The 132,155-nt window shown below is 56.2% G+C and overlaps 1 protein-coding gene across 4 annotated transcripts; it reads left to right on the forward strand.

Annotated features, from left to right (window-relative positions):
* Window positions 1-2,366: 2,366 nt before the first annotated feature.
* DPYSL5 (dihydropyrimidinase like 5) lies at window positions 2,367-102,691 on the forward strand. 4 transcript variants are annotated; one of them, XM_039531902.1, is made up of 13 exons: window positions 2,371-2,566; window positions 41,931-42,195; window positions 58,464-58,622; window positions 60,994-61,173; window positions 61,585-61,653; window positions 62,620-62,664; window positions 64,140-64,215; window positions 66,780-66,936; window positions 67,154-67,295; window positions 67,968-68,110; window positions 68,647-68,854; window positions 83,089-83,257; window positions 99,948-102,691. In XM_039531902.1, the coding sequence occupies exons 2-13, from the start codon at window positions 41,935-41,937 to the stop codon at window positions 100,031-100,033; spliced, it is 1,695 nt and encodes a 564-aa protein (XP_039387836.1). In that variant the 5' UTR covers window positions 2,371-2,566; window positions 41,931-41,934; the 3' UTR covers window positions 100,034-102,691. The 4 variants fall into 4 exon arrangements, with proteins under 4 accessions (XP_039387838.1, XP_039387836.1, XP_039387837.1 ...); XM_039531903.1 differs by having other exon boundaries at window positions 2,371-2,534; XM_039531904.1 differs by lacking the exon at window positions 83,089-83,257 and having other exon boundaries at window positions 2,367-2,566.
* The last annotated feature ends 29,464 nt before the right edge of the window (window positions 102,692-132,155 follow it).

The raw sequence follows: 132,155 nt of genomic DNA on the forward strand, positions 1-132,155 counted from the left end.
GGGGAGGTGCTTTGGCGCACAGTGGGGTGAAGGAGAGGTTTGGGGTGAAGGGTAGGTGCTTTGGGGCACTGTGGGGTGAAGGGGAGGTTTGGGGTGAAGGAGGTGCTTTGGGTGCAGTGGGGTGAAGGAGGTTTGGGGTGAAGGTGAGGTGCTTTGGGGCACAGTGGGGTGAAGGAGGTTTGGGGTGATGGGGAGGTGCTTTGGGTGCAGCGGGGTGAAGGGGAGGTTTGGGGTGAAGGAGGTGGTTTGGGGCACAGTGGGGTGAAGGAGAGGTTTGGGGTGAAGGAGGTGCTTTGGGGCACAGTGGGGTGAAGAGGGAGGTTTGGGGTGAAAGGGAGGTGCTTTGGGGCACAGTGGGTGAAGGGGGAGGTTTGGGGTGAAGGAGGCTTTGGGGCACAGTGGGGTGAAGGAGAGGTTTGGGGTGAAAGGAGGTGCTTTGGTGCACAGTAGGGTGAACTGGGAGGTTTGGGGTGAAGGGAGGTGCTTTGGGGCACAGTGGGGTGAAGGGGGCGGTTTGGGGTGAAGGAGGTGCTTTGGGGAGCAGTGGGGTGAAGGAGGTTTGGGGTGAAGGGAGGTGCTGGGGCACAGTGGGGTGAAGGAGGTTTGGGGTGAAGGAGGTGCTTTGGGGCACAGTGGGGTGAAGGAGAGGTTTGGGGTGAAGGGGAGGTGCTTTGGAGTGCAGCGGGGTGAAGGGGAGGTTTGGGGTGAAGGAGGTGCTTTGGGGCACAGTGGGGTGAAGGAGGAGGTTTGGGGTGAAGGAGGTGCTTTGGGGGCACAGTGGGTTGAAGGAGAGGTTTGGGGTGAAGGGGAGGTGCTTTGGGGCACAGTGGGGTGAAGGAGAGGTTTGGGGTGAAGGGGAGGTGCTTTGGAGTGCAGCGGGGTGAAGGGGAGGTTTGGGGTGAAGGGGAGGTGCTTTGGGGTGCAGTGGGGTGAAGGGGAGGGTTAGGGTGAAGGGGAGGTGCTTTGGGGCGCAGTGGGGTGAAGGAGAGGTTTGGGGTGAAGGGAAGGTGCTTTGGGGCACAGTGGGGTGAAGGAGAGGTTTGGGGTGAAGGGGAGGTGCATTGGGGAACAGTGGGAAGGAGGAGGTTTGGGGTGAAGGGGAGGTGCTTGGGGCACAGTGGGGTGAAGGAGAGGTTTGGGGTGAAGGAGGTGCTTTGGGGCACAGTGGGGTGAAGGAGGTTTGGGGTGAAGGAGGTGCTTAGCGGGTGAAGGAGGTTTGGGGTGAAGGAGGTGCTAGCACAGTAGGGTGAAGGGGGAGGTTTGGGGTGAAGGGAGGTTCTTTGGGGTGCAGCGGGGTGAAGGGGAGGTTTGAGGTGAAGGGGAGGTGCTTTGGGGCACAGTGGGGTGAAGGAGAGGTTTGGGGTGAAGGGGAGGTGCTTTGGGGCACAGTGGGGTGAAGAGTGAGGTTTGGGGTGAAAGGAGGTGCTTTGGGGCACAGTGGGGTGAAGGAGGTTTGGGGTGAAGGGAGGTGCTTTGGGCACAGTGGGGTGAAGGAGAGGTTTGGGGTGAAGGGGAGGTGCTTTGGGGCACAGTGGGGTGAAGAGGGAGGTTTGGGGTGAAGGGGAGGTGCTTTGGGGCACAGTGGGGTGAAGGAGAGGTTTGGGGTGAAAGGGAGGTGCTGTGGGGCACAGTGGGGTGAAGAGGGAGGTTTGGGGTGAAGGGAGGTGCTTTGGGGCACAGTGGGGTGAAGGAGGAGGTTTGGGGTGAAGGAGGTGCTTTGGGGCACAGTGGGGTGATGGGGGAGGTTTGGGGTGAAGGGGAGGTGCTTTGGGGCACAGTGGGGTGAAGGAGAGGTCTGGGGTGAAGGGGAGGTGCTTTGGGGCACAGTGGGGTGAAGGAGGAGGTTTGGGGTGAAGGGGAGGTGCTTTGGGGCACAGTGGGGTGAAGGAGGAGGTTTGGGGTGAAGGGGAGGTGCTTTGGGGAGCAGTGGGATGAAGGGGGAGGTTTGGGGTGAAGGGGAGGTGCTTTGGGGCACAGTGGGGTGAAGGAGAGGTCTGGGGTGAAGGGGAGGTGCTTTGGGGCACAGTGGGGTGAAGGAGGAGGTTTGGGGTGAAGGGGAGGTGCTTTGGGGAGCAGTGGGATGAAGGGGGAGGTTTTGGGTGAAGGGGAGGTGCTTTGGGACACAGTGGGGAGGGTGGCACCTCTGGGGGCCCCCCCCTTTCACAGCCTCGGGAGAGGCCTTTGTGAAGGCTCCCTGGTCACCATGGCAACCCCAGAAGGAGCAGGTGGAAGGGGTGGGCGTGTCCAGAGCACTCGGCCCCGCCTCCGTTCGAGCCACGCCCCCTGGTGTCTAGGGCGCTGGGCCTGTCGGGAGAGGTGGTTCCCCAGCCGAGCGAGTGGGAGGCGGAGCGCTCCCGAGCCCGGTAGGAGGGGAGGAGGCCCCGCCCACCTGGGGCAGGGGTCGGGCTGTGATTGGCTAAGGGGCGGTGGCTCGGCCCCGCCCCCTCTCCGGCCCGCAGAGCGCAGCAGGTTGGTGGGAGAGGCGAGGCGCGGACGGGCGCGAGGCGAGCAGCGGAGCCGCCGCGGAGCGCAGGGTGAGGGGGGCAGCGGCCAACGGAGGCGGCAGGTATCGGGGGGAAGCAGGGCTGAGGCGGCGGCAGGTGCCGGGGCAGGTGCCAGGGGCAGAAGCGGGAGCCTGGCGGGGGCAGGTGCCGGGGGCAGAGCGGAGCCTGGGGGCAGGTGCCGGGGGCAGAGCGGGGTCAGGTACCGGGGGCAGAAGCGGAGCCTGGGGGCAGGTGACGGGGTGGGGGCAGAGCGGGGGCTGGGGGTAGGGCTGAGGCGGCGGCAGGTGCCGGGGAGAGCAGGGCAGAGCGGGGGCAGGTGGCAGAGCGGGGCCGAGGGGCAGATGCTGGGGCAGAGCAGGGGCTGGGGGCAGGTGACGGGGGCGGGCGGGGTCAGGTGACGGGGGCAGAGCGGGGGCCGAGGGGGGGCAGGTGCTGAGGGGGGTCAGGTGCTGGGCCGGGCGGGTCAGGTGCCGGGGGGGGCAGAGCGGGGTCAGGTGACGGGGCGGGGGGCAGAGCGGGGGTCAGGTGCTGGGGGCAGAAGGGAGCCTGGGGGTTAGGTGCCGGGGGGGGGGCGGCTCCCGACGCGACGCGACGCGCTGCTGCAGGTGCGGGCGGGGCGCGGCGGGGCGGGTCCGGGCTGCAGCCCCGCGGGCAGGGCTGTGGCCGGGGTGTCCCGGGGCGGGGCGGCCTCCCTTTGTCTCGGCGCTGGGGGGTCCGCGGGGCGGGTCTTGCCGCCTCTCCCGGGGCTGGGGCGGGAGACGGGGCCGGCTGGGGACGAGCCTGTGTTGTCTTGGGGCCGGGCCGGTCCCACGGGCCCCGCCCCGCGACCGGTGCATCCGGGGGGCGCCCCTTTGGGGCGGGCGGGCGGGCGGCCCCCGAGTGCGGGATGCTGGGCGGCCCGGCGGGGCTGGGCTTTGTGGGCCGGGGCTGTGCAGCGGGCCCCGCGGTGAGGGCGGTAGGCACGGCCCCTGCAGCCCGCCCAGCCGGTGCGCCGGGCAGGGTTTTGGGCTGGTTCCCGTCCCGCCTGGGCAGGGAGCGGGGCCCGGGCCCGTAGGCTGACGTGAGACACCTTCCCATCAGGGCTGGGTTGGCGGCCCCTCCCCTGCAGATAGGGTGACCAGATGTTCCGGTTTTATAGGGACAGTCCCGATTTTTTGGGGTCTTTTTCTTATATAGGCTCCTGTTACCCCCACCCCCTGTCCCGATTTTTCACATCTGCTGCCTGGTCACCTTATCTGCAGATGCTGTCCAGCCTCTCAGCCTGGACATCGCTATTGTCTCTCCCTGCTCTTAAAGCCAGGGGCTGCCTCCGCCGAGATCTCAGCCAGGCTCCAAAACGGGAGCGCCTACAGATCCACCTGTGTTTCATGGTAGGGCTGACATCATGGCCAGTCCTTCCCTAGTACTTCCAAGGGCTGTGCGGGCACCAGTCCCCCTGCGAGGGAGGTGCTATATCTCCATTTTACTGGGGGGAGGCAGGGAATGCAGGGGGTGTGGAGGTTGTGACTGGCTCGTTTCACACAGCAAGTCATTGCACACCCTGGGAGTTTCTGGTGCTCATTCCTCTGTGTTCACTGTGCTGTATTGTACTCACAGCGTAGCTCTCTGAGACGCAGACAGGCTGCATGAGGAGAATGAGGGGTGGAGATAGCTGGGTAGTGTGTATCCTCCCCTTCTCTTTCCACCTTCTGCTGAACTACTTAAGCAGTAGCTGTGAGATGGTGGGGTAGTCCTGGGGGTGGTGGTGGCAGAATCTCAGTCCCTGCAGGTGTTTGAGATTAGACCAAGTCCTAGAGCTTGTAGTTTAGCCCCAGGGAGGGATTCTTACAGGTAGATGTGAAGGACACCTCCCTGCCTGTGGTGTTCACAGTCTCTCATACATGGGTGGTAAATCTGGAACAACTCCTGACTTCAGTGGAGTGATTTCAGGTGTATACTAAGGGAACTGAGGTGTCAACAGTGCCTCTCACACCGTGATCCTAAACCCTGATTGGAGCCCAAGTCACTAATGCAAGCCATAATGCAGCAGTACAAGGAAAGGGGGTGGCTAAAGAGCGAGAGAACCAAAGCAGTTTCAAGACCCAATCCTCTCCCACACACCAGCACCTTGGAGGAGGTGTGGCTGCTTGTTTGCTCATGCAAGCAGATGCTCAAATGGCAAGGTGAAGGGTACGCTACCGTGGGAAGCTAGGGACCCCAAACCACGGATGGGAAAGGGGTGTGTATGGAAGAAAGGTTACAGTGGAGAGATCACGAGGGATCAGTGTTTCCTACGCACCTAGTTAGCTCCTTTCTGGAGCTAAAAAGTAAAGACTAGTATTTGGGGATGTTGTCCTGGAGGACAGGATCAGAATTCAAAATTACCTTGACAAACTGGAGAATTGGTCTGAAATCAACCAGATGACCTTCAGTGAAGACAGTGCAAAGTACTGCACATAATCAAATGCACAACTACCGGTACTAAATGGGGAATGACTGACTAGGCTGGGAACTGCTGAAAAGGATCTGGGGTCATAGTGAATCACAAAGTGAATGAGTCGTCAAGGTGATGCAGTTGCAAAAAAGGCTAATATTCTGGGGTTTATTAATGGGAGTGTCATTTGTAAGAAAGACGGGGGAGGTAATTGTCCTACTCTTGTTGGCACTGGGGAGGCCTCAGCTGGAGTATTGTGTCCAGTTCTGGGGGCCACGCTTTAAGAAGGATGTGGACAAATTGGAGAGAGTCCAGAGGAGAGCAACAACAATTATTAGAAAGTTTAAAAAAATCTGACCTACGAGGAAAAGTTAAAACAAACAAACAAAAAAAAACCCTTGACATGCTTAGTCTTGAGAAAAGAAGAGTGAGGGGGACCTGATAAATCTTGAAATATATATATATATTAAGGGCTGTTATAAGGAGAATGGTGATCAGTTGTTCTGTGTCCACTGAAGGTAGGATAAGAAGTAATGGATTTAACCTGGAGCAAGGGAGATATAGGTTAAATATTAGGAAAAACATTGTAACTGTAAGGGTGGTTATGCTGTAGCATAGTCTTCCAAGGGAAGTTGTGGGGTTGCATCTTTAGAGGTTTTTAAGAACAGGTTGGACAAACACCTGTCAGGGATGATCTAGGTTTATTTGGTCCTGCCTCAGCCCAAGGAGCTGGACTAGATGACGAGAAGGCCCGCGGTCCCTTACAGCCCTACATTGCTATAAATCTGAGTGATGCCCAGCATGGGACCTAATACTAGGCCGCCTTCTCTCCAGGGTCGCTGCATGTAGATGTGCATGGTATCTAATTCTTTCCAGTTTGAAAGAAGCAAAGGAAATGGCGTGGTATCGAGGTGTGAAAATTAGCCATTGTTCTTGCTAATTAAATTCTCCCCATAAAACTTTCCTGAGGGCTTTTTAGCGGGTTGGATTTAGTGTATCTGGGGCGGAGGCCAGACTGACATGATGAAATGTAACTGCTCTTCCCTCAGGTCAATAGTCCTGGTGCGCAGTAGTTTATGACTGATCTGTAATGGATCTGCTGGATCAATAATGGCTATACTAGGGGCAAGAGTGGGTTTTTGTTACTGGGGTGTGTAATGCCTCAGCGTGCATTGTTGTCATGTGGCCTGCACTGTTTCACGGGTAGCATTGGTTAGAAAGGATTTTGTGCTGTTAGGGTATGTACAGTCATAATACATTTTAAAATGTGCATGGCACTTAGCCCCAAGTCTGGAGAGTCAAAGGGATAAATACCAGACCCAGGGATGACTTCTGGTCCGTTATCGGGAGATGTGAGAACTCCAAACTCTCATTGTAGTAGCTGTAAACTGGCAGTATTTAACACCTCCCTGGATCAGGCCCTTGATGGAAGGGTTCAGAGAAAGGCAGTTTTAAACGTTTCCTCTGCAGAAATTAACTTTTTTTTAATAAGCAAGGATGAAAAATGAATGTGCTCTCTGCAGGTCTGTTGTGACAAACTGGAGACTAAAGAGTGTGAAACTGGGGGATTTCAATCCTGCTTTCAGTGCAGCCTGAATTGCTGTGATATTGTCAACATCTCCCTAACAAAGGAGGACCTCTGATCCTGGCAGAAAACAATGAATGGAGTTCTGTGGCTATTTGCAGTGGCACAGTTCTTCCCTACCAGCCAGGGAGAACTGAAAAGGCTAATCCATAAAGGGTTAGTTAGTTCTGATGAGGATGGAGGGGTGGTGATCTGTGCTTGGATCCCCTGAAGATGGAGACATCTGCAGCGGGCAGTCTTCAGGGTGTAACATCCAGTTGCTCACTCATCTGTGTGCTGAGCTATTTGCGTATTGATAGTCTCTTTAGGATGGCTACCTGGGAAATGCTTCATTTCATCTTAAGGGCTTGGTGAGCACAAGGTGCTAACCCATCCCTTCTCCCTGCCTTACGCAGCAAATGGCATAGACTGGCTGAAAGAGGAATATAAAATGAGGGGAGGCTCTGGCTGTTGCAGTGGATGAGAGCTGGTGTAGCTTGGGATGCTGGGGGTGTATATTGCAGTGTCAGGACTTGAGCTGGTACTACCTTATGTGCTTGTTGTTCCCTCACTCTGTCTGACTGTCCTGTCTCTTTAAGAGTGTAAGCTCTCTGGGACACGGACTCTTCTGCCTTCTGTTTGTATCATGCCTAACACACTGCAGCTCTACCCCCCCGCCCCCGCCCGCGAAATAACAGGCCCCAGACTGCTGGGGGCCCGGGATTTCTTGTGGCATTCACTAAGTGGTTTGTCCTTGTCTGAGGACGTGGGGCCCCTTGCCATTCAGCATGGCTGGTCTGAGGAGAGGCAACACAGGGCTCTCTGGCCAAATAGGTGTGATTGTGTCAGTGGCTTTTGGGGGTGGTTGAAGCAGCAGAAGTGTGGGTGCTCCAGGAGGAGTCTTGATACTTGGCTCCATCATGCATGTGCTGCCACCCAGGGAGAGGATGGCAGCTGCTCATTAGCATGACAGGGAGCATGTGATGCGAGTGGAGGACCCCAGGAATGGCAGAAAAGGCTGTTTGGCCAACAGAATGGTCCAGGCGATTTTTCACTCTAATTACAACACAATGCAGCTCTGTCTGAAAGGGACTCTGCAAAACAACCTGTCCCCAAATGCACGGAGAACTTCAGAATACAATGATGAAGCCAGGCAGCAACATGTTGGTGGGGAGGGGAGAGAGGCACCAGGAGGGAGAGGCAGGAAAGGACAGACACGTTCTTAGCTGAGACCTGGGGTGAGATGGAGAATCAGGAGCTGCAGAAGAGATTCTAGCACAGTCATGAAGAGAGAACAGAGGAGGCCAGTGCTACAGGAGATGAGCAGAGGGAGGGGAAAGAAGAGAGAGGAGGTCTGTGATAGGTTGGAGGGTTTTACAGTCCTTTACCTTCCCATCACACTGTGTGTGGTGGTGATGTCCTCTCCCGCAGGGCCCCGTTCGACTGTGCCTTGCTGACCCCACCATGCACAGACCTCCCTGGGCTGCTTTCTCCCATGTCTGTTTCCATGCCCCTTAGGTCTGGAACAATCTGATCTCGATCACCCCAGCTTGGTACAAATCTGATCTCCGCTCACTGCTTTCACAAGGCCTGTCGAGTCTAACCCTCTGCTGAAACACACCCCTCCCATAACACAAACACAGACTGACAAAGCACCTCCTAAAGCATCCCCCTCCCTTCACCCTGCAGGGGAATTGTCCACCCAAGGGCCTGTACCCTTCCCTCCCCAGTTCACCTCGGTCCTCCCATACCATCCATATCCTTGTTACGTCTCTGGTGTTGCTTTAGGCTGCACCCAGACACTGAAGAATGGTGGGCACATTAGCAATACCTGAAAGGGACCTGCTCTGTCACCAGAGGGCAGGGAGCTTGGGAGAGTATTTGCCTGGAAAGTGCCTGAAGTACCCGTTGGGCTATGGAAACAGTAACCTGGAGCTGGATTGTGAAATGAGCGGGGAGCTCATGGAGTCATTGAGGGTGTGAGAGACAGCTGCGCTGTTTTGTATGCATGACAAGATGGCCACAGGAGACTGGAGAGCTGGGATTTGGGGAGCCTGAGCGTTACCTGGATCATTGTTACTACCAGGATAGAGCTTGGCCCTTGCCTAGACTGAGACCAGGGTCTGGTTTACACAATGGGTCCAGGGTAGGACATTGTCCCCTCCAGTGGCAGACTTTCTGAGCAGAGGTGGTAGCTCTCTGCCTAGCTAGCACAAGCCAGTAACTCTTATAGGCGGTTTCTTAAGAGAAGAGGAAAAGTCCACTCCAGATCAGTGTGCTTGTCAGTCTAGGACCAATCCTGTTCAATTTATTCATAAATGATCTGGAGACACTAAACTATCACTCAAGATAGTTAAGACAGAAGCAGATTGTGAAAGAAAAAAAAAAAAACAAAACTAAGTTGATTGGGCAACAAAAAAAAAAAAAAAAATAAAATATAATAAAAAAGTAATGCACATTGGAAAAAAAAACCCCAACTATACATACAACATGATGGGAGCTAATTGCAAACAGGATAGGAAATCATTAAAAGGGGATAGAGAATAAGTCAAAAATAGATCTTAGACTAGAAAGGTTCAGAAAAGAAGAAAAAAAAATTATTATTTAGAGAGGAGGAGGGGTGAGGAAAGAGATTAAGAAGGCTAGACTCTTCAGTTTGGAAAAAGAGGAGACTAAGGGGGACATGATAGAGGTATATAAAATCATGAGTTGAGTTGAGAGAAAGATAAAAAAATTTTTTTTTTATATTCAATATAAGAACTAAGGGGTCACCAAATGAAATTAATAGGCAGCAGGTTTAAAACAATAAAAGGAAGTTCTAGGAGGTTTGTGAAGCTAGACTATATAACAATTTAAAAGGGACTGGATAAATTCATGGTGGCTAAGTCCATAAATGGCTATTAGCCAGGATGGGTAAGAATGGTGTCCTAGCCTCTGTTCGTCAGAGGATGGAGATGGATGGCAGAGAGAGATCACTTGATCATTGCCATGTTCTTGCTGGGCTGGGAAATCTTCCTGCAAGGCTCCTGGCTGCCACTCCCAGTGCTGGGCCAGCCCACCCACTGCCTAGCTGTGCCCAAGGCAGTGGTTCTGGCTCTAGTTGTCTCTGGCGTCTAGGCAAGAAGCTGTAATGCCAGTATCCCTGTCTACTAACAGGGCTTTTGGTGCTGCTCATCCTCTGGTGAGGAAGGTCCATCAGTGCTATCCACTGCTGACACACTGACTGAGATTGGCTCTGTATGGGTTAGTTTGTTCCCTAGTCGAACCTGTTAGTTCCCAGTATTTTTCTTTCCAAACCAGTGAACTGCGGCTTTAGCCATTTGATGCCTGTTGGCTGTACCTATAGTCTCTCATGGGTCCATTGATGCCAGCTGAATGTTAGTAGGTACAGTGGAGGAACCAGCAGGGAAAGGGTAAAAGCAGTGCTGGCACGTCTTGCTTTTTAGGGGTGGATTCACTAAAATTGTGGCTTCCAGGCAGTGGCTGAGTTGCTCCTAATTCTCCGTCACCACCTGGTGAAGCGTCTGGTTTTGGCCGCTGTCGGAGATGGGAGGCCGGAGTAGATGAGCCATGGAGCGGAGCTGGGACGCGGTTCCCAGGCTGCCACATGAGTCTCAGAATATGGGTTCTGTGGGGGTTGAGACAGGCCCATGTACTGCAGAGATCAAAAACTGAGGTCACAGCTGCTGACTACCTGAGCATCTGCTCTCCCAGGGCTTGGCTAGATGTTGTGGGGCAGGATTCTGCTGGGTTTTCCCCCAGTATGGCACTCGGAGCCTGCTCGTCCAGTGAGGCTTCCCAGTGCTGAGACCAGGTGCTGGGTGAATAACTCACCACTGCTCTGTCCCTCGCAGGGGAGCAGAGAGTCAGTAGGGAATGTAGCAGCAATGCTGCTCAGTGCCAAGTCCTCTGCATTGGATTGCAGTGCCCTTAAAAGGGTTTTCATCTGTAAATCTGTGGGTCCATCTGGTGTGCTAGTCCAGGACCCGGACTTCTGCTAGGACAGGAGAGACCCCTGACCTGCAAAGGTGGAAGTGAAAAAGTGCCTCATTGCTTAATCGACCTTGCCCAGAGCTGCCTCACACCTACAACTGCCCCAGCATGTCTTGACACAGCTCTGATCTGACTGCACTTGCAGTGTTGTGGCCGTGTCGTTACCCACAGGATCCTGACAAACTGAAGGGAGTTCCAAGATGAGCAGCACAAATGCGAGGGGGGCAGAAGGTGTGAAAGCAGACACAGAAGATCTAGAGAGTGTGAGAAGTCCCCCAGTGCTGGGAAAACTCCTCAGCAGTGAGATGCATTGAGCTGGGGACTAACCCATAAAGGATGTGACTAGCTGTGTCTACACTGCACCGGGGAGCACGCCTCCCAGCCTGGGGAGACAGACTCACACTAGATGGGGTCAAGCTAGTGCACTAAAAATAAATGTGGGACATGGTGGCTCAGGTGGAGCCTCAGGCTAGCACCCCCACCCGCAGACCCAGCGGGTCAGGTGGGCTCCAGAGCCTGAGCTGCCTGAGCTGCAGCATCCATGCTGCTATTGTTAGGGTGCTGGCTTGAGCCCCGCTGGGGGCCTGTGTGCTCAGTCCCCGCTGCAGTGTTGATCTAGGAGGCCTTGTCTCTTAGGAAAGACTGGACAGAGTGCTAGAAACCATCCCTTCTGGGGCAACCCTGCATTGGCTGTGAGCAAAGGGTCAGAGGAGTTAACAGCACAGGACCAAATCCCACTTGCCGGTGATGAGCAGAATAATATTTTGGACGGGTGATGGAAGGAGCTGTAATGTTCTTATTGTCATGGTGATATGGGGGGTGGGCAGGCAGGCTGGCTTTGTGCCTGGGCTGGCAGCTCTCACCAGATTGGCCTGGCTGATTGAAAAAAGCCGGATACAATCTCTAATTTTTGGCTCTTTGAAGCTGTCTGAGGAGAGGAGAATATCTGCCGATTCCTTTGGGGAGGAAACCCGGGACCAAGGACGAGCTTGCGGTATAGCTCTGGGCAGCCAAAATGGGTGAGACCACCCTTAAAAATCACTCAAGCGTCAGCCATGACATCTCTCACATCTTCTCACATGCTTTCATTGCGGCTGGGTCTGCTGGTGGGGCGTGTGGGTACCACGGGGACAATAGCCTAGTGCAGAAATTGTCTGGATTCTCTCATTTCCCTTCATGTCTTTACTATTCTGTTTGGACTGTTTTCTTAAGATGAGAGCAGGACCCTGCCCATTGCTGTGGGCAGGAAGGGGGCTACTGACTGACACTGGTGCAGTCATTCAGCTAGCTGGGGGAGAAGATGCTCGGTGGGGTGGTAGCATCCCCCTGGGATGGGAGGCGTGCCCAGCTGCTGTTGCATTAGGAGAAGAAAGCTCTTGTATTTCAGAAACTGGCCATCACCTGCTTGCACATGTTGCAAAGAGAATTATTGCAGGGGCAGTCTTGGGAAGGGGTTGGCAGGCCACCCTCCTGCTGTAAATTGTCCTGGACTTCCTGTTAATAAGCCAGGCTGCATAACCCTGGGTTTTCTTATTGTCCTTCTGTGATGTCGCAGCTCCCAGAGAGAGACAGCTCAGCAGCTCCCTTCAGTGACAAAGATGCATCTAATTTAGATTATCCCTTCCTCCCACTCCCATTTCATCTTTGGAGTGATGATTCCTGGTCTTGCTCTGTGCTGCATGGAACTGCAGTGGGTCTGGGCTGGTGCGCTCCTGAGTGAACGTCTCTGGGGATGGGACCGATGTGGCGTGACGTAGAATGGGGCGTGGTGATGTCACAAGAGCTAAGGTGGGAGCACCAGGCTCATGGATACCTGGAGTCTCCCTGCTGTCCCACCCAGGAAAGTCTGGGCTACGCAGGGGCGTGCACACAAGGGGGGCAAGCAGGGGCATGCCCCCCCCCCCAATCAGGGAAGGCACAGAACTCCACTGGGCCTGGGGCAGGGAGAGTGAGCTCCTCCAGCCCCAGGACCGCAGAGGGAGAGCTAGCTCCCTCAGCCGCCAGGGGAGAGGCAGCCCCTCCAGCTGCGGAGGGCACAAAGTGCTCCTCCAAAAGTGGCCAAATATTTATTCCTGTGCATGTCCTCGTGGCTACGGGGGCTGTGGGAGAGCCACACCCAGGTGATTTTGCCACACTCATTGGAACAGCCCAATAGCAACATTTTCTAGCTAGGCAGGAAAAGAGTCCCAGTCTTCTCCACTGAAATCTGCAAATGAATTTGTGTTGCCGGTCACATGAGAGGAAGGCTTGGAAGTGGCTTGAATGGAGGTGGGGAAAGGAGCATGAGCATCCTTGGGGCGCTGTCGGGAGAGCTGAGGATAACCCGCAGAAAAGAGACTGTGAAGGCCTTGCCAGTCCAGGCTGATATCCTGCATTGTGTACGTTGAGGTAACACCTAGAGGCTAACCCGCTCCAGCCCCCTTGTGTTAGGCACTGGGTGTGTATAGCGAGAGAGAGTCCCTGCTGCAAAGGGCATTATTCTTTGTGTTGTGGTAGCCCTTAGGATCCCTAGTTGCAGATCAGGACCCCATTGTGCCAGGCGCTGTACAAACAGAGCAAAAAGACAGATGCTGCGCCAAGAAGCTAATGTTTGAAGTGTGAGGCAAAATACTGGTCAGCAGGATGGGCAGTGGGCTCAGCGCACTGCCAGCCTGACGGTCGTTAGACAATGCCTTCCCTTGGGGCACCAATCTGTGGGCTAACAGATCCATTAGGAAACTTTTGCAGCTATGTAGCCAAAATTAGACGTTCACGAGCCACTCCTAACAGGGCTGCAGGAGAAGAGGTTGGATTTGAATAGAGGAAACTGAAAGGAGGATTGGAGTCTGATGTCGTGACTAAGAGGATGTGGCGGAGGTTGCCTTCAGCGTTCAATAAGCACATCGCTCGGAGACTGGGACTACGGCTCCCAAACCAGCAAAGTGGCTTGAATTGATTTGCAAGAGCATGGCAGGTTGCTTGTGTTAGAAACAAGGGAGCTGTATTGTACCTAGTTCCTCGAGAGTCTCGGGGCTGGGATAAAAAGACTCGGCGATGTGTGCTAATAGATCAGAGAGAGGCAGGGGCTGCACCAGCTGGTGGGTGGGGGATTCAAAACAACACTTGCCAAGGGGCTTCTGGATGTCGCTCTGAGTATCCCAAACCAGTCCCATTTCCTGAAGAACCGCGTGCCGGGTTTTAAGCCCATAAAAAAGAGGGTTTGGGGGAGTTAACCCAAACTGGAGGCGACACATACCAAATATCAAACGTTGCATGACTGCAGCATGAAGGCGGCCCTTTCTGGGAATGCTGTGCGCACGCAATCTCTGGGCCGAGATGTATCCTGAGCAAAGTGGGAGGCCTGGAGCATGAGGCTTTGGGGAATTGTTTGTCAGGCTCCTGTCTGGGTCGTGTGGAGAACCTTTTCCTAAAATGCTCATTCTGTGAGCATGTTTTACATGCAGGATCCTAGAGTCTCTGTCCCTGATCTCGCTCTGCTGGCCACATGTTTAACTGCACAACAGAACCTCTGAAAAGTCTGAGCTATGCAGACCTTCTGTCTGCCTGCCGTCTTGGGTCACCATCTCTCTGCCATTTTGGGCCAAGTCCCCCATTTTGTCCTCAGGCCTGTCAGAGCAAAATTGGTCTTTCTCTTCTAATTGCAGCCACTAATCTCGACGTTTTCCTAATTCATGGAATTCAGTGTTGGCAAGGTGGAGGAAGGTATCTTAGTGGCCTAGGATTTAGGTTTCAAATAGCCAGAGTCCCAGGACAGGTTCAAATGCCTCAGGGTCCGTTCTATTCTCCAATCTTCTGCCACGACAGACCGAGGTCCAAGCACTTTACTCTGGAGGGATCTCGACATCTATACTGCATAGGCATAGAGAGTCACAACCCTCCCCTCGTGCCGTGTAATGTGCTGTGTGCAAGTCCAGCTGGGTACCGTCTCACACTCCAGACATGGCTGAATTTCCCACGCTAAGGCATCATGATCAGCTAGTCTGGCCTCCTGCATATCACAAGCCATAGGACATTGGATCTTGTTCTGCCTTTCACTGCTAAATTAAAGGCTACTATCAGAAATCTTCTTCCAGTGTAGGTACTTATGGACTGTGATCAAGTCATCTCTTAACCTTCTCTTAGGTCAGGGGGTCTCAAATTGGGGGTCGTGACCCCTCAGGGCGTCGCAGGGTTATTACATGGGGGGATCACAGGGTGTCAGCCTCCACCCAAACCTGCTTTACCTCCAGCATTTATAAGGGTGTTAAATACAAAAATGTATTTTTAATTTATAGCAGGGGGTCGCACTCATAGACTGGTGAAAGGGGTCACCAGTACAAAAGTTCGAGAACTGCTGTCTTAGGTAAACCTAAATAGCTTCTTTAGTCTCTCAGTGGAAAGAATCTCTTCCCGATCTCAAAAATATTCTTGTAGCTATTTTTTAATCTCTTTACATTATGAAGTGTCGAGACCAGAACTGGAAACGTTATTCCAGTGCTGGTTTCGCTAATACTCTACAGAGGTGTCCTACTTGATATTCCCCTGTTCATATATCCAGGGATCCACACTAGTTCTGAGCCATGTTGTCACACTGAGAGCTCATGAGCAGCCAACTGAACACCATGACCCCAAGTCCCTTTCGGGGCATTGCTTTGCAAAGCAGTGTCCCATCCTCACTCTTGGTTTCTAGATGTGTGATCTTGCATTTGGCATGTTGTGTAATGCATGGCCAGATTTCAGGGGTGGGGAAAGGTAATTCCTGTATATGTAAAGTTCTCCGAGATGCTTTGGGTTGAAAGGTACTGTAGTCTTATTTATAAATCTAGCCATGGCACTTAAAATCTGGGAAGCCCAGGACATGCCTGGAAGTACCTTTTACTCTTCTTAGTTCATTCTGCAGATGCCTGTAATCTCTGTGACTCCCATATCCAGCAGATTGTCAGCACTTGATACAAAACACAATGCTTGATGATAGTTTTTCTCCACTGATGTGTCATCTCTTGGAATCTGTACAGGATCCTTCACTTGTTTCAGAATCCAGTGCCATCATTAAAAATAACCCTCTTTCATCTCTGTGCTGCAATGCACCAATTTTTTAAATCAAAAATAGTAAATGTTTTCTGGGGAAGTGCAGCCTGTGACAGTGTACCCCATAAAGCTTTATGAATGGGGGAGTGCTTATAAATGTATGTCTGATATAACTGGAATAGGGTTTTGCTACATATGCCATGTAAGACATCTGTGTAAAGGTTATGGTCTACTGGTTATGTTCATCCTAGTTGTATGCAGGTACCATTTGTGTGTTCAGAGTTATGAACATTGGCTGTATACTTGCTTGATTTCTAAGTAGCCTTAGAACATTTGGTCACTTCTTGGGAAAGGAATGTGCAAGTTAAGTGCTCAGTCAGGAAGCAATCTATGTTGAAGATGTCATCAATGTAGTGCAAGTAGAGTAGGGGCCTTAGGGGATGAGAGCTAAGGAAGCGTTGTTCTAAGTCAGCCATAAAAATGTTGGAAGCACTTAACAGACAAGAGCTTGGAAGACTCCAGTCCACATAAGAGGTCTACCTGAGGACGTTCACAGTAGCATGTGGGTAATGACTGCTGCCTGCAAGTCCTGAGTCATGCATGGGCATGTGACTTGCCCATGTGATTCCGAATCTCCATTTTGTGACTGGATTTTACACGGGGGAGGGGAGGGGTGTCTACCCAAAAGAGAGAGTCTAACCCCGGGAGACCCCTCCATTTTGTCTTCAGCTGGCTAAAGGGAGCCTCTCCACCCCCCAGGATACTTGAAAGAAACTGGAACAAAGGACAGTAACTACAGGGGGTGTGAGTGGTTGCTGGACCCAGGCTAAAAGGAGATTAGCCTGTAAAAGGGAGCATTCTGGAACTAGTGAGGATCTTATCTGTATTCAGTTTGATTAGATATAGATTTGCACATTTTATTTTATTTTGCTTGGTGACTTACTTTGTCCTGTCTGTTACTACCTGGAACCACTTAAATCCTACTTTCTGTATTTAATCACTTTTTACTTATTAATATACCTGGGGAAGCAAACAACTGTGCAGTGTTATAGAGGGTGAACAACTTATGAGTTTACCCTGTATAAGCTTTATATAGGGTAAAATGGATTTATTTGGGTTTAGACCCCATTGGGAGTTGGGCATCTGGGTGTCAAGACAAGCACACTTCTGTGAGCTGCTTTCAGGTAAACCTGCAGCTTTGGGGTAAGTAATTCAGACCCTGGGTCTTTGTTGGAGCAGACGGGAGTGTCTGGCTCAGCAAGACAGGGTGCTGGGGTCCTGAGTTGGCAGGGAAAGCAGGAGCAGAGGTAGTCTTGGCACATGGGGTGGCAGCTTTCAAGGGGGAGGGGGGTTCTGTGATCCAACCCGTCACACGGCCCTCCCCCAATTTCAGTTTTTTGTTTGTCCCCCTTGCTATAGAACAATCCAGCATGTTTTTTAAACCAAAAAATTACAAATTACCTCCTCCCCCTCCAACCAATGTTGGACTGCAAAGCCGCACTCAAATTCAGTTCATTATCAGCCCATTTTAGAGCTATAATTCCATGTGTGTGAGTGGTCTGACTGGGACTGCCAGGCGTGCTGGAGAGGACTTCTGTAGTTTCAGCTTTTGCAGCAGACTCCTCCTCGAGGTCAAGCAAGTCTGCTAGGAGTCTCCTGTCTAGGCCTGAATTCCGTGGCTCTGTTCGGTGGACATTTGACTAGGTTTGGACTCATCCCAGGAGATGACCTGCTATCACCCCCTCTCCTGCCCCAATGCCTGTCTTGAAACAGTGTGTGGAAAATCCATAGCCATGTAAACAAATAAACTTCAGCTGGCCAGGATGACTGATGGCGGCAAGTCATCAGCACCCCCTATTGAGCCCATTAGGCGCTTGTGTCTGTGCAGAGAGCTGGAGATCTGCTAGTGCCAGCTGGAACAGGATTGGTGAAGCAGTTCGGGGAGGATGGAGCGGAGCCTAGTGGGAAGGCAGCATCCGTGGAGTAGCGTGTCCTGTGAGTGCAGTACGTGACTGCATAAAGATGTTCGCAAACCCCACCCCTCCTGCCGGCTGCTCTTTCTGCCTGAAGGAAACCATAGGCCACTCCAGCCATTTCAGCTGCCTTGGGCTAATGTGCCAGGTCATGGGGAAGAAGTCCTTGGCAGAGTTTGCTCGTGTCAGGTGATGGCTGGAATGTAGTTGTATGATGATTTTCTGCCCTTAGAGAATAACGCTGGCTTTGAACCCCCGTTCTGTCCCTTGGCTTGCGGGTCCCGGGGTGGTGGCTGTGCTCGGCTTGTCACCAGTTGGTCTGCTTGTACTGCACTCTGGGAGCAGGAGCTGTTGGAATCCCGCTGGCCTCAGGCATCACCACTGTGCCAGTCTGGGGTTGCTGCATGGGAGTCCCCCGCTCATGGCGAAGGCTTGCACATGGCTTTATAACACAGGCCTAGTGCTCCCCTCGGTCCCATCTGCTGCTCTGCTCCACCTTGCCCTTGGCCCCTACACCTGGAACAGCTGCCTCCTTAATTCCCCCTTGAAGTGCTGCATTTTGGGCTGGTGCTCTGCACTGCCTCTCCCCCACCAACCAGGCTAGGCTTGTCAATCAAACAGCCCCCCCCCCTCAGTGCCCTCATCCTGGTGAGCGCCACCACACTAGTCATTGGTTGTAACCCATGTGCACAAATACCCCCTGCTTGCCTAAGAGCCCCTGTGACGAAGTGGGACTGTTCTTACTGGGGCCTGTGGGTGCTGTGTTGGTGCCTCAGTGCCCGGCGCAGTTCTCAATATCTAGGTGGTGGATCAGGGTGTGTGATTGCTGCAGAGCAAAGGGCCGGTACACCCAAATGCCTGACACTCTGTCTCCTAGCAACTGATGGCCTGGGCCTCTTCTGCAAAGGTGCAGGTGTTGGAGACAAAGGGGTCAGGTGACCGCCTGGCCCGGGAGGAGGGGCTGGGCAGACTGGAGCTGGCTGGGGAAAGAAGGGAAGCAGGGACAGGGCTCTGATCCCCACTGGGGGCTGTGGGGCTCTTGGGGCCCCAAGATGGACCTAACAGGGGGGATCCTGTTATCTGTGCCTGCAAGACCTGTGTTGGACTGTGTTCCTGTCGTCTAAATAAACCTTCTGCTTTACTGGCTGGCTGAGAGTCCTGGTGAATCGCAGGGAGCCCGGGGGTGCAGGGCCTGACTCCCCCCACACTCCGTGACAGCTGGTGGCAGCGCTGGGATCTACTGCACCCTGTGGATGGCGCTTCCTGCAGTAAGTGACTGGAGAGCAGTAAAGCAAAGGGGGCGATTGTAGGAGCGATTAACCCCTGGGAGAGTGTGACCAGAGAGAAAGACTTTGCAGTAACAGGGTCCCCCGGGGGATCACAGCGAGTGGCCCCAGGGGCGGAGGAGTCTGCAGCTCGACCCTGGCAGAGAGGGGGTGACCTCAAGGACTGGCACACTAGGGGTCCCCCTGGAACCCGTGGGGAGCGGCGAACACCCCAGCCTGCGAGTGGCCAGCAGGAAGATGTATGCCAAGCGGCGCAAGTGCGACCTGGTGGAGCTGTGCAAGCGGGCGGGCTGCACAGTGGGAAGCTCACCAAGGACCAGCTGATTGCCCAGCTGGAGGAGAGAGATCTTGTGAATGAACCGATCCCTGTCTCTGAGGGAAGCAGCCAGGCCGATGCAGCCCAGGTACCAGTGTCTGGCCCTGCGGGGAGTGGTCAGCCAGCTGCTGAGGGCTTCCCGAGACCCAGCAGTCCTATGCCTAGGGGGAGAAGGAGGAGGAGCCCAGCGACCACCGAGGGCACTGTGACCCCCCCGGCCAGCAGGGGATCTTCCCGGCGACGCTCGACCTCCGTGGAGCGCAAGCAGCTGGAATGGGAGAGAGAGATGAAACTGAGAGAGCTGGAGGATCGTAAGGAACAGAGGGAACATGAGGCGTGACAGAGGGAGCATGAGGAGAAACAGAGGGAACATGAGGCGCAACAGAGGGAACATGACCGGAAGGAGAAAGAGCGACAGCGTCAACATGAGCTGGACCTGGCGAGGCTGGGGGCAGCGGGCCCCGGGCTGCGCAGAGCTTTGATAAGTCCATCCTGGCCCCGCGCAAGGAGGGGGAGGACATGGATGACTTCCTGGGTGCCTTTGAGACGGCCTGCGAGCTGCACCAGGTGGATCCTGCGGACAGGCTCCGGGTTCTCACCCCCTTACTGGACCCCAAGGCCGTGGCATTGTACGGCCAGCTGGGAGAGGAGGAGAAAGGGAACTACGAACCATTCAAGCAGGCCCTGCTGCGTGAGTTCAGGCTGACTCCTGAGATGTACCGGGAGAGGTTCCGGAGTCAGGATAAAACCCCTGAGGTCTCCTACCTGCAACTAGCCGTCCGCATGGAGGGATACGCCAGCAAGTGGGCAGATGGGGCCCAGACGCCGTGGGATGTGATTAAACTGCTGGTACTGGAGCAGCTGTATGAGCGGTGCCCGTCCGACCTGAGGCTGTGGTTGAGGGACCAAAAGCCAGAGAACCTGCGACATGCAGGGCGGCTGGCCGATGACTTTGTGAAGAACCGGTCGGGGGGTGACAGGGAGGAGCCCCAAAGGAACAGGCCCGTCGCGATGCAGAGAGAGAGTCACCCTGAGACCACCCAAAAGGGGAATCGGGAGAACCCCCTCCCAAAGGGAACGGCCAGCGCCAGGGACAACCGACCAGTTCGAGGGGACCAACGGGACATGCGCTGCTATCAATGTGGCTAGAGGGGCCACCTGCGGTCCCAGTGCCCCAGACCCACGGACAAACTGAGCAGACCGACCCCCCACCGGGTTAACTTGGTAGAGACCCAGTCGGATGAGGGGCAGCGTTCGCAGGAAAGGGGGGCTGGCTGCGTACCACCTGCGAAGGAGGGAGGGGGGCCCCGGATCGGCCCCTCCGAGGGGCTGGATGCTCCCCGCCCTGAGTTTTGGGTTTACTGGGTGGGCACAGGGCTGCCCCTCCGGAGCGAGTGCCTTGTTCCCCTGGAGGTAGACGGGAGGGAGGTCACTGGGTACTGGGACACGGGCGCAGAGGTGACGCTGGCCCGGCCTGAGGTGGTGGATCCAGATCGGATGGTGCCCAACACCTACCTGACCCTGAGGGGTGTGATCGGGACCCCATTCAAGGTGCCTGTAGCGAGGGTGCACCTGAAGTGGGGGGACAAGGAGGGCCCCAAGGACGTGGGGGTGCACCCACATTTGCCCACGGAGGTGTTAATGGGGGGGGACCTCGAGGACTGGCCAAGTAACACCCGGGGTGCCCTGGTCGTGAACCGTAGTCAGAGTCGACGCAGGGCCCTGCGCCCTGACAACGGGGAAGGTACCCTGCCCGAGGCGCAGGACCCTGACCTGGTGGGGAGGGAACGCCCAGGGACAGGGCTCAGAGGGGCTGCGGCCTCAGACCCAGCTGGTGAGAGAGAGCAGATCCCCGTCCCTGCCCCAGCGGCTGAGTTCCAGGCTGAGGTGCGAGAAGACCCCTCCTTGCGGAGGATAGGGGACCTGGCCGACCTCGGGGGGGGACAGACCATGGGGGGAGGTGGCCGGAAAAGGTTCCTGTGGGAGAAGGGGTTCCCCCAGGGAAGATGGAGTCAGAGGGGATCAGGAGGCAGCTGGTGGTTCCCCAGGAGTATCGCCGCCAGCTGCTGTATCGGGCCCATGACATTCCCCCCTCAGGCCACCAGGGAGCCTGGCGTACCCAGCAGAGGCTGCTATGGAGCTTTTACTGGCCGGGGGTCTTCCCCCATGTCCGGCAGCACTGCTGCTCCTGTGACTTCTGCCAGAAGGGGAGGAAGGCCCGGGACAGGGGGAAAATGGCTGTAGGGAAGGGGCACGGGTGGCATAAGCCTTCCCCCCTGCAACCTGCAAGTGCCCTCGAGTCCCCCCCCCGACCTACAGGGGGGCAGGAAACTGGAATGGCCTGGGGTAACTCTTCCCCCATCACTGGGGGGACCCTGGGGCAGCCATGGGAATGTAGGTGGGTTCGAACTTCCCCAGGTCACTGGCTGAAGTGACCCCGCTCAGTTCGGTCTCGAAGGGGGGAGAGGTGTGACGAAGTGGGACTGTTCTTACTGGGGCCTGTGGGTGCTGTGTTGGTGCCTCAGTGCCCGGCGCAGTTCTCAATATCTAGGTGGTGGATCAGGGTGTGTGATTGCTGCAGAGCAAAGGGCCGGTACACCCAAATGCCTGACACTCTGTCTCCTAGCAACTGATGGCCTGGGCCTCTTCTGCAAAGGTGCAGGTGTTGGAGACAAAGGGGTCAGGTGACCGCCTGGCCCAGGAGGAGGGGCTGGGCAGACTGGAGCTGGCTGGGGAAAGAAGGGAAGCAGAGACAGGGCTCTGATCCCCAATGGGGGTCGGGGAACTCCTGGGACCCCCGAGATGGTCCTAACAGGGGGGATCCTGTTATCTGTGCCTACAAGACCTGTGCTGGACTGTATTCCTGTCATCTAAATAAACCTTCTGCTTTACTGGCTGGCTGAGAGTCCTGGTGAATCACAGGGAGCCCGGGGGTGCAGGGCCTGACTCCCCCACACTCCGTGACAGCCCCCCACTTACCTTGTCTGGCAGCTCCCTCCCCATTCATGTTACCTGCACAGGTTGGGAGCTGCTTGGAATGGAGACCGTGTCTGATCTGTGTGTCCCGTGCTGAAGGACTTGCTAGCTTCGATCCTGGTCTCGCAGATGGAAAAGGCAGCGGACTGATGTCAGTCTGGATGACGCAGGTCTGTGCAATGTGACGTATCGGAATGAAGCTGGAATAGTTACATGGGTCCTCTTCTGTGATGTAAACGGGGCAAAGCCCCATAGAACTTACTCTAGGGAGCAGTCCTGCCCGGGGGGATGGACGGGCCACAACTTAATAGCTCTCATCTAACTGTCCTCCTCCTAGGATGTGTCCCCCACAAACAGGTGCTCACTGAACTGGGAGAACCATGTGCTCACCTCACTCTGTCTGTACGGCCGTTCATGCAGAGGTGCCCATGGCAGGGAGTTATGCCTGCTGCAGTGAGATTCCCCTCTGTGCCCCTTGTGACACAGTGGGAATTTTCTGTAGTATGTTTTTTGTCCTGTGTGCTGCAGTTTCCCCTATAATTTGCATGGCTACCCAGTTGGGTTGGGGGAGAGGGAAGGACTGCGTTGGCTCTCAAGGAAGACTAAAGGCTTTCGTACACTTGATATGCTGCAGTGGCAGCCTTTCAGTATAGATTCTTCCTATGGCACCCATTAGTGTAGGTAACCCATCTCCCCCAGAGGCAGTAGCTAAGTCAGTGGAAGAATTCTTCTGTTGACCTAGGGCCGTCCACGCCTGGGTGTGGATTCTTCATACCCCTGAGAGAGAGAGCTGGGTCAGCCTCATGTGTTAGTGTAGACCAGGCCTAAGAGACCTAGGCGCACATGTCACCAAGCGGTCTAGGCACGGTGAATGGGTTTTGAAAGAGGACTGGCCGAGGCTGACCCATGCCAATGGAAGATCTGAGAAGGCAGTGGAAAGCCCACTTGCCGGGATACTGACACCTAGCAACCAATGGCCCTGAGGGAGGAGGGTTTCCCCACCTCTCAGCTGGGAGGCTGAGCTAAGGCCCCAGCTCAGAACAAAGGACTGGAAGGTGTGTGGGGGGAGTTAAGGGGGACTTGTGGAAGAAACTCGGCGCGCTCCTGCCTGGGAACTGATGAAGGAGGGAAGTCAGAGACCAAGCCTGAAAACAGAGTTCACTACAGCTTGGTTGGGCTCTGGGCTGACCAGAATGGTTGATGGTTTAACCTTCGTCTCTGCGCTAACCTGAGGATGGCCTGTGCTGTGTTCCAGCTGATTAATAAACCTGGCTGTTTTATACTGGCTGGGGTGCATTGGTCCCTGCAGAGTGGACAGGTCTCTCTCCCAGGCGTCTGGCTCAGTTGCTCACGCTGGGAAGCAGGAGGGCTGAAGTCCCAGAGGAGGTGAGGCTGCATGGCTGATCCTGAAGGAAGAACGAGACCCTTGGAGCTCTGGCACATCAAAGGGGTTCCTCCAGGGACTGTTTCAAAGCGGGGGCCTAACACCAGTCCTGTGGAGTTGTGACACTCCTGTCAGGGGACTCTCTGCCTTTTCTACTTGTCTGTCCAAGTCTTCCCCAGAATCCCTTTGACAGATCAGGAAATACTGAGAGTTCTGGGTGAAAACAGGGCTCGGATAGAGCTCTGTCTCCCCCATGTCAGTAAGTTTTGTTCCTTTATCGGCCCAGTGGCCATTGGAAATCCGTACTGCTGTCAGCCAGCCCGCCGGTCTGCTGCTCATGCTGTCAGGCACGTAGAGTAGGGAGCACCTGGAGCAGGTCCACAGAGCTGAACTTGCTGCTCTGGCTCTCCTGGGTGTTGGGATGGTGAAGTGAGCGGCTGTGAAAAGCAAAGAGAATAATGTGCTGACAGACCATAGCTACAGCCTAGCAGTCTCTCTGCTCCCCCAAATGGGCCTTGGAAAGGTGTTCTCCTCAGGCAGGCTGGCCTGGGAGGGCGCCGGGAAAGCAGTCCTGTTTCCTCTCCCATGCTTTGAGCATGTGCAGCCATTTGCTGAGGCAGTGGCAGCCCTGGTGGGCATGAGGAAGGCAATACACCAGACACACACTGTCTTGCTCGCCCCTCGCCCAGGCTAGACTCTTCTGGAGAGGGGCAGGGGAGCTGACTTGGATCCTTCCTGGGACCGGTGAATGTCCGTTTTGCCAGGCTCAGTTGGCACATTCCTGTTGTTGCACGCTGCTTTACGGAAGTGCTGCCGGCACGTTTTCTTACCCAGTGTTTGGGCGGGGGGGATTGGATCTACAAGCCAAGACAGAGCGGAGGCAGCATACGGGGTCCCATCATGAGTATTGCTCATAAGTCATATGCACGAGGGTTAGTTCAGTCTTGCCTTGTTAGCTCAGCTGCTAATCGAATCCAGCCCGAAAGACGCTGCCTTTTTCTTCTGTCAGCCATGTTTTTGCAATGCTTAGGAATAGTGACTCTGTAACAAGGGTTGTAAGCAGGTGTCTACCCATGTCTGTAACTCCAGTATATCAGACGTTTTCCTAACCGTATCCCCTGGGGGTATGTCTCCAAAAGAGCTAGTGGTGGATTTGGCAAAGCATAGGGCATTATCTGATTCCTTGGTGAGGTTGTCCTTGAAGTGGGATCCCTAGACCTGGCCAGGAGCAGCACAGTATATATGCAGAGCACATGGGCTCGCAAAGCTGCAGCAAAGAATGGAGAGGAACAATAGCTCATCAAGTGGGGGAGGAGGGACTGGCACTAACTGGAATTGTTCAGTCTCACAAATCCCCCGGATGATGAGGCAAGCAGCCTGCTGATCCAGTTTGCAGCTGGTATCCAGCTCCTGCTGTACTGCAAGCACAGGCTGTGCCCACACTAATGAGTCAAGGGATTTCCCTGTGGGCCTGGCCTCATGGCTAGGGATGGTGGGAGTGCTGGGGGAGACTGGCTGCAAGCATTTTACCACCTTGTTGGCCAGACCTGTCCTGAGGAGGGTTAGATGGCATGGTAGTTAGACCTGCCTGTGGCCAGTATACGCTAGTGCTAGCCCTAGTGAACTGCCCCAGTGCTAGACCAACGGGGAGAGAATTCCCTGAAGGTCTCTGTGCACCTACATACAGCCAGAGAAGGCAACTGAACAATAGACATGGTAACAAATAAGCAAGTGTCTGGTACTTGTCTTTGGGCTCGCCGGAGAGCGCTGTGCACACAAAGGTCTGTCTATGCTGCTGCTCTGGAAGGAAGATCACTACTTGCACTGTGCTGGTCACATGATGTGAACACCCATCATCCCTTCCTCCCTGGAGAGGACCATGACACCAGCTGGGAACGGTCCCAGATAAAACAGTCGGACCCCAGCTCTGCGTAGGCCTGATATATGCTGGAAAGCAACATGGCGTCAGGATGTGTGTTAACCATGACTTAGCACTCAGATGTGCTGGTTCGTGGTTCTGTGGCCCTCATGCCAGCTAGGGTCCATTGTAGGGCTAACCCCGGCCAGCTGGGCTGATCCACTGTCCAGCGTGACTGCACTCCTCTCTAGGAAGTGTAGCATCGTGCAGGTTGATGTGCTCTGACCCTCAGCGTTCCCAGCGTCGCCAAGCCCTGAGAGGGGACCGAAGCACATCCTAGCCTCTGCAGCCTGTCGGGACCACTCCGTGATGTCAGTGTGCTAGCCATGATGGCATGGAATGAGCCGGGGAGGCGGCTAGCTTGGAGGGAGGATGGCTCCCTAAGGCCCGCGCAGGCATCCTGGGGCTTGATAATCGTAGGCGTGAACCCCTCTTGGTGGATCTCGTGGGAGGGTGCTGCTGAGCCCCAGCGTCTGTCGGCCTTTACCTCCCGAGAGGAAACGGTTGCTCAGCAACTTCTTCTCAACCAGCTGTCGCATGCTCCCCTTTGTCATGTCCTGACACATGCGCAGCTGCTCAGAGCGGGGTGGGGCTCAAGCTGCTTGCACCAGTCAGCTGTACTTGGGGTGGGGGCGGGTTCAGTCTCCCAGTCCAGGGCTGTGGGGCCATGCAGCGAGTGCCTGCAGACCCCTCTGTGCGCATGCCGGCTGGCATGAGTAGTACAGTCACACACACCGTGCTTTCAGCTTAGCGGCTGCCTTGGCAGAGTCTGCAGCTGCCTCCCAGCAGGGCTCAGTGGGCAAAACAGTGGGAAGCCCTCTGCTGTTGCTGCTGATCCCTCCGGGACTGGGGGCTTGTTCTGGTCTGTGGCGGCGAATAGTTGGCATGACCTTGACTCTTCCCCTATTCAGAGTGAGCAATGGGCTTGCTGAGCTGGAATAATGGGGGTCGTGCTGCAATTCTCAGTCACCCGTGGAAGAATTTGCCCGAGTCAGCGACAGCCCCTGCTCACTCAGTATTCGGAGACCATGTGCCCAGTGCATAGAGCAACAGACTTGTGTGCAGGCCTTCACTGGCAGCCCAAACCCCTGTGCGGCCCTGGACCTGCCACTCAACCTCTTTGTCCATCCGCTAACTCTGCTGTAAAACTGCAGGCAGCAGCGAGACCTCGGTGGGCAGCAGACACTGCCTCTGCTGTGAGCTTTCCCCGCGAGTGTAGTTAATCACCTGGAAAACAACCGCAGCACAGGCCCTGGTGCGGGGATAAATCAGAGAACTTCTACAGGCGAAATAATACATCAGCCACCAGTGTGTCAATAATTCATTGCACTTAAAATCCGTCGCTGCCTGCAGCAGGTGTAGCCCCGCTCCCAGACAGCACAGAGCAGGCTGCCTTTAATTCCTGATTTACCTGCATGTCAAACTGCAACGGGCAGTGCAGGGAGGATGGGGCCACTCCCTGGGGCCCTTCAGTGCGGGACCTTCAGCCCTCTTTTCTAGATGGGCTCTGCTATTGAAGCTGCTGCCCCGGCATGGGTGTGTTTGGGGTCTTGAAGGGGTTAACTCCCACTGTGGATTCCCTCTTCCCTAGAGTGTGTGGGGTGGCTGGTTCTTGGGCTCGTGTGGGAGCCCTTTGAAGGCAAGTGCAGTGTGGGGTTTCCCAGGGGACCATGCTTCCTGAAGAGGAGAAGTTATCCTTTCTTCTCCCCGGCTCAGGCCCCTTCCGGGCAGCTGCTGCTTTAGAGCTGTGATTTGGGGGGAGGTTTCCATCTCCCAAACTTCAGCTGAGCCCCTTGTGGTTCCTGGCCTGAAGGGTGGCAGGGATGGTACTAAATTCCCTGTGGGCATGTTGCCTGTAAGCAGCAGCTCCCTTGTGTTAGGAACCTTTGCAGCGAGGCTGGATAGGAGAGCTCCCATCTGTGCGCAGACACGTCCCAGCCTTTGGGTGTGTAAGGGAGGCAGACAGATTGCTCCGCAGGCGCTGGGCTGCTCAGATGGCCACTCCGGCATGACAGCAAATCAACTGCAATAGAATTTTTGCAGCTGGAAACAGCCAGGACTCCATTGCTTGAGCCACTTAGACGTGGACTGCGAATAACAGTGTGGAGCAATGCTGTGCTGGTCCCAGGAGATGGGCTGGGCTTCTCCAGCTCTGGTTCTGCATGTCTGAACGTCGTTTTGGAATCAGCTTCTGGCCTTGCCCCTCAGAATGAGGGCCCTGGGGTTTGGCAGGCTCCTGCATCCTCCCCCCTTTCCATGAAACTAGCCCTGCCTCTAAACTGCCTGCTTCAGAAAGGCACCTTGCTGAGAATGGCCCTTGACCCTGTGGCTTCTGTGCCTCTCGCACCAGAACAAGTACAGATCAATGTATGTAACCATCAGCTACTGAATAAATATAGATCTTCCATGTTGATACGGTGAGACCCTAGTTCTCCGTCTGTAGCTGGCGGAGTGTGGAGGGCAGGCAGAGCCGAGCAGTGTAGTGCTGCCGGGCAAAGGCAGTCCGGGAAGCAGCCTTTCCTAAGGACATGGTGAGTGGCTGGCTTCTGGAGTGTGCCTCTTCCTTTATCTGGTGCATTGCCCGGCCCTGTGTGTGTGTTCCTGGCTGGTACAAATGTCTCTTTTCATTGTACTCCTCTCCCTCCCCTGAACATGTCAGTCCGTCGGGCCGTTCCCCTGCTTGGCAGCCGGTTCGTACGCTGAACTAGAACACAAGCCTAGGAGTGTGCGTGTGTGTGTGCGCTGCAAGGACGTCCATTGCCTGGGCTCTGCTCCCATCAGCCTGCGATACTTGCACTGCTCCCATCAGTGCACCCCTCTGCCTCCCAGCTATCCACGCTGCTTCTGCTTCTGGCTCACTTGGTGCTTTCCCCGTGTCCCCACCTGCCGCAGGGGCTGAGCCGGGGGTCAGCTGTTGCTGCTCCCTGCCGATTAGGAAGTGGGCTATGCAGAGAGGAGCGGAAGTGGCTGCTGTTCTGTATGGGATAGTCCCAAATCCTCTCCCAGGTTTGCACTGCAGTGTCTGGTGCCAGAACCATGCACCCCCTCCCTGCTCAGCTCTTCAGGGACTGCTCCCCATACATCTGAATTAATCAGTCCTTCAGAACTAGAAGCCTGAGTCCCTCCTTGGCAGACAATGGCGGTTGGCTAGCTGAGGGCTGCAGACGTGTGGAAGATGGCTGTGAATGGGTTAGAGAGACTTGTGGGCAAATGTGCTCTGTTTTGTAATTGACTGTTAGTCGTGGCAAATGGCGTCTGCTCCCGAACAATGGATTGAATTCGTTAGCTTCCCAGCCAGGGAGGCAGCGCAAGGGAACCTGCTTTGTGCAGACAGTAGCTATGACAGTAAAACTCTTTTTGGGAGGAGAACAGAGCTCAGCTCAGCTCCTTGGTGATGTGATTCTTCAGCTGCCAGGAGGAAGGGAGGCCGCCTGCCCGGTGATTGGGAAGAAATCTTGTTGTCTTTGATTGTGAGTAGCTCTGGTAGTCAGCCGACAGTACCTGCTTCTTGCATCTGGCACTCTGCGCGAACAGATCTTTCGTTCAGAGAGCCAGTGTGATGCGGCGGGGGGCATGGGAGATGCTGTGTAAGATCGTGTTCAGATGGGCTTGGAGATGCAGGACTGAGCTGTTGGCTTGTGTAGCCTCGGGTCTGGTTAAAGGGTCGTTTTCCTGGTGCTTTAGGTCTCCTTGTGTGTGTCGTGGGGTGTACGTCATTCCCTCAGGTGGGTTCGCCGTGAAGCAGGCGGCTGGAAGTAAGATTGTGGCCCGATGTTTGCTGCTTGCCCGATTCACTGTCTCAGGCGCTGAGGCCACAAGCCCAGCTGGAGCCCTAGTCGGATCCAGGGAGTGCTAGGGAAGATGCCGTCTAGTGTCCCAGAGTGAAGTCCAGCTGTAAATAAGCTGGGAGAAGGGTGGGTGGGTGGGGAGTTGTCTTACCAGGCCCCTCATCTCTGGGCACTGGACCTTGATCCCTGGTTGTCCTGCCAGCAAACCAGAGTCCAACATGCTCTAGGGCTGGAAAGCGGCTGGTGTCGTGCAAGTCAGACCCTTGATTTTCCACAAGGATGAAGAAAAATGTAGCCTATAGGGAGAGAATTCTGTAGCCAGTCACACGTGATTTGAGCCAGTGCTCTCCCCGTCTTCCTTCATGCTGGCGTCCATCTCCCCGCTGATGGGAGGTGGGGAAGAGAGGTGCCCATTCAGGATATTTTTCTTCTGTAGTCTCTCCTCGAGCTGCTGCCTTGTCTAATTGTCTCTGCTCAGGCCTTAGTCAAAGCAACAGCCGTGTTGCTCTTGCTGCTGCAGGCAGCCCTGTGTGCAGTACTAACAGGACTGCATTGTGGTGTACGCTGAATGAGGCAAACACGGGGATGGGGGCGTGTGCGCAGAGGGACCTCTCCTGAGGCTTGTGACTAGTCCTTGGAACAGATGGTGCTGGTGGGATAAGGGGCCTTTTCCTCCTAGGTCGTTGGCTTGCCACCAATCCAGGTGCATAGTTCCTGCAGCTCTTTACCAGTCCCTAGGCAGAGCTGGGCTAGGAAGAGTTAACTGTGTGGGAGGGGTGCTGATCTGGTCCCTGACTGGCTTGGGTTCAGGGAGGTCTCCTCCCGCTGCACTGTCGGGAGGGCACTCGCTGGCAGTCCCAATCCTGGGCCCTTCAGCGTGGGGCCCGTGACTCTGACTTGCCCAGGGTGCTGGGCTGCACCTCTGTATATAGGCTTGGCAGAGTTTCTGGGGTTTTTTAAGCTTTTTTATATTTTTATCCATTCAGATTTTCACAGTGGTGGGAAATTATGGAGGAGGGGGCAAACAGCAGGGGAGACAATGATTTAATGACTGTACACTCTAAGACTAAAAAAGTTAAAGCTCTGTAACCGTTAAACGGTCAAAACCCTATGTCCGAATAGCCAAAGTAAATGGCCTTCAATGAACCTCTGCATTTTCAGGCAGCATTTTTCTTTCTCGGCCTAGCTGTCCAGGTCCGTTATCAGTGGAAGTAGTTTTGTGTCTATTTGTCTGGTGAAGTGGCCGTTTGTTGACCTTTGCCGATAATCTGACCCTACTAAACCTGTTTATGTTGCAGTAGTGCAGAGTGGGGGCTGCACACACCCAGGGAGAGGCAGTCTCAGCCCTAAGAGCCCCCCCGAATCCATCCAAAGGGAGCAGGGAAGGGAGGGCCCAGAGCTGTGGGGTGATGGGCCAGGGGGGCACAGCCTGTGGAGGGGATGAACTGGAGTTCAGATTGGCGAGCAGCCTGGTGCCGTCCCTGGAGGTGTTGGGGATTGGAGACAGGACCTGGCTGACACCCCTGTCCTGCTTGCTGCTCCCAGGGTCTGGCTCCACCTGGGTTGTCCTCCTAGGCCTCTCCCAGGGCTCAGGGCTGGGGCCTGGTCCACGGGTCCATTCATGCCCTTGCCTGATTGGAGAGGTTCATGCTCCAGGGTCTCCTGTCTGTTCCCAAGATGGTTCATCTTGTGCAAACGGAGTGAGCCAGCTCTGGGGCCTGGGGAAGGCGACTATCCAGCTTCCCAGTGGGCCCCACTGGTGCTCCTGTGGGCAGTCTGCAAACGGGAGCATGCCTCCCAGAGGTGGCTGCACTAGGCCAGGCCTGAGGCACACTGGCGGGGGTCGTGTGTGCTCTGCGAGGCTGCCTGTCCTGCACCTGGCCTGTGGTTCATGGGGAAGTACTTCAGTGGCTGTTCTCCTCGTGTTACCCTCCACCCCAGAGCCTGCGCCCAGGATTGCCTGCTGCAAAGAGCTACGTGCTGGTGCTTAGCAACAGGTAGGGCCAGTTATCCTGGGAGTGCCTGGTGGAATCCTGGACAGTAACCAAGGGCACAGGCTGTACCGGGCCCCGTCTGACCGGAGCCTCATGCCACAGCTTGGCGTTGGAGGCTGTCACCTTTCTGTGTCGCTGTCTGTCTGGCCATGGTGGGTGGTGAAACTAGCCGGAGTGAGGGCGGGGGGTGCTGTACAGAAGCATGGATGATTTCTTAGGGCCTGGCAGAGAAGGGGACGTGGGGAGAATGAGCTCTGTGCTGAGTGACGTTGGTACCGCAGGAGAAGCAGCCAGGCTGGTGCCCCATTGCCTGCCTGTGCTCAGCGGGGCTGCGGAGTGGCAGCCCTCAAGGGATCCGAGGGTGGCAACGGTGGAGACAATTCGTGAGATGAACTGAAGGCTCAGGACTGCTCAGCCTGTCTCTCGCTGGGGACCCTTCCATTCCCGTGATGGGAGCGAGGGCTTCCTCCTCTGTGCCCCTGTTGCCAGTGCCACCCCCAGCAGGATCTGATGCTGCTCCTCGGCCCGTGCTCAGGGTGGCTGATCTCGACCAGTGTGGGGTGCTGAACCAGGGCCCCGAACCTCCTGGGCCTCGGCCTTGGCCTTGCTACAATAGATCACTGACTCTTACTGGCCTAGAGCAGCCCGGGGCCATGTCTCACCGTTCTGCCCCCTCTGCCCAGCCTCAGCTGGCTGGTAAGTCAGTCCCCTCCCGCCGAAGAGACCTGGTCTCGTAGCATCCCCCCCCCCCCCCCCCCCCGTCACTCCCTCTGCATGGGGGCAGGGATTGGGGCAGCTCCCTGGCTCCAGTGGGTGGAAACTGCCTTCTGCTGGCTGGCCAGGACTGCAGTGCTGGGCCTGTGGATAGTCTCCCACTACTGGGCACCCAGCTAACTCTCCGCATCCCTTCTTCCCTTGCAGCAGTGTCGGGAGGTAGTGCGTCTGCCAGTCAGGGCTGTGCCCTGTGCGGGGGAGAGGCCCCGGAACAGGAGGGGTAGCCGGTAGCTAGCCGCCAGGCTGCCCAGCGATGTACAAAGAGAGTGGGTCATGTGGTGCCGAGCCTGATGTGCTCGGTCTGCTGGCTCGCGGAGGAGGAGATCCAGGGGTGGCAGAGCAGGTAGGCTGCCCTCGGCAGGTGGACGAGACCCGTGGGCAGCCCGCTCCTGGGGGGAAGCATGGCCGGGGTGAGGGGGAGAGAGAGCTGTTGTCAGGGCTGCTGCAGTTCTCAGCCCTGCCTTGCACAGCGCCAGGCCCTTCCTCTACTACACGCATGCAGGCGCCTGGTGATTTTCAGAACCTCCAACACCCCCCACGCCAGGCATGGCCTTCTGGTCTCGCTCAGCGGCCTCCCTCCTGGAGTAGGTGGCTTCCACCCTCGCAGGGTGGGACTTTCTGGTGGTTGCTCCTGGGACCTAGACCTAGACCTAGACCTTGCCTTGGCAGCTCCGGATCAAGGGCACAGCCCTAGCTGAATGTGACTGGTCTCCCTCAGTCAGAGCTGAGCTGTCCCCAGGGGGGCGCTGTGCGAACGCTAGAGGAGGGAGCAGGAGGAAGCCCGCTGTGGGTCGCAGGGGAGCTGCCCAGGGGGCTGCCCCAGGATGTGCTCTGCTGAGGATTAGTGCCTATGTGACTTGCTGTTAGGAGCAGAGCCAGCATCCTCCGCAGTCCAGGACTTCTTGGCAGAGAATGGCTCTGGGGCTGGGGGAGAGCCCCCAGAGACGCCCAAGCTGTGTGATCTGGGCTTGGGTTTAACACCCAAACAAGGGAAGCTTCTCCCCAGGCAGGGTGCACTCTGCAACGGGTCCAGTGTCCTCCGTATCCGCCTGGCAGCGCTTCTGGGAGGGTGGGGCACGTGGGTCTGGCTCTGCGGGGGCCCCTCCGTCATTCACTGGCCCTTCCTTTAGCCCTACCCTGATGGAGACAGAGCTGGCCAAAGGTCACTCTCTAATGGCCCTGTCTGAATGGGTCGGGTCACCACTAATGCAGGGTGAAGGATTGCGCCCAGGGCCCCCCGTACTAGATCCTCCAGAGCTGAGGGGTCTGGCCCATTGTCGCCACTTCCACCCCGGCAGGGAAACACACACAGGCCTTCGACCGCGCTCCAAACTTGTTCATTGGAGCAGCTCAGGCCTGGTGCTAGAAGCCCCATCTTGAGAGAGGCCTGAGACTTGGTGGCGCTGCTGCCTGTTCTGTTGCAGCAACCTGCTTCCCCAGGCTCCACTCAAGGGCATGCTTGTGGCACCTACAAATCTAGGGCAAGGCTCAGAGCTGAGTGGCTGGGTAAAGGTCTCTGCCACTTCCCGCAGAGAGGGTACAGGCGCCCACCCTAGGGATGGTGCAGGTAACTCAGGCTAATGGCTGGGAGGTTCTCGCCTGACATCCTCTCCTGTCACCTGTACGGGAAGGTTGGCAGCAGCTTTGCAGGTCTCTCTTGCAAGATGGCGCCTGCAGAGAGGGAAAGTAGCTTGCCCACCTGCCCTGTTTGCTGAGCTGGCACCAGGGGACTCCCCACATGGCGTGCTGTAACAGCAGTGGTGAAGTGTAGGGCATAACAGAAACCCAGGCCAGGGTCCCTCCAGGTCTCCTTGGAGATCTGTCTGCTCTGAATCCCTTTCCTGGGTCACGTGTTCCTTTGCAAACGGTACAGCAGAGCCAGCCCCAGTAGTGTCACTGATACCCTGGGGGTGAGCAGCCAGCCCACAGACGCTCCTTGCACCGCTTGGCAGCAAGGAGACCTCTGGGCATGGACGTAGAGGAGCCAGCGGGTTTGTGGCAGCACGTCTGGTACGTTTGCTGTCAGGGGCTCCTCCATGTTGCTGCTGACCAGAGGATGCCCACACTGGCTTCAATGTCGAGAAAATCCCGAGGCACTGGCTGCGCTCGGGGTGCAGGAAAGGAGGCAGGTGAGTGGATGTTGGTGAGAACGAGGCGGGAGGGACTCCACTGATGTACTCATGGGAATGATTTGAGTTCATAGCTGTGATCCCTGGGCTGGTGGGGATCCTGGAGAGCTGCCAGGTCTCATGGTGCCTCTCTCCTTGCTTCCAGCTGTGTCTGTGGGTGGCCGCGCTCTTCATGGCAAAGACAGGAAGCCTCTAAATGCTCGGCGGCAGGGCTAGAGAGCTGTGGATGACGGGAAGCCCTGTGAACGATGGCCCCGCGTGGATCTGCGTGTGGCTGTTCGTGTATGTGGGGTCAGAGGAGATGATCCCAATGGTCCCTTCTGGCCTTAGTCTGTCAGTCCCTGGGGACGGACTGTGAGCCCGTGCTGGCTCCCTGCATTGGAGCAGGGGGGATGGACTCTGTTCTGGGCAGCGTTCTCTTCCCGAAATGGAGCTGGCGTCTCTCTCCAGAAGGCCGGGTGGAAGGGTTCAAGGGTAGTGAAGGAGCTGGGAGCCAGACCTGCCACAGCTTGGCCGAGGGACTCTTTGGATGCCAAGTGCTGTGACCTGTAAATCTGGATTGGGACTTTCCAGAATTGGAGCCTCCTGGTGGCTCCTTAGTCGCACTCGGGCAATGTCCTCACAGCGAGCGGCTGCGAGTCCCAGCGCCCGGGCTGACCGCGCTAAAACCAGCTAGATAGACACAGCAGGGTGGGCTCTGGAGCCTAGGCTGGGAGTGGGTTCAGAGCCTAAGCTGCCATGGCCACACTGCTGTTTGTAGCAGGGTGACTCGCTCCCATGGGCTGTGTAGACATACCCTTGTTTGGGTCCCAAGCCTATGTCTGTCCCCACACAAATCAGGTCAGCAAGCACTCAGGACCCGGGTCCTAGGGATCTGTTCCGGGAGTGGGTCAGGGGCCCAGTCCTGCTCTGACTGGGCCAAGCCCCGACACTTTGCAGTGTGGCCGCAGGGCAAGCCACAGGCCTGTGTCAGAAGGTCAGCGTGGTGCAGAATGGATGTGTTAGCATGGCTGAGAGCCAGGTCCACAATCCAGTGTGGGCACTCAAGTACAGGCTTGGAAACCCAGAGCCACAGGTGTGGGTCCCACCGAGCCAGGCTTAGTGTGCAGTGTCACCATACCCCTAGTGCCTGACTCCCTGACCGCTCCCCTTGCGTGGGGCGGCCGAGCCCTGGAGGGTTGATGTTTTAGACAGAGTCTAGAGGGTTGAGGTTTTAGACTGTAAGCTCCCTCTTCCTAAGGCGTCTGTCTCCCAGCACATCTTGGGCACCTCTGTAACTATGTCCCTTCGGTGTGACGAGGGACAAAGTGCAGCCCTTCGGCACAAAGCAATTCACTGCCCCAAGCCCTGGCACTAATGCGGCGCCGTGAGCTACGAGCAAGTGGCCCTATCCCGGCCACGGAGCTGCAGCAGGCTGTGCCCAGCTGAAGGGAGGGGCTGGGGCGATTGGCCTGGCTTCAGCGCACTGCTCCTGGTCCGAGGGATGCTCCGCTTCCCGGGAGCACAGGGGATTGGCGTGCAGGCCGATAGAAAGGGGCTTGGAGGAGGGTGAGGAGGCAGGGTCACAGGCCCGTGAAGAGATGTGGAGACACCAGTGGGAGAAGGATGCGAAGGGAGTGGTGAGGCAGGAGCAGCTGGCGGTGGGTGGAGGAGACCACGGAGCAGCGCTGATGACTGACTGGGAAGGGATTCTCATGGGGGTGAGAGTTGTGCTGGCAGCAGACAGCGAGGAGGGGTAGCTGCAGCCTGCTGTGAAGAGGAGGCTGCGTTTGTGCCAGCAGCAGCCATGAGCGTGTGGGAGAAACGATGCTGCTGGCGTTTGGAGAAGCTGAAGGAGCTGAGGGTGGAAGCTGAGCCGTGCTGTGAGCACGTGGCTTGCAAGAGGGTGTCTTGGGGGGAGCGAGCAGCCAGCGTTCGGCCTGTTGAGCTGACGGCAAAGCCATCTGTCCGCGGGCAGGCGGGCAGCAATGCAGGTGCTCAGGGTGGGGGTGAAGCCTGGGCATAAAGGTGGGAGTGGGGGGTTAAGAATGGATTCGAGGTCCCTCTGGGGGCGCCTCTGTGCCTTAGCCTCCGTTTGCCAGAAACTGGGAATGGATCTCTGGACGATTCCCTGTTCTGTTCATTCCCTCTGGGGCACCTGGCACTGGCCACTGTCAGAGGACAGGACACTGGGCTAGATGGACCTTTGGTCTGACCCAGTGTGGCCGTTCGTATGTTCAGGGTGCAGAGCAGCTGCTCGGGAGTGGTGGTGGGAAGTGAAATGGTTTGGTGGGGAACAGGGCACAGCTGAGAGGGTAACTCGGAGGAGTATCTTGGCTCAGCACGGCGCCTGCCCTAGCGCCAGCATGGAGCCGTGGGGAAGGGGTGGTGGCTGTGGAGCCTGCAGTGGGCCAGGAGAGGATTGTAATCGGCAGGGGTGGGGGAGGCTGGCTGCACAGGCCTGCTCCTGGCAAGCTGGCCAGCATCTCGGGGGCGGGCGGGCATTGTAGGAGAGGCACCTGAGGACTAGTGTGGCTCAGAGGGTCGCTGAGCAATGCCTTGGCCAGCCTGGCACTGCCCATTCTCTGTGGTCACCAGGTGCACGTGCTCCATCATGAACCATCCCATGGGGCAAAGAGCAGTTGCTGGCAGGAAAAGGGGTGCAGGACACCACTCAGGGCAGAGCTGCAGCCCAACCGCATCCCCTCGCTCCTGGGCCAGGGCTCTGTGCTGCTGCGTTCTTGTCTGGCCTCTCTTAGAAGCCTTTTGCTAATAGCCCCAATGCTCCCTGCTGGAGTCCCCAGCGCCTGCTTGATGTGGGCTGGCTTAGTGCTGAGCGATCGGGGCGGGGAGGCGTTTGGGGCTCAGCCAGGGTAACCTGGGGTGCCCCGTATACAGCCTTGCCGGCCTTGCTGGACTGGGGATTGGGAGTGTAACTCCACCCCAACAGAAGGTGCTAGCCTTTGGGAAAACATGTCTCCCTCCATCTTCCCAGCCTGCTGTGCCACCTCCCCGTCCTGCCCCCGACATGGCTCTGCTTGCTGGGCTGGGGGGTGTTCCCTTGGGTCACACTCTGGCTGTGGTGCAGCAGCTGTTCTGCCTTGTGCCCCGGGGAGGGAGCAGCCGTGGGGGACTGCGAGCTTTCAGGGGGTCATGGCCTGGTCTCCTTTCTCTGCCTGAAACAAAGCCAGTTTGGACATCATGAAGCAAGTGCCCCCGTTGCAGGTCATTTCCCTGCCCCCAGCCCGGTTCTGCTGCTGATTGGGAAAGGCAGCGTCAGAGTCCAGCATCCCAGCTCTGCACAGCCGGGAGGCTTCCAGGAGCCCCGCTGGCCTTGGCCCTCGGGTGGCCTCCAGCTGCTGATCAGTCCTCCCCGTCTGTCTGCGTTTGGTTTTACAAGAGGGGAATTTCCCCAGGTGCAGGCCGGACAGGCAGCTGCTGCTGCTTCTGCTCCACAGCCCGGGTGGGAGGAGGCAGCATGGGGACAGCGTGTGATATTTAGTGACCTGGATACAAGTGGCTGCTCTGTCTCCAAGGGCCCCTCTGGCCTTTGCTGCCACCCTAGTGAACAGGGCAGGCTCCTGCCACGCGGGTCCCACCCTCTGGCTCGTCTCTGCTCAGTGCCTGGGCTGGGCATTGGGCTGTGGACTCCTAGCGGGCAGCAGAGGCTCAGTGCGAGGTGGGGCTAGGGGGGATGAGGTTCTCCATGGGTGTTAGCACTGCTTGCCTGCCTTGGGGCAGCGCCTAGAGGCCAGGGACCTGCTGGGTTGGGTGCTGGCACAGATAGTCCAGGGGCCACAGGGCTGTCCTGAGTAAAATGAAAAGTTGAATTAAAAACTGGCTAACTGTTAGATCTCAAAATGTAATTGTAAATAGGGAATTGTCATCAAGTGGGTGTTTCCACCCGCAAAGATCAGTTCTAGGCCCTAGTCTATTTAACATCTTTATCAATGAGCTGGAAGAAAATATAAACTCATCACTGATTTGCTGATGATGCAAACATTGGGATGCGGTAAATAACAGAGGACAGATCTGATACAGAGCGTTGTGGATCACTTGGTAAATTGGGCACAAATAAACGAAATGCCTTTTCGCATGGCTACATGTAAATGTGTACATCTAGGAGCAAAGAGTGCAGGCCACACTTACAGGTTGGGGGACTCGACCCTGAGCACCAGGGCCTCTGCAAAAAGTTTGGGGGTTGTGATGGATTATCAGCTGAACAGGAGCTCCCAGCGTGATGCTGTGGCTAAAAGACATCCCATAAATGGGAATCTTGAGTAGGAGCTGAAAGGTTATTTTACCTCTGTGTGTGGCACTGGCGTGACCACTGCTGGAATCCCATGTCCAGTTCTGGTGCCCACAATTCAAGGGGACATGAATAAATTGGAGACAGGTCAGAGAAGAGCCACAAGATTAGAAAACCTGCCTCATAATGGCAGACTCAAGGTGTTCAGTCTATTTAGCCTGACAAAGAGAAGGTTAAGGGGTGACTTGATCGCTGTCTAAAAGTATCACTATAGGGAACAAATATTTAATACTGGGCTCCTCAGTCCAGCAGAGGAAGGTCTAACCCCATCCAGGGGCTGGAGTTTGAAGCTAGACAAATTCAGACTGGAAATAAAGCCTAAGTGTTTAATGGTGAGAAGAATTAACCATTTCCCAAGGGCTGTGGCAGATTCTCCAGCACTGGCAAGACTGGAAGTTTTTCCAAGAGATCTGCTGTAGGAATGATTTAATATGAGAACGGCCACGCTGGGGCAGACCAATGGTTCATCTAGCCCAGTGTCCTGTCTTCCGACAGCGGCCAAAGCCAGGTGCTTCGGAGGGAATGAACAGAGCAAGACAATGGAGTGATCCAGCGCCATCGTCCACTCCCAGCTTCTAGCAAACAGGCTTGAGACACTCGGAGTATGGGGTAGCATCCAGCAGGCTTTCCAGCCATGCCCCTCGTGGACCTGTCTCCAGGGCTGTGTGGCTGCTCCCGGCCCCTCCAGTTGGGCCTGAGCGCCAGGTGTCTGAACACCAAGAGAGCGAGGCTGCTCATGTGCTTAGAGCCCAGGATCTGCCACTGCCTGCAGCTTGGAAACCCGAGCGTGCTGGCAGCTGGGGAGCCAACGACTACCTGGAAGGGGGGTCCAGGGGCAGCTTCTGGCCTGCTTCTACCTTCTTGCCCCCCTCGGAGGGCTTGCTTCTGATGCGGCCCCTCTGATGGCCACAGCCTGCTGATCTTCTAGGTTTGCCTTGGGCTAATCCCCTGTTTACATACACCAGGGGCTGGCGGGTGTTCGGCACCTCCTGGGTAATCCCTGCCAGCCCTGGCCCCACGCTCCCCTCCCCACAGCAGGCCCGAAGTCTGGCTTAGCCTGCACACTACCTTTCCCACTGAGAGCCCCAGCACCCGCTCGCTCCGGCTGAGTGCGCCCGTGGGAGACTGACGGGCTCCCAGAGCATCTGCTATTAAAGGGATGGGCACCCTGCCCTGCCTTGCCCTACCCTCTGCACGCCCACCATCCATTACAGAATGTCCCCGTGAGCCAGGGGTGGGCCAGGGGGAGTCACTGGCTGGCACAGGCCTGATGCCACTGTCCCCCCTACTAGCCAGGGGCTCCCCCGTTACTGTGAGCAGCGTGCATCTGGCCTGGTGTGAGAGTCCAGCCAGGCCTTCTGCACCCACACCCTGCTAAGCCGTGGGGAGGTGCAGCCATGCCTGCCTCGCCCCGTCCCCGCTGGGGTCTCTCCCTGGCTCCTGCACCCACACCCTGCTAAGCCGTGGGGAGGTGCAGCCATGCCTGCCTCGCCCCGTCCCCGCTGTGGTCTCTCCCTGGCTCCTGCACCCACACCCTGCTAAGCCGTGGGGAGGTGCAGCCGTGCCTGCCTCGCCCCATCCCCGCTGGGGTCTCTCCCTGGCTCCTGCACCCACACCTGCTAAGCCGTGGGGAGATGCAGCCATGCCTGCCTCGCCCCGTCCCCGCTGGGGTCTCTCCCTGGCTCCTGCACCCACACCCTGCTAAGCCGTGGGGAGGTGCAGCCATGCCTGCCTCGCCCCGTCCCCACTGGGGTCTCTCCCTGGCTCCTGCACCCACACCCTGCTAAGCCGTGGGGAGGTGCAGCCATGCCTGCCTCGCCCCGTCCCCGCTGTGGTCTCTCCCTGGCTCCTGCACCCACACCCTGCTAAGCCGTGGGGAGATGCAGCCATGCCTGCCTCGCCCCGTCCCCACTGGGGTCTCTCCCTGGCTCCTGCACCCACACCCTGCTAAGCCGTGGGGAGATGCAGCCATGCCTGCCTCGCCCCGTCCCCACTGGGGTCTCTCCCTGGCTCCTGCACCCACACCCTGCTAAGCCGTGGGGAGGTGCAGCCATGCCTGCCTCGCCCCGTCCCCACTGGGGTCTCTGCCTGGCTCCTGGCAGCCAGCTGCATCCCCAGCTCATGCTGGGCAGTGAGCACCTGCTCACCTGAAGTGCTGCCTGGGCCACAAACCCTTCGTGCTCTGTCTATGGCAGCAGAGGAGAGGCTGCCCGCATGGTCACTTGCCTGGGCACTTGTATGGGGCCAGGTGAGAGAGAGAGAGAGAGAGACACCCCCCCCCCCAAAAAAAAAAAAGCTGGCCCCTGAGTGCACTGCTGGAGGGAGGGAGGGGGCAGCTAACAGCTCCTTCAGGGCTGCAGCTGCGCTGTGTCCTTTCCCCTCCAGCCCCAGGACAGAGTAGCTCTTTGCAGGGACCCTGCATTGCCCTTGTTCCTGGCATCATGCTGGGACAGTGCTAACAAGGGCTCCCTCCAAAGCTCTGCCCCCTCACTCAATGCAAATTTCCACCAGCCCCCAAAGCTCGTCCTTCCCGAATCTGTCCAGCCACAACCCTTCCGACACATGGCGGCTTGAGGCCACATCTCCCTCCCAGGCTCCTTCCACCTGCCCTCTGTTCCTCCAGCTGCCGCGGCTGTGGGTGGGAAGTAGACCCCCTCTGGGCTAGGCGGTTGTCCTTCGCTGCAGTGACCAGTTGTCACCGAGTCCCCGGGCGATGCTCTGGCACTGCTCTATACAAAGCCAGGCAGGACTGTGGGGAGCCTCCCCTCCCTCGGAGCAGCCTGTCTTCAGGGCAAGCAGCTCACACGGCTTCACCTCCTGGGTCTCTCCTTGGAGCATTCAGCATCCTCTGCCCCTCCGTGCGCTTCCCCCAGCGAGTCCGCCCAGGCGGGGTCCTGGGGGGGCCACAGGGTTCTGCCCCCCCACTGTGCAGTCAGACGTGACTCTCAGCCAGCCAGTAACACGGAGGTTTATTCAATGACAGGAACATGGTCTAAAACAGAGCTTGTAGGTACCGCAAACCGGACCCCTCGGCAGGGTCCATTCTGGGGGGCAGTGAGCCAGACCCCCACGTCTGCACTTCACTCCTCGTCCCCAGCCAGCCCCAAACTGAAACCCCCTCCAGCCCCTCCTCCTCTGGGCTTTGTCCCTTTCCCGGGCCAGGAGGTCACCTGAGCTCTGTGTTCTCCCACACCTTCACCTGGCACCTTTGGAGAGGAGGGACTCAGGTCATTAGTTGCCAGGAGACAGACTGTCGGCCATTTTCTGTCCAGCCAGCATCACATCTGCCTTCGAGGGCTCTGCAACAATCACACCCCCTTCTCCCACCACCTAGAGACTTAAGAACTGCATGGGGAAACTGAGGCACCCACACAGTATTCAGAGGAAACATGAACATTCCCACTTCGTCTCACCTGAGTGCTGGCCATCTCGCTAGCTGCTGGGGATGGAAGTAGTGGGTCTGGCCAGGCTGTGGTGGGGGTTCCTGTAGGTGCTGCAGGGCAGGGAAGTGGGGCTCCCGACCCCCCACAGCTCTAGTGGTGCCAGGCAGGCAGTGGCATGGCGGGGGGCTGCAGGGTCCTATGGGTGGCTGACCCTAACCCGCTGCTTGTCTCCCCTTTCAGAGTCATGCTTGCCAACTCGGCCACGATGCGGATCCTCATCAAGGGGGGGAAGGTGGTGAATGACGACTGCACCCTGGAGGCTGATGTCTACATTGAGAATGGCATCATCCAGCAAGTGGGCCGGGAGCTCATGATCCCGGGAGGGGCCAAGGTGATCGACGCCACTGGGAAGCTGGTGATCCCGGGCGGCATCGACACCAGCACTCACTTCCACCAGACCTTCATGAACGCCACCTGCGTGGACGACTTCTATCACGGCACCAAGGTACCTGCGGCCCGGTGGGTTAGAGATGCCCCTGGAGAGTGGGCCTGGCATGTGCCCTGCTCCCTGGGCAGGTGGGGCGAGGAACCTGACCTGGGTCCCCATGGGCTGCTGCTGGGGGGTGAAGGTGAAAGGCCTTTCATTCAAGGCAGCAGCTTAGCTCCGGCGCAGGTGATCCGTAGACCATTGTGCTCATCCTGTCCGACCCCCTGGATAGCACAGCCCAGAGGGCTTCCTGATGGATCCAGAGCAGATCTTCTGGAAAAACATCTGGGCTTGACTGAAACACGGTCAATGATGGGGAATCCACCATGGCCCTTGGGAAATTGTTCCCCTGGTTACTTCCTCTCCCTGTTAATAACTTACTCCTTACTGCCAGTCTGGATTTGTCTGGCTTCAGCTGCCAGGCCTTGGCTCAGGTTAGCCCTTCCTCTGCCAGCCTGACGAGCCCATTACTGAACGTTCCTTGCCCCTGTAGGTTCTGTGACCAAGTCCCCCCCGAACCCTTGTTAGACCCCAAGTTCGGTCAATGTAGCTTATCACTATCAGGCAGGTTTTCTAACCCTTTAGTCATTCTCGTGGCTCTTCTCGGACCCCTCGCCAATTTACCAGCATCCTTCTTGAATTGTGGGCCCCAGAGCTGGGCACGGGATTCCAGCGGTGGTCGCACCAGTGCCAAATAGAGGTAAAAGAACCGCTCTGCTCCTACTTCCCCAGGTCGCACTAGCACTTTTGGCCACAGCGTCTTGCTGAGACCTTGGGTTCCGCTGATTCTCCGCCCCAACCCCCAGCGTCTTGGAGTGACTGCTGGTTGGGTGGAGGCTTCTTAGGCTAACTGGGAGGAGGGAGGGTCTCAGTGAAGCAGTTAGTAGGGTGGGAGCGTTCTCCTGGGACGGGCGGAGGCCTATGGGATAGCAATTCTTACCTTGCTGGGCAGCATCCTTTCCTTGAGGTGTGCCCATGTGCAGCTGCTCACTCTGTCCCCATCCTGGGTAATCCCCAGCCTGACCCGTGTGTGTGTGTGTGAGAGAGAGATTCCCAGGCTCTGCAAAGAGCAGCCATAGTGCTGCTGTACCTGGCTCTAAACGAAACCCTGCATCCCTGCTGGGGGAGTGTGTCTGGGGGCAGCGATGGGCTCCTCTGGGCCTGCTCCCTCCAGACCCATCTGTACCAGCGGGTGGGACTTGTGCTTGCTGCATGGAAGCCTGCAGTTTGGTTTGCTGTGGGGTCCCCTTTGGCCATACTGGGGAATGTCCATCCAGGCTGCTGGGTCTGTGCAGCCGGCTCCCTCGGGCCTGCCTCCTCGTGTGTGCTCAGGGATGGCAGCTGCTCCTCAGCCCTGTAAGCGTTTGCTCCAGTGGCCTGTTCCTACCCCCAGCCAGGAGATGGGAGCAAGCTCTGCTCATGCGACTTGGTGGCCAGGCTTCCTCCCTGAGTTGTTTGCCCTGGTAGGAGGGAGCAGAGCAGGTCTGACAAGGCCGACTGCAAGGAGTTGGCCGGGCATTGGCGCTGACTGCGTGGGTGCTCTGGGGCTGGGGGAAAGATGGTGGGTTCTGAGCACTCACCAGCAGCTCCCACCCCTAGTGCCTCTTGCCTGCCTGCAGGCCTGGCCAATCAGCGCCTCCCCGCAGCTCCCACCCTCCGCGATCAGCTGGTACACGGTGTGCAGGAGGTGCTGGGGGGGAGGACTGAGGGCGGGGTTAGGGCCTGGGGCAGAGCTGGGGGTTGAGCACCCCCTGGCACATTGGAAAGTTGGCGTCTGTGCGTCCGGCGATGGCTTCTGGGCCCAGGAGCTCTGCAGTCGCACTGTGACCTCGTCAAGCACCGTGTACCAAAGCGGGTGAATCGCGTCTCTTGCACTGGCCCCGAGTAGACGCGCCATGCTGCGGAGACATGGCAAGCCCACTCCAGGCGCCCGTGCTTGTGCTGGGAGGGAGCGTGGCCAAGCAGGTGCCTGCCGGTGGCGCTGTATTATGGCATCTGGCTTGAAGCTCCATTTGACTAGAGCATGGGAATTGGGGGCCTGCACTGTTTGGCACCATGGATTCCCCCCCATCCTCAGCCCAGAGCACGGCTCAGGCCCAAGGAATGTGTCACGCTCTGCACTAGGGAAGGGGGTGCACGTTTCTCTCTAACGTGGGCATGTGCCAAGCAGTGCAGAGTCGCCCGGCATACCTGGCCCAGCACAACTGCCTGATCACTCGTGCCATGCAGTCCATCTCAAGGGAGCACGAATGTTCTCGCCGAGTCCCAGGAGCAATGAGTAGGCCCTGAAGACGGGACTTAGCAGTTCCCGGACAGCTGGATAAGAACCTGAGAGCAGCCATCCTGAGTCAGACCAAAGATCCATCTAGCCCAGGGTCCTGTCTTCCCACAGTGGCTATAAGAAGGGGATCCCAATGGGAATACTGTGCTGTGGCTGTGGTGGTCCAGGCGCGGTATTCCCATTGGGATCTGCCATCCCTGGGGCTCCCGGTTCTCATCTGGTGGTTAATGGGCTGAATTCCTTGAATTGAACCTTGCTGCCCGCCTCCCCCTCGTGCACAGTCTGTAACTCGGGCCGTGCTCCGAGGGCGCCTCCTGCGGGCGGGAGCTGAATGGGGAGACGTCATTGTGCCATGGACCATCTCTAAGCAGGGCCTGGCTGCTTGACTCATCAGGGCAGCGGTTCTGGCCCCTCGGCTTCTTGGCCTGGTTTAACTGAAATGCCCAGACACAGGAAGCTGTTCTCAGCGGATTAGCCTCTCCTCTAGTGGAGCCTAGAAATCCTCCTTTCGCTGGCCGGGCATGGACTCGGCCTCAGAGGGCAGGAGGACAGCCACGGTGCCAGGGCCGCTCCCTGCACTGGGAACGGCCGCTCGTGGCTTCGTGGGCCTGCGACTGGACACCTCCCAGCAAGCCCCCAGTCCCTCTCCCCCTACTGGAAGGCAGTGCCCCGAGGAGCCTGTGGTGGGAAGGGCAGGTATGGACGTGCCCTGGGAACGGAGGCTGTGCTGCTCGTGTGCTGCTTCCAGGCTCCCTGCCGGCTGGTCTCCAGGGAGCTGGCTCCACGCCGGTGACAAGGATTCATTGGGAGGGTCCTGCTACTGTTGGACACTGGCCTGCCTGCTTGCAGGGGCATCGTGGGCAAACTGCTAGGCGCCACGCTCAGCCATCTGACCCGCACGTTCTCCAGACGCTGGGCGGGATCCACACCTCTTCCCCAGCCGAGGGAGACGGGCGCAGTATCAGAACCCAGGGCGCAGAGCTTTCCTTTTCTCCTGGCTCCGGGGAAGCCATCACGCTGCCCTGCTCCTACCTCTGCTGTGCTGCCTGCCCCCATGTCGTTCTCCTGGCTGGCATGGCAAGCTGACAGTTCTGCCTTGGCTGGCAGCAGCAATAGGAGAGACGCGGCTGACATCTCTGCAGCCTGGCAGCGGCGCCTGGAGGGGCAGTGTGCCCGCAGAGACAGGCGACCTCTGCGCTGGGGTCCCAGCTGCTACCCAGCAGGCCCAGCCGGGAGGGCTGCAGTTCTCAGGCTCACCCTGGGCTTTCGTAACAAAGCTCAGCACTGCGAGCGGGAGAGGTATGAGTGGCTCCCTGGAGCCCTCCAGCTGCGTGGCCAGTCTCTCTCGCCCCCCAGCTGCAGGGTGCCGGCTGCTCTCCCGTTTGCAGGGCGGCTGATTTGATAACCGTGGCTTGGCTCTGGCTGCAGTTGGAACTGGAGAAGTGGTGAGGACTGGCAAAGAGCTGGATTGCTGGGATCCACCTCCCCAACCCTGCCCACATTGTGGGGAGCAGGATGGTAAAACTGCCCAGCCTGCTGTACTGCTCCAGCCCCTTGGCGCAGGAATGCTGGGCGGCGGCCTCCCTTGCAGCCAGGCCCACAGCCCCGGAGTGGGGGGAGCTGGAATTCACCCCTCGATTTCAGGCATTTCCATCATACAAGGCAGGGGAAACTGCTCTCTGGTATGTAGGATTTCTCCATCCAGGCACCTTGGGGTCCTCCGCAGGTAGTAACAGTGCCACTGTCTCACCAGCCTTGCCTCCTCCCTCTGAGGTAGCTAAAGGATATGGACCCCCCCCACAATGCAGCCACCTCTGGGGTGGGTGTGGCAGATGTGTAATAGCCACACTACACAAGCACCGAGAAGGGGAAGTGAAGACTGTCATACAGTAGAGTCACAGGCCCAGTCCGGCCTAGCTAAGGGACGCCCCTGCCTCTCCCTGTCTGTTAGATTACGTCTTACCTGCACCCACCCCACAGCAGAATTCAGGCTTTAATTCCAGAGCCGCGGGCTGCAAAGGAGCCTGGGCCCGTTAGGATGGTTAACGATGCATAACATCTGCCTGGGGCCTGCAGCTGCCGCGTGTGAACTGCCCCCTTCATCTCAATGAGGCGCTGACTCGAAAGCCTCACCATGGTACTTCTGAGCGGGACTCGTCAGGCCCATAAGTGCCCTGGCCCGGCGACCGCATGTGCCAAGAGCAGGAGCGGGGCTGGCCCCAGCTCATCCCCCCCCATGCAGGGCTGCTGAATGGGGCAGGAACTCTGCTTTGCGAGCTGCCTGCCCTCGCCACTACTCTCCACCTGCAGGCGGCCGTGGAGCCTGCCTGGGGCTGCCGGTGCCTCCTGGCAAGCAGGGTTGTGCTCAGCAGGGCTCTATGCAGGCTCTTCCAGCTGGGGCTGCCGGGTGGGCCTCCCTCAGGGAGCAGCAGTGGGTGCAGGAAGGGATGGGTGACTTGGCCGAAGGGAAGTGGGGGGGCTGGTGCTGGGAGGAGGAGGTGGTGCTCTGCGGGGCCTGGGGCCGGAGCTGCCAGCCCCTTGCTCACTTGGCTTGTGCCAGCGGTGCTGGGTGTCCCCAGAAGGGGTGGGGCAGGGGCTGGCGCAGCCTGGTTAGCCAGGCAGTGTCTGCCACCTCCTACCCTGCTCAGGGTGCAGCTCGGCGCTGCGGCCCTGTCCCTAGAGCGTCCTGGTGTCCCAGACCTCTCTCCAGGCAGCCTCTGCTCCCTGCTGGGGGGCGCAGAGCCTGGTGCCAATTGCTCCCTGTGACGGGCCTGCTGCACCTGTGCCCAGTAACTAAGCTCCTCTGGCAGCAAAGCAAGGGCTGCAGCCGCAGGGGGCTGGGCACAGGGAGCCCTGGTGGTTCTGCTGCCCAGGGACTGCAAATGCAGCCTGGAGCACGACGCCTCCCTCCCAGCCCTCAGCTCCCCTTCTTCTGCTCTGGTTTGCACTGGCTGTTCCCCCCTCCCAGCCCCTAGGCTCAGGCTTCACTGAACTGGCAGCTCGGAGCTCAGCAGAACCGACCCTGTGGGCAGCTGGGCCTGAGGGGCTGCCTGTGGGGGTACTGCCCCCTTTGTGACCTGAGCTCTGGTTCCATGGGGTGGGGGCTGGGGCCGGGCTTTTGGTGCAGCCTGGCTGGGCCGGAGGGACCTGGCGGCTGGTACGTAATGGGAAGGGAGGGGCTGGAGCCCAAGTCACTCCCCCGCCCTGCCCTCGGCTGGCCCTGCTCCCAGCCTGGTGTCCCCCACACCCCATTTCTTGATCCAGGGGCGCAGTGCCGGTGGAAGCGTGGGCTGCTGGCGAGTGGGGTAACCGGCTCGCTCGCCCAGGCCCTGCTGCGTTAAAGCTGAACCCGGCTCCAGGGGGGAAGGCTCAGTAGGGGGCTGCCTGGGCTGGGACCCATCCAGTGCAACTTGGGGCAAAGCAAGTGGGCAGAGGTGGGGCCAGAGGCCCTGCCCCTCCCTGCACTGGGGCTGCTGCACCCGCCACGTGCGCAGAGCAAAGCTCCCTCTTTGTGCGGCGGCTGGGTAGTGTGTGTCGTGCCTGCAGCTGGTTTGCCTTTGTTCCTCCTCGGCCCGTCCTGCCGCCCATCTCCCCCGTGTGGCGCTCCTGCCGGCTCGCTGGGCGGCTGAATGCCTCGAGCCCTTGGAGGCTGGAGCAACAACGGGCTCCCAGGCTCCCCTGGGGCGGTTGCTGCCTGTCTGCAGGCACCTCCCTGCCCTGGCTCTGGCGGGGAGCTCGGGCCAAGGGCAGGGCTGGAGCGTAGTGGTGCATCCCCTCCCCTCCTGCTGTGGGAGCAGAGCGGGGACAGTGGCTGGCTTGGTACCGCTGCTGGGTGGGGCAGGATGGAGGAGTCAGGCACCTTGGACCCCTTCTCGGGGGTTTGCGCCTCTCCCCTGCACCCGCCTTGCCTGCTGCCCTTTGTGCTGCCGGGGGAGGGACCCAGAGAGGGGTCCCCTCGGACCAGCCGGGGCCTCCGCCTGCTGCAGTCTGTCTGCACCAGCCCCTCGCCATAGTAACCGTGCATCTGGGGCCAGGCTGCTTTGTGCTGAACACAATGAGTGTACGTCACGTCGCAGGCTGTGTGCTGCGGATCCTGGGATGTGTCTGCCCCAGAGCAGGGAGCCTGCCCTCTGCTGGGTGGGAGTGGGAGTGGGCAGCACCGGGGCTGGGACAGGGGAGCCGCCAGCCCCCAGTGCAGCTTCTGGCTGGGATCTCACAGCTCAGCCCCTTTCCCCAGGCCCCAGCCCTGCGGCTTGTGCTGTGCTGGGCAGGGGGGGTGGGGTCCAGGGTCCCAGTAATGTGGCTTTCAGGTGCAGGCGATTCATGCAGGGCTGGTGGTACAGAGTCCTGCTGAGACGCCCACAGCTGTGATGACCTGCACCTGGCTTAGTGGCCTGCAGCGTTCATGTCCTGTCCTAAAGGCGCATGTGCTGGGGCCTGTGCACAGGAGCCCTAATGCCAGGCCCAGGCAGTCCCCCCCTCCGCCCCGTGCGGTGCTGCTGGCTCTCAAGCCTGATCCAGCTCTGCCAGTACCCCTCTGCCCTGCCCTCTGTGGGTGCAGAGCTGAGACAGCCAGGGGGCTAGCTGGGCAGGGGAGGGGGGCAGCAGGCCTCACCCCCTAGAGCAGGGGTGGGCAAACTACGGGCCGCATCCAGCCCGCCAGCTGTTTTATTCTGGCCCTCGAGTTCCCGCTGGGGAGTGGGGTCTGGGGCTGCGCCATATGGCTCCCAGAAGCAGTGGCATGTCCCCCTCCTCCTGCTCCTATGCATGGGACAGCCAGGGGGCTCCACTCCTCACTGCCCCCCCACCCCAAGCGCCACCCCGCAGCTCCCATTGGCCAGGAACTAATGTGGCTAATGGGAGCTGCAGGGGCAGCAGCTCGCGGCAGAGCCGCCTGGCTGTGCTTTCGCGTAGGAGCCGGAGGGGGGACATGTCGCTGCTTACAAGAGGCGCTTGAAGTAAGCACCGCCAGGAGCCTGCACCCTGGAGCCACCCCTACACCCTTGCCCCAGCCCTGATCCCCTTCCTGCTCTCCAAACCCCTCAGTCCCAGCCTGAATCACCCTCCCACACCCTGTGTCCCGAGAGCTCAGGGCTCTGTCCCTGGCCCCCACGGGCTGGGTGGAGCTGAGCTTCCCTTAGCCTGGGATGCTCAACTGAGCACCCTGAGCTGTTATGACGCAGGCAGGGCTCTTCCCTCCGAGCTGGGCTGGCTCCATGCGGGGCTGGGATACATGTGCCGCCAGGGTCCCTGCTGCGCAGCTGCAAAGGGATGAGAAGGAGCAGACCCCAAATTAGTCCAGATTAAGGATTTAGCAGGCACAGCAGCAGCAGGAGAGCTGTGAGCTGGGGCTGGGGCTGCCAGCACCTTGGCCTGCAGGAGCTGGAGGAGACGCTGAGGGGGGTTGAAATCCAGCACCCCCCTGTCCCCCGGAGAATGGCTTTCCTGTCAGCTGCTGCCAAGTCAGGGAGGCGGGTCCCTGCCCACGAGAACCCCCCTTTCCTGGCTGTGTGGCCAAGGTTCCCTCCCCCTGTCCCTTACTCACATGCGGGGGGGGGAGGGGGGTTTAAATCCAGATCAGTAACGGACTAGCCAGGGAGACCTGGGAACAGCTTTGCCTGCTCCTGCCATCTGCCCCTTCCCCTCTGTGGGGCTGTGTGCCCAGCTCCAGCACGCACACTCCCTGGGGGGTGGAGCCCCTCTCCTGGCCTGCCACGGGCTGCTGGCAGGGGTCGTTCCCCGCACAGGCAGGTGCCAGCTCTGATTGCAGCATGGCTGTGGCAATCCAGCCCGGCCCCCTGGGTTCATAGCTGCTGCCTGGGACCTCGTGCCACCTTGCTGCACGCTCGGCGCGCTCTTCTGCAGCTGCCTGCGAGCCTGACCTGGTTTCCCCCTGCCTGTCCAGGCAGCTGCAGGGAGCCTGGCTGTGGGAGTGCTGGCCAGGGGAGCTCTCCGCTCCCGGCAGTGCTGAAATGGAGCGAGTTCCCGGTGTGGGCCAAGGCTAACCCATTTCCCTGGCCCCGGTGTCCCAGCCGGCCCTGCCCAGCGCTGGGCTGGGAGCGGTGATTGTCAGGGCCCCTGCGCCCCGCTTCTCCTGCCCGGAATCCTAATGATGTCACAGCCTGTTGCTAAGGAACTGATGATGTCATTGGTATGATGTCACTGCATGGGCTAATGGGAGGAGACGAGGCTGCGGACAGGCAGCTTGCTCAGAACGAGCAGGTGTGTTGGGAGCACTGAAGGCAGCCAGGTGCCAGAGCTTCAGCTGCTGGAAGTGGGGTAGCTCCATTGAGGTCAGCAGAGCACTGCTGATTTACACCTGGGCTTGTCCTCCCAGGCAGTGGGCTGGTCCCTGTGAATTCAGCTGTCAGCACATCATGTAGGGCCGGCTGCAGGAGCACGGGGAGGGCAGGCCTGGGGAAGGAGAGTTGTAACTGGGGTAGTAGGGCGTGTGCTGGTGCAGGACTGCCAGGCCCCGTTCAACGGCCCAAGCAGGGAGCAGACCTGGGGCCCTGGGCTCTGCGAGGTTCTCCGCACTACAGTGCTGTAGGGTTCACGTGCTGCTGACATGCAGGCGCTGGGGGACTGCACCCTGGCAGCAGTTCCCAGCACACTTCACCGTTGGGCGCTGGCTTACGGGAGGTGGGAAGACGGCAGATCTTGTTGGAGCTGTGGAGGGGCACAGGGAGGTGGGGGAGCTGCATGGGTGGAACGTGCCCGGGGCACGGTGCAGCACAGCCTGCCAGGGGTGAGCGAGCTACTTAGGAGCAGGCAGCCTTAGCTCACGTCTCATCTGAGAGGTGGCCCTTTCCACCCACACGGCGCTCCCAGCACCCTGGCAGGACCTTGGGAACAAGGGATTGCAGCTCAGACCCCCGCTGTCCCTCGGTTGGGTGGTGCCCTGGGTTGATCTCCTCCTCCTGCCTCCCTGAGACCTGCCAGCGCCAGCCAAGCAGCTCAGGATCAGCCGAGGAGCTTTGGGGATTAGTGCAGGGCTGGGCGAGGACACGGCTAGGCGTTTGGGAGCTGAGCTGTGGGTGTAGAGTGGGCTGGGCAGGATTCTCCCCCGGCCCATCACACAGGCATGCAAAGCCTCCTGCTGTGCCCACGGGACAGGCCCCAGATAGTCCCCCCCCATGTGCTGTTCCCTTGAGCACCAGGGTGATGGGCTAATGGGTGTCAGGTGCCAGGGCATCGGGCTAGCAGACACTCAACCAAACAGGCAGCAGGGCACCAGGCTAACAGGTGCCAGCCAAGGTGCCAGGCTAATAGGGCAATGGGCTAATGGGTGCCACAGCTAATGGGCACCAGGGCATCAGGCTAATGGGTGCCACAGCTAATGGGCATTGGGCTAACAGGCACCTGCTCTTCCCTTCCTGGGTCCCCTCCCAGCTCTGCCAGTGCCCCTCAGCTCAGATGTGGGTCCTTACGTTGGTTCTAGCCCTGCCTCCCTGGGCGTCTCCCGTGGGGTGGGGGCCTCAGAAAGGGATAGGGCCTGTCCCTCTGCTAAGCCCTGGGGCAGGGTGGGTCTCCCAGGCACACCCATCAGGAACTCCCTGCCCGCCCTGCCCGCCCTCCCTGCCCGCCCTGCATGGCGCTCGGCTCAGCTGCCTGCTACAGCTGAGCAGAGGCACAGCCCTGTTGGCTTGGGGAAGGCTGGGGGGGCCTGTAGTCCCTGTTCCTGGCCCCTGGGGCTGTCCGTGCATGCTCAGCTGGTGTCCGTGCAGCCCGGCTGGGGGTGGGGGCGGTGCTGCTAGTCAGTGGAGGAGGATCTCCACATACAACACCGGGAGGCTGGGGCTGGGAGGAGCAGACACGAGGGGTCTCTGATGTCACTGGGGAGTAGGGGGCTGTCAGAACAGCTCCGCTGTGGCTGCAGGGGGATCCCGGGCATGCAGAGGCCTTGGGACATGTCGGCCCAGACAGAAGCCGAGGGTGCGGGAATGGTGCTGGGGGGCAGGGGGTGATGCACAAGGAGGGTGTGGTGACCCAGAGGGTCTGGCACTCGCTGGCAGACAGACCCAGACGGGGGCCGGCTCTGGTGAATTGTCCGCCTGCCCAAGCGGAATAAGTTGCAGGAGGCCGTCTGGGGGGCGATGGGCAGGGAGCCAGGCCCCTGCTGCTCTGCACCCCCTGCCCTGCACTGCTTGGGGCCGTGGCTCAGGCACAGGCTGGCAGCAGGGTGGGGCTGTAGGGAGCACACATGGCACGGGGAGGCAGGGTGCAGCCCCTTCTCTCTGAGCAGAGTGTGTGTGTGTGTGTGTGTGTCCCTCAGTCCTTGGGGTGGGAGCTGGGCAGCACTTTGGGCCTGTTCCAATGTTGTTCCTGGTCCGTGCCCTGCCTGGTGCCTGTTCGCTGCTCCGGCAACCATGCAGGGCCTGAGGTTCCCTGGCCCTCCCCATGTGGCAGGTGGGACCCAGGAAGGTGGCTGAGCTGTTCCCAGGGTCCCCTCCGGTGGGCATGACTCTGCGTTTGGCAGCACTGGCTTCCCTCTGCCCAGGTGGTGCCTGTTCCCCTGGTTTGGCCTGTCCCAAAGTCCCTTTGCCACCTCCAGCCTTGACTGACCTGCAGTGACGCCATTTGCTGGCCGGGCTGTGGTGGGGTTTGGAGAAGAGCCACACAATGATGCTGTGTGGGGCGGGGGCAGGCAGGGGCCAGGGCTGAGGGTCTGTCAGCCCCCGCTGAGCAGGGGTCCCTTCGTTGCTCCCTCCCAGCGGGGGCATGGCGAGGTCAGGGGGCTCTTTCCATGTGCACCCGCCCAGGGGGGTGTATCCTTCACCCTGAGCCGGGGCTCCAAGCCAGCCTGCCTCCCTCTGGACAGAGCGAGGGCAGGTGACTCCATTGGCAAACTGACGCTCAAGCCGGCAGTGGAGCATCATGAGCAGCGCCTGGTACTGGTGCCCCGGAACTGCCCCAGCTGCCATCCCCGGGGAGGTGACAGACTTGGTTCTGAGCTGAAAGCCCTACATGGACTGGTCCCCTTTCCCCCCGCCCCCGTGACAAGCAGCAGAGCGCCCTGGCCAGGAGAGGGAGCTGGTGGCAGGGCCTTCTCTGGGCTCCCTCCCCAGCCTGCCAGCCACCAGAGCCTGAGTGCCAGGCCTGGCTGCACCAGCGGCTCTGGGCCAGGCTGAGCTGGCTAGGCAGGGTTCTGGCCTGTGAACTGGGGGGCTTCCTTCAGGTGGTGACGTGTAGTGCACTGCCCGCAGGCCTGGGGTGGGGTGCTGCTGGTGGGGGTTTGCAGACTACCAGGGTGGGGCTGGTGTTGGATACCAGGGAGGTGGGGGGCTCGGTGCCTGTGCATTGGGGCTGCTGAGATGAGTGAGTGTGTCTCTGTGTGTGCACGCGCACACACACGTTCAGGGTGTTTTGCTCAGGACTTAGGCCTGGCACTTCCTGTGAGTGGCGATGGTTCGCTCCCTCCCCTCCCCGTGACTTCCCTGGTGCTGCTGGAGCACAAACTGCCTGGGCCGTGCGTGGGGGCTTCTGCTGGCTGGGTGTACGTGGCCGACAGGTCTGGCGGCTCCCAGTTCCTGTGGAAGGCTTACTCCGTGGCCCACTGGGCCTCTTAGCAGCTGGGAGCGGGTTTGTCATAGAATATCAGGGTTGGAAGGGGCCTCAGGAGGTGTCTAGTCCAACCCCCTGCTCAAAGCAGGACCAATCCCCAACTAAATCATCCCAGCCAGGGCTTTGTCAAGCCTGACCTTAAAAACCTCTAAGGAAGGAGATTCCACCACCTCCCTAGGGAACCCATTCCAGTGCTTCACCACCCTCCTAGTGAAATAGTGTTTCCTAATGTCCAACCTGAACCTCCCCCACTGCAACTTGAGACCATTGCTCCTTGTTCTGTCATCTGCTACCACTGAGAACAGCTGAGCTCCATCCTCTTTGGAACCTCCCTTCAGGTAGTTGAAGGCTGCTATCAAATCCCCCCCCACTCTTCTCTTCTGCAGACTAAATAAGCCCAGTTCCTTCAGCCTCTCCTCATAAGTCATGTTCCTCAGCCCCCTAATGCTTTTTGTTGCCCTCCGCTGGACTCTCTCCAATTTGTCCACATCCTTTTCGTAGTGGGGGGACCAAAACTGGACGCAATACTCAAGATGTGGCCTCACCAGTGCCGAATACAGGGGAATATTCACTTCCCTCAATCTGCTGGCAATGCTCCTACTAATGCAGCCCAAAATGCCATTAGCCTTCTTGGCAACAAGGGCACACTGCTGACTCATATCCAGCTTCTCATCCACTGTAACCCCTAGGTCCTTTTTTGCAGAACTGCTGCTTAGCCAGTCGGTCCCCAGCCTGTAGCGGTGCATGGAATTCTTCTGTCCTAAGTGCAGGACTCTGCACTTTGTCCTTGTTGAACCTCATCAGATTTCTTTTGGCCCAATCCTCCAATTTGTCTAGGTCATTTTGAACCCTCTCCCTACCCTCCAGCATCTAAGTCTCCCCCGCAGCTTAGTGTCATCCGCGAACTTGCTGAGGGTGCAATCCAGCCCATCGTTCAGATCATTAATGAAGATGTTGAACAAAACCAGCCCCAGGACCGACCCCTGCGACAGTCCGCTTGATACCAGCTGCCAACTAGACATCGAGCTGCTGATCACTACCCATTGAGCCTGACGATCTAGCCAGCTTTCTATCCACCTTACAGTCCATTCATTCAATCCATACTTTTTTAACTTGCTGGCAAGAATTCTGTGGGAGACCATATCAAACCCTTTGCAAAAATCAAGATACATCATGTCCACCACTTTCCCCATATTCACAAAGCCAGTTATCTCCTCATAGAAGGCAATTAGGTTAGTCAGGCATGACTTGCCCTTGGTGAATCCATGCTGACTGTTCCTGATCACCTTCCTCTCCTCTAAGTGCTTCAGAATTGATTCCTTGAGGACCTGCTCCATGATTTTTCCAGGGACTGAGGTGAGGCTGACTGGCCTGTAGTTCCCCGGATCCTCCTTCTTCCCTTTTTTAAATCTGGGCACTATATTTGCCTTTTTCCAGTTGTCCAGGACCTCCCCCAGTCGCCACGAGTTTTCAAAGATAATGGGCAATGGCTCTGCAATCACATTAGCCGACTCCCTCAGCACCCTCGGATGCATTACATCCGGGCCCATGGACTTGTGCATGTCCAGCTTTTCTAAATAGTCCTTAACCTGTTCTTTCATCACTGAGGATTGCTTACCTCCTCCCCATACTGTGTTGCCCAGTGCAGCAGTCTGGGAGCTGACCTTGTCTGTGAAGACCGAGGCAAAAAAAGCATTGAGTACTTCAGCTTTTTCCACATTATCTGTCACTAGGTTGCCTCCCCCATTCAGTAAGGGTCCCACACTTCCCCTGACCACCTTCTTGTTGTAAACATACCTGTAGAAACCCTTCTTGTTACCCTTCACATTCCTTGCTAGCTGCAACTCCAAGTGTGCTTTGGCCTTCCTGATTACACCCCTGCATGCTCAAGCAATATTTTTATACTCCTCCCTAGTTATCTGTCCACATTTCCACTTCTCGTAAGCTTCCTTTTTGTGTTTATGCTCACCAAAGATTTCATTGTTAAGCCAAGCTGGTCGCCTGCCATATTTTCTGCTATTTCTGCACATCGGGATGGCTTGTTCCTGTGCCCTCAATAAGGCTTTTTTAAAATACAGCCAGCTCTCCTGACTCCTTGCCCCCTCATATTAGCCTCCCAGGGGCTCCTGCCCATCAGTTGCCTGAGGGTGTCAAAGTCTGCTTTTCTGAAGTCCGTATTCTGCTGCTCTTCTTTCTTCCTGTTGTCAGGATCCTGAACTCAACCATCTCATGGTCACTGCTGCCCAGGTTGCCACCTACTTCTACTTCCCCTACTAGCTCTTCTCTGTTTGTGAGCAGCAGGTCAAGAGGAACACAGCCCCTAGTTGGTTCCTCCAGCACTTGCACCAGGAAGTTGTCCCCAACACTCTCCAAAAATTTCCTGGATTGTCTGTGCACCGCTGTATTGCTCTCCCAGCAGATATCAGGGTGATTGAAGTCCTGCATGAGAACCAGAGTCTGCAATCTGGAAACTTCTGTTAGTTGTCTGAAGAAAGCCTCGTCCACCTCATCCCCCTGGTCTGGTGGTCTATAGCAGTTGCCCACCATGACATCACCCTTGTTGCTCTCGCCTCTAAACTTAACCCGAAGACTCTCCACAGGCTTTTCTGCAGTTTCATACTGGCGCTCTGAATAATCATACTGCTCTCTTACATACAGCGCAACTCCTCCACCTTTTCTGCCCTGCCTGTCCTTCCTGAACCGTTTATACCCATCCAGGACAGTACTCCAGTCATGTGAGTTACCCAACCAAGTCTCTGTTATTCCAATCATATCACAGTTCCTTGACTGTGCCAGGGCTGCCAGTTCTTCCTGTTTGTTTCCCAGGCTTCTTGCATTCATGTACAGGCACCTAAGATAACTAGCCGATTGCCCTGCTTTCTCAGTATGAATCGGGAGGCCTCCCCTCTTGCACTCCCCTGCTCGTGCTTCCGCCCAGTATCCCATTTCCCCACTTACCTCAGGGCTTTGGTCTCCTTCCCCCGGTGAACCTAGTTTAAAGCCCTCCTCACTAGGTTAGCCAGTCTGCCTGCGAAGATGCTCTTCCCTCTCTTCGTTAGGTGGATCCCATCTCTTCCTAGCGATCCTTCTTCCTGGAACAGCATCCCATGGTCGAAGAAGCCAAAGCCGTCTCCAACACCACCTGCGTAACCACGCATTCACCTCCACAATTCAATGGCCCCTACCTGGGTCTTTTCCTTCAACTTTATTATAAAGGAAAAAAGTAAAAGAAGCAACTCTGTAAAATCAGGATGGAAGGTAATTTTACAGGGTAATAAGATTTAAAACACGGAGGATTCTCCTCTAGGCAAAACTTCAAAGTTACAAAAAACAGGAATAAACCTCCCTCTTAGCACAGGGAAAATTCACAAGCTAAAACAAAAGATAAGCTAATGCATTTCCTTGCTATTATTTATTATTTTTGTAAGCTTGGATGCTTATTTCAGGCAGGGTTTTAGGAGATGTTTTTTCCTGCCCTGGTCCCACTCTGTCGGAGAGAGAGAACACAAACAAAGAGAAGCACAAACAAAACCTCCCCCACAGATTTGAAAGGATCTTCTTCCCTTATTGGTCCTTTTGGTCAGGTGCCAAACAGGTTATTTGAGCTTCTTAACCCCTTAAGAGAAAAGGAGGGATTTGACACCACCCTTAGCTGTATGTTTGACAGGGAGTCCAGCTGCTCTGGGGCCATCTTTGCAGCCCGTGCCTCTGGCTGTGCAGGGAGCCAGCCAGATGACTCCTCCCGGCCTGGCCATGCTTTTGTGTGTGTGTGTGTGTGTGTGTGTGTGTGTGTGTGTGTGTGTGTGTGGAGCAGTGTTCCCCACTCTGCCTGGGCTTCAGCCAGTGCCCGTGGCCTGCTCCGGCTTGCTTGGCCCTGGCCTGGCCGAACTGGGTGTAACAGGCTGGCCCCTCGCTGGGCTGACTTGCCAGAACCCCCTGCTGCGTTGCAGAGACAGACCCACCCCTGGGTAAGGCACTAGCCTGTGACTCAGGAGAGCAGGATTCAATCCCCAGCTGTCCAGGCCCTGCCCTGCCCTGCGGCACAGGGGCTGTGAGGAGAGAGACATTGCAGACTGGGCGATGCTCAGGTACTGCAGTGCTGGGGGCCATAGATGTGCCTAGATTTGTAGGACAAGACAGGACAACCCAGAGCCACTTACTGTAGGTCCTTGAAAAAACTCGTTTTTCCTTCCCTCCTGTCCGGCCATTGACCCCATGCCCATCACCTGGGTGTCTGAGCACCTTCCTGCTGCCTCTCCCCAGAGCAGTGCCTGGATCAGGACGAGCAGGTGATCAAACAAGGCCCACAGAGCTACGGGCTGCGACCTGGGGGCCCAACCGGGTTTGCCAAGGGCAGGACAATGCCCATTGCTCAGCCCAATGTAAACGCCCTGCTGCTCTGACCACCATGACTCAGAAGCCCCTCTCCTGTCCCCCACAGGCTGCTCTGGTCGGAGGGACGACCATGGTCATCGGCCACGTGCTGCCCGACAGGGAGACCTCCCTCCTGGATGCCTACGAGAAGTGCCGGAGCCTGGCCGACCCCAAGGTCTGCTGTGACTACGCCCTGCACATGGGCATCACCTGGTGGGCCCCCAAGGTAAGCAGGGACCCCGGCGCTCGGGGTCAGGCTGCAGGGGCTTGTGCCACATGCCTGCACCCCCCCTTCTCTCCCATCCCTGTTACTGTCTGCATTGCACTGGCAGCTCCTGGGCCAGCCGTTCCCAGTGACGGGAACCCTGAAAACATGCCCGGGGCTGACTCCAAACAGCTGAGTCCTTTCCTCCCAGCTTGGCACGGGACCCCGGCTGCCTCGCGAGTGCCCCACTGAGATCCCCCGCTGCGGGACGGGCACTGTGGCAGTGGCTGCCAGCTCTGCAGAGCTGGGCTGGGGATAACTTCTGGATGGGCCAATGCGTTTGGACAGAGGCTGGTTCATGGGGTGGCCACGAGCTGGGACAGCCCAGGCCTTAGCCATGGCACGTGCCCCAGGGCCAGAGCAACCCCCCTGACAGTCCCAAGGAGAGCAGCTCCTCCGCCAGGACCCTGCCTAACAGCAAGGGGGCTGCAGTGCCCCCGATGCCGCTGGGGGAGGGTGTGCAGGGGGCCGGCTGGGGAGTCCCAGGCCCCATGGGAGGGTGTGCTAAGGTGTTTGAGCAAGTGGGGCCCTGGGCCAGGAGAACAGCTGCCAGAGCCAGTGCTGCCTGCCGCCCTGACCAGCCTGCTGTGTGGGTGCTTTTGTATGCGCCCCCTGCCCTCCCCCAGCCCCGGGCTCTGCTCTGAGCTGTCTGGACCCGCCGCTAACCCCACCCAGCAGCAGCCGCGGGCTGCTCAGCCGGCCCCAGCATCGCAGGCGGACGTGGGCTGTGCCCTCCACACCCTGCTGGGCCCGGCACAGGTGGCAGGATGCTGGCCCCAGGCCCTGTGCGCTCCTGGCGTCAGTGGAGTCTGGGAATGCCCAGCATGGAGTGACCCAGTGAGCCCTGGGCCTGAGGTAGAACCATGCGCCCACATGTTGGTGCTGCCAGGCTGCAGCCTGGCCTTCGCCAGCTCCCTCCAGCCCCAGATTCCCAGCCCTTCGTCTGCCCCTCTGTGCTGGGTGGCTGCTGGATCTCCCATGGGCCTTTGCGTGAGCTGGGCTCGAGGTGCAGTCTGTTTCCTCTGCCCCAGAGCAGGCTGCAGGCCAGGGCTGCCCCCAGGCACTGGGCCTTCCTGTATAGGACCTTCTCCAGCCATAGCTCTCAGCGGGTCTGTCACTGCGCCCCCCTCTCTGCCCCTGGGCAGCTAGCACAGTGCTCACGGGCATCGCCGGGCCGCAGCTCCCCCAGCATGGGCTGCTGCTCAGGGCCCCAGCGGTTCTGCGCTTGCGATCACAAGCCCAGGGCTCCTGCTGCCCCGCCCAGGCTGAGGCCCGCGCTGACGTGCCCTAGGTCAGAGGTTCTCAACCCTTTTCTTTCTGAGGCCCCCCCAACATGCTATAAAAACTCCACGGTCCCCCTGTGCCACAACTGGATTTCTGCATATAAAACCCAGGGCTGGCGTTAGGGGGTAGCAAACCGGGCAGTTGTCTGGGACCCCATGCCACAGGGGCCCCCATGAAGCTACGTTGCTCAGGCTTCGGCTTCAGCACCATGTGGCGGGGCTCAGGGCCCTGGGCGTCAGCTTTCTGCCCTGGGCCCCAGCGAGTCTAATGCTGGCCCTGCTTGGAGGCCCCCCTGAAACCTGCTCGAGGCCCCCTAGGGGACCCCAGGCCCTGGTTGAGAACCACTGCCCTATGTCCTCCTGGGACAGCCGCTGGAGCGGCTTGCTGCCGGCGCTGGGCCTGAGTTGGTTGTGCCAGTCTGCATGGGCCTGGCTGTCCCACACACCCTAGGTCCTGGGACAGCCGCTGGAGGGCTTGCTGCCGGCGCTGGGCCTGAGTTGGTTGTGCCAGTCTGCATGGGCCTGGCTCTCCCGCACACCCTAGGTCCTGGGACAGCCGCTGGAGGGCTTGCTGCCGGCACTGGGCCTGAGTTGGTTGTGCCAGTCTGCATGGGCCTGGCTCTCCCGCACACCCTAGGTCCTGTGACAGCCGCTGGAGCGGCTTGCTGCCAGCGCTGGGCCTGAGTTGGTTGTGCCAGTCTGCATGGGCCTGGCTCTCCCGCACACCCTAGGTCCTGTGACAGCCGCTGGAGGGCTTGCTGCCGGCGCTGGGCCTGAGTTGGTTGTGCCAGTCTGCATGGGCCTGGCTCTCCCGCACACCCTAGGTCCTGGGACAGCCGCTGGAGTGGCTTGCTGCCGGCACTGGGCCCGGGCACGGCCAGTGTCTGGCCCCCCTAGCCTGGTGGCACACTTGATCTTGCTAGGGGGCATGTGGAGGGATGGGTTGTGCTCTGCATGTGGGGCCCAGTCCTGCGGGAGCACGCCCAGCCCCACAGCACAGGCGCCGGCCTGGCCATGCCTGTCCTTCACCCTGCCCCCCCGCCCGGCAGGTGAAGTCGGAGATGGAGAGCCTGGTGCGGGAGAAGGGGGTGAACTCCTTCCAGATGTTCATGACCTACAAGGACGTGTACATGCTGCGGGACAGCGAGCTCTACCAAGTCTTCCTCGCCTGCAAGGACATTGGCGCCATCGCCCGGGTGCACGCTGAGAACGGGGAGCTAGTGGCAGAGGTGAGCACACGTGGGCTGCGCCAGGGCAGACGCCGCCGAGGATTGGGGCTGGAGAGCTGGGGGCTCTTGGTGAGCTCGTGCTGAGAAATGTACCTGGGACAGGCAGCGCCCTGCACCCGGGGGCAGGTCCCCCCCGCGAGGAAGCCGTGCAGCAGGGACGGTTGGAGAGCCGGGCAGCCCAGGGACCAGATGAATGTGGTGGAGAGCCCAGCTAGTGCAGGGCTGCCCGTAACAATCCTGCCAGGCATAGGGGAGCCAGCTCCCAGCCAGGCCCCCATTGTCTGAAAGCAGCCCAGGCTGCCCGTGGGGCCAGGTAGGGCATTGGGGGGGGGGGGGGGCTGTGGTTCAGGGCAGCCTGTGCCCACTCAGACTGGCCTGGGCCCTTCCCACTAACTCCTTGTTCCCTCCCAGGGTGCGAAGGAGGCGCTGGATTTGGGCATCACGGGACCAGAGGGAATTGAGATCAGCCGACCGGAGGAGGTGAGGCCTGCGCTGGGCTCCCCTGCCCCTCTCCGTGGGAGGCAGCAGGCAGGGCTCCCAGCTAGGGGTTCCCATCGCTCCCCCTGGGGCCCCATCCTGGCTAGACCAGCTCTTCTGGGTTTGCTGGCAGCTCTCCGCTCTCCCAGCCGCCCCTCAGTGCTCGGCTCCTGCTGGGCGCTGCCATGGAACGTGCCAGGCGCACCAGCCCAAAGGCCGCCCGAGCGCAGGCTCCCCACGGCCTGGGACGCTCCAGCTAATGTGGCCCCATGCGGCACCGTTCCAGCCACACCGCTTCTGGTAGCGGGCCCTGGCGGCCCACCCCTCCTGTGCCTGGACGGGCTGTGTCCATGAGCCGCAGCACGGCTCAGTGAGCGCTGGCCGTGGGGTTCTCCACCCCTGCCCCCCTCCCAGCCACGTGGTGGGGGGCATTGGCTGCCCCAGCCCCATCCCAGCAGCCGGCGGGAGTGGCCATCCTGCTCCTTTGCCTTCCCCACCCTTGTGCTCTGTCCCTGCCCTACAAACTGCCCTGGGGGTGAGCGCCCAGCCGGGCACTGAGCCTCTGGATCCCTCCAGCAGCTCCACGGTCCAGCCGTCGCCTGGCTGGGCAGGCATCTAGCCAGCCTGTCCGCTGAGCACTCGCCCTGGTGACCCCGGCCCTGCGGGCTGCTGCCTCCTTGGCTGGGGGCTGAGCAGGAAGCCGGGCTCTCCGGCCATGGGGCAGGCTGTTTGTTTGGGAACTGCACCGGCAGGGGGCCATGTAGGCTGCTCACGAGAGAGGGGCCATTCCCCATCACACCGAGCACTGGGGCCAGCTTTGGGGGAATGGTCTCCAGGCCCTACCCCACACCTGGCCCTGGGAGCTGCAGTGCAGGGTTCTCTGGACGAGGGGCCGTGCAGATCCCCCAGAGGTGGGGCCGTCGGGGTGCTCTGCACTCAGAAGAGTGTCACCATCTTTTCTGTCCCCAGCTGGAGGCTGAAGCCACGCACCGTGTGATCACCATCGCCAACCGGGTGAGTGCCCCCAGCTGCCCCAGGACCTGACACACGCACACACAGCGCCCCCAGGCTGGGCGTGGTCAGAGCCCCCAGCCCCCCTCCCGAGTCCTCCCCCCCCACACACACTGCGCCCCCAGGCTGGGCATGGTCAGAGCCCCCAGCCCCCCTCCCGAGTCCTCCCCCCCACACACACACACACAGTGCCCCCAGGCTGGGCATGGCCAGAGCTCCCTGCCCCGAGACACAGAATCATAGAATCATAGAATTCAAGACCAGAAGGGACCATTATGATCATCTAGTCTGACCTCCTGCAAGATGCAGGCCACATAAGCCGATCCACCCACTCCTGAACTAATTCTCTCCCTTGACTCTGCTGTTGAATGCTCCAAATCATGATTTAAAGACTTCAAGTAGCAGATAATCCACCAGCAAGTGACCCCTGCCCCATGCTTCGGAGGAAGGCGAAAAACCTCCAGGGCCACTGCCAATCTACCCTGGAGGAAAATTCCTTCCCGACCCCAAATATGGCGATCAGCTGAACCCCGAGCATGTGGGCAAGACTCTCCAGCCAGACCCTCTGGAAAAGGCTAACAATATCCCAACATTGACCCTTTGTACTAATTACCAGTGTGGCACGTTATTGACCTATTGACTAAACCCGTTATCCTATCATACCATCCCCTCCATAAACGTATCCAGCTTAATCTTAAAGTCATGGAGGTCCTTCGCCCCCACTGTTTCCCTCGGTAGGCTGTTCCAGAATTGCACTCCTCTGATGGTTAGAAACCTTCGTCTAATTTCAAGCCTAAATTTCCTGACTGACAATTTATATCCGTTTGTCCTCGTGTCCACATTAGCACTGAGCTGAAATAATTCCTCTCCTTCCCTGGTATTTATCCCTCTGATATATTTAAAGAGAGCAATCATATCTCCTCTTATCCTTCTTTTGGTTAAGGAAAATAAACCGAGCTCCTCAAGTCTCCTTTCATACGACAGGCTTTCCATTCCTCAGATCATTCTAGTGGCCCTTCTTTGTACCTGTTCCAGTTTGAATTCATCCTTCTTAAACATGGGAGACCAAAACTGCACACAATATTCCAGATGAGGTCTCACCAACGCCTTGTATAACGGGTCGTCCGTCCCCCCCCCACAGTGCCCCCGAGCTGGGCACGATCAGAGCCCGAGCCCCCCGCACGCGGCCTGTCCGTCCCTGGAGCCCCGGCCCCCTGCCTGGGCTGGGCTGGGCTGCCTGCCCCCTGGAGACGACCTGTCCATCCCTGGAGCCCTTGGTGACGTGGTCTGTGGGCGCAGGGCCATGGCGGCTCCCAGCGCCGCATGCCCCCTGCATGGCTCCCCGGGTGGCGCCTGCACCCCGGGGGATTGCTGTGCTCTGCTGGGGGGCGCAGGGGCAGAGGTGAGCTGGGCGGGGGGCGGTGCGGACTGGACCGGGCAGGCGGAGCCGGTGCTGAGACCTGCGCTGTCCCTCTCAGACTCACTGCCCCGTCTACCTGGTCAACGTGTCCAGCGTGTCTGCCGGCGACGTCGTGGCTGCTGCTAAGATGCAAGGTAAGGCCGGGCGCTGCGCTTGGCCCGGGCAGCTCCGTTCCGCAGCCTCGGCCTGGCGTCGGGCCCGTTCCGGGGTGGGGCAGACCGCCCACACGTCAGTGTCTCAATGGACGTGTCCACAGGCCTGGGCCGGAGACGGGCGCCCACAGCGTCCTGTTTCCATGGGCCGGGGGGGCCCTTTGTGGGGGGAGTGTAAGTCTGCCCCCAACAGCCACTATTCCCCCCTCCCCCCACTCATGGTGTTCCCTGTGGGGCTGAGGCCGGTGCCCACGCAGCCCCTGCCACTCAGCTCCCTTGGCAGCAAGCGCCTGAGAGCCCAGCAGCTGCTGGGACCCTGTTCGGCTCTGGGGCCTGGGGAGGGCAGCGGGGGTAGAGCGAGCAGCTGCCAGAACGGCCGAGAGGCTCCAGCAGCCGCCCGGCCTCGCCCCCGCGGCCCCTTGCCCCTTACCGCTCGCCCCAGCCGCACCTCCCCCCGCGGCCCCCGCCCGGCCTCGCCCCTTACCGCTCGCCCCAGCCGCACCTCCCCCCGCGGCCCCCGCCTCGCCTACCGCCGCCCCAGCCGCACCTCCCCGCGGCCCCTCGCCCCAGCCATGCCGCCCCGCCGCACCTCCCCGCGGCCCCCGCCCCACCCGGCCTCACCCCTGCGGCCCTTGCCCTCGCCCCAGCTGCATCTCCACACGCGGCCCCCGCCCGGCCTCGCCCCGCCCTTGCCTGCTACTGCTCGCCCCAGCCGCACCTCCCCCCGCGGCCCCCGCCCCCCACCCGGCCTCACCCGTGCAGCCCCTCGCCCCAGCTGCATCTCCACACGCGGCCCCCGCCCGTGCCTTGCCCCTGCGGCCACTCGCCCTTACCGCTCGCCCCAGCCATGCCACCCCCGCCGCACCTCCCCGCGGCCTCGCCCCGCCCGGCCTCGCCCCGCGGCCCTCGCCCCAGCCGCACCTCCCCACGTGGCCGCACCCCCTGCCCGGCCTCACCCCTCCAGGGCCTGCTGCCCCCGGCCCCTCGACCCAGCCACGCCTCCCCGAACGGTCCCTGCCCGGCTTCGCCCCTCAACACAACCCCACCTCCCCACACGGCTCCCAACACCCCCCCCCAGGGGGCTGGCCAAGCCCCAGCCACGTTGCTGCCCTGCAGTGATGGCACATGGGCCAGGCAGAGGCTCTGTGGCTCTGAGAGCCCCAGGGTCTAGTAGCCGCAGCACAGGCCTGGGGGTGAGGGCCCCAAGTCCTAGCCCCTACCTAGCTCTGCTGATGTGTGACCCAGGCGAGTCCCTCCCTGTCCCCCTGCCTCAGTTTCCCCTATACCATCAGGGTAACGCTGTGCCCAGGCGACTGGTGCCAGCCCATCAGACGGCTCCCCAGGTTCCCTGTGCCCAGGCGGCTGGTGCCAGGCCGTCAGGCGGCTCCGCAGGGTCCCTGTGCCCAGGCAGCTGGTGCCAGCCCGTCAGACGGCTCCGCAGGGCCTGTCCCAGGGTCCCTGTGCCCAGGCGGCTGGTGCCAGCCCGTCAGGCGGCTCCGCAGGGTCCCTGTGCCCAGGCAGCTGGTGCCAGGCCGTCAGGCGGCTCCGCAGGGTCCCTGTGCCCAGGCAGCTGGTGCCAGCCCGTCAGACGGCTCCCCAGGGCCCGTCCCAGGGTCCCTGTGCCCAGGCGGCTGGTGCCAGCCCGTCAGACGGCTCCCCAGGGCCCGTCCCAGGGTCCCTGTGCCCAGGCGGCTGGTGCCAGCCCGTCAGGCGGCTCCGCAGGGTCCCTGTGCCCAGGCAGCTGGTGCCAGCCCATCAGATGGCTCCCCAGGGCCCGTCCCAGGGTCCCTGTGCCCAGGTGACTGGTACCAGCCCGTCAGACGGCTCCCCAGGGTCCCTGTGCCCAGGCAGCTGGTGCCAGCCCGTCAGACGGCTCCCCAGGGTCCCTGTGCCCAGGCGGCTGGTACCAGCCCGTCAGACGGCTCCGCAGGGTCCCTGTGCCCCGGCGGCTGGTGCCAGCCCGTCAGGTGGCTCCACAGCGTCCCTGTGCCCAGGCAGCTGGTGCCAGCCCATCAGATGGCTCCCCAGGGCCCGTCCCAGGGTCCCTGTGCCCAGGTGACTGGTACCAGCCCGTCAGACGGCTCCCCAGGGTCCCTGTGCCCAGGCAGCTGGTGCCAGCCCGTCAGGTGGCTCCGCAGGGCCCGTCCCAGGGTCCCTGTGCCCAGGCGGCTGGTGCCAGCCCGTCAGACGGCTCCCCAGGGCCCGTCCCAGGGTCCCTGTGCCCAGGCGGCTGGTGCCAGCCCGTCAGACGGCTCCCCAGGGCCCGTCCCAGGGTCCCTGTGCCCAGGCGGCTGGTGCCAGCCCGTCAGGTGGCTCCGCAGGGCCCGTCCCAGGGTCCCTGTGCCCAGGCGGCTGGTGCCAGCCCGTCAGACGGCTCCGCAGACCGTCTCTTCCTTGGGGTGGGGATCCGCGTGCTGCCTCGCCATGAGGCTGGCAGGGTGGCGGGAGAAACACTCCTGCCCTCAGGCGATCCACACTCTGCCCTGGGGCGCACCCCAGCACCAGAGCCCGTCCCCCAGACACCCGTGTCCCCTCTGTCTTTGCAGGGAAGGTGGTGTATGCAGAGACCACCACGGCGCACGCCACGCTGACGGGCCTGCACTATTATCACCAGGACTGGTCCCACGCCGCCGCCTACGTCACCGTGCCGCCCCTGCGGCTGGACACCAACACCTCCACCTACCTCATGAGCCTGCTAGCCAAGTAGGGGCCGCTGGGCGCTGCTGGGGGAGGGGCTAATCCTGCGGGTCTGGCGCTGCCTGACCCCTGGGTCCTGTTAGAGCCCCAGGCAGGGCACTCTCGGCCCCAGCCATGGGCGCGTGGTCTGTAATCAATGTGCCAGGGACCTCAGGGTGCCAGGCGTGGAGAGCAGCACCACGGCCGCCGGGCCGGTAACCCCTGCTCCCCTCTCTCCCGGCAGCGACACCCTGAATGTCGTGGCTTCGGACCACCGGCCCTTCACCAGCAAGCAGAAAGCCATGGGCAAGGAGGACTTCACCAAGATCCCGCACGGCGTGAGCGGCGTGCAAGACCGCATGAGCGTCATCTGGGAGCGGGGTGTGGTACGTGGCACCACACCGGGCGCGGCCCAGCTGCATGGCCGCGGGTCGGGCATGAGGAGCCTAGCACGCGCTGGGCCGGGATCCAGGACTTGGCCACCTCCGGTGCTGTGGGGAGCCGTGCTAGCGGGTGGCACTCTCAGAGCCACCATGCCCTGCCAGCAGAGACGGACCACTGAGGCCCAGATCGCTCATGGGCGCTGGCCTGGGGCCAGATCCAAAGCATTCTGTTGCTTCTCCCGACAAGAGCCCATCCTCCCTGTGCGCCGGGGTGGAGCAACACCGCTACTCCGCTGCCCCCCAGAAGGGGCTGCATTCCAGTGGGGTGTGACCTGGCTCTCTGGGGCTGTGGTAACATGGGGAGTGGGAGTTCAGTCTGCATCTGGTCCTGCCCACCCCACGAGGCCCCCTCTGGCTGGTGCTGGATCCCTGCTCAGCCCTGTGGCATGGGGCTAGGGTGAGCTAGGAGTGACCTGGGGCAATTGCAGCTTCCTCTCCCAGCTGCCGGCATGATGGGGCAGGACGCACCACTCGGGGGAGGAGAAATGGGGGGACCCTCGGGCGCCGGGAACTCCTGGGCAAGCCCCCTCTGACCCCTGGGCTGCCCAGCCCTCCTGGAGGGGCCAGAGCAGAACACCCCCCGCCGCACCGTCTCCGCCCCTGCTGTGTTTGCAGGTCGGGGGGAAGATGGACGAGAACCGCTTTGTAGCCGTGACCAGCTCGAACGCAGCCAAGATCCTCAACCTGTACCCACGGAAGGGCCGCATCATCCCCGGGGCCGACGCAGACATTGTGGTGTGGGACCCTGAAGCCACCAGGTAGGAATGGGGCCAAGGGGGAGGGCCAGAGCGTCTTTTCCCAGTGCCGGGAGGTGCCCGACAGGCCCAGAACAGAGGCTGGTCAGGGGGGCAGCGAATCGTGTGCTGGTCACGGTTGGTGCCCGACGGGCCCAGAACAGACGCTGGTTGGGCCGGGGGGGCAGCGAGCCATGTCCCGGTGCCGGTTGGTGCCCGACAGGCCCAGAACAGACGCTGGTCAGGGGGGCAGGGAGCCGTGTCCCGGTGCCGGTTGGTGCCCGACAGGCCCAGAACAGACGCTGGTCAGGGGGGCAGGGAGCCGTGTCCCGGTGCCGGTTGGTGCCCGACAGGCCCAGAACAGACGCTGGTCAGGGGGGCAGCGAGTCGTTTCCCAGTGCCGGGAGGTCTACTCATTGCTCTGGGGGCTCCTGGCTGCGCTGTGCCTGGGCCCTGGCAGGGGGTGCTGCTGGCTCTTAGCACAGGGCTGCCCCAGTGCAGCGAGCCGCCTCCTCCCTGGGCCGGCCTGTAACCAGCTGCTCTCTCTGTGCCACCCGCAGGACCATCTCTGCCAGCACCCAGGTGCAGGGGGGAGACATCAGCCTGTACGAGAACATGCGCTGCCACGGGGTGCCGCTGGTCACCATCAGCCGCGGGCGCGTGGTCTACGAGAACGGCGTCTTCATGTGTGCTGAGGGCACCGGCAAGTTCTGCCCGCTCCGCTCCTTCCCCGACTCCGTCTACAAGAAGCTTGTCCAGCGAGAGAAGGTAGGAGGGTGGGGCGGGGTGTCCTGTGCGCTGCGGTGCTGTGCATGGCTTCAGGGTGACCCGTGTGCCTGGCTGCCCCTGCACGTCCCCACATGGCTGGAGCGGGACCAGGATCAGGGTGCAGGGTGAGGTGACGCGGTGCCTGAGCCCGGGATCCCGCCGCTGGGCCATCTCAGCAGCAAGATGGGCCGGTTGGTTGTGTAAGAAGCTGTTGGCCACTCCCACTCTTCTCAACTGCAGGGGGCTGCGTGTGGCAGCGTGGGCGGGCACTGCGCAGGGGCCCTGCTGGCAGGAGACAGCAAAGGGCAGCCTGGGGTGGGTTTCCTCTGCCCACAGGCTCAGCAACAGCTGTGGGGCCCAGCCTCTGGGAGGAGACAATCCAGGAGCAGACCCCCAACTCCCTCCCCTCCTCCTCCTGTCGCGGGGTATCCCACAAGGCAAAGAGCCTGCAGGTGGGCGGAGGGCAAAGGGTTCTACCCACGGTGCCCTGCGGCTGTGTGATCCCCCACTGGCAGCACTGCATCTCTCACACTGGACTGGCACAGCTGGTTGAGAGCAGCCTTTGCCCGGCAAGCCTGAGCACCAGGCCAGGCTGTCTCCCATTGCATAGCACCTCGGCCGGCAGAGGGCTGAGCCGGAGGCTCTGCCCCAGCAGGGTGGGGAATAGGAAGGAGCCCAGCGGCTGGTCCCCTCTCACACTCTACTCACTGGCAGTGGCAAAAGGGGCTGTGCTCCCAGTAGAGGAGAGCACGCCCATCCTCTGCAGCCCGCTGGGGTCAGCAGTGAAATGCCAGCTACGTTGGCATTGGCATCGTTAGGGTTCAGAGTCAACACCCAGCCGCCCCACTGCGGACTGATTGGCTGACTCCGCTGCTCTGCAGCCAGCAGAGTGGTGGGAGCGGTTGGGGCAGAGAACGTGATGCAGCTGGCACTGAGGAGCGCCTGCCCCGCGCTGCCGTGAGCTGGCTCCAGAGGAGGCCGGTGTGTGAGCTGGGGCAAGGCCGGCAGATAGGCAGGCTTTGTTTGGCTGGCGGGCTGCTGTGGCTGGGGAAGTCACGCAGCGACCTGGGCATGTCTCTCTGCCCGCTCGGTATGGGGGCAGCTGGGACTGGGGAGGGGCAAGAGGAGGTGGGAGCAGGCTGGGGATTTGGGGGTAGGGTTGTTGCCTGGGGGGGTCATGGGGTTGAGGGGAGGGGCGTCGGCCGAGGAAACGGGGGTGAGGGGAGGGGCGTCGGCCGAGGAAACGGGGGTGAGGGGAGGGGTGCTGGCTCACAGCGTGGTAATCGGGGCAACGATGAGGGAGGCTTGGGGCCAGCCCCGGGCCCTGGGAGGGAGGGAGGCAGGCAGGGGAAGCACTGGGGGCTGTGGTGCCTGGGGGTCTTGGCTCCCTCCTGGGTAGCAGGGGGCTGTCCTCACACCTCTCTGGAGAAGGGGAACTTGGACCCGTCGTGCACCTGGGGTGGGGCTGTCTCCCCATCCTGAGTCCGAGGAGTCGGGGGATCACACTGTGTCAGGCTGTCATGTGTCTGGGATCCCCCAGCTCCCTTTGAGGCAGGGTGCTGGGTGTGATTCTTTGGGGCTGAGTGCTGGCCCGTGGGTTGGGGTGTGGTGAGGGACAGGGCTGTTCCGCAGGCGTCCACACGAAGTCTGGCTGGAACCTGGGCTCTGTGTTCGAGGTCCAGGAGCTCACAACTCTGGGGAGCTCTCCACCCCTCACCCCAGCATGACAGGCTCTGGCATTCTTCTAGTGACCCTGGCACGCTGGGTCCCACGGGCTCAGCCGGCTCTGACTCTGAGTGGGGAGGGATGGGAAAGGGGAAGGCTCCTCCTTCCCGTCAAAGCATCTGAGCCCAGAGCCCCTTGCTTGGCTAGGAAAGCCCCAGGCTCCTGGAGCTGCTTCCCCCGCAGTGGCCAGGGATTCATTTCACCCAGAGTATCAGAGGGGTAGCCGTGTTAGTCTGGATCTGTAAAAGCAGCAGAGAGTCCTGTGGCACCTGATAGACTAACAGACGTATTGTAGCATGAGCTTTCGAGGGTGAATACCCACTTCCATGCATCTGACGCAGTGGGTATTCACCCTCGAAAGCTCATGCTCCAATACGTCTGTTATTTCACCCAGAATAATCCCAGTCACTGGCCCCGGCCTGAGTTCAGACATTCAGAGATCCTCAGGCCAGCAGGGATCAGATCAGCTAGTCTGAGACCTGCCCTAAATAATTCCCAGAACAGACCTGTTAGAAAAACAGCCAGTCTCGACTGACACGTGAGTGCTGGAGAATCCACCACATCTCTTGGGGAATTGTGGGCACCAGGACCCAGGTCTCCAGCAGCGGTTGCACCACTTCCACACAGAGTAAAATAACCTCTCAACTCCTCCTCAAGAGCCCTGCGTATGTATTAGCCCTTTTGGCCACAGCATCACTCGGGGAGCTCAAGTTCAGCTGATTGTCCAGGCCACCCCTCAAAATCTTTTTCAGAGTCGGTGCCTTCCAGGGCAAAGCCCCAGCCTGGAAGTCTGGCCTGCATTCTTTGTTCCTCCGTGGAACCGTATTAAAACACACACTGTTTGCTTGCCCCAGTTTACCAAGCAAGCCACATGAGTGGATTTTATAGGGACAGTCCTGATTTTGGGGGCTTTTCTTATATAGCCACCTACTACCCCCCACCCCGTCCCAATTTTTTACACTTGCTGTCTGGTCACCCTACATCAGCGTGAGTCAATGACCTGTGCTCTTCATTATTTTCCACTCCCCCAGTTTTTGTGTCTGCAAGCTTTATCAGTGGTGATTTTGTTTTCATCCAGGTCATCAATACAAATGTTAAATAATGTAGGGCCGAGAGCCGATCCCTGCAGGACCCCCCCTAGAAACATCCCGTTTGATGATGACTCCCCATTTACAACTACATGTTGAGATCTATCAGTTAGCCAGCTTTGAATCCATTTACTGTGGGCCAGGTTTATTTTATAACATTCTAGTTTTTTAATCACAATGTCATGCGGTGCCATGTCAAATGCCTTAGAGAAATCTGAGTATATTATATCAACACTGTTACCTTGATCAACCAGACTTGAAATCTCATCAAAAATTTATCAAGTTAGTTTGATAGGATCCATTCCCCATAAACCCATGTGTGACAAAGCAGGAATTTTCTGTAGTATTTTTGAAAGTCCTGTGTGTGCCTCAGTTTCTCCTATATTGTGCATGGATACAGGCCGGAGGGAGGGCAAAAGGACAAAGTTTTGCTCTCAGAGCAAGCTGAGAGAGAGGTGGATGGATGTAACTGTGACTGGGGTCCCAGGGAGCCACACTGGAGTTACTCTATTAGGGTGAACTGCAAAGAATGGGGCAGACAATCCCCAAAGCTAGTGGATATTCCAATATTTCGATTTACCAAGCCAGCCCAAAACAGCTTCTGCAATACCTCACTGGTTACCCAGAAGCCAACAACACAGTTCCCTTAAAGCAACCCAGCCTTAGGCCTCCGCCCAGACCCCAAGTCAAATATGATGAGGATTACTGAAAATCTTATTCATTATATAAGGAAGTTCTACCAATCCCAAAGGATCGGACACATTACCACTCAGGTTAATGAATATTCCAGATCTTACCCAAATACAAAAAGAAAAGAGAGAGAGAGTTGGTTGAAAGATCAATATACAGACAGACTTGAGTACAGTTCTTGAGATCAGGTTCATAGCAGAGATGGTGAGTTTGTAGTTGCAAAGAGTTCTTTCAGAATTGGTCCATAAATTATAGTCCAATGTCCATATTCAGGGTGATCCAGATTAGGACTGGAGATCTCAAGCTTATGGCTTAAGCTTCCCCTGCTTGACGCATCAAGCAGATCTGAGATAAAAAGGTTCAGGACCCCAGACATTCTTATACAGTTCCAGGCCTTCTTTGACAGCTGAGTCCTTAGGCGAACAATAGGCAATTATGGAGACTCCTAATAGACCTAGTTCCTAAGCATCACCAGTAATTAGCTGTAACGATGCTGCCTCTGGTGGGACACAACTGAGAGTATCAATTCAGGACAAATTGCTTAGATCAGGGCAGTTACAGCCCAAGGCTGGGGTCCTTTACCATTAAGGCAACCAAACCAGCCAGACAGAGAGGACTGGGGTCTCACCCCACTGGCTAACCACAAGTCACACAAGCAATTCCCTTAGACACTCCAGTATCACCACCAGTGCCACTCATTATGGGGACAAATGGTTATGAAAACCAATACCCGAGTAAGAGGAATAAAGGTTCTCTCGATCCCTAAGGACCAAGCCCCAGCCCCAGGTCAATATACACATCAGATCTTACCCACAAATCACGCTGCTGCCAATCCTTTAGCATCTAAAATCTAAAGGTTTATTTATAGAAAGAAAGAAATATAGATGAGAGCTAAAATTGGTCAAATGGAATCAATTACATACAGTAATGGCAAAGTTCTTGGTTCAGGCTTGTAGCAGCGATGGAATAAACTGCAGGTTCAAATCAAGTCTCTGGAGAACATCCACAGATGGGATGGGTCGTTCAGTCCTTTGTTCAGAGCTTCAGTTTGTAGCACATAAGAAGAACATAAAAACATAGCAAGGTTCCTCCAGAAGTAAGAAGCCCCTTTGTTCTCCTGTGCAAAATCACAGCAACAAGATGGAGTGTGTAGGCACATGGGCAAGTCACATGTCCATGCAGTACTCAGTTCTTTTACAGCAGGGGTTCTCAAACTGGGGGTCGGAACCCCTCAGGTGGTCGCAAGGTCATTACATGGGGGTCGTGAGCTGTTAACCTCCACCCCAAACCCCGCTTGCTGTCCAGCATTTATAATGGTGTTAAAATGTATTTAATTTATTTTGGGGGTCGTACTCAGAGACTTGTGATGTGAAAGGGGTCGCCAATAAAAATGTTTGAGACCCACTGTTTTACAGAGAGATCAGCCATTGCTCGCATGCTACCTTGAATGTCCCCGGAAGATTTTTCATGTGGATTGGAGTCTCTCAGGTCCATTGTCAGTTAAGTGTTTCTTGTTTGGGCACTTAATCTGCAAATTCCTTTCTCAAGAGGCTGACCAAATTCTTCACTAATGCTACACATTGAGATACAAGCACAGAGACAATAGTCATAACTTCAACTTCAAAAATGAGACGCACATACAGATAGCATAATCATAACCAGCAAATTATAACCTTTTCTTAGACACCTCACTCAACAACCTTTGTACAATATTTGCTGTAAATATATAACAGGTTTCAGAGGGGTAGCCGTGTTAGTCTGTATCAGCAAAATACAGCAAAAGAGGAATTCCACCAAGATTTCAACAATTTCCATCCCACCATCAACCTCAGCCTGGACCAGTCCACACAAGAGGTCCACTTCCTAGACACTACAGTGCTAATAAGCGATGGTCACATAAACACCACCCTATACCAGAAACCTACTGACCGCTATACTTACCTACATGCCTCCAGCTTCCATCCAGACCACATCACATGATCCATTGTCTACAGCCAAGCTCTAAGATACAACTGTGATGGAGCGATTCTGGCGGGACCCAACTGAGAGTGCCAAATCAGGACCAATTGCTCAAACAGGGCAGTTACAGCCCTAGGCTGGGGTTTTTCCACCTCTAAGGCAAACCAAACCAGCCAGACAAAAAGGACTTTGGTCTCACCCCACTGGCTAACCACAAGTCACACAAGCAATTCCCTTGGACACTCCAGTCTCCCAGTATCACCACCAGTGCACTCGTCCTGGGGATGAGTGGCTATGAAAACCAACACCCCAATAAAAGGAAAAGGTTCTCTCGACCCCAAAGGACCAAGCCCCAGACCCAGGTCAATATACACATTAGATCTTACCCACAAATCACGCTGTTGCCAATCCTTTAGAATCTAAAATCTAAAGGTTTATTCATAAAGGGAAAAAAGTAGAGATGAGAGCTAGAATTGGTTAAATGGAATCAATTACATACAGTGATGGCAAAGTTCTTAGTTCAGGCTTGTAGCAGTGATGGCATAAACTGCAGGTTCAAATTGAGTCTCTGGAGTACATCCCCCGCTGGGATGGGTCATCAGTCCCTTGTGTAGAGCTTCAGTTTGTAGCAAAGTCCCTCCGGAGGTCAGAAGCAGGATTGAAGACAAGATGGAGATGAGGCATCAGCCTTATATAGGCTCTTCCAGGTGTAAGAACCTCTTTGTCCTTACTGTGGAAAATTACAGCAAAATGGAGTCTGGAGTCACATGGGCCAGTCCCTGCACTTTGCTGAGTCACAAGGCGTGTTTGCCTTCTCTCCATGGGTCAATTGTGTAGCTGATGGTCCTTAATGGGCTATCAAGCAGGCTAGGCAGAGCTAGCACCAACTTGTCTGGGACATCACCCAGAAGCACAGCATAAGTTTGAAGTACAGACAGTATAGAGCCAATACTTATAACTTCAACTACAAAATGATACATGCACACAGACAGCATAACCATAACCAGCAACCCAGAACCTGGTCTTAGACACCTTCTATAACCCCCTTTACCTAAGATTTGGTGCCACTACAGGACCTTGGTTGCAAACCCTGTTCTATATGGTCCCAGTTTATATCAATAACGTCACAGGAAGGTCTAGGTTGGACATTAGGAAAACTTCCTACCTGTCAGGGTGGTGAAGCACTGGAATAAATTGCCCAGGGAGGTGGTGGAATCTCCATTATTGGGGATTTTTAAGAGCAGGTTGGACAAACACCTGTCAGGGATGGGCTGGACAATACTCAGTCCTGCCATGAGTGCAGGGGATGGGACTAGATGACCTCTTGAGGTCCCTCCAGTCCTATCATTCTATGTGAGGCCAGTCAGGAGCAATGAGCTGAGTGCAGGCCTCACGGGGGGCACCCTGGCTGGTGGTGACTCAGAGGTCGGTGAGCAGCTGGTTCCCTGTGGGCCCATCGTGGCACAGGCGGATCCGGGGGAGGGGCGGGGCGTGGAGGCGGCTGTGAAGAGAGCGAGCCTGGGAGCTCGCGGTCACCGATCTTGTCCTTTGCCCTGATGCTCTGCTCCAGCCCTGCTGTCCTTGCACAGTGTCACTCCTGCTCCATGCGTGCCCTTCCCCCCCCCCCCGGGTATTCCTCTTCGGCTGCCTCTCAGCAGCACCCTTGTAGCCGCCCTCTCAGTGAGGTCAGCTCCCTGGAGCCTTTCATCCTCCGATTGCTTCCCTAGCGCCTCCCCCTCTACTCCTCTCCCTGCAGTTCAGGGGCTGCAGATCGCCACCTTGGTGAGTGGGTCCAGGCGCTGGCTTCCCCTCCTAGCCACTGTGGGTCCAGGACCTGCCAGCCGCAGCCCTAGGGAGCTGCAACGTGGGGCTGGAAGGGACCTCGCGAGGGCCCCATGTCCAGCCCCCCGTGCTGAGGCAGGGCCGGGTGAACCTGGACCAGCCCTGACAGGGGTTTGTCCAATGTGTCCTTAAACCTCCAGTGGCGGGATCCCACAGCCTCCCTGGGGAGTGGGTCCCCAGCGTCACTTCCTAGGTGCCAGCCTCAGTCTCCCTGCTGCAGATTTAGCCCATTGCTTCTCGTCCTACCTGCTGGGGACGTGGAGAGCAAGTGATGATCCCCCTCTACCCCCCGGTAGAGCAGCCCTGAGCAGCTCTGCAGACTGTTACCAGGTCCCCCCTCAGTCCCTTCTCTCAGCACTAACCAGGCCCCGGCTTTGTGACCGTTCCTCACAGGTCAGGTTACTAAACCTTTCATTGGTTCTGCTGCTCTCCTCTGAACTGCCCCCAGTTTGTCCACATCTCCGTGTGGCAGTAAGGATTAGACCCAGAGCTCCAGCTGAGACCCCCCCAGTGCCGAACACAGCAGAACCGTGACCTTGGACACTCCTGTTCATACGCTGGGACAGAGTGGGACGATTTTGCACTATTTTGATGGGTCCTGTGTGTGGCTGAGTTTCCCCAGTGGGTGGAAGGGGAGCGGTTGCTCTCCGGGCAGGCTAAGAGACACAGCTCGGGGTGTCACCGAGCTGTCTGGGCCTGGTCCCCAGATCAGTGCAGATTCGAGAAGACGACAGCAAATCCAATTGTGCAGACATTGAAACCGCCCCACCCTGGCCCCGAGGCAGATGGATTTCCCCACTGCTCAGCAGGGAGGCCGGGCCATGCCCCCAGCTGGGGAGCAAAGGGCTGGGAGGTGCGAGGTGGGGATAAGATCTGGGGGCTGGAAGGAGTCGGGGGCAGAGCTCTCACCTGGAGTCTGACCAAGGTCAGACAGTGAGACAGCCAGAGCTTGAACCATGGGGGTCACTGCAGCTGGGCTGGGCAGCAAGGCGGGAAGTGCTGGGAGGAGGTGGGCCGTGGGAGGGGGAGCTTGGCTGCACCCACTAGTTTTTCCCTGTGGGTGCTCCAGACCCGGAGTCGGCACCTATGCCCCAGGGCCTGTCCCAGCTGGACTTGGTGCCTGGAGCTCCCAGGGTGGAGCAGGGGGGCTGGAGCCCAGAGGTCCAGTCTAAAGAGGCGGTGAAGCCATGTGGCTTACCTTGAAGGAAGAGTGGGTTTATTTACAGGGGGTCCGGCCCACTGGAGGGCTCCTCCCAGAGACTGTTCCAAAGCTGGGCCGTAGCCCGGCCCTGTGGATCTGTGACAACACCCCAGAATATTAGCCTTTTTTGCAACTGACTCATATTCACTTTGTGAGCCACTGTAACCCACCAGACCCTTTTAGCAGTACTGCCACCTCGCCAGTTAGTCTCCACTGGAGTTGGGCATTGGATTTTTACCTCCTAGCTCAGGTATGTTGCACTCGTCTGTATTGAATTACAGCTTGTTGAATTCAGACCAATTTGTTAAGGTCATCTTGAATTCTGACCCTGCCTCCAAAGTGCTCGCCGCCCCTCCCAGCTTGGTGTCATCCGCAGATTTTAATAAGCCTCCTCTCCACTCCATTAGCCAAGTCCATGAAAATATTGAACAGTACCGGACCCAGGTTAAGGTGCGAGGGGGGGCAGGATCCCAGTCGATATGACCTCCCAGTTGGACAGTGAACCATTGAAACTACTCCTTGAGTACGGTCTTTCAACCAGTTGTGCACCCACCTCATGGTAATGCCATCCAGACTGCATTTCCCTAGTTTGCTTGTGAGAATGGCACGTGGGAATGTGTCCAAAGCCTTATGAAAATCAAGACCTATCCCACCTACAGCTTCCCTCAGCCACTAGGCTAATAACTGTCAGAGAAGGAAATGAGGTTGGTTGGGCAGGATTTGTTCTTGATAAATCCATGCTGGCTGTTCCTTATAACCCTCTTATCCTCTAGGCGCTTACAAACTGATAGATGAATGATTTGTCCCAGTGTCTTTCCAGGTATTGAAGCGAGGCTGACTGGTCTGTAATTCCCTGGGTCCTCCTTGTTCCCCTTTTGAAAGACAGTCCTGTGTTTGCCCTTCTCCAGTCCTCTGGGACCTCGCCCGTCCTCCGGGAATTCTCAAAGACCATTGCTAATGGGTCCGAGATCGGGTCCGCCATTTCCTTAGTACCCCAGGTTGAGTTTCATCAGGCCTTGCTGACTTGAATACGTCTAACTAGTCTTTAGCTTGTTCTCTCCCTATTTCAGTTTTCCTCCCCCCTTGGGGTTAGTAGTGGTTGTGTTGAGGATCTGGTCACCATTAACCTTTTAGTGACGACGGAAGCAAAATAGTCATTAACCACCTCAGCCTTTCGATGATGTCAGTTATTAACTCTCCTTCCTCTTGGTCTAGAGATACATCAAGAGCCCCTTCTTACTGCCTGTTGTGGCCCTTGCTTGGTGTGACTCGGTGCCTTCGCTCCTACACGCTGGTGCCGATCTCTTGTACTCCTCCTTAGCAATTCGGCCCTCTTCCCACGCGCCTGTGGCAGCCTGTGGTTTCACCGTACTTGTGCAGGGCAGCGGCATCCCCTTGGCAGCAGGGGGCGCCCCACCATGGGCGGAGTGGGGAGGGCCCTGCCCGAGCCCACTCAGAGCCAGGGTTGGACCCCAGAGTTCTGGTTCCCAGCCCGCTGCTGTGGCTGCTGGCGCTTGCTGCTGTCTGTGCATGATCCTTGCATGGCACTAGGGGGCATCGCTTGTCTGCATGGGACTGATCTTTAACGCCTGCGGTTACTCGCCTGGGGGCGGGGGGTTGCACTGGAGAGACTGGGCAGGGGGTGGAATCTGCTTTGCATTGGTGCAGTGAGGCGGCGTGCCAGCAGGGGGCAGCGCGCTGCAGGCCTTAGGGGGACGCACTCTGCTCTCTCTTGGCCTGGGGTTTATCAAGTGCCCCAGCTCTGTGCTCCCTTCAGGTGGGGGTCGTCCCCCCCCAGCTGCCCCGCGTGGCACCAGCTCACAGCTCGGGGCATCACTTGGCCTCTGCCTGCAGGGGGGGCCTGCTCCTGGGGGAGACACAGCAGCCAGCCTTGGCCCGACAGTGCCCCGCGCCCAGCGCAGGACGCCAGCTGCCGTACCCAGGGTGCAGCTCTGCCAGACGGAGCCAGGCCTGAGTGGGGAGGAAGGGGGGCTGCAATAGCAGAGACCCTGCCCCGCACTGCGCCCCTTCCCCATGCGGTACCCCCCCACCCCCGCACTGCGCCCCTTCCCCATGCGGTACCCCCCACCCCCGCACTGCGCCCCTTCCCCATGCGGTACCCCACACTGCGCCCCTTCCCCATGCGGTACCCCAGCACTGCACCCCTTCCCCATGCGGTACCCCCACCCCGCACTGCGCCTACCCCATGTGATACCCCCACCCCGCACTGCGCCTTCCCATGCGGTACCCCTGCACTGCACCCCTTCCCATGCGGTACCCCACCCCGCACTGCGCCCCTACCCCATGTGATACCCCACCCCCGCACTGCGCCCCTTCCCATGCGGTACTATCCCACCCCGCACTGCGCCCTTCCCCATACAGTACTCCCGCACTGCGCCCTACCCCATGCGGTACCCCCGCACTGCATCCCTTCTCCATGCAGTACCCCCATGCGGTACCCCCGCACTGCACCCCTTCCCCATGCGATACCCCCACCCCGCACTGCACCCCTTCCCATGCGGTACATCTGCACTGCGCCTACCCCATGCGGTACCCCCACCCCCACACTGCGCCCCTTCCCCATACAGTACCCCACACTGCGCCCCTTCCCCATGCGGTACTATCCCACTCCCGCACGGCGCCCTTCCCCATACAGTACCCCGCACTGCGCCTGCACCCCATATGGTACCCCACCCCTGCACTGCACCCTTCCCCATGCAGCACCCCTGCACTGCGCCCTTCCCATGCGGTACCCCCGCACTGCACCCCTTCCCCATGCGGTACACCTGCACTGTGCCCCTACCCCACGGGGTACCCCCCCACCCCGCACTGCGCCTTCCCCATGCGGTACCCTCGCACTGCACCCTTTCCCCATGCGGTACTCCCCCACCCCTGCACTGCGCCAATTCCCCATGCGGTACCCCCGCACTGCGCCCCAACCCCAATATGTACAACCCCATCCCCGCCTTGCGCATCTTCCCATGTGGTACCCCTGCACTGCGCCCTTACCCCATGCGGTACCCCACATCCCCGCCTTGCGCATCATCCCCATGCGGTACCCTCGCACTGCACCCTTTCCCCATGCGGTACTACCCCACCCCCGCACTGCACCTCTTCCCCATGCGGTACACCTGCACTGCGCCCCTACCCCATGCGGTACTATCCCACCCAGGCACTGTGCCCCTTCCCCATACAGTACCCCCGCACTGCGCCCCTACCCCATGTGGTACTACCCCACCCCTGCACTGCGCCCCTTCCCAATGCGGTACTCCTGCACTGCGCCCCTTCCCCATGTGATACCCCCCACCCCCGCACTGCGCCCCTTCCCCATGCGGTACCCCACACTGCGCCCCATCCCCATGCGGTACCCCCACCCCGCACTGCACCCTTTCCTATGCGGTACCCCCACCCCACCTTCCCTATGCGGTACCCCCACCCCGCACTGCACCCCTACCCCATGCGGTACCCCTGCACTGTGCCCCTACTGGATGCTGTATCCCTGCACTACACCCCTTCCCATGCAGTACCCCCATGTGCTACCCCCACACTGCACCCCTACCCCATGCTGTACCTCCTGCCCGCACTGCGCCCCTTCCCCATACAGTACCCCCGCACTGTGCCCCTACCCCGTGCGGTACTACCCCATCCCTGCACTGCGCCCTTCTCCATGCGGTACACCTGCACTGCGCCTTCCCCATGTGATACCCCCACCCCGCACCGCGCCCTTCCCATGCAGTACCCCGCACTGCGCCCCACCCCATGCAGTACCCCCACCCCGCACTGCACCCTTTCCCTATGCGGTACCCCACCCCACCTTCCCTATGCGGTACCCCCACCCCGATACTGCACCCCTACCCCATGCGGTACCCCTGCACTGTGCCCCTACTGGATGCTGTATCCCTGCACTACACCCTTCCCCATGCGGTACCCCCATGTGCTACCCCACACTGCACCCCTACCCCATGCTGTACCTCCTGCCCCGCACTGCACCCCTTCCCCATGCGCTACCCCCATACTGCGCCCTTCCCCATGCTGTAGCCCCTGCCCCCGCACTGCCCTCTTCCCTATGCAGTACCCCTGCACTGTGCCCCTACCCCGTGCGGTACCCTCCACCCCCACACTACACCCCTTCCCCATGCGGTACTCCTGCACTGCACCCCTTCCCCATGCTGTACCTCCACACTGCACCTCCTCTCTGTGCAGTCCCCCCTTCCCCAACCCACACTGCACCCATTCCCCACATTATATCCTCTACCCCATGCTGCACCCCTATCCCTATGCTGTCCCCCTACCCTACACTGTGTCTCCTCTCAACACTGCACCCACCCCCCAGGCTGTACCCTTCTCCCCCCTCCTCTAGGCCTTGTTGTCTCATACGAACGGCCACACGGGGGTCAGACCAAAGGTCCATCTAGCCCAGTGTCCTGTCCTCTAACAGTGGCCAATGCCAGGTGCCCCAGAGGGAATGAACAGAACAGGGAATCGTCCAGTGACCCATCCCCTGTCGCCTTTTCTGAGCTCCTGGTAAACAGAGGTTGGGACATCATCCCAGCCCAGCCTGGCTAACAGGACCTTTACCAGTGGATGACGCCTCTGGAAGTTCAGTGTCCCAGCTGGGGAAGCTGCAGTGATGGGGCTGGAGTGTCCTGAGAAACCCCCCATCCTTCCCCCGCTTTCAGCTGAGTTCTCCCCCAAAAGCGACCCCTGGGGCAGGGGCTGGGCAGGGTCGGGGAGCAAGCTCAGTCACAGCCCAGCCCCATATTAGGTGGGGATCCCATCTCAGCCCCGCTCTATGTCCGGGCCCCAGATGCTCCAGGCTCCCCAGCCTGGCTGCTGGCTGCTGTCCCCCAGGGCCAGCCACAGCGAGACGCCTAAGGTCCAGTCTGGCGGTGCCAGGCCGGCCCCGGGCCTTGGGCAGCATAGGGATGGGGCAGGGCCGGCCACAGGGATCGGGCAGTGTAGGGGCGGGACAGAGCTCACAGGGATCGGCCTGTGTAGGGGCAGGGCAGGGCAGGCCACAGGGATCAGGCAGCGCAGGGACGGGGCGGGGCCGGCCACGGGGCTCGGGCAGTGTAGGGACGGGGTGGGGCCGGCCACAGGGATCAGGCAGCGCAGGGACGGGGATCAGGCAGCGCAGGGACGGGGCGGGGCCGGCCACGGGGATCAGGCAGCGCAGGGACGGGGATCAGGCAGCGCAGGGACGGGGCGGGGCCGGCCACGGGGATCAGGCAGTGCAGGGACGGGGCGGGGCCGCCACGGGATCAGGCAGCGTAGGGATGGGGCGGGCCGCCACGGGATCAGGCAGCGCAGGGACGGGATCTGGCAGTGCAGGGACGGGGCGGGCCAGCCACGGGATCAGGCAGCGCAGGGACGGGATCAGGCAGCGCAGGGACGGGGCGGGGCCGGCCACGGGGATCAGGCAGCGCAGGGACGGGGATCAGGCAGCGCAGGGACGGGGATCAGGCAGCGTAGGGACGGGGATCAGGCAGCGTAGGGACGGGGATCAGGCAGCGCAGGGACGGGGCGGGGCCAGCCACGGGGATCAGGCAGTGCAGGGACGGGGCGGGGCCGGCCACGGGGATCAGGCAGCGCAGGGACGGGGATCAGGCAGTGCAGGGACGGGGATCAGGCAGCGCAGGGACGGGGATCAGGCAGCGCAGGGACGGGGCAGGGCTCTGCTCTAACTGTGCGGCCGGCGCTCATGGGTGTTTCTTTTCTCCCTCCATTAGAGTTTAAAGCTTAGGGGCGTGGAGCGCACCCCCTACCTGGGGGACGTGGCTGTGGTTGTGCATGCTGGGAAAAAGGAGACGGGGACTCCACTTGCAGATACCCCCACCCGACCTGCCACTCGACACGGGGGCATGAGGGACCTTCACGAGTCCGGCTTCAGCCTATCCGGTAAGAGCGGGGCCGGAGCGTGTGCTAGCGCCCCCTGGAGGGGGGGACCCCAGCAAGAACCCCGCCCCCCCCATCCGTGTGGGGGGGGCTGGCCGAGAGCAGGGCAGGTCAGGGCACGTGGGCCTCTTGCTCCAGGTCTGGCTGCCGGTGGCTGTGTCGACCAGGCGGCGGGAGGCCACGTGTCGACGTCACAGACAGGCGCCCAGCAGCGTTCGTTGGCCGTGCTCTAAGCTCTGGCGGGGGATCTCTCAGGCAGGGACACAGCGTGGACTGCCCCAGTCCAGGCAGCTCCGGCAGACTCTCCCCACCAGCCCCACCTCCCTGTTCTACCAGCCTGCAAGTGGCATGTGGACGAGATGCTCCCTGCTGCCTCCTATGCTGAGCTCGCTGCCTAGCCGGACACAGCGCTGCCGGCGCCATCCACACACTGCGAGCACTACCGGAGGCCATGCAGACGTCAACCCTGCTGCACAGATGGGGAAACTGAGGCACTGTGTTCATTTGTACTATGGGAGCGTCCCTGGGTCCCAACCAGGACCTGTGGCCCCTCGCCCTGGGTGCTGCAGGCCTGCCCCTGCCCTGCAGAGCCTCTGGGCAGTGCCTGAGGTCAGCCCTCCTGGTCTTGGCAGAGCAGGGAGAAGCCAGGAGTCCTGGCTCCCAGCTCTCGTTCTGAGCCAGCCTGGCAATGCTGCTATTCCTGTGTGCCGTCCGTTCCAGCCCCTGTTCCCGTGGCAGAGGCTGGCAGGCATGGGTTGGCTGAGTCTCAGCAAAGCGAGCGCTGGGCAATCAGTCAGGGGCTTGGCCATTGTTTGCCAGACATTTGGCGTCGCCTGGCAGGGATTTCCCCAACACCCCCCCAGCAGGGGTGCACCCCCCCAGAATTTCCCCAACACCCCCCACAAGTAGTCAACTAGTTACATGCAGTGTTGCCTATTTTGTCATTGGTTGGAAATTTGAATTGAAATTGAAACATTAATACACATTTTAAAAGCAGATACAGTGTATGATGAAATACTTGTACCTGGAAAAGTATAATAGGTTTGAAAAGCGTGAACAAAGACTAGCTTCCTCACACAGCTGTTGTTTTGCTGCCAATGTCGGCACATTTGTTTCGGCAACGTTGGCCAACTTTATAATTTAAAATGATGATTTGTAAGCAAGGTGTGACTGAGCTCTCCCCGACAGCTAGTGGTGAGCCAGGGGAGCGGGGAAAGGCTTCGGGACCAGACTGCATTTACATGAACTCACCTACTCTGCCGAGGTGTCAGCAGACAGAGCTGTGCTGCACAAGGGATCAATTTTGGCTGATGTTGGGTTACAAATCACTTTAGTATTGAATGTGGGGGCATGAAATGTTCTCACTGTATGAGTAAAGGGCAGCAGAACTGTGCTTGGCCTGACTGAATGAGGGGGTCGCCCTCAGTGCTTAATTTTTGCCAGATCTGAGCCCCGGGCACCTCCAGGCTCGGCAGCTCAGAGCCCCGGGCTTGCCACATCAGTTATGAAAGTAAAAACCTTGCTTGAGCCCTGGCACCTCTTTCATTACAAATTAAGCCCTGGTCACCCTCAACTGAACTGTACTTGCTAAGCAAGGGGTTTGGATGGCAGATCCCAGTGGAGGGCAGGGGGGCAGGGACGGGACAGGGGTTTTGCATGGTGGTGTGGGCTGTGCCTAAGAGTCACAGGCACTATTTGACCTGCCCCTCTACCCTGTTTAGAGAGAGCTCATGAGAGAATCCTAGAATCTCAGGGTTGGAAAGGACCTAAGGAGGTATCTAAGCAGGACCAACCCCAACTAAATCATCCCAGCCAGGGCTTTGTCAAGCCTGACCTTAAAAACCTCTAAGGAAGGAGATTCCACCACCTCCCTAGGGAACCCATTCCAGTGCTTCACCACCCTCCCAGTGAAATAGTGTTTCCTGATATCCAGCCTAAACCTCCCCCACTGCAACTGGAGACCATTGTTCCTTGTTCTGTCATCTGCCACCACTGAGAACAGTCTAGATCCATCCTCTTTGGAACCCCCTTCAGGTAGTTGAAAGCAGCTATCAAATCCCCCCTTATTCTTCTCTTCTGCAGACTAAACAATCCCAGTTCCCTCAGCCTCTCCTCATAAGTCATGTGCTCCAGCCCCCTCATCATTTTTGTTGCCCTCCTCTGGATTCTCTCTTATTAGGCTCCACTGAGAGTCTTTTTTGTTTTGTTAAGTGGTCACTAGAGCTGAAGTCGCTGACAGTCAGGTCGAAGTGCTTAGCCCTACTGCAGGACAGTGTTTCTGTGGAGGGGCTGCCCAGCCTGCACTCGCTGTGAGCTGCCCCCACTGGGAGCTGGGGGAACCTCAAGAGACCGACTCGCCGAGGTCACAGTGGCAGGTGGCAGCAGAAGGTGATGGTGCAGGGCCATCAGCAATGGAGTGGTGGAGTGAATGGTGGCACGACGAACAGCAGCGGGAGGAACGAGCAAGGTGCCTTCTCCCATGCACCCCACCCCCCAGGGTGGGAGGTGAACTCATGTGAAAGCACCTCTGAACTCTGGGTCTTCACTGACCAAGGCCACGAACTCTGAGTGGGGAGTGGTGGAAGAGAAGGGAGGGGCACGTTAAAGGGCTACATTTTAGTGACTTTGCTCCCCCGAATGCTAGATTTCTGACTCAGAAACTTACATAAATATACATTTCCTAGTAGGCCAAGGGGTTTTTTTTAAAGGCATTATTTGCCAAAGTCATTCTCTCACATTGTTGCTATCTCGAGAGGTCGTTATCCTGGGGGAGTTTCTGTACTAAACATTTTTATTATATTATAATTATTTTTTACATAACATAAGAACGGTCATATTGGGTCAGACCAATGGTCCAGCTAGCCCAGGACCCTATCTTCTGTCAGTGGCCAATGGCAGGTGCTTCAAAGGGAATTAACAGAAATGGGCAATTATCCAGTGATCCATCCCCTGCTGTCCACTCCCAGCTTCTGGCAAACAGAGGCTCTCAGAGCATGGTGTTGCATCCCTGCCCATCCTGGCTAATAGCCATCGATGGATAGATCCTCCATGAACTTATCTAGTTCTTTTTTGAACCGTGTTATAGTCTTGGCCTTCACAAAATCTTCTGGCAAGGAGTTCCACAGGTTGGCTGTGCGTTGTGTGAAAGAATACTTCCTGTTGTTTGTTTTAAACCTGCTGCCTGTTCATTTCATTTGGTGACCCCTAGTTCTTGTGTTATGAGAAGGAGTTTCTCACCAGTCAAGATTTTATAGATCTCTATTATATCCCCTCTTAGTCTTCTCTTTTCCAAGCTGAAAAGTCCTAGTCTTTTTAATCTCTCCTCATATGGAAGCTGTTCATTATTGTTGCCTTTCTCTGTACCTTTTCCAACTCCAATAGATCTTTTTTGAGATGGGGCAACCAGAACTGCACGCAGTATTCAAGACGTGGGTGTACCATGGATTTATATAATAAAAGTAGAAGAGCTTGGTTTGTCAGACCGATCAGCAAAGCCAATGCTGAAAAACTATGTGAAAAGGCTGCAAAACACCTGCATTGCATCAACATGCAGAAAGCTTTATAAGCCACTGTGACGATGCTGGCCGTCGGAGCAGCTGAGGTCACTCAGTTAGGATGAACTGCAAACAAAATGGGGCAGACAAACCCCAGAAGCTGGTGGATATTCCAATACTTAGATTTCCCAAACCAGCACAAAACAGCCTCTGTAGTACCTCACTGCCTCCGTCCAGACACACCTGTCAGATATGCTGATGATTACTGAAAATCTTCTCATCATATAAAAGGTTCTTCCAACCCCAAAGGATCAGCCACATACCCAGGTTCAATTATAACTTAGATCTTACCCAAAATACACGCTTATAGTCCGTTCCTATTAACTAAGCTAACATTTATTAAAAAAGAAAAGAGAGAGAATGTTGGTTAAAAGATCAAGATACAGACAGACTTGAATTCAGTTCTTGAGGTTCACACACAGCAGAGATGAGCTTGTAGTAGCCAAAAGTCCTTTTAGAAATAGTCCATAGGTTATAGTTCAATGTCCATATTCAGGGTGACTCCAGCCGGTGACTGGGGATCTCAATCCTTGTGGCTTAAGGTTTCCCCCTCTTGAAACCCAAAGCAGATCTGAGATGAATCAGGATCGTGTCCCAGGGTTCTTATACATTTCCAGCAGCCTTTTGGCCTGAGAAAACAATGGGCTTAACTCTCCTTCTCCCAAACATCCTGGCAATTAGCACAGGGTAATTTATCCATTAAACAGTTCAGATACAGGTTACCACAACCTTCAAAGAGACACATAGACAATAACACTATTTCCCTCAAGTGTCTTCCTAAATGTTAATATTCCTTTTTTGATCTTTGAATCAAAGCTATAGCAATAGACAAGACTTCATTGCTGACATCACAAGATCTGAGCAAACACCTCCCCTTCTACCTCTAACAATGCAGACTTGCATTTCAAAGCTCTATTCATTTACATATCTGTCCCTGTCACCTTTCAATGAGATATTCTATTACACTCATAATGTCACAGCCAGTCATTGTCAAAGCCAATTTTAGAAGTGCTTAACGGGGGTGTTAGAAATGCTGGAGACAGTTTATTCTAACATGGCTGCTACACCATACTTTCTCTTTAAGCAAGAGATACCACACACTACAAACTGGAGGCCAATGTTAAGTGCATTGTAATTTGTTAATCATAGAATCTCAGGGTTGGAAGGGACCTCAGGAGGTATCTAGTCCAGCCCCCTGCTCAAAGCAGGACCAAACCCAACTAAATCATCCCAGCCAGGGCTTTGTCAAGCCTGACCTTAAAAACCTCTAAGGAAGGAGATTCCACTACCTCCCTAGGTAACCCATTCCAGTTCTTCACCACTGTGGAAGCCAGTAAATAATTAACAAGGTTTGAAGAGATCTTAATGAATGTTAGTTAGCAAGAGTCAGGCCATACTGTGACCCTTATGACGTGAGAAAAAAAAGAGATAAAAAGGTTAAAAAAAGGGTTAAAAAAAAAAGAAAAAGGAAGAAAAAGAGGCCTTGGTGTGTGTGTGTGTACACCAGTGTGAGTGGCTGTTACTGGGCTAGCCCGGTAACTAGTGGATCTTTAGGAGATCCGACCCACGGTGGGCTGACTCAGCCTGGCATAGTCCGGCGAGGAAGCTGCCTGGGTCTAGGGGTGTGTGAACCCATCTTCCCTCCCCTTTCCCTTCCGTGTGGGCTACTGACAGTCTGATCATCTCCTTGGTTTTTGAGCCGCTAGCGCGGACAGGACACCCTCTCTGTGTGTGTAAGGGGAAAATGGGTAAGGGACAGTCTAAATATTCCACCTTACCCCCTAAGGGTGCCCCAGCATATTACATGTACGTACATTATGGTCCTAAAACCTGCAGGTATTTAAATGATTGGAATCTGTACACGCGTGAAAATTCATTTAAACAATGCCCATTAGAAGGTACCTTCAATCTAGATAAGATCATATATCTCAGTGGAGCTTTAATCACAGAGAAAAACCTCTGACACAGTGTGAGCAATTTGTCTAGGAACGGGTTAATTTGAAATTCGGCTTAGCCCAGAGATAAAGGAGAAGTTGTTTTGTGTTCAAGGTCATGAATTAGTGCAGACTATGCTAAGTGCAAAGAAAACTGCTTTCAGCCCCAGCTGCTTGTGGAAAAATAGAAACTGAGGCAAACCAAAAGCAGGAGTTACAGAATTGGAATTATATTTGCAAAGCTTAACTTCCCAGTGAGACATGTGTGAGTATTAAAGTGGCTTAAGGCTTGGGGCATTCATATTTTTCCCGAGTGATGTGGGAGCATTCCCAACACTCTCCATTGTTGTTTTATTATTTTTAATGAAGCTTTAAAATTTGATTATATGCTCTGTCGGTCTGATCACCTGACATGAGGGATAAATTAGTAACAGGAATTTGTCACAGTTTGGTGAGCAATTAAGAATGGGGGGCACTGCAGAATTTACACCATCTATCTGTTTTACCCTTGTTAGTTTATGTTTGCTTTGTTTGGTATTGTTTGGTATTATATGATAAGGATTGTATGATTAAAGGTGAGCCCTAATAGAATAAGGAAACACTATCTGGTTTTGGTGCACTATCTAGTTTTAGCTCTGTTCTGTTTAACCGGTTACTGTTGGTTTTTCTGCTCTGTTCATTTGGGCGTTGGGTGTGTGAGCGGAACTGAACTTCTCGTTCGTAATTCCTCAGGGTGGAAGCCATGTGTGCGATGAAGCTCTGAGGTTGTATTGAGATAATTCTGTCCCGGCCCCCCGTGACGGACAATGTAATAGAAGTGGAAAAATCTGGCTTAGACTGTAATTTTCTCTGCTCTCTGTGTAATTTTATTTTCTGTTTAAGTGTCAGCAGACAAATGGGTGGGTCTCTGGGTAGACCCCCAAAGGGGTTTGGATTATGTGTTAAGTGAATGGCCATGTATTTTTGCCCAGGTGGCAAGCCTTACAAGGGAGGACTCGGGTAGTCTTGTGAGTAAAAATGTTTTGGGGAAAAGACCAGAAGGGTGGGGCTAGTTGAGGAGCTCTCCCTCCTAGCTAAGAACTGGTTGTGGAACAAGCTAGTATCAATGGAAGGGACGGCTCAGCGAGGGAAAAAAGGATCGGGCCCAGGCAGGCGGGCAACAGACAGAGTGATTGGAAAACAGGTTGGAAACTTTTGAGGGTGTAGTGGAAAGAAGGAGTAAGTGAATATAAGCATGAGGATTTCAAATACTCAGAAGGATATTTGGAATGGTGATTTGTCTTAAAATTACTACTGGCTCACTACAAAAGCAACTTTCCCTTTCTTGGTATTGACACCTCCTCATCCATTATTCGGAGTGGACCACATCCACCCTGATTGCATTGGCCCTGTCAACATTGGTTCTCCACTTGTAAGGTAACTCCTTTCTCTTCATGTATAATAATGCCGGCATCTGTAATTTTCACTCCATGCATCTGAAAAAGTGGGTTTTTTACCCATGAAAGCTTATGCCCAAATAAATCTGTTAGTCTTTACGGTGCCACCGGACTCCTCATTTGTTTTTGTGGATACAGACTGACATGGCCACCCCCTGATACTTAAAATTACTGCAACCATTATTATTGGCTTTGGAAAGTATCCACCGAGATGGGGTGGATTTAAGTAGTGAGGCTGGTGAACTACTTTTGCTACTAAGTTCAGAGAACACAATCGCCGTTCTCTCTTGTAAGTCTACTGTTGAAACCACTTGGGTCATTAAACAATGTCATCCAGGCATCTGCTAGAACAGTAGTAGATCTCTGTCCAGCAATGGAAGCTACACTTGGATCAATCAGAGAGAGATCCATTGAAAACGTACGGGAAGAAGCAAAGACTTCAGTTCAGAAGTGACTAATTAGGGCACTTTTATTGACTCCTTAAATGAAGAGGACAAAAAGTGTTTGTTAAGACAGCTGAAAAAGTAAAGTACACAGACTTGGTTCTTCCAGCTCTACAACAACAAATTCTGGATTCTATCAATCTCTACGTAGCTTTTACAGATGCCTGTCTTATAAAACACCGACAGTTGAGTGGAGTGAAGCGCTGCCAGCAATGGGGCTGCCATGTGATCAGGACAGAATAGAGAATTTGAACAGAGAGTGGAATATCATATGATGAACGAATGTAGATTTGACTTCAACTTCTTCTTTATCATCATTAGTGGTTTGACCCAATTTTTGTGCTGTGTTTCCCGAGATGAAAGAAGTAGGAATTCATCTCTTTCTATTCCCCAATCACAGCAGCTACAGCTGAGCGTTCTTCTTCCTCATTGAATAGAATTTTATGTTCTGAAAGAAGTCGCCTTCTGCCTGATCATGAGCATGTCATGAAGGACTGGAAGTACCGAACACACAAGAAGCCACCAAAAATGAACGCATTGCATTCGAGAAGATCATTAACAGAGTTGTGCAAATTATAACAAGAAACCAAGAAGCATGTAGATGTCGTGCTTCACAGAAGGCTTGTGTTGCCACCTTTAATTTGTGTGATGATTTAAAAACACGAGTTAAATCGAATGAAATGGTTGTGAAACACTTTTCAGTTGTTACTATGGTGCCATACGGCCCCCCTTCACCCTCACGGTCTCACCCCTCATCGGCCCTGACCCCCCTGTATTTTTGAGCACCCCACCCCCGCCCCCCCTGCAATTTCAAGCACTGCCTGGTTAGGCTACGCTGGGCTTTGGAGCAGGGCCCCACTAATCTCCGAGTTTAAAATGTGCTCTGGGGAGCTTTCAGGGTTAGAGGGCACCGAGAGGGAGGGGGTGCAGCACAGTCACATGCTGAAAGAAAGGGAAGCAATGCTGTGAAGAAAGAAGAATGGCCCTTGGAGGGGACGGCTCAGCTCAGAGGTGAGAGGTTTGCTCCTGCGCTGGGATCAAACAGCCGAGGCCAGTGAAGCTGACAGGATCCGGTTACAAATAATGGCCAGTGAGGGCTGACAATGAAGTGAAGCTGGCTGGCGTCCAGGTAACAAGAAAACAGTGTTAGCTGAGGAAGGGGCAAAGCTGCTCTCCTGTGGCGAAAGCAAAAGCTGGAAGCTGAAGAAAAAGCCCACCAGAGACAGAAGGAAGCGGCCACATTTCAACGCCAAGTCCTGGGAGAACCAGAGAATCTGCGCAGTCTGGAATTCCATCTGCGCCCAGCCACGGAGACTGGGCGAGAGTCTGAACCTGAGCTATGGGGAGTCTCTGTCCACCTTGGAGCGTGTGTGACAGGCCCAGGAATCGCTGGTGCGTCGGTGAGAATGGAAATGGTGAAAAGCGCATGCACCACAGTTTAACAGCGAGGACGGGGGGAACCGTTATGTGACACCAGTGTGGGGAGCCCAAATTGTCCAAACTGTAGAAACACCCCAAACCCCACAATAAATTCTCAGGGGCTCACTCCAAATGCAGAGGCTAAGCAGATATGCCCCAGCACAGCCACCTGGTGTGCCGAGGCAGCCCCTGCGAGGGTTAATGCTACCGCCTTGATCTCAGGTAAGTTTGGGGAAGGAATTAGCCTCAAGGAACAGGCCTGGCTCAGGCCCCTGGCAGCCAGCTGGGAGCTGGCTGGAGTGTGTGGGGGTGGGTGGGGGGAGATCTGGAGCTGGCAGGGGGCTGCAACAGGAAGAGGGAGCAGGTTCTGCTGGGCCTAGGCGCTAGCAGGATCCATGATGCACTAGCAGTCCCAGGGCAAGCCCAGCCACTGTGGGATAAGCAGGCTGCACCCAGCGAGGGCAGGAAGGAAACACCGCTGCCTGGCACAGCGATCTCCGGTCTGGAGGGCTGGCAAAGCCCCCAGAGAAGCACGCAGAGGCTTTTTACACCACTAACAATTCCACTGTATGTGGAGAGCCCCAGCTGGTGTGACTCAGCCATCGCTCCTCTGAGTCAATGGGCCAGATCCCCAGCTGGCGTCAATCAGCCGTCGCTCTGCTGAGTCAATGGGCCAGATCCTAGCTGGTATGAATTGGCCATGGCTCTGTTGCCTTGGCCCCACTATGGGCCTGGCTTATATCTGCAGCTCCCTAGCTCAGTGCCCTGACAAGGTCATAAACAGGGATGCATAAATAGAGGAATCTTGAGTAGGGGTCCAGAGGGTTCTTTTACCTTTGGCACTGGTGTGACCACTGCTGGAATCCCTTGCCCAGCTCTAGTGCCCACAATTCAAGAAGGATGCTGGTAAATTGGAGAAGGGTCAGAGAAGACCCACGAGAATGACTGGAGGATTGGAAAACCTGCCTGATTATGAGAGACTCCAGGAGCTCTGTCTTTTTTTAGCTTAATAAAGAAAACCTTAAGGGGTGACTTGATCAGTAGACTTGGGGAACAAATCCTTGGTACGGGGCTCTTCTGTCTAGCGGACACAGGGCTAACCCCAGCCAGTGCCTGGAGGATGAAGCCAGACAAACTCAGACTGGAAATAAGATGTAAATTATTAACAGGGAGAATAATTAACCCCGGTAACCATTTCCCAAGCTCGTGGTGGAGTCTCCATCACTGGCGATGCTTAAACGATCTGCTCTGTGAGTTATTGTGGGGCTGGTCTCTGGCCTCTGCTAGGCAGGCGGTCAGACCAGTTGATCACAATGGTCCCTTCTGGCCTGGGGATCTCAGAATCTACGAATCACTTTCCTACTTCTACATGTTAGCCCCATTTTTATATATCCCGGGGTCCCTGAGCCTTTTGCCACAGTAGTGCACAGACAACTCGTGTTGAGGTGATTATCTGTGATGATCCCTAAATCCGTCTCTGGGTACGTCTACACTTGGAGTTGGAGGTGTAGCGTGCCAAACTGAGATGCCGAGTCTGGACTCGGGATGGCTAGCCCATCCCTCGCTCACACCACTGCAGCTACACTGTTCTTAGCGCATTCACTTGATCAGTGCTAGCTCAGGTACATCTAGATCATAGAACCAGAGGGTTGGTAGAGACCTCAAGGGTCATCTAGTCTAACCCCCAGCCCAGATGCAGGATTTGTTGTGTCTAAACCATCCCAGACAGGTGGCTCCAGCCTCTTTTTGAAAACCCCCAGGGAAGGCGCTTCCACGACCTCCCTAGGCGTCTGTTCCACTCGCCTACTGTTCTTACAGTTCGGGAGTTTTTCCTGGGGTTTAATCTAAATCTGCTGTGCGGTAGTTTGACCCCATGGCCTCTTGTCCTGCCCTTCTGTGGCAAGAGAGAACAACTTTTCTCCATCTTTTTTGTGGCAGCCTTTCCAGTATCCGAAGACCATTATCGTATCCCCTCTTAATCTCCTCTTTTCCAAACTAAGCATACCCACTTCCTTCAGCCTTTGCTCATATGGCTGCATTCCATCCCTTTGATCATCTTTGTTGCTTGCCTCTGGGTCCTTTCCAGTTTCTCTACATCCTTTCGATACATTGGTGACCCAGACTGGACACCGTACTCCAGCTGGCCGAGTAGATCGGTACTAGCACTTCCAGTGACTTGCATGCTGTGCCTCTGTTAATGCAACCTAACATTGCATTTGCTCTTTTTGCAGCACAACAGCATCACATTGTTGACTCATGTTGAGGTTGGGATCCACCACAACTCCCAGATCCTTCTCAGCAGTGCTGCTGTCTAGCCAGTTATCCCCGAGTCTGTATTTGTGTATCTGGTTTTTCTTCCCTAAGTGCAGCACCTCACATTTGTCTTTGCTGAATTTCATTTTGTTGTCTATAGCCCAATTCTCCAATTTATCAAGTTCCCTCTGAATTTTAGCTCTAAACTCGACAGAGTTTGCAGCTCCCCCCAGCTTTGTGTCATCTGCAAACGTGATCAGTCTGCTCTCGATTCCTACATCCAGGGCATTAATAAAGGTGTTCAACAACACCTGGCCCAGAAATGATCCCTGTGGAACCCCGCTGGAGACCACCCTCCAATCCAACACCAGTCCATTAATAGTTACTCTGCTTGCTGTTGTTTAACAAATTATGCATCCACTTAATGGTAGTTCTGTTGAGTCTGCATTTCTCCAGCTTTCTTATGAGACTCTCATGTGCGACTGTGTCAGAAACCTGGCTGAAGTCCAGGTATATTATGTTTGCTGCATTCCCCCACCCGCCGAATCAGTTACCCTGTCAGAGAAGGAAATCCAGCTGGTTTGGTGTGATTTGTTCTTGGTGAAGCCATGCTGGCTGCTAGTGATCACCCCTCCGTCCTCCCGGTATTTGCAGATGGAATGTTTTATACATGGCTCTAGCAGCTTCCCAGGTATCAAAGCCAGGCTGAGGGGTCTGTAGTTCCCCGGCTCCTCCTTTCCCCCCTTGTTAAAGATGGGCCCTACGTCTGCCCTTCTTCAGTCTTCCAGGACCTCACCTGTCATCCAGGAGTTTGCAAATATTATTGCCAGTAGTGCTGAGATTTCTTCAGCTAATTCCTTCAGCACCCCAGGGTGACTAACATCCAGCCCCACCAACTTGAATTCATCCAGGCTGGTCAGAAGATCTGTGACGTGTTCTTTACTTAGCCCGATGTGCAGCTGTGACGATGCGGTTCTGGCGGGACCCAACTGAGAGTGCCAATTCAGGACCAATTGCTCAAACAGGGCAGTCACAGCCCTAGGCTGGGGTTTTTCCACCTCTAAGGCAAACCAAACCAGCCAGACAAAAAGGACTTTGGTCTCACCCCACTGGCTAACCACAAGTCACACAAGCAATTTCCTTAGACACTCCAGTCTCCCAGTATCACCACCAGTGCACTCGTCCTGAGGATGAATGGTTATGAAAACCAACACCCCAATAAAAGAAAAAGGTTCTCTCGATTCCAAAGAATCAAGCCCCAGACCCAGGTCAATATACACATCAGATCTTACCCACAAATCACACTGTTGCCAATCCTTTAGAATCTAAAATCTAAAGGTTTATTCATAAAGGGAAAAAGGTAGAGCTGAGAGCTAGAATTGGTTAAATGGAATCAATTACATACAGTAATGGCAAAGTTCTTAGTTCAGGCTTGTAGCAGTGATGGCATAAACTGCAGGTTCAAATCAAGTCTCTGGAACATCCCCCGCTGGGATGGGTCAGTCAGTCCTTTGTGCAGAGCTTCAGTTTGTAGCAAAGTCCCTCCAGAGGTAAGAAGAAGGATTGAAGACAAGATGGAGATGAGGCATTAGCCTTATAGAGGCTTTTCCAGGTGCAAGAATCTCTTTGTCCTTACTGTGGAAAATTACAGCAAAATGGAGTCTGGAGTCACATGGGCCAGTCCCTGCACTTTGCTGAGTCACAAGGCGTGTCTGCCTTCTCTCCATGGGTCAGTTGTGTAGCTGATGGTCCTTAATGGACCATCAAGCAGGCTAGGCAGGGCTAACACCAGCTTGTCTGTGTTGTCACCCAGAAGCAGAGCACAATACAAAATACAGACAGTACAGAGCCAATACTTATAACTTCAACTACAAAATGACACATGCACACAGACAGCATAACCATAACCAGCAACCCATAACCTGGTCTTAGACACCTTATATGACCCCCTTTACCCCAGATTTGGTGCCACTACAGGACCTCGGTTGCAACCCATGTTCTATATGGTCCCAATTTATATCAATAACGTCACAGCAGCCCTCCCCCTTTATTGTCTATAGTAACTTCGCTAGTTGTCCGGTCACACGTTATTTTCTGTGAAAAGACTGAAGCAAAGTAGGCACTGAGCAGCTCTGCTTTCCTAGCGTCTTCCATTATCAGCTCACCACTTCCGCTGAGCCATGGGCCCACGCTGTCCTTCATCTTTCTGTTTTGTCCGACATAGTCGTAGAACCTCTTGTTGTCTCGCCCATTCCTTGCCAGCTGTGACTCATTCTTTGCCTTGGCTCTCCTGATGTTGTCCCTACACACTTGTGCTATTCCCATGTATCCTTCCTTGGTGACGTGCCCGCCTTCCATTTCCTGTATGGCTCCCTTTTGGGTTTTAGACAGCGAAAAAGCTCCTTATGCAGCCACATCAGCCTCCTGTGGCTCTTCTTCTCTTTCCTCTGCCTAAATCTCTGTGAGCTGAAATCTGCACTTCCAGTGCCGGGCTCTAGATGTGTCGCTGCTTTCCAAGACCGTCTCCCCTGCCCTGTAGATAGAATCTGCGTTTTTGGTCTTACCTGGCATTGGCTGTATTAAAACCCATCTTGTTGGATTGTGACCATTTAACCAGGCAGTTTGGCTCACTCTGTAGCAGGATCCTGTCCTTGTTATTTACTGCCCCACCCATCTGTGTCATCTGCCAACTTTACCAGCAAAGATTTATCTCCTGTGTGAGCCAGTGATAAATATATTAACTCATGTTGGACCAAGAACTGATCGCGGTGGGACCTCGCTAGAAACAGCCCCGCTCGCCGATGGGTCTCCATTAATAACTCCAGTCTGAGATCTGTCGGCCAGCCAGCCTGTAATCCATCTGCTCATTCCACATAGGGCACGGTTCTGAGTCCGACGTCATGGTGAAACCCAGTGAAATTCACCAAGCCATTGTTGTGCCCAGGATCAATGGCAGGTAACCGGGCTGTGCTTCTCGGGCCGTCCCTTTTGCCCTTTTCTAATACCGCAACTACACTGGCAGCCCCCCAATCCTCTGCGGTGTCCCAGCGTTCTCAAGAGCCCCACTGGTTCAGAGAGCTCCCCAGCTGGTTCCTTTCACACTCTGGGGTGTCACTTATCCAGGCCCATTGGTTTGAAAGTGTTTAACTGGGGCAAATGCTGCCCACATCCTCCTTTGTTACAATGGTAACGATATGTCCCACCCACAACATCATCTGGGATGGACACATCTTCCTGCTTCGTCCCGAAGACAGCCCAGAACCAGCCTTTTACACAGGTCCTCTAGCTCTGGACCTGTGCCTGACATAAGGGTTTCAATTACAAGATGCCTTCTTATTCTCTTTAACCCTGTTGACCATTGATATTCCATTGATTCCTTTGGCTTCCCTTACCAGTCACCTACAATGTTGAACATGGAATTTACATTCACTGCCGTTTACTTTCCCTTTCCCCACCCTTTAGCTATGGGATTTTTGTTTTAGCGCCGCATCCACATTTCTGGGTGGTTTTTTCCCAGCATAATTTCTTTGTGGAATCATGGCATTTTGGGGCATCCAGAAGGATGTCCTTAACCATCTCCCTGGTTTTGTTAATGCTGCCTGAGCCAGGAAAGTTGCCAGAGCCAGTCCTGAGCTCCCACTCTCCTTGCTGGGTGTGATGGGAGAGGCCTAGCCACCCCAGACATAGCTCCAGGGAGCTCCATTGCCAATTCTGCCCCGGCCTTCCAGACCTAGCCCAGTGGGACTCTGCTCTTAGGACTATGCCTAGTTCCTGGCATGGCGCAGGCAGGTGCCCAGCTCCGGGCAGCATGGGGCCCTTGGGACCTGCCCTGGATTCCCATCCTCTCCCCTTAATGCCTCAAGGGAAATGGTGCCAGATCAGAGCTGGGACACTGGGAAAGCAAGAGCTTGGTAACAGCTTCATGTGTCCACCCTCAGTGCAAAGCTCATATACACACGGGGGAGGCTTTGATGGGGGCGTCAGTGTGGGAGTGGTGCCGGCCAGGAGCCCTGGATTGGGTGGGTGGGCATGGTGGTGTGGGAGCAGTGCCATCCCAGGGCCCTGGACTGGGTGGGTGGGCACGGCGGTGTGGGAGCAGTGCCATCCCAGGGCCCTGGACTGGGTGGGTGGGCACGGCGGTGTGGGAGCAGTGCCATCCCAGGGCCCTGGATTGGGTGAGCGTGGGCACGGCGGTGTGGGAGCAGTGCCATCCCAGGGCCCTGGACTGGGTGGGTGGACACGGCGGTGTGGGAGCAGTGCCATCCCAGGGCCCTGGATTGGGTGAGCGTGGGCATCGGTGTAGGTGCTGTGCCGAGTGGTGGCCCTGGACTGGGTGGGTGAGGCGTTGGTGGGAACGGTGCCGGGCGGGAGCCCTGGACTGGGTGGGTGGGGGCATCAGTGTGGGAGTGGTGTCAGGTGGGCGGGGGCATCGGTGTGTCAGCGGTGCCCTCCCAGGGCCCTGGACTGGGTGGGGGATGTGTTGGTACGGGAGCGGTGCCAGGCAGGGATCCAGGGTAGGCAGGGGCAGCGGTATGGGAGCAGTGCTATCCCAGCGCCCTGAACTGGGTGAGCATCGGTGTGGGAGCAGTGCCAGGCAGGAGCCCTGGACCGGTGAGCAGGGCTGTCGGTGTGAGAGCAGTGCCATCCCAGGGCCCTGGACTGGGTGAGTGTGGGCATCGGAGTGGGTGCTATGCCAGGTGGTGGCCCTCGGCTGGGTGAGTGGGGGCATCAGTGTGGGAACGGTGCTAGGCAGGAGCCCTGGAATAGTGGGCAGGGGTGTCGGTGTGGGAGCAGTGCCAGGTGGCAGCCCTGGACTGGGTGGGTGGGGGCTGTGGTACGGGAGCGGTGCTGGCCCGGGGCTCTGAACTGCATGGGCGGAGGTGTCGGTACGGGAGTGGTGCTGGGCGGGGATCCAGGGTGGGCAGGGACAGCAGTATGGGAGCGATGCCATCCTGGGACCCTGGACTGGGTGGGCAGAGGCATTGGTGCAGCAGTGGTGCCGGCCCAGGACCCTGGGGTGTCAGTATGGGATCAGTGCCAGGTGTAACCCTGGACTGGGTGGGCGGGGGTGTCAGTACGGGAGCAGTGCCAGGTGGGACCCTGGGGTGGGTGGGCGGAGGCATCGGTGTGGGAGTGGTGTCGGGTGGGCAGGGGCGTTGGTATGGCAGTGGTGCCGGCCCAGGACCCTGGACTGGGTGGGCATCGGCATCGGTGTGGGAGCAGTGCCAGGCGGGACCCTGGACCGGGTGGGCGGGGGCGTCGGTGTGGGAGCAGTGCCAGGCGGGACCCTGGACCGGGTGGGCGGGGGCGTCGGTGTGAGAGCAGTGCCAGGCGGGACCCTGGACCGGGTGGGCGGGGCGTCGGTGTGGGAGCAGTGCCAGGCGGGACCCTGGACCGGGTGGGCGGGGGCGTCGGTGTGGGAGCAGTGCCAGGCGCGACCCTGGCCCGGGTGGGCGGGGGCGTCGGTGTGGGAGCAGTGCCAGGCGGGACCCTGGACCGGGTGGGCGGGGGCGTCGGTGTGGGAGCAGTGCCAGGTGGGACCCTGGACCGGGTAGGCGGGGGCGTCGGTGTGGGAGCAGTGTCGGCCGGAGGCCCCGGCAGGGGTGGGATCTCCCTCTCCCCGTGGTGCTGACCCGCTGCCCATCTCCTTGCAGGTTCTCAGATCGATGACCACGTTCCAAAGCGAGCTTCGGCCCGGATTCTCGCTCCCCCCGGAGGCAGGTCTAGCGGCATTTGGTAAAACCAGCGACCTGTCCCCAAACTAAGGACGCAGCAGCAGCACCCCACTCCTCCTGCCGGCCCCGCCCCCACCGGAAGACCTGGCCGTGCCGCCTCCACGCCCACCCCCTGGGCACCGAGACACCACAGTGCTGTCCAGCAGGGCTGTTTGCCATCCAGTCCCGCCAGGGAGGAGGCTGCGGGCCGTGCCCTCCTGCGGGTGGGGCATGGCAGGGGCTGCCCTCAATTTGTGGCCATGCACCCGCGCTCGACTGCAGCTCCTTTCTGTGGGATAACGTTTGCTTTGCAGGCTGCGCAGCTGGGCTCCTGGGCCCACGGCGTGCAGCGTGGGGCAGGTGGGGCGCTGGTGCGGGCCGGGCCAGGCAGGGGGAGGGAGGGAGGGCGGCCTCTACGTTCCCTTTTCTGTTTGCACGTTGGATTTGGATCAGTGAGTTTTGACTTGTTTGTGCATCACGTGAAAATAATCCCAGGTGGTTTGTGTCATTAGCGTTAGGGGAGAAGCGGGAGAAGGGCCAGGCCCCACGGCAGGAAGGGGGCGCAGGACCTCCCCCATCAGGCTGCTGATTCCGTGCTATGGACAGCAGGCTCAGCAAGGAGGGTGAGGCCCCCCCCGGTACGCATGGTGCAAGGGCCCCCGACTATGGCCAGATGTGCTACCCCCCTGCCCCCGACACACACACAGATTCCCCCTCCATCCCTGTGTGGGGATGTGCTACACGCGCACGCACACACACCCGGTGGGGGTGGGGGGGTCAGGACTCCTGGGTTCTATCCCAGCTCTTGCCAGCACCCCGTGGCTGGGCTCCATTCGATGGGTGATGGACCGAGCCCCCTTGGGAAGCATCGAGTTCCTGAACGGGTATGTCCCTTCCCCTTCCTTGCAGGTGGTTGCCGTGGGAACGAGCCCAATGAACCTACCTCCCAGTTGAGCCAGGTTCAAGAGTTTGAAAAATCCCAGCTTCCCTGAGCCTGATGTGTCTCCCCCTCCCCCCTCCGGCAGTGCCAGTGGGCTGGCCCTGTTCCCCCTCCCCCCTCCGGCAGTGCCAGTGGGCTGGCCCTGTTCCCCCGCCCCCTCCGGCAGTGCCAGTGGGCTGGCCCTGTTCCCCCTCCCCCTCCGGCAGTGCCAGTGGGCTGGCCTAACTCCCCCTCCCCCGGCAGTGCCAGTGGACTGGCCCTGTTCCCACCCTCCCTGTAGCAGTGTCATTGGGCTGCTCCATCAGCTGGGGCACCATGGTGGGAGGGGGCACCCCCTGCGCCCCAGAGACCTGCTAGTGGGGCCGCTCGCAGTGAAATCAGACTGGCCCTGAGCCCCAGCTGGGGGGGATGGGATGCTCCTGAGCCAACCCTGCCTTCTCCCAGCCCCAGGGGAGCCCCTTGCTAGCCCTGCAGGGTCAGCTCTGGGATCCCCCTCGGGGCACGTGAGAGCCGGCACCCCAGGGTGCAGCCAGTCCCTGCCTCGAGGCTCTAACAGCCCAAGAGCCAGGGAGATTTCTGGTGCCAGAGGCCGGCTGTTGGGAGGTGGGGGCATCTCTGGTGCCAGAGGCCAGTTGTTGAGGGCTAGGGGATCCCCTGGTGCCAGTGGCTGGCTGTTGGGGCATGGGGGGCCCCTGGAGCCAGAGGATGGCCATTGAGGGTGGGGGCCCCCTCAAGCCAGAGGATGGCTGTTGGGGGCTGGGGGTATCCCTTGAGCCAGGGGCCGGCTCTTGGGAGGTGGGAGATCCTCGGGAGCCAGAGACTGGCTGTTGAGATGGAGGGTGTCCCTGGAGCCAGAGGCCGTCTGTTGTGGGGTGGGGGTCCCCTGGAGCCAGAGGATGGCTGTTGAGGGTGAGGGTCTTGGGAGGGGGAGATCCCGTGGAGCCAGAGGCCGGCCGTTAGGGGATGGGGGGTCCCCCTGAGCCCATTGTTCTTTTTCCAACCCTGTGACATCCTTGCTGTCTGAACCTGCCACAGCCTCCAGGAGACCCTGGCCCCCCAGCCACTGTGCCGCTGATACGCAGGCCCTATGAGTCCCCCCATATCTTCTGCCTGGCTGCCATCTCTCCCTGAGGTCAGGGCCAGCCACTGGGACGTCCTCCTGGCTGCAGTGGCCACCTTCCCTTTGCAGAGCCCCAGGAGCAGCTGAGGCCCAGTGGCTGAGATGAGCAGGGTCTCTGCCTGGATGGCTGCCGCTCTGGGGGCTCAGGGCTTGGCAGGAGTGACTCCTCCTGGTCTGGCTGCTCGCGGGTCAGAGCTCAGCCCTGCATGCTGGGCAGAGGCTGTGCCAGGCGGTCATGGACTGGGGCGTCCGGACACCACAGTGAACCCCAACTCGTCCATCAGTGGGAGCAGCAAGGAATCCAGCTCCCGAGCGTATGCCGGCCACGGGAGTCCCAGCCACGAGCCACGCCTCTCACATAATGGTGCTAAACCGTGTTGGCCGCGAGGCTGCACACTCCTGTGCTTTAACCGTCTGCATCTGGCAGAACAAGAACAAGCAGCAGCCCTGAGCCCGGGGGCCCAGGGCCGGTTCTCAGTGGACTCGAGCGACTTCTCCTGTGTTTCTCCTCCATGTTCCTTTGGGGTAGCGTGAAATGTGAAATGTAACTTGTGCACTTTTTCCACTAGCTGGTACCTGTAGGTGTGGGAGCAGCCAGGCGGGGGCGCTGGCTCCCGGGCGCAGGGGTGTGGGAGTGGCTGGGTGGCAGCGCTGGCTTCTGGGCCCGGAGGTGTGGGAGCGGCCGGGCGGGGGGCGCTGGCTCCCGGTCCCGGTCCCGGAGGTGTGGGAGCGGCCAGGTGGGGGATGCTGGCTCCCGGTCCCGGGGGTGTGGGAGCCGCCGGGCGGGGGCGCTGGCTCCCAGGCCCGGGGGTGTGGGAGCGGCTGGGCGGGGGATGCTGGTGGCCGGATAGGGGCGCTGGCTCCCGGGCCCATGGCAGAGACTTGGTTCTGGGCAGCCCTGGCCCCTTCCCTGTTGGATAGTCTGTATTGGCCGGTTTTAGAGACATGCCATATGGTTCTGTTTGCTCATTAAAGATCGTGCTCACAGTCTGAGCTCAACGCCTGCTCCGCCGAGCTCCTCACCGATGGGCCCCACCCCCACTCGAGCCCACACCGCACGCTGGGCACAGGCTCCTGCCAGCACTGCTGGGGGGGGGCGGGTCTGCCAGGCGCATAACGACACCAGCGCTCCCCATTCCACCTCCTCTCATGCAGGGCAGACCCTTGCTGGCTGCCTTAGCCAAGGGCCCGTGACCCTACTTTACTGGGGGAGTCTTGCCAACCCCAAGTATTTGAAATCACTCAGGCCCCCCACAATCTTTAGATTGGCTTAAAACTTGATTTTGACCCAGAGTAAGTGTTGTGGCCGCTGCTTCCCCTGCTGGAGCCTGAGCACACTGCGGGGAGCTGCCTGCGCTGGGGGAGGGGGCTCAGCTCGCTGGGGGGAGCTGCTGGGGGTTTCGGCTCACTGCGGGGGGAGCCACATGGGCTTGGGGGGGGTCAGCTCTCTGCGGGGGAGGGGGTTCACCCAGGGTTTTTCTGAACCCAAAGCTCTAGGTAACTTTACTCTCAATGGGGACACGGCGTGTCCATCTGATAGACGGCTGGCACAAGCAGTACAACACACGAGGATTTTCACTGTCTCCAGCCCAGACACACAAATGGACTAGGTTAGAGAACATCCCAGTTACCCCAAAAGTCTGGAGAGGTCTTCAAGTGGGTCAGCAACAGATGTCCTGTCTCACGAGAGGTCACCATGCAGAGTCTGCCGAGCTCCAACCATCCCCCTGGTTGTACCTGCTCATATAACAGCTTGGCTCTCAAGCCGCTATGCACGTGTTCTTCGAGTGCTGGTCCCTGTGTGGATCCCAAGTGTGGGTGCGCCAGAGCCGGAACTGTTCAGAGTAGTGTCTGTTGGCCCGTGTCATGCTTCGACCATGTGGTGGGTACAAAGTTTTGAGGGTCGACGCCGCTCCAACTCCCTCTTACCGCTGCATGGCCTGAGTCACCTAAGAGTACTGCGTTCAACCTTGTTCACTCATAGTTTCCTTGTTTTAGTTAGTTATCCATTCTTTCATCCGTAGTTAGGTTCTTTGTTGGACTTTCCCCTTTGGGGGCGTCTCCTCTCCCCAGCCAGGGGATTGTGCCCCATCAAGCCGACTTTAAGAATTGCGCCTTGTGCCCTGGCTCCTTCTCACTGAGCGATGAGCACGCCCACTGCCTCTACTGTCTGGGCAAAGCCCACATAGTCTCTCACTGCTCCATTTGCTGCTCTTTTCCATTGTAGACCTGGGCAGGGTTTCCTGACAGGGACCACCTCAAAATGCAGCATTTCCTCCCCAAGCCGGGGTCGGTCAGGCGAGACGTTGCATTCAACAGCTGATGGTCTGGCTTCAACATCAGCACTGGCCTCAAAGAAAGTGTGCACAAAGCATCGCTCTAAACACCGCCGCTCTCAGCTGGTTCCACTGATTCCGGCCCTGGGATTCACTTCATCGTTCCTGGCAGCGTTGACCCCACTGGCTCTGTCCAATGCAGTGCTCCCGGTCCCACGCACTCCGAACCACTTATTACCTAAAACACCACCAGCAGAGCTTACATTACCCTTCGCTGGTACTCCGCCGCGTTCTGGACCACCAGCAGGTGATAGGCTCCCTACTCCGGCCGATGAACCCCTCATCCTCTCTCCCTCTCCACCAGCACTGATGACAACCAAGTGCCTTCTCCTGGTTGACCATCCTCCGACATCACTGGCACCGCTTGCACCATCAGCTCCCCCCTTCCCAGAGCAGTGGGAGTCCGACTGATCTTCTGAACCAGACACAGCTCTCTCCCCTTATCACTCCTATAGTTCTGACCCTCGGCACCATGAGTACAGTCATGCCACTGACCCTCAGTTCTGGTACCCGCGGGCACCGCCCATGCATGGCAACCCCCACTTGTGGCCATATTGGCCCTCATGGGACCCTTACCATCCTCACAGTGCACATCACGCACACCGCACATCTCCAGCGCATACGGACACCCTCCAGGATCAACCCCTGGACGCTCCAGGACCATCGGTATCCCACTCCCATCGCCAGAACTGCCCAACCCTATGGGTGCTTCGTCATCACCGGATGATACCCTTATCCCAGTTTCCCTCTCCCCACCGGATGATCATGCACAATATCAGTCCCTGCTCCATCGCATGGCTACAGCCCTCAACCTCCCAGTAGAGGATGTTCAGGACCCCCAAAACCAATTCCTGGACCCCCAAGACCAATTCCTCACAGCGACCGGCAGGCTGCCCCCTGCGGCTTGCCGCCCCAGGCACGTGCTTGCTGCGCTGATGCCTGGAGCCACCCGACTTTCATGCAGGGGTGGCTCTAGGAATTCCACCGCCCCAAGCATGGCAGCACGCCGTGGGGGGCGCGCTGGCGGTCACCGGTCCCGCGGCTCTGGGGGACCTCTTGCAGACGTGCCTGCGAAGGGTCCGCTGGTCCCGCGGCTCCGGTGGAGCACCCGCAGGCGTGCCTGCGGGAGGTCCACCGGAGCCGCGGGACCAGTGGACCCTCCGCAGTCATGCCTACGGGAGGTCCCCCAGAGCCCTGGGACCAGCGGACCCTCCGCAGTCATGCCTGCGGGAGGTCCACCGGAGCCGCCTGCCGCCCTCCCGGCAAAATGCCGCCCCAAGCGCGCGCTTGGCGCGCTGGGGTCTGGAGCCGGCCCTGCTTTCATGTAGCCATCCACCCTGCTCATTGCAAATTCCTCCACTTTGTGGTAGGCGATGCCCATTAACAGTTCCACATCCTCCCCCACACAGTCTGCAATCCACAGGTAGACTCACTCACCAAACCGCTGGTCCTCCCCTCCTACGTACTGACCTCCCTCTCCTGGTGGTGCAACCCCTCCACGGTCCTAGTGGTCATGCCATTCACGCCTCCCACACCCACTGCCACCCTCACAACAGATGCATCCTTAGTGAGCTGGGGCGCACAGCTCAGGGCCTCTGGTCCATGCGAGAAGCATGGGTGCACATCAACATCCTCACACTCTGAGCAGTCCGTCTGGCCTGCCAAGCCTTTCTGGACTTCCTCCACTCCCACCATGTCCAAGTCCTATCAGACAACATGACACCACTCATCTATATAAACAAACAGGGTGGCGCCTGGTCCCCCTCTCTGTGTGCGGAAGCTGTATGCCTATGGAACTGGTGCCTCCGATACCAAATCACCCCACATGCCACGGAAGTGTTATTTACTCCTTCTCATAACACAAGAAGTAGGGGCCACCAAATGAAATTAAGAGGCAGCAGGTTGAAAACAAAAAGGAAGTACTTTTTTCCACACAATGCACAGTCGACCTGTTGAACTCTGTGCCAGAGGATGTTGTGAAGGCCAAAATTATAACAGGATTCAAACAAGAACTAGATAAGTTCATGGAGGACAGGTCCATCAATGGCTATTAGCCAGGCTGAGCAGGGATGGTGTCTCTGGTCTCTGTTTGCAGGAGCTGGGAATGGGTGACAGGGGATGGATCACTGGACGATTCCTTGTTCTGGTCATTCCCTCTGGGGCACCTGGCACTGTCGGAAGACAGGATACTGGGCTAGATGGACCGTTCTTATGTTCTCTATGCCTTTCCCCCCATTCCCCTCCTCCCCCGTGTCCTACGCAAAATATGCAAGAACCGAGTGACGTGATCCTTATAGCCCCCTCCTGGCCTCGCCAGTGCTGGTACACCGAACTCACCTCCTCACTTGCCCTCCCCAACATTCAAATCTTCCAACGCAGAACCACAGCCATCTGCAACATCCACTCTCCATGCCTTCCTGCCTCCCATGGATGGCTTCTCTGTGTTCACTCATCTAATGACCTCCAAATTTCTCCAGGGACTCCTCAATGTCCTTCCTCCCGTGAAAAAGCCCATCCCCTCTTGGAACCTCAACCTGGTCCTCTCAGCCTTTACCAAACCCCTTTTTGAGCCCTTTGCCAACTGTTCCCTCACCCACCTCTCTATGAAGGTGATCTTCCTGGTGGCCATCACCTCAGCACGTCCTGTCAGTGAGCTTGTGGCCATGATGGCAGACCCCCCATTCTGTAAAGACAAAGTCTTACTGTGTCTCCACCCCAAATTTCTTCCCAAGGGAGCTTCCTCCTTTCACCTCAACCAAAGTACACACCTCCTAGTCTTCTACCCCAAACCCCATGCCTCCTTCCTGGAGCATGCCTTCTGCTCCCTCAGCATTCGGCCAGCACTGGCCTTTTACCTCCACTGAATCCAGGTCTTCTGCACGTCTCTGCCACTCTTTGTTGCCATTGCTGAGCATTGCCGAGGCTCAGCCTTATCTTTGCAACGCCTCTCCAAGTGGATCTCCCGCTGCACTGAAACATGCTACGAACTATCGGGCACCACGCTTCACCTCAGGATCACAGCCCACACGACACAGGCTGACGCCACCACAGCCACCTTTCTCGCAGATGTACCCTGGCAGGACATATGCCGGGCAGTGACATTGTCCTTTGTACACACTATTGCTCCCTCCACGACGACGGATCCTGCCGGCGGTCACTCTGTCCTCTCGAGAGCCCTCACGCCCACCTTCTTCCTGAGCGCTGCTCGCTACTCTGCCATGCTCGGTACCCACATAGGGACCAGCACTCGAAGAGGACGAGAAGGTTACTTACTGGAGGTTCTTCGAGATGTGTGGTCCCACTCTGGATTCAAGTCCTGCCCTCCTGCCCCTCTGCTCTGGGCTCCTGCTGCCTGGTAACTTTCTCTTTCCAAGCCGCTCGTTGTACAAAGTTGTGTGCGTGAAGGCTGCAGTCTTGCAGCTCCAGAGACACGCTCCAGAAGGCGAGATAGACGTCCTGTCTTTCCACACCGCCTCCGTCAGTGCTTTGCAAGGAGCAAGACAGGCTGGTGCAGGGCCATGCTCACGGCTCGTGGTCAGCCCCTCCCTCCGGCATGCCTCGTTATGCTACGGCTGTACAAAGGCTTGACAGCTGCTTTGGCGATAAGCATGAGACTTAATAGTCCAGTGACGGGCAGTGGCTGAGGCCTTTTGCTGGGCTGCCAAGGTCTCCCCGTACAGCTTGGGCTTTGGGCCTTTTCTCTGCAAACACGTGCTAGAAATGGATCGGGGGGGTTATGCAAGCCGAGCCGCTCACACACTATGGGCCCCCCACCCCCAGGCACTGGGGCATTGAGCCGAGATGGTCACACAGAACACGCCTGCTCCACAGCGGGGGCACCAGCATCGGCTGAGTGCCCGGCGGCTGCTGAAGGCTGCTCTCCCACGGAGGAGAGTTACGGCGGCAGTGTTAGCACGGACAAGGCCAGCGTGCCACCTGCCCAGGCCAAACCAGGGCTGGGCAGGAGCCTCTGGGCCTGTGCACGGCCCAGCACGACCAAGCATGGAGCTGTGCCCCACGTAGCAGACACTGATGTGCCCTTCGACAGCCGGTGGGAGCGACACGAGGGGCCATGGTGGGCAGGGCCGCCTGCCCGCTGGGGCGGAGGGAGCGGGCAGAGCAGTGCTGGGCCGGCGGTTGCTGAAGCCAGCGAGGTGGCTACATCTCCCCCCCCCCCCCCCGCCCCCGTGCTCAGGTAGGCTGGGAAGGGGGGTGGAGCAGGCCTCCAACTGGAGGCAGGGGCCGGCTGCCTTCTCCGCCAGGGATCAGAGGCTGCTGCTTTGCACTCAGCCTCGCTGCACACCAGGCCAGAGCACTGCCCGGAGATGCCTGGGGCCTGGTTCCAGCCACGCCCAGCGGGGCAGTGCTGAGGTCCAAGCACAACACCCGCCCTGGCGCTGCCCTGACGCGAGGCCGCCGCCGACCTGGCTCATGGGAGCTTCGGGAGCCGGGGCTGTCCCCGCTGGATGGAGCAAGAGGGAGCCTGAGCCATGGAGGACCGGGGGGTGGAAATGAGTGGGGGCTATGGTGAGAGCCAAAGGGAGGCCAGTGAGGGAGGCCCTGGGTCAGAGCGTGGCCGGGGGCAGGACTCAGGGCACCTGGGTTCTGGGCCCAGCACTGCAGCAGCAACGCAGGGGCAGCCTGTGGCCGCAGGGGGCGGCTGGCGGGTGGTGGGCCTGCCCGGGGCGGGAAGCGATGGGGGCTGATGATGGGATGGGTCCCTAGAGCCGACCAGAGGGGCCGCTGGAGCTGGCTGCGGCCCCAACAGGCCTGATGAGCCTCCCAGGCCAGCCAGGGCCCTCGCTCGCCAGGGCACTCAGCCAGGCACTGACCGCTGCCACTGGGGGTCCTGGAGCCCCTGCAGCCAGGGAGCAGGCCCAGAGCCAGCCAGGCAGATCCCACCCCACCGCGTATGGACTCTGGGCCTCTGCCCTGCGGCGGAGTGTGCTTAGCCTGGGGGTAGGGGGGCTGAGCCGGGGGCGGATGACGGGCTCAGAGCTGGCGCGAGGGGCGGGGGGGTGGATGATGACCGGGCAGGGTAGTTTTCTTGGCCTGGGACTAGTCAGGCAGGAGGCAATAATGGCCTGGGGGGAGGGAAAGGGGTCTGCACAGGGAATTTCATTGGGGAGGGGACCCAGCCCTTCCTGGGAGCCCCCATCCCCCTGCCTGGTCACCTCACATTTTGTCTCTCCTGGCTCTGCCTGTGAGCGAGAGAGAGAGCGAGACGCACGCGCCAGCCCTGACGCTCGGCCCCCAATGGCCATAGCCTGTCCACGTCTCCAGCCCTGCAGCGATTCTGCCTCGAACTCAGCGCCGGGCGTCAGTGCTGCTCCTCTCCGACCGCCCCCAGCTCTCATCTGTTCGGGTAACAGGGCATGGCTAGTGGACATTGGGTTCAGCCCCTCCTGGCCTGTGGCTGCTTCTCTGCCTCCCCGCGGAGGGGTTGGACTCCTTCCAGCTCCCAGATCTCATCCCACCTCCACACACACCCCTCCCAGCCCTTTGCTCCCCAGCTGGGGGCATGGCCCGGCCTCCCTGCTGAGCAGTGGGGAAATCCATCTGCCTCGGGGGCCAGGGTGGGGCGGTTTCAATGTCTGTGCAATTGGATTTGCTGTCGTCTTCTCGAATCTGCACTGATCTGGGGACCAGGCCCAGACAGCTCGGTGACACCCCGAGCTGTGTCTCTTAGCCTGCCCAGAGAGCAACCGCTCCCCTTCCACCCACTGGGGAAACTCAGCCACACACAGGACCCATCAAAATAGTGCAAAATAGTCCCACTTTGTCACACCAGCATCCTGCCCGGTGCTCCTCAGCCCAGATGCTGCTCCCACCCTGTGTTCCGCTCACCACCTGTGTGCTTGCTTTGCACCGAACAGCTCTGCAGGTAAGGAAAATCTGACCCTTCATTAGGCTTCAGAGTAACCCAGCACTGAGCTGAACAGGGCACGTCGGTGAGGCCTCGCTGGGCCAGCACAGCGGGGACTCCCCTGGGAAGGTTTGCTCTGCAAGCGCAACAGTTAGCAGCGCACACGGGTTTCTCTTTACTCCCAGGTTCGTCTCAGCAGCACTATGTCCCTGGCCGGCTGGCCCGGCCCTGGGCTGCGGATTGGTTCCCTAGAATAGAACTAGAATAGACAGTAGCTGCAAAGATCGCCCCCCTCTCCTCTGCCCCCCAGGTCTCCGTGGCTCAGACAGCTCCGGTTCCCAGACACCCTCCACGTGTGTCTGGACCCAAGCTCAGACAGGCACAGCTCCTGCCTGCCCTCCAGACTGTCAGGGGGTGTCCCCGGGAAACTTAAGGCACCCACATTTTCTATAGGCTGTGTAAGTTCCCTTTGTTCTCATTAGCATTGACACAACCTGTAGCCCATGGTTACGACACATGTTGGAGACAGATGCGCCTTTACAGTATTTTTATGATCTGATATTAATCTTTTGGGTAATTTTGCACACTATTACCACTTGGTACCTCTTCCCATAATCTTAGGGCATCAGGTTATTTTCTAGTCACTTATGTCACCATTTCTTGTCTCCAAGGCCTAAATTAGCTAAAGTCTTCCAGGCCTCAGCCTACAGGTTCTTGAGTTTCAGCTTGTCTTACTCATGTCTAGTACTTGGTTCCTCTAAATACTGATCAGTCTTATACTTTATATTCCTACGAATTAACTCTAATTAACATACAATGAATATATGTAATATAACATATTGATTAATCATAACATCACACAATGAATGGATAATAAAATAAAATCATTGGCTACATTCCAGCCCTTGACAGGGAGAGTGTTATCTCATTATCAGATAATAAGAGCCTTGACACATACATATGACATGACAGGATCCAGCAATGATTAATACAATAGTTCACATAGTGAGACTACTGTTACCCGAAATTGGGCCAGCTAGTGAGCTTAGGGAGGACTAATGACCCACCAGAGTTTGGCAGAAAGCAGCACGTTTATTATACTGATAGCTAAGCTCAAAGGAAGCGGGGGCGGGGGTCATACTCACGCTCCCAGGACAGGCACGGCACTGGAGATGTCAGGATCCTTCGAGGTAAGTGTCCCCCAGCGCAGCGATGGACGGTGCAATGAAGGCAAGACTTCTCGAGGCATGACGGAATGCAACGCAGTGAACCACTGGCCAGGCGGTCGGGGCGAAGGGCCTTCATGGGAGGTACAATCTTGATGGTGGCTCACTGTACATAATACCATTAAGAAGTTTATGAAGGACTTATCTAAAGAGTATCCTCCTTTGCGAGAGATACTGTCCCTCCTTGGGATTTCATAGACTTTAAGGTCAGAAGGGACCATTATGATCACCTAGTCTGACCTCCTGCACAATGCAGGCCACAGAATCTCACCCACCCACTCCTGTAACAAAGCCCTAACCTATGTCTGAGTTCTTGACGTCCTCAAATCGTGGTTTAAAGACTTCAAGGTGCAGAGAATCCTCCAGCAAGTGACCCGTGCCCCACACTGTAAAGGAAGGTGAAAAACCTCCAGGGCCTCTGCCAATCTGCCTTGGAGGAAAATTCCTTCCCAGCCCCAAATATGGCGATCAGCTAAACCGTGAGCATGTGGGCAAGACTCACCAGCCAGCATCCAGGAAAGAATTCTCTGTAGTAACTCAGATCCTACCCCATCTAACATCCCATCACAGGCTATTGGGCCTATTTACCTGCTAATAATCAAAGATTAATTAATTACCAAAATTAGGCTATCCCATCATACCATCCCCTTCATAAACTTATTGAGCTTAGTCTTGAAGCCAGATATGTCTTTTGCCCCCACTACTCCCCTTGGAAGGCTGTTCCAGAACTTCACTCCTCTAATGGTTAGAAACCTTCGTCTAATTTCAAGGCTAAACTTCCTAGTGTCCAGTTTATATCCATTTGTTCTTGTGTCCACATTGGTACTAAGCTTAAATAATTCCTCTCCCTCCCTGATATTTATTCCTCTGATATATTTATAAAGAGCAATCATATCTCCCCTCAGCCTTCTTTTGGTTAGGCTAAGCAGGCCAAGCTCTTGGCGTCTCCTTTCATAAGACAGGTTTTCCATTCCTCGGCTCATCCCAGTAGCCCTTCTCTGAACCTGTTCCAGTTTGAATTCATCCTTCTTAAACATGGGAGACCAGAACTGCACACAATATTCCAGATGAGGTCTCACGATTGCCTTGTATAACGGTACTAACACCTCCTTATCTCTAGTGGAAATACCTCGCCTGATGCATCCCAAGACCGCATTAGCTTTTTTCACAGCCATATCACATTGGCGGCTCATAGTCATCCTGTGATCAACCAATACGCTGAGGTCCTTCTCCTCTTCTGTTACTTCCAACTGATGTGTCCCAAATTTATAACCAAAATTCTTGTTGTTAATCCCTAAATGCATGACCTTGCACTTTTCACTATTAAATTTCATCCTATTACTATTACTCCAGTTTACAAGGTCATCCAGATTTTCCTGTATGACATCCCGGTCCTCCTCTGTGTTAGCCAATACCTCCCAGCTTTGTGTCATCCGCAAACTTTATTAGCACATTCCCACTTTTTGTGCCAAGGTCAGTCATAAAAAGATTAAATAAGATTGGGCCCAAAACCGATCCCTGAGGAACTCCACTAGTAACCTCCCTCCAGCCTGACAGTTCACCCTTCAGTACGACTCGTTGTAGTCTCCCCTTTAACCAGTTCCTTATCCACTTTTCAATTTTCATATTGATCCCCATCTTTTCCAATTTAGCTAATAATTCCCCATGTGGAACCGTATCAAATGCCGTACTGAAATCGCGGTAAATTAGAGCCACTGCGTTTCCTTTGTCTAAAAAAAAATCTGTTACCTTCTCAAAGAAGGAGATCACGTCGGTTTGTCATGATCTACCTTTTGTAAAACCATGTTGTATTTTGTCCCAATTACCAATGTCAGTTGGGTTCTAGCTATTGTGATGGAACCACCCTTTGAACCTTTTGCTGAGTGTTCTTTACATGATTTATCTATTCAAATGGCTTCTATCATTTCTAAAACATTTGCCAGAAAGGTGAGTGAGCCAAATGCTCTTCTGGCTGATGCACTGTTTACTATTGCCCATAAAGATAAGCTTGATCCCAGGTTTTTGCCAAAGGTGGCTTCTGATTTTCATGTCGATCAGTCCATTAATTTGCCATCCCCTCCACCCCCCCAACTACATCCTAACAATGTTGAATGGGCTTCACATGCTTTGGATACAAGGAGGGTCCTTGCTTATAATTTAGACAGAACTGAAGGTTTTTGTAAATCATCCAGATTGTTTGTTTCTTATGCTAAAATATCACATGGGCTCTATGCTTTCTTTCCAGACCATTTCTGGATGGCTTGAGCAATGTATTGTTGAATGTAATTCCTTAGCAGGGCTCCCTATACCTGGAACAATACAGCCACGTTTTACTAGAGTCACGGTAGCTTCTTTTGCTTGCCTTACACAAGCCCCTGCTGTGGACATTTGCAGAGCTGCTACCTGGAGTTCTGGTCACACTTGGACTAAGCATCATGCATTGCACTTGTCATCTAGGGCAGCTGCTGGATTTGGGAGAGCAATGCCGCAGGCTCTATTCAGTTAGGACTCTGTCCCCACGGCCGGGCAATTTTCAGCCCTGCTAATCAGTCTTTCCCAGAAGCGGGAACACACAGAGCCACTCCAGGAAGAAATGAAGGTTTACTTACTTGTAACAAGAGTTCTTCGAGATGGCTCCACAGAGTCACACTTCCTCTCTTTGTCAGAGTCCTGGTTGCTCATTGTTCTCTGCTGTTGCCATGGAAGGGACTGAGGTGCTGGAGGGTGCTCCCTCCATCCCCTATACAGACTTGCTCTTGGGACATTCAGCAATGCTAAGGGTGCGAGAGTGCTCTAAGGCAGCGGCTCTCAACCTTTCCTGACGACTGTATCCCTCTAGTCTGATTTGGTCTCGTGTACCCCAAGTTTCACCTCACTTACAAACTACATGCTTACGAAATCCGATGTAAAAATACGAAAAGTGTCACAGCCACACTAGTAATGACAAATTACTTACTTCCTCATTGTTACCATAGAATTCTAAACCAACTGGAATATAAATATCATACTTACATGTCAGTGTATAGTGTATCTAGAGCAGTAAAAACAAGCCATTGTCTGTAGGAATTTTTAGTTTGTACTGACTTTGCTAGTGCTTTTAATGTAGCCTGTTGAAAAACGAGGCAAATAGCTACATGAGTTGATGTATCCCCTGGAAGACGTCTGCGTACCCCCCAGGGGTATGTACCCCTGGTTGAGAACCATTGCTGTAAGAAAACAACAAGGAGTCCAGTAGCGCCTTAAAGACTAACAGATTTATTTGGGCATAAGCTTTCGTGGGTAAAAAACCCACCTCTTCAGATGCATGGAGTGACAATTACAGAAACAGGCATAAATATATATTGGCACATGAAGCGAAGGGAGTTTTACCCACGAAAGCTTATACCCTAATAAATCTTTTAGTCTTTAAGGTGCCACCGGACTCCTTGTTATTTTTGCGGATACAGAGGAACACGGCTACCCGCCGATACATTGCTCTAAGGGACACGGCTGGGAGAAGGAGCTCCCGTAAGGCACCACATGGCGGCGCAGTATCCATGAGTGTGACTATGCAGAGCCATCTCGAAGAAAGTAAGCTTCACTTCCCCGGCACCTGGGTTGTGGTCCTGGATTGAGGCAAAGCCTCCTGGGAGATAAGGCCGCTATAAACCAAGCCCTTTCCCTAGCCAAGGAGTCAGGCTGGGCCTGCGGGGCTCTTCAGTGAGTTATGGGCAAAGATCCCACTTTTTCCAGTGGCATTTTGACTTGGGAAAGGCTTAGAGGTGGAGCCGATGTGAGATGCCCTCTTGGAGTGAACTGGGATGTCCAGAGCTAAAAGCACAAGCTGCTGCAGCTTGAGCAAGGCCAAGGCTCTGTGGGTGGGACTGTACCGACCCCTCTCCTCTGGCCTGGCAGAGAACGCACACTGGCCACTGGGTCACACCAGCTTCTGGAGGCTGTGGCTAAAGCCCCCGCAGAAAGGGTTTCATTTTTGTCGTGGTACATGTAGGTACCAATGACATAGGGAAGCATAGGAGTGATGTCCTGGAGGACAAATTTAGGCTGCTAGGGAAGAGACTGAAATCTGGGACCTCTATGGTGGCATTCTCAGAAATGCTCCCAGTTCCACGCGCAGAGCCAGGTAGGCAGGCAGAGCTTCAGAGTCTCAATGCGTGGATGAGACGATGGTGTAGAGAGGAGGGGTTCACGTTCATTAGGAACTGGGGAAACTTTTGGGATGGGAGGAGCCTATACAGGAGAGATGGGCTCCACCTAAACCAAAGTGGAACCAGACTGCTGGCACTAAACATTAAAAAGGTTGTAGTGCAGTTTTTAAACTAGGAGATGGGGGAAAGCCGACTGCTGCAGAGGAGAGTCTTAGGGGAGAGTCTAATGATAGAGACTCTCCAGTTTATAGTCAGGAGCAGAGGATGGAAGAGGATAATGTAAGGGCCAGATCAGATGATAAACATTCGCATAAAAAAGAATCTGGCACATCAGAAAAGGGCAGACAAATAAACAGGGACAAGTTTTTAAAGTGCTTGTACACCAATGCTAGAAGTCTAAATAACACTGCTCTACAGCCAAAATGCTTCTGAAATAAATGTAGTCAAACTTTACTAATTCTGGGTCGCTGAGAATGAAAATGATGCTTCAAATTGTTGATTGGCTCTAGTTTTCAAGTTATGCTATTGGGTCAGTATATACGACCCTTGACTTGGGAATGGCGGAGGATAAGTGAGTTATAAAGGGAAGGGATCTCAATTTAAACCAGAAATGACTAAAATACATAAAGTACTTGCTTTTTAGGCAAAACAATGAAGGATGCAATCTGAAGCTGGTATTGCATCATACATGATATGAATTGCATCATGTTATTCCTAGAAGTCATGGATGATGCAATCATAACGAAGTTTACATCACTCTGCTGAACAAATTGCCCTATATCAGCTCTAGAAATCATACAGTGTTGTGCTCTCTTATTTGTCAGTGTTTGATTTTGCAAAGAGACAAATTTCTGTTTAGCCAAAGTGAGCAGAGATGCCTCGTACTTGTGTGAACAGTGCAGATAACTTCTGCTATGTTTGTGGTGAAGTGACTTTCGCATCACAAAAGCGCAGTATAACCACTATGGTTAAGAAAGCCTATCACCTTTAATTTGGCTGCAAAATTAGAGATCAGGACAAGAGGTGGGCCCCACACATATGCTGCAACACTTGTGCAACAAATCTTCACCAGTGGTTGAACAGGAAAAGGAAATCTATGCCTTTTGCAGTGCCAATGATTTGGAGAGAGCCAACAGATCATACCAGCAATTGTTACTTCTGCATGGTGCCTCCAGTTGGGAAAGGTGTGTCAAAGAAGAAAAAGTGGACTGTGCATTATCCAACCATTCCATCAGCTATACACCCAGTACCCCACGGAGAAGGACTGCTGGTTCCTGATGCACCAGAATCATTCTCACTTGAGTCAGACGAGGAAGAGGAAGAGGATGAAACTTCTGGTCCTGAACCATCAATGTCACAGGACCCACATTTTCTCCCATCCTCCTCCTCTGAACCACACCTCATAACACAAGGTGAACTGAATGACCTTGTCAGGGATTTGGAACTACCCAAGAGTAAGGCAGAGCTGTTGGGCTCCAGACTACAGCAGTGGAATCTCCTGGCAGGTGATGTTAGGGTTTCCATGTTCCGTGACCGTCAAAAGGATCTTGTCCCATTCTTCTTCATGGAAGGTGATCTTGTAGCCTGCAACAACATCGATGGTGTGATGGCAGCCCTCAACATCGTTCACGATCCAGATGAGTGGAGACTGTTCATTGATTCATCGAAGACGAGTCTTAAAGCTGTTTTACTGCATAATGGCAATGTTTTGCCATCAATTCCAGTTGGTCATGCAGTCCATATGAAGGAAACCTATGACAACATTAAACAACTTTTGAGGTGCATAAACTATGACCAACATCAGTGGCAGCTTTGTGGCGATTTGAAAGTTGTTGCTCTCTTGCTTGGTCTGCAGACTGGATACACAAAGTATTGCTGTTTTCTCTGCGAATGGGATAGTCGTGCAAGAGATTCCCACTACATCAAGAAAGATTGGCCACTCCAACAGTCATTGGAGCCTGGGAGGAAAAGTGTTCAGCATCCACCACTTGTTGAATCAAGGAAGATTTTGTTACCACCCTTACACATCAAGCTGGGTCTGATGAAGAACTTTGTCAAGGCCATTGACAAAACACAAGCAGCTTTCAAGTACCTCCGTGGAAAATTTCCAAGGTTAAGTGAAGCTAAGATAAAGGAAGGTGTCTTTGTTGGTCCTCAGATTCGTGAACTTCTTTGAGATGATGCATTTGACCATGCACTGCGTGGCAAGGAAAAGACGGCATGGAAAGCCTTCCAGTTAGTGGCAATAAATTTTCTCGGAAACAACAAGGCAGACAACTACAGGTTGTTGGTGGAAAACCTCCTCAAGGCATACAAAAGCCTTGGTTACAACATGTCACTAAAGATACATTTTTTGCACTCTCATCTAGATTTTTTTCCACCGAACTGCGGAGCAGTGAGCGACGAGCACGGCGAGCGATTTCACCAGGACATTGCAACAATGGAGAAACGCTATCAGGGCAAATGGAGCCCATCAATGCTTGCAGACTACTGCTGGACAGTGACAAGAGATGCTCCATTTAATGAATACAAGAGACAAGCCTAGAAGCGCCGAGTAGACACTGAATAGGACTAAACTATGTACATAATAGTTTTTTGCCTTTTGTTTCATAATACATTTTAGTTATATAACCCTTTTGCTGATTTTTAAAGTGTTACATAAACAGGACAGGTGAAATATTATCATGTAAAGCAACCAGAAACACATGAAAAGACCTAGGTTTACAATTTATGATTAAAACTCTACTATCTACACAATATACATAGACATAAAATGTAAAAACTTAAATACCTTAGAAACAGTAGCCAATCAGTTGTTTTAATTGTCATATTTGAATTCAGCACATCAAAATACGTAATAAATAGCACATTTTATCTCTGAAGCAGACAACTTCTCAAAAATTGTAGACCAGTGTAATAAGATGGGTGAACTAGAGTGCCTTGTGATAAAGGAGGATATTGATATAATAGACATCACAGAAACCTGGTGGAGTGGGGACAATCAATGGGACACAATCATTCCGGGGTACAAAATATATCGGAAGGACAGAACAGGTCGTGCAGGGGGAGGAGTGGCACTATATGTGAAAGAAAGTGTAGAATCAAATGAAGTAAAAATCTTAAGTGAATCCACATGTTCCATAGAATCTCTATGGATAGAAATGTCATGCTCTAATAAGAATATAACATTAGGGATCTATTATCGACCACCTGACCAGGGCAGTGATAGTGATGATGAAATGCTAAGGGAAATTAGAGAGGCTATCAAAATTAAGAACCCAATAATAGTGGGGGATTTCAATTATCCCCATATTGACTGGGAACATTTCACTTCAGGACGAAATGCAGAGATAAAATTTCTTGATACTTTAAATGACTGCTTCATGGAGCAGCTGGTACGGGAACCCACAAGGGGAGAGGCAACTCTAGATTTAGTCCTGAGTGGAGTGCAGGAGCTGGTCCAAGAGGTAACTATAACAAGACCACTTGGAAATAGTGACCATAATACAATAGCATTCAACATCCCTGTGGTGGAAAGAACATCTCAACAGCCCAACACTGTGGCATTTAATTTCAAAAGGGGGAACTATGCAAAAATGAGGGTGTTAGTTAAACAGAAGTTAAAAAGTACAGTGACTAAAGTGAAATCCCTGCAAGCTGCATGAGCGCTTTTTAAAGCCACCATAATAGAGGCCCAACTTCAATGTATACCCCAAATTAAGAAACACAGTAAAAGAACTAAAAAAGAGCCACCATGGCTTAACAACCATGTAAAAGAAGCAGTGAGAGATAAAAAGACTTCCTTTAGAAAGTGGAAGTCAAATCCTGGTAAGGCAAATAGAAATCAGCATAAACACTGCCAACTTAAGTGCAAAAGTGTAATAAGAAAAGCCAAAGAGGAATTTGAAGAACGGCTAACCAAAAACTTCAAAGGTAATAACAAAATGTTTTTTAAGTACATCAGAAGCAGGAAGCCTGCTAAACAACCAGTGGGGCCCCTTGATGATTGAGATACAAAAGGAGCGCTTAAAGACGATAAAGTCATTGCGGAGAAACTAAACGGATTCTTTGCTTCAGTCTTCACAGCTGAGGATGTTAGGGAGATTCCCAAACCTGAGCTGGCTTTTGTAGGTGACAAATCTGAGGAACTGTCACAGATTGAAGTGTCACTAGAGGAGGTTTTGGAATTAATTGATAAACTCAACATTAACAAGACACCAGGACCAGATGGCATTCACCCAAGAGTTCTGAAAGAACTCAAATGTGAAGTTGTGGAACTATTAACTAAGGTTTGTAACCTGTCCTTTAAATCGGCTTCGGTACCCAGTGACTGGAAGTTAGCTAATGTAACCCCAATATTTAAAAAGGGCTCTAGAGGTGATCCCGGCAATTACAGACCGGTAAGTCTAACGTCGGTACCGGGCAAATTAGTCGAAACAATAGTTAAGAATAAAATTGTCAGACACATAGAAAAACATAAACTCTTGAGCAATAGTCAACATGGTTTCTGTAAAGGGAAATCGTGTCTTACTAATCTATTAGAGTTCTTTGAAGGGGTCAACAAACATGTGGACAAGGGGGATCCGGTGCACATAGTGTACTTAGATTTCCAGAAAGCCTTTGACAAGGTCCTTCACCAAAGGCTCTTACGTAAATTAAGCTGTCATGGGATAAAAGGGAAGGTCCTTTCATGGACTGAGAACTGGTTAAAGGACAGGGAACAAAGGGTAGGAATTAATGGTCAATTCTCAGAATGGAGAGGGGTGAGAGTGGTGTTCCCCAAGGGTCAGTCCTAGGACCAATCCTATTCAATTTATTCATAAATGATCTGGAGAAAGGGGTAAACAGTGAGATGGCAAAGTTTGCAGATGATACTGAACTGCTCAAGATAGTTAAGACCAAAGCAGACTGTGATGAACTTCAAAAAGATCTCACAAAACTAAGTGATTGGGCAACAAAATGGCAAATGAAATTTAATGTGGATAAATGTAAAGTAATGCACATTGGAAAAAATAACCCCAACTATACATACACTATGATGGGGGCTAATTTAGCTACAACGAGTCAGGAAAAAGATCTTGGAGTCATCATGGATAGTTCTCTGAAGATGTCCACGCAGTGTGCAAAGGCAGTCAAAAAAGCAAAGAGGATGTTAGGAATCATTAAAAAGGGGATAGAGAATAAGACTGAGAATATCTTATTGCCCTTATATAAATCCATGGTACGCCCACATCTTGAATACTGCGTGCAGATGTGGTGTCCTCACCTCAAAAAAGATATTCTAGCACTAGAAAAGGTTCAGAAAAGGGCAACTAAAATGATTAGGGGTTTGGAGAGGGTCCCATATGAGGAAAGATTAAAGAGGCTAGGACTCTTCAGCTTGGAAAAGAGGAGACTAAGGGGGGATATGATAGAGGTATATAAAATCATGAGTGATGTAGGGAAAGTGGATAAGGAAAAGTTATTTACTTATTCCCATAATACCAGAACTAGGGGTCACCAAATGAAATTAATAGGCAGCAGGTTTAAAACAAATACAAGGAAGTTCTTCTTCACACAGCGCACAGTCAACTTGTGGAACTCGTTGCCTGAGGATGTTGTGAAGGCTGGGACTAGAACAGCGTTTAAAAGAGAACTGGATCAATTCATGGAGGTTAAGTCCATAAATGGCTATTAGCCAGGATGGGTAAGAATGGTGTCCCTAGCCTCTGTTCGTCAGAGGATGGAGATGGATGGCAGGAGAGAGATCACTTGATCATTGCCTGTTAGGTTCACTCCCTCTGAGGCACCTGGCATTGGCCACTGTCGGTAGACAGGATACTGGGCTAGATGGACCTTGGTCTGACCCGATACGGCCGTTCTTATGTTCTTTTGCCTCCTGTTTGGCCAGCCACACTCTCCTCCCCACATCCAGCTCCAGGGCACTCATCAGTCCTGTTGCTTCTTTCTCCTTAATACAAATCCACTCTCTTCCCCCAGTTCCTTGGCCACATCCTGGTCAGCTCTTGCTCCCTCTGGCCGTTCCTTTCTCTTCCCCTCCCTCTGTCCACGCTGCTGCAGATCTCCTTCCCCACCTCCACTGCTGCCTTGGCAGGACCAAATACTGGGCGTTGGCTACTCAGTGTGGGGCCTCTCCATGCGTTGAAGGGTGATTGCAGCGGGGTCATGGTAGCTGTGACGAAGTAAGAATGTTCTTAATGTGAATACTGTGTGGGTGCCTCAGTTTCCCCTATGCCAAGACTCCTGTCCTGACCAGATGGGGGTCTTCATGATCGGGGTTCCCATCAGGGGATCGGAGATGGATGGGATTGGAACTGAGTCTGAGAGAGCTGGAGGACAGTGAGAAGGAGAGAGAGGACCATGAGAGACAGCGAAAGCCCAAGGAAGAGCTGCAGGAGAAGCAGCAGAAGCATGAACTGATGATGGTGGAGCAGAGAAGCATTGGGGACTTCCGAGGGGTGAGTGGGGATAGACCCTGGGGTGCCAGTTCTGCAGGGAACCTCGATACTAAATTGCTGCCCCTGGTGGTGGGGCGGGGGGCGGGATGTGGATGCCCACCACACTGCCTTTGAGCAGGCGGGTGATTTGAACCAGGGGGACCCTGCGAAAACGCCCCGGTATCTAGCTCCCTTGCTGGGTCCCGAGGCCATAGATGCTGTCAGCCAGATGGGTGGGGTGGTGGACAGGCTCCCACTCCTGGCCCTGGCCTGTATGTCTGTGTGGAGTCTCCTGGGCTCAGGCCCCTCGGACCCCCGGTGGGAGCGGAAGGTGGGGGTCAGTGGGGAGACCTGCCTGGGGTGGCGAGACCCTGGGACAGAGAGAACTGTTGTCAGGCCCCGGGTGGTGCAGCCGCAGACGCTGAGGGGCTGTGGGACCTGGGTGAAGGTCCCCGGGGTGAAGCCCATCGCCCTGCCTATGGCCCGGATCCCTGTGCAGACACAGGAGGGGTCGGGCTGGCTGGTCCTTGGGGTTCTCCAGGATATCGGCTGGGAGGTCTTGCTTGGGGGTGACTGTGTCTCTTTGGGACAGGATCCAGGCCCTGCTCCTGTAACGGCGAAGGGTTTGAATTTGAATCCAGGGAACCAATTGGCTAAGATGGAAGTGGTCAGTGAAAATGCAAATGACCTGGCTGGCAGCGGGGAGGGGCTGCTGGGCTCGAGATACCTGCCTGCCTGTAACCAGGCCCCTGGGGCTGAGTGGGAGGGAGAGATGCTCTTCACCCCCCTACACACTGGAGAGGGGGCTCACGCTGGCTCTGATGCTGGGACCAGAGCAGAGAGCTCGCTGCCTGCCCACGCTGGGACAGCAAGGGCAGTGCTGAGCGGGGTGGGAGCTGAGACCCCAGCTGAGCAGGGGCGTGACGTTATAAGTGTAATATAATATTTAATTGGAAGGTGACAGGGCAGAAAGAGTTAATTAACTCACCGACTGCCTTGACCCAGGGCCGAACTTTAGAAACTGGTTAGGAAGATCTGTAAATTAATAGAGCTTTGAAATGCAGCTAGCATTGTTAGAGGTAGAAGGGTAGATGCTTGCTCAGGTCTTGTGATGTAAGCAAACAAGTCTTGTCTATTGCTAGAGCTTTGATTCAAAGATCAAAAAAGGAATATTAACATTTAGGAAGACACTTGAGGGAAATAGTGTTATTGTCTATTTGAAGGTTGTAGTAACCTGTATCTGACTGTTTAAGGGATAAATTAGGTAATAATTGGAGATATACTAATCTCCTAGAACTGGAAGGGACCTTGAAAGGTCATTGAGTCCAGCCCCTGCTTTCACTAGCAGGACCACTTTTTGCCCCAGATCCCTAAGTGGCCTCCTTAAGGATTGAACTCACAGCCCTGGGTTTAACAGGCCAATGCTCAAACCACTGAGCTATCCCTCCCCCCTTTGCTAATTACTCTGTGCTAATTGCCATGATGTTTGGGAGAAGGAGCGTTAAGCCCATTGTTTTCTCAGGCCAAAAGGCTGCTGGAAATGTATAAGAATCCTGGGACATGATCCTGCTTCATCTCAGATCTGCTTTGGGTTTTAAGAGGGGGAAACCTTAAGCCACAAGGATTGAGATCCCCAGTCACTGACTGGAGTCACCCTGAATATAGACACTGGACTATAACCTATGAACTATTTCTAAAAGGACTTTTGGCAACTACAAACTCATCTCTGCTGTGTCTGAACCTCAAGAACTGAATTCAAGTCTGTCTGTATATTGATCTTTTAAGCAACACTCTCTCTTTTCTTTTTTAATAAATGTTAGCTTAGTTAATAAGAATTGGCTATAAGCGTGTATTTGGGTAAGATCTAAGTTATAATTGGACCTGGGTGTGTGGCTGATCCTTTGGGGTTGGAAGAACCTTTTCTTTATATGATGAGATAAGATTTTCAGGAATCATCATCATATGTTTGACAGGTGTGTCTGGATGGAGGCCTGAGGCTGGGCACTTCAAGGGAACTGCAGTGTTTGGATTCTGAGTAACCAGTGAGGTGCTACAGAAGCTGTTTTGTGCTGGTTGGTAAATCTAAGTATTGGAATATCCACCAGCTTCTGGGGTTTGTCTGCTTCGTTTTGTTTGCAGTTCACCCTAATTGAGTGACCTCAGCTGGCTCCCACGGGCAGCACCGTCACAGTGTCCTAGTCGTGCTAGGATCCACAGAACCAGGTCAATTAAGCTTTGGGTCAGAACCCCATGCTATCCAAATGTAAATTTTGGTATTGAGAGTTTCATTGGTTAAAGAGCAGTTGCAATGGGTGAGCAAAGAGCATATGAGGCCTTGGCAAAAAAAGCCCTGGCAAATTTGTGTTCAGAAAGGGGATGAGCTTTAGAAAGAAAGCTACAGATCAAGAACTGAGAGATCTGTTAATGGCCAGTGATCAGGAGGCAGGAGCACGGCCCTTACCTGATGCTAAAGAAACTGCAGAAGCAACTGGAATGCAAAAGGCAGCAAATAAACTGCAACTGGAGCATGAACAGAAACTAGCAGATCTTCGATTGCTGGAAAAACAAAAAGTAGCTGAATTAGAGAGACGGTGATAAAAGAAAGAAGGAGGCTGATGAGAGAGAAGAAAGAGCTCGTAAGAGGCATCTGGAGCTGCTGGCTGCTGAGGAGAAAGCTCAACAGATGGAACAGGAGACTCACAAGATGGAACAGGAAATGGCCAAACTTCAGCTCCAAGTAATGGAAGAGCTGAGAAAGTCATCACCACTGGTACTCCACTTCCCCACTGTCATGAGAAAAACTGGGAAAGGATGTGTCCCATCTACAACGATACTGAGGATACAGAGGAGTTTCTGGGTACCTTTGAACGCCTCTTCAATCTGTACCAGATCCCTGATGATCAGCGAATGCCTGTCCTGCTGACCAGACTGACTGGAAAAGCCAGGGAGGTATTTAATTAATTGGGGGAACAAGAAGCCTTGGATTATGGGCGGTTTAAAGATTCTGTGTTAAGGCGGTTCAAGGTTACTCCTGAATCTCACAGAGTTAAGTTTAGAAAGTTTAAGATGGCTAATGATGGGACTTTTGTGGAATGTGCTCAGAAGCTGGTGGGTTTTGTTAAAAAGTGGGTTATGGGAGCAAAGGCACATGGGAGTTTTGAAAAGCTGCTGGATTTAATCACTTTGGAACAGTTCCTAGACATTGTGCCTGACCATGTGAGAGCAGCTGTGTGTGCTAGGGACCCTGAGTCAGTCCTGCGGGCGGCAGAGATTGCGGATGCCCAGACCCAAAACAGGGCTCGGGAAGGGTGTGACCCCCGGGGAGAGCTGATCCCCATTCTCCCCAGCTCAAGAGGAGGGAAGGATTTAAAGGTAAACTGGGCCCCGACTCTTCTAGAGGAGCTCACGGGGGCCCAGAGGACAGGAACTCTCACCCCAGGCATAAACAGGTGACCTGCTATCACTGTGGTGTGCTTGGCCACATGAGACCAGATTGCCCGACCCTGAAGGGCAGCCCAAAGCCAGCAACCCCAAAAGCCACAGTCATTACCCTGAGCACCCAGGCTGAGCCAAGCCACAACAGCGCCACCTTGAGTCCAGGTGCAAGCAGAGCAGTGGCTAATGCCAACCCCATCCTCTCCAGTGGTCTGGGAGGAGGTGATGAGCGCACCAGTTATGTTAGAACTAAGCAGGGCCGGTGCAAGGATGTTTCACGCCCTAGGCGAAACTTCCACCTTGCGCCCTCCCCCGTCCCCGAGCCCCCCCCCCCGGAGGCGCCCTCCCCCCGTGGCAGCCCCCCCCCCGCGGCAGCTCCCCACCCCCCACCCTCGGCCCTGAAGCACCCCCCCGCCCCAGCTCACCCCAAAGATCCGGCCGCCGCGGTTGCTGCCGAAGAAAATGCCACCCCCCCAAATGCCAGCGCCTAAATGGTTGCACCGGCCCTGGAACTAAGGCATGGCAAGAGAGTGAGAGGTTTATTAAGGAGGCAAAGGTCAGTGGTGTTGAATGCACGGGATGGCGAGACACGGGCTCTGATGTGACTATAGTTAAGGGACATCTGGTGAAGCCAGAGGACATGTTGCCGGGAGAGTATGTGACGGTAGTGGCATTATCTGAATACTCTGTGGACCTGCTGATGGCCAGAATCCACCTTGAGTGGGATGGCTTTAAAGGGGATGTGAAGGCTGCTGTCCGGGATTTGATCCCGGCTGATGTTTTGGTAGGAAATAACATACTGGGGGTGCCTGGCCGAGTTAATGTGGTGACCAGGTCACAGAGAGAGTTGGGGTCTGTGGCAAATACCCTGAGGGATGGCAGTGAGGGGCAGGGGCGGCTCTAGACATTTCACCGCCCCAAGCAGGGTGGCATGCGCTCTGCCGGTCGCCGGTCCCGCGGCTCCAGTGGACCTCCCGCAGGTGTGCCTGGGGAGGGTCTGCTGGTCCCGCAGCTCCACCGGACCCTCCGCAGGCACGCCTGCGGGAGGTCCACCGGAGCCACCTGCCGCCCTCCCGGCAACCATCAGAGCACCCCCCCTTGGAATGCTGCCCCAAGCACGTGCTTGGCGTGCTGGGGTCTGGAGCCGCCCCTGGTGAGGGGGATGGCAAACAGACAGAGAGTGTCTCTCAAGATGAATCAGGTGAGGGTTTGTCTGAAATATCAGAGATGGTTCTAAATTCGAATGAAACCCAGAAGCAGTTCATTATGGCCCAGCAGAGTGATGTATCACTAGAAAGAGCCAGGAATGATGCTCAGAGTCATTCCCAGCCAGTGAAGAGAGAGGCAGGTTTTTCATGCAGGATGGGCTGTTGTATAGGGAGCCTCCGAGGGGAAGGAAGCATTCCCAAGCAGCAGTTTGCAAACAGGTTGTGGTACCTGAGAGTTACCGCAATGATTTGTTGAAATTGGCTCATGATGGTCCATTTGCAGGACATCTGGGTATAGGCAAAACCTGTGACAGGCTAGAGCAAAATCTCACCTCTTTGGGTCGGTGAGAGATTACTGCAGGAGCTGTGAACTGTGCCAGAAGCATAAGGGATTAAGGGGGCCTAGCAAGGTGCCTCTCCAGCCTCTGCCCATTATTGGGGAGGCTTTTGCCAGAGTGGCTGTGGATATTGTGGGGCCATTCCCAAAACCTTCCAGAAATGGGGAAAAAAATACATCTTGGTGTTGGTAGATTTGGCTACCAGATATCCCGAGGCTGTAGCATTGGCTAATATTAAGGCAGAGACAGTGGCAATGGCCTTGTTCCCTGTTTTTAGCAGAGTGGGTTTTCCCAAGGAAATACTGTCTGACCGGGGGTCTAACTTCATGTCTCTGGTTTTCAAGCAGTTGTGGGAGTTATGTGGGGTAAAGCACCTCAAAGCTGCTCCCTACCACCCCCAGACTAATGGCCTCGTGGAAAGGTTCAATAGAACCCTGAAGTCTATGTTGAAAATGTATGTGGATAGACACCAGAATGACTGGGATGTCTATTGTATGCATACAGGAGTGTGCCCCAAGAGTCTACAGGGTTTGCTCCCTTTGAACTGCTGTATGGGAGGCAGGTCCGTGGTTCGTGACTCGTGGGAAGGTAACGTGGAGGAGACAGCGCAGCCTGTGGCTCAGTTCAAGGAGACTTTGCAAGAGATGATGAAGTTGGTTGAGCAGAATCTGGAAGAGAGCCAGGATACTCAGAAAGCCTGGTATGACAGAGATGCTCAGGAGAGAGCGTTTGAAATAGGGAACATGGTGGTGGTGCTAGATCCTGTCGGGAAGAACAAAATGAAAGATGTTTGGACCGGACCCATGGAGGTAGTGGAAAGAATTAATGAGGTTACCTATGATGTGAGGAAACCCCACATTCGGGGAAGTGTGCAGACAGTGCATGTGAACAGAATGAAGGCTTACCATGCAAGGGAGGTAAATGTGAACATGATCTGTTGTGCTGAGGAAGAGGCAGTGTCCGTCTCTTTAATTGACATGGTTGCTGAAAGCCAGGAGGAGACGCCTCTGGAGAGCGTTGAGATGGGGGAGGGTTTAACCCCCCCCCTTAAAGGAAGGAGCTGCTAATGTTGTTAAAACATCACAAGCAAACATTCTCCAGCAGGCCAGGGCTCACTGATAGGATGACACACTCCATTCAGAGGGTGGGTCCCCGCCCAGCTCCCAGCAGAGCTTACAGGGCCAAAGGAGAGATGCAAAGACAGATCCAGGAAGAGGTGAAAAGCATGTTGACAATGGGAGTAATTACCCAATCCATGAGCCCCTGGGCCTCTCCCATTGTGATGGTGCCAAAAAAGGATAAAACCATGAGATTTTGTGTGGATTACAGGAAGCTAAATGCTATAACAGGGGTAGGCAACCTATGGCACACATGCCAAAGGGCACGTGAGCTGATTTTCAGCGGCACTCACTCTGGGTCCTGGCCACCTGGGTCCTGGCCACCAGTCCGGGGGCTCTGCATTTTAATTTAATTTTAAATGAAGCTTCTTAAACATTTTAAAAACCTTATTTACTTCACGTACAACAATAGTTTAGTTATGTATTATAGACTGAGAGAGAGAGACTTTCTAAAAATGTTAAACTGTATGACTGGCACGCGAAACCTTACATTAGAGTGAATAAAGGAAGACTTGGCACAGCACTTCTGAAAGCTTGCCAACCCCTGTGCTATAACTCACCCTGACCCTTACCCCACACCCAGAATAGAGGATCTGTTAGATACACTGGGGGGGAACAAGTTTATAAGCACCCTGGACCTGACTAGGGGGTATTGGCAAATACCCCTAGATGCTGATGCCCGAGAAAAATCCGCGTTCATAGTGGAATTGGGTCTGTATCAGTACAAAGTGTTGCCCTTTGGGATGTGAAATTCAGGGGCTACTTTCATGAGACTTATAAACGAGGTCCTACGGGGATTAGAGTCTTTTGCCAGGGCCTATATAGACGACCTGGCCATATTCAGCAGTTCGTGGCGAGATCACCATAACCACACAGGGGTTGTGCTGCACCGGCTCAGGGAGGCCAATCTAACTGTTAAGGTGTCTAAATGCAGAATGGGAGCTGCTGACGTGACCTACCTGGGACACAGGGCAGGCAATGGGCATCTGCGCCCTGAGCCTTTAAAGGTGGAGGCCATTAAGAAGTGGCCTGTCCCTAGAACTAAGAGGCAGGTCCAATCGTTCATTGGTCTGGCCAGGAGGTTTGTTCAGGGATTCAGTGACGTTGTTGCTCCCATCACAGACCTGACGAAAAAGGAAAAACCAGACCAGGTGCAATGGACGGAGGCCTGTGAGCAGGGATTTCAAAGCATAAAGAGGCTTTGGCCAAAGAGCCTGTTTAGTCAGCCCAGATTTCAAAAAGCCTTTTTCACTATGTACAGACGCTTCCAATATTGGGCTGGGGGCAGTGCTGATGCACGAGGGGGCGGGGGGTAAGAGACATCCCCTGGCGCACTTAAGCAAAAAGTTGTCCCCCACTGAGCAAAATTACGCTCCCATTGAGAAGGGACATTACGCCATGGTCTGGGCTGTCAAGCAGCTTAAGCCCTATTTGTACAACCAACAATTCACTGTGTTGAGTGATCATGGCCCTCTGGTCTGGCTGCACAAGGCCGAAGGTACCAACTGCAGGTTGCTGCGCTGGAGTTTAGCTCTTCAAGAGTATGACATGGATCTAATCCACATAAGGGGGAAGGAAAATACTGTAGCTAATGCATTGTCCCAGAAGGGGACTCATTAGGATGCACTCAGTGAAGTTTGTGTCATCCCTTCCTGCATCAATTTTGCGTTGGGGGTGTGACATTATAAGTGTAATATAATATTTCATTGGAAGGTGACAGGGCAGACAGAGTTAATTAACTCACGACTGACTTGACCCAGGGCCGAACTTTAGAAACTGGTTAGGAAGATCTGTAAATGACCAGAGCTTTGAAATGCAGCCGCATTGTTAGAGGTAGAAGGAGAGGTGTTTGCTCAGGGCTTGGGATGTCAGCAAACAAGGCTTGTCTATTGCTAGAGCTTTGATTCAAAGATCAGAAAAGGAATATTAACATTTAGGAAGACACTTGAGTGAAATAGTGTTATTGTCTATGTGTCTCTTTGAAGGTTGTGGTCACCTGTATCTGAACTGTTCAATGGATAAATTACCCTGTGCTAATTGCCAGGATGTTTGGGAGAAGGAGAGTTAAGCCCATTGTTTTCTCAGGCCAAAAGGCTGCTGGAAATGTATAAGAACCCTGGGACACGATCCTGCTTCATCTCAGATCTGCTTTGGGTTTCAAGAGGGGGAAACCTTAAGCCACAAGGATTGAGATCCCCAGTCACTGACTGGAGTCACCCTGAATATGGACATTGGACTATACCCTATGGACTATTTCTAAAAGGACTTTTGGCAACTACAAGCTCATCTCTGCTGTGTCTGAACCTCAAGAATTGAATTCAAGTCTGTCTGTAGATTAATCTTTTAACCAACACTCTCTCTCTTTTCTTTTTTAATAAATTTTAGCTTAGTTAATAAGAATTGACTATAGTGTGTATTTTGGGCAAGATCTAAGTTATAATTGGACCTGGGTGTGTGGCTGATCCTTTGGGATTGGAAGAACCTTTTCTTTTATATGATGAGATAAGATTTTCAGGAATCATCATCATGTGTTTGACAGGTGTGTCTGGATGGAGGCCTGAGGCTGGGTACTTTAAGGGAACTGCAGTGTTTGGACTTCTGAGTAACCAGTAAGGTACTAAAGAAGCTGTTTTGTGCTGGTTGGTAAATCTAAGTATTGGAATATCCACCAGCTTCTGGGGTTTGTCTGCCCCGTTTTGTTTCCAATTCACCCGAATTGAGTGACCTCAGCTGGCTCCCACGGGCAGCACCATCACAGGGGGGACACACAGGCAGGGCAGGTCGGCTGCCAACCAGGTTTGCCTGGTCCAGATGTGCTGCTGGGAAGTGATTCCACGGCAGGGAGGGAGCTACCAGGGACAGGGCTCAGCGGGGCTGTGACCCCAGGCCCAGCCAGCGAGAGGGAGCAGGTCCCACTCCCTTCCCCAGCAGCTGAATTCCAGACCGAGCTGCAGAAGGATCCCTCCCTCCTTGGAGAAGCTGAGGGAACTTGCTGGCCCCAGCGCTGCAAACCCCCTTGGGGAAGGCTGCTGGGACAGATTCCTGCAAGAGAAGGGATTCCTGTACCGGGAATGGGCTCCCCAAGGGGAAGCAGAACTGGGGGGGATCGGGAGGCAGCTGGTGGTGCCCCAGAAGTATCACCACGGGCTGTTGTACCTGGCCCTCTCTCAGGACACCAGGGGATCCAGTGCCCCCGGCAGTGACTGCTCCAGAACTGTTACTGGCCCGGTGTCTGTGACGCTGTCCAGGAGCACTGCAGGTCCTGCAACCCCTGCCAGGCAGCTGGGGAAGGCCCGGGATAAGGGTGAATCTCCCTTGAGACCCCTGCCCATCACAGAGGAACCTTTCCGAAGGTGGCGATGGACATAGTGGGGCCCCTCAGCAAGGCAACCCTGTCGGTGAAGAAATACATCCTGGTGGTGATGGTATCTGCCACCTGCTACCCAGAGGCAGTGGCTCTGTCCTCCACTGAGGCAGGACTGATGGTAAAAGCTGAAAAGTGTAAGGAAGGAGATAGCAGAGGTGTCGTACCTGGGCCACAAGGTGGGGATTGGCTGTCCAAGCCCAGAGCCGGACAAGGTGGAGATGATCAGAGATTGGCCCGTTCCCCAGACCTAGAAACATGTCTAGGCATTTATCGGGATGGCAGGGTACTACCGGAGTTTTGTACCCCACGTTAGCCCCCTAGCTCCCCCATCACTGAGCTATGTGAGAGGAGTAAGCCAGATGAGGTGGTGATGGTTTCTGCCACCTGCTACCCAGAGGCAGTGGCTCTGTCCTCCACTGAGGCAGGACTGATGGTAAAAGCTGAAAAGTGTAAGGAAGGAGGTAGCAGAGGTGTCGTACCTGGGCCACAAGGTGGGGATTGGCTGTCCAAGCCCAGAGCCGGACAAGGTGGAGATGATCAGAGATTGGCCCGTTCCCCAGACCTAGAAACATGTCTAGGCATTTATCGGGATGGCAGGGTACTACCGGAGTT

This window comes from Mauremys reevesii, linkage group 3, assembly GCF_016161935.1.
Source record: "Mauremys reevesii isolate NIE-2019 linkage group 3, ASM1616193v1, whole genome shotgun sequence".
NCBI classification, from domain to species: domain Eukaryota; kingdom Metazoa; phylum Chordata; order Testudines; family Geoemydidae; genus Mauremys; species Mauremys reevesii.

Bases quoted from the DNA above. Each gene is read 5' to 3' on its own strand.
- DPYSL5 (XM_039531902.1), top strand. From the start codon at position 41,935: ATGCTTGCCAACTCGGCCACGATGCGGATCCTCATCAAGGGGGGGAAG. The intron at 61,174-61,584 runs GTGAGCACACGT...GTTCCCTCCCAG, and splicing joins ACGGGGAGCTAGTGGCAGAG to GGTGCGAAGGAGGCGCTGGA. The intron at 83,258-99,947 runs GTAAGAGCGGGG...ATCTCCTTGCAG, and splicing joins GTCCGGCTTCAGCCTATCCG to GTTCTCAGATCGATGACCAC.